The sequence below is a fragment of the Medicago truncatula genome, chromosome 2, assembly GCF_003473485.1.
Source record: "Medicago truncatula cultivar Jemalong A17 chromosome 2, MtrunA17r5.0-ANR, whole genome shotgun sequence".
NCBI lineage: Eukaryota > Viridiplantae > Streptophyta > Magnoliopsida > Fabales > Fabaceae > Medicago > Medicago truncatula.
In genome coordinates this window covers 43168747-43312925 of record NC_053043.1, presented here as the reverse complement: position 1 = coordinate 43312925, position 144179 = coordinate 43168747, and the positions used below count along the sequence as shown (strand labels likewise).

Below are 144179 nucleotides of genomic sequence, written 5' to 3'. Positions count from 1 at the left end.
TATTTATAAAGAAAATTACAGGAGTATTTTATAGTACTTTTTTTAAAAAAAAGTAATTTTTAATACGAGCCAGCCCGTTAAGCCCGCGGCCCGTGTAGGGCCGGGTTCAGGTAGTATATTTCAAGCCCGTTTTCCAACTAGGCTTTTTGGCCCGGCCCGATAAAACACGAAGCCCATTAGGGCCAACCTTAAATGGGCAGGACCGCCCGTTTTGATAGCTATACCAGTGGTGTTATAATGGGCTTGGTAGGAGGCACATTGTCAGACTTGATAATGCATCCAAATAAGTCGATATGGACTCTCATTGGAGATATCATAATCCGCTCAGGTCTCGTATTAATCATTCCATAAGCCAATAATTTTGGCATCATTGGAGGATTAATCACGGAGATTCTTCTCGGATATGTATTGCTGCTTAGTCGGATACATTCTCGTTTTGCTACTTATCAACAGGCCCTCCGGATCAGCTCTTTCGTGATGCTTACTATTGGATTGATAGGCAAGATGGTCCTATTCCTGAAAGGAGTGCCCATGAGTGATCACTGCTTATGGGGTCATAGACTTAAGTAATGTCCCAATAAAGAGGAGTTGTAAACCTAACCACGTTGAAATTTAAAGATGATTGGTGAGGATAATTTAGTATCACCCTAAATTAAAATTAAAATATCTTCATAAGAACACTTGAACGGTAATGAAACACACACACGTGCGCGCACGTCCACACACACAAACATATTTTTCCGGCATTATCAAGGTTACATATATAATATTCTTATTTGGGTTATGTATAATATTCATTATAAATTAACATATCTCAAAAGTAATAAAAAAATTACTCATTTTTTGTGTGGGTCTAAACACAAGTTTTCTTTTTTCTTTAGTGATTAACACAATATTCTACTTTGCCATGAACTCCAATAGGATCGATTAGTGGACTAGAGTAGGAAGTACAATTGAGAATAATTAGCATGATACTGTTAATATTGTCTCTAGTAAATTAACACAATATTAATTTACTTTGCCTATATTTGTTTTATTTATTACAATAGTAAATCCATAAGTAGCTGGATTCTGTTCAACTAGGGCTGATGAGCCAAGCATCCCCTTCGATGAAATGAGTACTAATAAAAGGTTGAGCCTCCGTGTCGATGAGTCTGTGAATCCAAAGAGATCTTCCAAATAAGTTGGATCCCGACCCACTGCACCTGTATTCGCCATAATATACCTCCGTCAGGTTGGGCTTAGGAGTGTCACCGAAATGATCATACAATCTGTCGGGTTGAATAATGTTATCCTAGTAAGTGTAAGAGAAAACAACTCTTGACTTTGAATTTGTTCCCCAAGGTGCAAGCCATGGTGATCATACAACGTGTCTTGAAATCCGTAGAAATGACAATTCAATGTTTTAAAAGAGAGAGAAACAAGAGAATGCGCATAAACGTCTATGCTGTCTATGGGGTGATTTTTTTTGACACAAATTGTTCAATGTGTTGAGTGATTATATATTCATCAACGACATTTCTCGCGACAAATAGAAGTACTCTATAAAATAATTTACACACACTTTTATAAAATAAAGAGTTATTTTTCAATTTCTAAATTTTAGAAAATCGTTTTATAAAAAATTCCGCAGACACTTTTGTTAAGATTTAATATTTATTATAATTGTAAATAATATATTATTTTAAAACAACTCATTTAGTTGTTAATTTAAATATCGAGCGTACAATTACACTTAAATTTTCAAGTGTTCATCATAAACTACCAGTTTGGTGTTGTTTATTCTCACAATGTATGAGTATAACTGTCCATCGATCGCTCCTCATTCTTGCCTGGCTTCGTTTCTCGGCATATTATCTTTTCAGCCAATCACACAGAACCCTCTTCTGGGTTCCTCTCCTCTAACGTTAGTGAAGATGGGTACTATGTACTTCAAGAAATCTGATCGATTACACCACGCTTACTGCCCAACATGTTCAATATTCTGTACTACGACATATATTTTGAGAAGAAATTTGGATATGTTCGAATTGAAATATTGCACACCATGTCTGGTATGGGAAGCAGTTTATTTTCTGCTTTATTCATACCAACAAGTGTCTCTGTTGGTGTCAGTGGTGCTATAATGGGCTTGGTAGGAGGCACATTATCAGATTTGATAATGCATCCGAATAAGTCGATATGGACTCTCATTGGAGCTATCATAATCCGCTCAGGTCTCGTATTAATCATTTCACAAGCCAATAATTTTGGCATCATTGGAGGATTAATCACGGAGATTCTTCTCGGATATGTATTGCTGATTAGTCGGAAACATTCTCGTTTTGCTCCTTGTCAGCAGGCCCTCCGGGTCAATTCTTCTGTGCTGCTTACTATTAGATTGATGGGCGGGATGGTCCTGTTCTTGAAAGGGGTGGCCATGAGTGATCACTGCTCATGGTATCACTACTTAAGATGTGTCCCAATAAAGAGGAATTGTAAACCTAACCACGTTGAAATTTGAAGATGATTGGTGAGGATAATTTAGTATCACCCTAAATTAAAATTAAAATATCTTCATAAGAACACTTGAAAGGTAATGGTACGCACGCACGCGCACGCGCCCACGTACACACTAACATATTTTTCAGGCGTTATCCAGGTTACATATATAATATTTCTATTTGGTTTATGTATAATATTCATTATAAGTTAATATATCTCAAAAGTAATAAAAAATTACTCTTTTTTTGTGTGGGTCTAAACACAAGTTTTCTTTTTTCTTCGGTGATTAACACAATATTCTACTTTGCCGTGAACTCCAATAGGATCAATTAGTGGACTAGAGTAGGAAGTACAATTGAGAATAATTAGCATGATACTGTTAATATTGTCTCTAGTAAATTAACACAATATTCATTTACTTTGCCTATATTTGTTTTATTTATCACAGTAGTAAATCCATACATAGCCGGATTCTTTTCAGCTAGTGTTGATGAGCCAAGCATCCCCTTCGATGAAATGAGTACTAATAAAAGGTGGAGCCTACATGTCGACGAATCTCTGAACCCAAAGAGGTCTTCCAGATAAGTTGGATCCCGACCCTGCATCTGTATTCGCCATAATATACCTCCGCCAGGTTGGACTTAGGAGTGTCACCGAAATGATCATACCATCTGTCGGGTTGAATAATGTTATCCATGTAAGTGTAAGAGAAAACAACTCTTGACTTTGAATTTGTTCCCGAAGGTGCAAGCCATGGTGATTATACATCGGGTCTTGAAATCTGTAGAAATGACAATTGCAGAAAATACCTTTGCTTCCTGAAATGTGAAGCACACCGAATTCGAGGTGATGCAGTGTTCTAAAGTTTTTATGTGAAGCTCAAAATGGGATCAAAACCTCACCCACCCATACTTCCTCTAAGAATTTGAATTTTTTCAAAAAGAAAAGAAAAAAAAGGTTACTCATGTTTTATAACCCACAATTTATTAAGTGTTCGTGTACCACATGGACTTTTTTTTTTAAGAGAATTAAATATAAAATAGAATAATGCTATTTATAGTGAGAAGACGTTTCGCAAGAGCTTCATGATTCCACGAATATGAGTGAAATGCATAATGAAGCCTCAATTTGCATCACTTTTTCCTGTAATTTTTAATATAGTTTTATCCCATTGTATTCCGCAATGCAATAATAATGTTACATTTACTCAAATGAAAAAGAGTCCAAAACAAAATTATTGTGCGCAACACGTGCATGTAAAAAAGAAAATAAATATGTAGTTCAATCCACTTTGCAAAGAATCCCTGCCGGACACGTAAATATTCAGTGTTTTAAAAGAGAGAGAAACAAGAGAATGCGCGTAAACATTGTGCTGCCTATGGGATGATATTTTTTTTTTGACACAAATTGTTCAATGTGTTGAGTGATTATATATTCATCAACGACATTTCTCGCGACAAATAGTACTACCGTATAAAATAATTCACACTCACTTTTATAAAATAATGAGTTATTTGTCAATTTCTAAATTTTAAAACACCTCATTTATTGTTAATTTAAATTTTGAACGTACAATTACACTTAAATTTTCAAGTGTTCAGCATAAACTATCAATTTAAAAACAACACTTTCAGAAAGTAAAAAAAGTTATAACATATTTATAATAAATTTAAATTTAAGTATTAAATTTTTTTTTGAGAGAAAATTTAAGTATTAAATTTAAGCATACAACTCTTAGGTTGTAGAATAAAATCAGCATGACCTATAAAATTCGTCATGAAAAATAAAAACCTAAAAGAAAATTAGTAGTATTATGACTGCTCAAAAAACATCAAAATAAAAAACAATGCCATTTTTTTATACACAAAAATATAAATTATTAAAAAGCGAAGCGATGCTAAAACAATGCCATTTTCTTCTAGATATCCTCTTTTTATGCTTATCTCCCTCTATGGAAAAGTTGCTTCCTTCCTACACAGACAACAAACAAACAAAATAGTTACATCAAGACGGTGAAATACAATAACATAAACAAAAGAATTTACTTTACATCAACACAGTGAAATACAATAACATAAACAAAAGAATTTACATATGAAAAAAAGTCAAAAAAATCAAAGAGACTGAGAGAAAAGGCACACCTTACATTGATAAGAAGGAAGAACATTAGGGGGGAAACTGAGAGCTGGAAAGCTCTATTGAGTAGAAAGCTGAACACAAATTATATGTTTGAAAAAAAGAAATCAATTGCTCCAACCTAAAAGAAACCAGAAAATTAAAAATGATTAGGAGAAAAGTAAAAAAATCTAATAAAAAAAAGCATGCGAAGATGGAAGGTAGATAATAAATAAAATAAAAATGTATGCAGGTCTGGGAAAATAAATAGTGCAAATAGATTGAAGATAGTCTGATTAATGTTGAAGATGAGAATAGAAGAGAAGGGTTCATGGAAAATGTTTTTGGAAAATGGTGAAATTAAATTAAAAGATGAAAGAGTTGAAAAGTCTAACTATATTTACCGAAATAAAATTTACAATGAAATTACTTGAAAAAGCAATAAAAAAAAAAGAAATACAATCGTAAAGGAAAAATAATACTACAATTGTTTTGTAAAGTTAACAATGAACCGAGCTAATTCAAAAATAATTCAAAACTCAATTCGACAATTAATTCATTGAATTTGATTAATTAACCAAATCAATGAGTTGAATTTGAACCGTAAATTAAATTCCTTATTTCAATCATGTAGTTAAAGAATTTTGTTGATTAAAGAATTTTGTTGATTTTTGCCTATGTTATGTGTACCAATTTTATGTGGTTTTGTAATTTTGTTTTGGATCATATGTAGTTAGTTCTGTTTTTAATTTTCAATATTTTATGCATATTTATTGAAGTTTTAACTTTGTATTTGTGAATTTTCGTTATACACCTTATGTTTGGAATAACTCATATGTGGGTTTAGGTTTTGTTGACATTGATTCAATTTATTTGTATTTGTTTTATGTGATTTTTTTGGTAACAGTTTGTTTCATGTGATTGAAATCCATTCTTGTTCCTAAAAAAGAGCAACAACAACAACAAGTGCGAAGAATCAAACCCACAAGAATGAAGAAAGTGAATTGCACTGCAGATACTTTTTTCTCTCTCATCAATATTAACGGTAGTTAACTACGGCTGGAGCCAACGGTTGTTAACAGCCGCCGCTTAGCCCAACGGTAGTTAACTACCGCTGGGGTTATTTAGTAAATTACTTGCATCATTGTGAAGTTCTCAATGTCAGAAAAGCAATTTTCAAATAAAAAAAATATAGGGATCCATTAAGCCCAAAACAAATCAATATTAAAACTCCAAGAGATTTTTTTTAGGCCGTCCTCATATCTCTTTAGCCCCCTTAAAATTATGAAACTGTTCTTAATAAGACGTCTTGAAGATAACTACCGAATGTTGATTTTGAAACAAATTCCAATTTGCACTTTAGGTAGATAACTACCAGATGTTCATTTTAAAAATTGCATTTTGTACATTCGGTAGATAACTAGCGGATGTTCATTTTCAAAATTTCGATTTGAACCTCTAGTAGATAACTGCAGGAAATATTCATTATATAAACTAGATTGTAGTTTTTAAGTAGTTATTTTCTATTTTGCACTCAACTTCAATATACTTCAAAACCTTGCGATTTTTGAGTGATTTTTTGCATTTTCATCACAGTCAATAGAACAACTAGCGTCAATCTTCACTCAATTGCGATCAATTAGCAAGTTTGGTGAGATTTGATGATGGTGGATAATTGGACAACGAGGATTCGACGTTTGCGTGAGGTGAGTGTGTTGTGATTGGTGGTTTGGTTAGGTAATCACAGTGAAATGGTAGAGGAAGTGAGATGGTGGAGAGAGGCGAGAAGATGAGAGAGAAAATTTGAATGATGTTTATTAGTTGAGATCTAAATTGTATGTTGTCCCTAGTCCCCAAAAACTCAGAAACTGATTTGGTCTAGTCGTCTGTAGTAAAATTAGACTTCTACAACATGGTGAACTGATATTCGAATATCAGCTCTAAAAGGTCCTCACATTTAGTGTATGATAATGCTTCAAATATGACTACCTCCGATGAGAGAACTTATGAAAAACATTTGAAATATGAGATGGACTTAGAAATGACACCATGATCCACACTTGTGGGTGCATTTTCAAACTCATCCCAATTTTGACCAAAAATTCTGCTTTAATTCATAATTTCCTCGATATTCACCCACACATGAATTCGTCTAGCCATCCCTTTAGGCTTTGTTTGCGAATTTGGAGGGGAAGGGAGGGGAGGAACTTGGAAAAAAAGAAATGAGAAAGTGAAAGAAATAGAGGATAATGGAAGGGTAGGAGAATGAAAGAACCAACCGACTAAAAGAGAATGATTCTCTCGGATTAGCTGTATCCAAACAAACTAAATTATTATTTTTTAAAAAGTGATTCTTATTAAGGTAAACAAACACAAAATAGATTGTGATTTTTCACAAAATCTCCAAAAAATAATCTCTAAATTATTTTATGTCAAAATCACTTTTATTTAATCCGTAAAAAACGGGCCCTTAATGTTCTGTAATTTTTTATAAAAGCATATTTGTAAAAATATTTTAAAAGTTACAACAATTAATGATTGTATTAGTTTTATTTTTTGTTTTGTTTTTCTTTTTGTAATAAAGACTAGAGGGTGTAGTATGTTCGAGTTTTAAGCAATTTCAAAGAGGATTTTTTTTATGGCATTACCCTCTCCTACGGTGGATTTTTTTAGCTAAAGTTAAATTACTGATAGAAGAATCATTGAACGTGGCTAAACAATGACATTATTTAGGTGAAGTCTTATTAATATTAATACCCTCTTTACTAAAATGGGAAACTTATGATGAATATGCCAATGATTTAAGCAACTTCAAAGAGTTTTTTTTTTTTTTTTTTTTCTTTCGTGGCAATACCTCTTCATGTGGTGGATTGTTTAAGCTGAAATTACAGTACTAAAAATAATTGCATATGGCCAAAAATGATATTATTTATGTGACCCTCTTACTAAAATGGGAAATGATGGTGAATATGTCAATTATGGATTATAAAATGTCACTAATTATGTGTTTGTTCAGTTGTTCCCCACGAAGAAAAAAAAGTTAGATATTTCTTCCTTAACAAATGAAGCTTATTGGACTAAATAAACTTTAGTATTAGTGAAGGAAATATTTTTGTTGCAGTATGTCGGCACATATACCTCTTTCCAAAATGAGATGTGAAAGAAAGCAAAGGGAAGGATCGAGGCTTGAGCTATGATATAATCCATTAATTCTAAAATAAGTGTGGTATAACTTTTTATTTTTTTTTTATTTTTTATTTTTTTATGACAAAATGTTGGTTTTAATGAAAATGCTAACAAATGACTTTAGTGCATTGTTTTTTTTTTTTTTTTTTTAAAGGCTTTAAACATATAAATATGTCAATAGTATATACTTAAAATAAGGTTTTTTATGCAACATGTCACTTTCAAGTTTATTCGTAATATTTTTATTATTTTTCTATTTTTTAAACCAATATTTGAATTGGCATAAATATCTCAACAAACTTTTGATCTTATCTATTCAATATTTTAGTTGACTTTTATATTTTTTTTCAAGAAATTTTCATTTTTGGTTGGCCTATTAGAAGGGTTAATCAAAAAAAAAATTTTACAGGAGGAAAACCGAAAATGACCTATATTACAGGGGTAAAGACCTATTAACCCAATATTTTACTTAACTTTTTCACTGAATTCCTAATATTTTATGTAACATAAATAACAAAAATTCATAAAAATTGATTTTATTCTATATATGTTAATAATTTTACTAAATCCAATTAATTTTATCTGTATGTGCATCTATACATTTACGAGTATTTATAATATGGTATATTTTATTATATTTGTGTGTATTTATTAAGATATTTATCCTATACCAATCCGTGATAAATTTTATTTGCGGATATCATACTTATAATTTTTTTATCTTCTTGAATATGTCTAATCCGGGCACCACCAGGTAAATACACTAATTATATTGAAAGTTATGTAATTATGATTTTTAAATGTGTTTGATTTATATTTTTAAGTTTTTTTTTTTTTTTGTGTGTGTTTCTTAAACAATATCCTTAGAGTGGCAAGATTATTATTTTTAAAATATTGACAAAGTGTTGTATAACTTAAGTGTTGATTTAGTGGTAAAAAGCATACATTAGATTTAGAGGTTTCAGATTTGAGTATCACTAATCTTTTAAAAGAAGATAAATACAATTTATTTGTAATTGTTCTTTGAGTTTTAAGATGTTCCCTTCTTTGAATTGAGACCATTCAATCTAAGATCATTCATATAGAAAAGCAATAAAAAAACGAGAAGGAGTAACAATTTTACAAAGAGTAAATTACACTCCCCTCCCCTCAAAGATGTTTGAATTACACTCCCCTCCCCTCTTATGTTAAAATATACACTCCCCTCCCTTGAAAAGTAAAATTTATACTCCCCTCCCCTATAAGATGCTCGAATTACATCCTCCTCCCTTAATAATTAAATATGGACTACACTTTAATCTATTTTAACACAAATAAATATTTTTATAATATATACTAATTTTGAATCACCATTTAAAAAATATAAATTCGTTTCTTTCTAATCTAAATGTCAATGACAATTAAATTTAAATCTTTTGTTATTAATTTTATAATTTAGAGTCTAAAATTCACTTTTAAATAACCATACTTAATCGACTTTAATAATTTTTTAAATATTTTAATTTTATTTTCAGTTGTTTCATATTTTATAATATGGTTTAAAACTATATGTTAATGAAATTATGAATAAAAAATAGATAAAGATATGTATTCAAAATTTGATTATATTTAAAATGAACCCGCAATGCTATTTTTCTTTGAAGTGTGTTAGATTATTATTTTACTAGATTATTAGAAATAAAAAAAAAAAAAAAACTATTGAGGAACTAACGCGTAGATTTTAACTTAAGAGGGGAGGGGAATGTAATTTAAGCTTCTCTCAAGGGAGGGGAGTGAAATATTTTCTAATATGTTTTGAATAAGAGGGGAGGGGAGTGTATATTTTAACATAAGAGGGGAGTGTAATTCAAGCATCTTTGAGGGGAGGGAAATGTAATTTACTCTTTTACAAAATTGTTCCATCAACTATTCTACTAATGGTTGTCATAAAAGCATAATGTCATATAATAACTTAAAATGACTCAACTGACAAAATGTCGAAATTGTTAGGCCAGATGGCATGATCGGGGTTCGAACCCCGGTACCTTCACTTATGTGTGTGAGTTTATAATGGCTTTGCAATTTCATCTATCTACCAGATTTTTTTTTTAAAAGTGATACACACTATTAATATGAGGATAAAATTGAAATCTATCAATTAGTTATATTAAAAAAGAAAAAAAAAACATTTATTTTAAAATGAAAGTTATTTGCTAAAACGATACTTATTTTCAAAATGCAAATTTATTATAAATTCATGTGAAATGTGAATATATTAAATTCATGCTAAAATCATATATTAAAATTGAATTTATTATTTATTAAAATGTGAATATATAACTAGTTCCATGAAATCCCATGGATCGTTATCCATGTGAAATGCAAATGAGTCTAATAATAAAATTATATGTGCTACATCTGTCCCAAATTATACGTAATTTTGGAAATTTTACATAAATTAAAAAATATAATTAGTTTTGTGTAAGAAAGAGAAACCACGAAGAACTGAAATGCTAAAGTGCACGAGTGTATTGTTGTTCAAATTGAACGAACGGAACTAATTTGATGAATATTTATTGTATTTTCAATGACAATAATATTTATTTTTTTGAAACTCCATTATCATATTCTTGTTATTGCACTCATATACTTGAAATTTCAACAATGATACTTTTGCATACCTATAATTTGTAAAAAAAATAAAATAATTATAACCTTTTTTATACTTTCTTTTTTCATTTTCATTTAGATTTTCAAAATTAAGTGGTTTGGTAATACATGTTCTTTTATATTAACTTGTGTTTTTCTTAGTTTAAATCTCATAATTTCATTTTTGTTTAACAAATATCCTAACTGCTAAGTAGAGTTGAAGTGACGAGATTGTCAACTTCACAACCATCAAAATTTTGGCAAAAAATCATATTTTAGAGGTCCAGTAAGATTATGGTGTCATTGTAATCTTGCCAAACTAACGACTCATCTAAATATAAATTTAGACTTGAAAGTTTAGCATAATCCATATATGTAATTTTCTTTTAAATTTTACATTCAGTTATAGTAGTTTTTTTATAAATAAATTTCAATCATATTAATTAAATATTAGCTCAACTGGCAAATGCCGAAATTGCAAGGCTGGACGTCGTGACCCGGGTTCGAACCCGGGACCTCACAGTTGTGTGTGAGTTTATTTTCAGTGGATTACCACTTCATCTAAGACCAAAAAAAAAAAAAAACTATGAGGGAGCGACGGATAAAAAAATGATATATCTACAACTAACTAGAGTGTGAACACTTCATACCCACACTCACGTTCTCTCAACAAAATATTTATTACTCAACTTGCAATATTTTTAGTAAATGATCGGTAAAAAAATGATATATCTACAACCAATTAGAGTGTGGTTCGACACTTCATACCTATATTTATGTTCTCTCAACAAAATATTTATTCCTTAACTTGCAATATTTTTAGTAAATGACCGGTAAAAAAATGATATATCTACTACCTTTCCCATATTTTCTTCCCATTTAAGGAAAGAGTGGCTGGTAAAAAAATGATTATAATCTGTTTCCACTGCTTGCCCCCAGGTGTGATGATTGACAGTATGACATGGTGTGCTGGAACAAAGAGGCTGCTTGACATGAACGGTCATTTAAAGTAAAAGGCCCAATTTCATAAGGACTGTGGGCCATATTCACCTCAACTCATGGGTCCAGATATAGTAAATGACCATAGTCCATTTTTAAAAAGTCATCAATGTCTGCATTTGTCTCTAAGTTCAGCACTTAATTTCTAGTATTAATTTTCTATATTAAATTTGGAGAAGAAAGAAATAAAGGAGAAAATATAAAAAATGCCATTATGATTATGAGGATTTTCTTTTTGTCAATATTTTGGGTGGGTTAGTTCTGTTAGTTGGACCATAATCTTATTTATTAAGCAAAAAGTATAAGAATCATCTAGATGTTTAGACTTTTTGTGTTTGTTGTCTAATGTGAATTTGTGTAGATGTGTATTTTAGGTTTCTATATTTCTTAGAATAATTAAGAATATGTGAATAAAAGTTGGATGGTAAGTAATTTTAGTGGGTCCTAGGAGGAGACCCCATTTAGGTACTCTTTCAAATCTATTTATGGTATAGAGTTGTATAAAATGATATCTTGGCACAGTTCATCCTAGCTGAGAAATTGCTCATTCTATGAAAATAAAGGTACAATTTTGATTAGGGCAAAGTGTACAATTACAATCAAGCTTTTATAAGACTCATATTGCTTTGGTAAAAAAAAAAGGACTCATACGTACTTCTGAAGAGTAGAAGAATGGTCTCCTTAAAGAGATAAATTGACATTTGAATTCCTTTGATAAGTTCATTGTTGGGAACCTTTATGACAAGATATATTACACTTTTTTTCTTTTCTTTTTTGTATTCCTCAAATCTCTTTTTGATTGCGTACATAAATGCAGACACTTAGTTACACATTTGGTAAAGTTAAAATTGATCATCGAGCTGTAATTTTTTTTTTGTTGGCATGTTTGCTTGTTCTGAAATAGAATTGATTTTATTTTTAAAATTAACTATACAATGAAGCTATAATCAGTGTTTTAAAAATCAGATCGGACTGACTGGGAATCAGACCTGCATCCGATCCAATAAGCACATCAGATCGGTTGTGCAATCAATCCAAGATGACATCATTAACCGGTGAAAACCGGCCAAAACCAGCTAACCCGGTTGGATTAAAAAGCTGCAGCTATAATTTGGAATTTTATTCTAGAATTGATTTTTAGACCTAAATTTATCTCACTTTTAACCATAATGTATGTATGGTTTCAAAGAAAGGGAAATAATATAATGTAACCAGGCAGCCATGTAAGCATTGAAATATTTGTCAGGTAAATTATTGTAACTGCTATGACAATAGTATAAGTACAAGCAAACAACCATGTTCTGTTACAGTTAGTATTGTCTCGTGCAATAGCAGCTTTGGTTTGGGTTGCTTCATCAAGAGAGTAGAGAATGAAGGGGGTACTTGAAATGAACAAGTACTCGTACTTAAAGTGACCAAATAGCATCATGTGACAGCCAACTTTAGATACATACATCTTTCTCTGACCATTTCCACACTATGGCTGCCCTTTCCTTTCATCTATAGTTTCATGTTGTGTATAACTTAATTTAATGTGAACCACAAAATTTTGACAATTGGATCCATGATATCGATTATTTGTGAGGAAAATATATATTAAAAAAACAAAAATTATATGTTTTTTGTTACGAGCTAGCTTATGATCTTGTACTTATATTTTTGTTCTATAATCTGTCCTTATTAATAAAGACAAATACGACATCTTTTAACTGATGCAAGTACTTGAGTTTAGCATGCGGGAAGGAGGGAGCGGGATGTTGTGGAGATTCAACTTTATAATTAGTGCATGAGAAATGATAGAGACAATTTTTTTTTAGCATTCTCTTTGACATTCACTTTTCTACCGTATGAAATTCATGTAAGCCGCACCACTTTATGTGAGATCCATTTTTAATGTTTGGTACCCACATTGATTTCATAAATAAAAGAGTGAGTGTTAGAAGGTTAGAAAAAGAGTGTCCATATCACTTCTCTTACTACATGCACCCTCCGATCACTAATATAAGTAAAAATTATCATTTTTGATTCTTTCATTAAATGATGTATGTGGTCTATAATAAAGACCATATACATCATTAATTGAGTGAATCTAAAATATTAACTTTTGCTTATATTAGTGACCGGAGGGTGTATATTCCCGAGGTCTAGTTAACGTCTCACAAATAAATTGGTTTAAGTGGTAAGAATTTTGGCCGTTTAAGAAAATGGTAAAGAGTTAGATCACAAACTTACAGATTTTTAAATAAAAATTAATCTTTGCTAAACGACAGTGAAAACTTTATACTTAAAACATGCTAAAAAAAAAAGTAACTCATATTTTATGGTTAACTACTTTTTTTTTTAAAGAATATGGTTAACTACTTGTTGGTATATTTAGTTGAAAAAAAAGAAGCCATTCTCTTCAATAAAAAAAATAGCTAACTTAAAGGACATGATTGATAGTATTAATAGATTATCTTGGATATGGTTCATTAGTTGTGAGGATAGAAGCAAAAGTTATATATTTTTTCATCGATTGAATTGCTCTTTATCTTGTCTTAAAAATGTGTAATGCAACTCTTTTTTTTAGGGACGTAATGCAACTCTTTTGTAATGATCGTTTTGAGTATATGAGTATTCTATGTACTCTAATCAATAGACTTTTGCTTAGGCTTTGTTTGGGAGTTTGGAGGGAAAGAAAATGAAAGGCTTTGAGGGGTGCAAAATATGAGGAAAAATAGAGAAATCTTTCAAAAAATTTAAAAGAGTAGTTTTTTAGAGAATGATAAATTAATGCATATGATTACTTTATTTTTAATTTTAAAAATATTATAACAACATAAATTAAATTTGAAGAATTCTTATTAACCCTCCAAAACCCCCAAAAACCCTCCTCCAATACAATTTTTTAGTTCCTCCAAATGAGGAGGGTTTTGTATTATGAAGAAAAGTTAACCCCCCAAAGCCCTCGTCTTCCATTTTCCTCTATTTCTTCCACTTACTTATTCCTTTTTTTCTCAAGTCTTCCCCTCCCTTCCCCTCCAAACTCGCAAACAAAATAAAAATAACAAGTAACAGCATTGATCAAGGGTCAGTTTGTAAAATTACGTGCATACAAGTTTTTTTTAAGGGTACGTGAATATAAGTTGATGTGCCTAAATATGTTGTTTTGTATAAAAGTAAAAAAAAGAAGATTTAATCACTCGTGCTATTTTATTTTTCAAGTCAATCATCATTATTTACTTGGACTTGTTAATGTAATTATTAAAAGAAAATAATCACTTGATCACGAGGGTGGACACCACAAAAATGTTAGATTTTCCTTCTCACCACTCAGCTCTGTCCATTACAAGCTGGAATGTTACGTGTACCATATGCATATAGGAACATCTATCTAGTTTAATAAATAATCTTTTTTATCGTTCCCTACATCGTTGCTCTATTAATCGATAACATGTGAAAGTTGTATTCAAAAAACTAGTTTGAATTTGAACCACATGGAGTTGCTCACTACCCTACTCTGTCTTGGTAACGTGATATCATGCTTTGAACCACATGCATCATGCATCTCTACATATATGAACTTCGTTTCTGCCCCTACAAGTAATCATTTCCACTTTACATTACATTAATTTTATTTTATAAACATGCACATAACCGAACACAATATATTATATGGTCACATTATTACCAGCATTGCACATAAAGCCGATTCATTCTTAAATTTTCCTTCAAAAAAAAAAAGTCTCAGATTCTATCGTTGGAAAAATGAGTTAATTTGGATATATAGTTGTAAAAAATAAATTGACTTGGGTGATTTAATCATGGGACTTTCGCGATGTATCCCGAGGAGAGTGTGGAACAATACTTTCAAATGGTGAAGAAGACTTCACCATTTTGTCAAAAGAAAATAAGATAATTTGTGGTTTTTATAAAATTAGTTGGTTTTTATAAGAGTGTATAGACAAAATATGATATATCATATTTTTTTTTTGGTAGTGTTGCAAAGTAACGAGACAAAAAGAAAAAGAAAAAAGACGGATAGGCAAAACTAAGATTCAAGCTTATTTTTCAGTATGAGAGATTCCATGTCAGGCGGATGTCACTTCCAGCGAGCAGAGTACCTTGCATGTTCCATGTAAAACATCTCTAATATGAAGGATGTAAGTAGCATAAATGTGCAAGATATGATCACGACCATCAATAATCAGGTTAACTGTTTCCAAACAATCACTTTCAAAAATAATGTTGACACAAACCTTTTAGACTACAAAAATCAAAACTTATCTGGATATCACGTAACTCAGTTAATAACGTATCACCTCCAATTTCATAGTGAGAAAAATTAGTTATCCAATCACCATCGTGGTTGCGAACAACACCACCAACACCTAAACAACTCAAATCTTCCAGAAAACTACCATCAACATTGAATTTAAATGTATCTTCCGAAGAGGATCCAATGAATTAATTGGTGTAATGAGTTTGGATACAAACCATATTACATGATCATTACAACTATATCATATAACATATCATATACTCCTTTAGATATCAATTATAAACAATATTTTATTTTAAAATTAATTGTCTAACTGATGTATTGGAGTGTGTTTGTTTCAAGTTATAATTGTTGATTCCCGGGAATAAAATGATAGAAATGTATATGTCTATGTTTGTTACAAGTTTATTAAAATTTATTCCTTGGTATAAAATGTTCCTGGGAATAGAAAAAATTTCCCAAGGAAAAGGGTGGGAATAAAGTTTCCATGGAGATTGGAATAAATTCATAAATAGTTTACCTATTATAATCCCTATTTTTATGGTTCCTAGGAATATTATAAAGCTAACCAAACATATTTTTCCTAAATTCCTTGGAATAAAATTCTCATCTTTATATTCCAAGGAATGTTATTCCTAGAAATAAATTTGGTAAACTTGAAACAAACACACCCTTAGTGCTTAACTAGTTAAGCTAGTTTGGATGAAGTATTTATCATGTCGACGGGTGCATACATCCTCTTATCATGTGAAGATAATGACCTACAGAGACAAGGGAGGATGTTTCCACCATGCAAAGGAGGATGTCTCTTATTCAACGGATGTGGAAACGTTAAATTTCTTCGTTAAACATCACGAAATCATGACACGTGTCAGTCATTATCGTGACGTCACCCATAAGATTCCACTTTTACAGAACCCACGTGAGTCAGAAACGCAATAGTCACATGACTATTGTTGAGTTAGGACCCCATCCAATCAGTATGGGCCACGTTTCATGTTGCTAGATCCATGTCACGTGCCTTCGACCGACTATTCAGTAAAATACTAATTTTCAAATAATTCTCCTTCAATTATCAATAATTAAATAAATAAATCAACCTCGTTAATCTTAAAACATGATATGTAAATCTTGGTACTAGTTCCAAAATGCTCAGAAGATTCATAACGCAGTTTAGAAAGTAGTTCAGTTGTTTATCTTATTTTTGTGTGGGATTTAAGTGGTTTATCTAAGTGCACCATTAATCCTAGACTAATATAGAACTATATATATATAGGTCCTGTATTCTCTGAAGGGAGGATGCAATTGTCAAACACACTCTACACTAAATAAACCATTTAGGTATTTAAATGGAAATATTCCTTTGTACTTGATAAGGAAAATATCAATATATCTCAACCAGATATCTTTTATTACCATTAATAATGATAAAGCAAAGTATCAATGAAAGAAAAAAGTTCCTATCTTCGTATGCTAATCTTTGAAATAGGTAGTACCTTTATTTATCCTGGACCGGTTCAGCATATATGAGTGTGACTACAAAATGCAAAAGAATATATAGGTAATGTACTATATGCCTAATGTATCAGTGGGACAATTGGTTTATACTATAAGCAAGCCTGAATTAATTAATATAATTAGTTAAGTGAAATAACAATTATACTTATCCTTGATAGTTCCGTCAAAAAATAATAATCATCCCAGATAATATTCTTTTCTATTTCTATGGCAAAGTCTGTTTTCATGCACATGCACATGATTTGTCTTAATTGTCTCAAAGTGATTCCCAACTTTGCGGTTTTGAAGTTAAGTATCTCCCTATAAGTTTAACTTGTGTGTACATGAAAATTTTCAAAAACCTTTTTAGCATCAAATTATACGCATTTTATTATATAATTTTTAAAATATTTCTACCATACGATTGAACACATGCATGCAAAATTAAATTTAATTGGTATACATTGTTAGAGTAAAAAGTTTTACATATAAACAAATCACAATCAATTATACATTATCCTAGTAATATTTTTTTACCCAGCTTTGTGGGTTTACTAGTCCTCTCGTTTCTGTGTATATATTTTTTCCGTCTCTAGACAAAGTGGTAAACACCACTAAAACTCACACACACACTGCAAAATTTTGGACTGAAATTCGGATGAAAGTGTTCATTTAACCTAACAATTTTGATATTGTCGGTTGAGCTAGGCTTTACGAACGTCTTTATATTTTTCTATTACCTTCTTAAATTTAGATTGAAGAACATAAAAGTCACCGCCAAGACATATGAAACTGGAGGAACCTTTCTAGCGTGGTCACTGTCCATCATCTCTTTTATCTTTATTCTTGAGCATATCTCAACTTTCTTATCTCAAAAATTCAAACAAAGGAAAACAAAATTCACGGATAATATTATGCATACATACATGATGTATCATTGTCAAGAATTAATACCAACCCACGTTATGTAATACTCAAAAAGATAAAAGGTAATTTACTAAAAAAATAGCAAAAGGTTAAAAAATATATATGAAGAGAGCATAAGTTACATAACCTTTTTAAGTTTTTTGTCTGGGTTCCATTAAACCAATCGCAACACATTCCTTATTAACACAGGCTTAATCAGAAAATGCATTGATTTCATTAATGTCAAATTATAGTAAAATGAAGCTGCAGTATATATATAGTAGTGAAAAGTTAATGGCGAAATTGTCTAGAATTTGATTGCATGTTCTGCTGTAAATATGTGTAGTCAAACGATCCAAAGCATTTGAGTATGGTCCAACTATTCCAAAATGTTTAGGGGGTCTATTTATTGTGATTTTTTGTTCTATTTTTTTAGAATATACATTTATTTTGTTAATAAAATGAAACATTTTGAATTTCTAAAAACAAGTACAACTTGTTCTTTTGACATTTTATCTTTTTCAAGAAATACATCACCATAAGAGTCTCTAATTTTATTTTTGTTAACAAGTAAAAGTAACACAAATTTTAAGAAAATAAAAATAGAAACTGTTTTCATCGAGTTAAAAACTATTTAACCTTTTGACCATAAATTTTAAATGTAACTCATTGGATGTTTAAATGAATTTTAATGTGTCAACTATGTAACATCTTTAACCATACAATTTAAGTCATTAGATTAAAAGAAAATTAATAGGAATATAAATTTTCTATGATCTAAACTATTTCAAACTAACACACTTATGAAATTTCAACTGTTCGATTTAAATCAAATGATTCTTCTGATTACTTGATACATATTTAAGATATGGATCATTCGATCAAGATGAAACTATCCAAATCCATGAACAATATGAATGCATGATATCAACGAATTGATTTCCCCATCAATTGCATGGATGAGCACAAACCCATGTGAAGTGATGGAATAGTTGTTTCCATTGCACATATTCTCCACGAGAGAAAAGCATGGCTCATGTTTATGGCCATGAAGATGGGAAGGGCATTAATGTCATAACAATAAACAGTTACTGAAGTTGCAATAAATTAAGAAAGGACCCTACAAGGGACCATTTGGTAAATATATAAGTCTTATAAAACTGAGCGGTTAGAAAGTCTTCTTGCTTGTGTTGTATTCAACTTCCCTTACCTGCAAAGACAGACACAGAAAGAGAGAGAGAGAACACAAACATAACACAAAGCAAAGAACAAGTATAACGTGGCACATAGGAAAACAAAGAAAGAACCAAACGAGAAGTGAAAAGTAAAAAACAGAACATCAAAACAGAGTACCTACTCTGTTTTCATTCTTTCTCTGCCAAAAACACACCAAATTTTCTTCTTTTCTGCACTTTCTGTTCACTCTGATTCTTCTGGAAGTGGGTTTCTTCGGTTTTGTTCTGGAAACCAAGTTTTGAACATGGTTTTTGGTTTCTAAGTTCCATGTAGAAGAAAATATTTTGAGAAAAAAATAGTAGTATATAAAGAAAATAAAGCTATGACTTGGAAAAGTAGAGGAGAGGTTGTTCCTAGAAGCTTTATGTCACAGAAATGGATGATTTTCTTGTGTATTGGAAGCTTCTGTGCTGGAATGTTTTTCACCAACAGGTACATGAATTTTCTGTATTGTCCTGTTTTTTCATTGATGATTGCTTTATTATGTGTTTTCCATTGTTTTCTAAGCTTAAAAATATTATTTTTTTTAGTATATATTTGGTGTTTTGAGATCTTCATAAGAGTATTCTATCACTAGTTTTCCATTGCTTAATTCATTTGAGTCATTGGTATATTTGAATTTCCTTAAACTTTGTTTTTCATTGATTTTCCAATTTCTATGAATTTAGTTCCTTTAATATTATATGATTTTAAAATTTGAAGTCTCCTTAAATTTTCTCACCCTAACTTATGTTCTACCAATAAAAACTTGATTTTTCTATGATTTTCCAATTTATATGAACTTAGTTCCTTTAAATATTATATGATTTTTAAATTTGAAGTCTCCTTAAATTTTCTTCCCCTATCTTATGTTCCATCAGAAGAGAAATGAAATGGATCTGAAATGAATTGATTGGTAAAAATGATTCTAAACCATTACTAACAATTTTTGGTTTGAAGTGAAAGTCTTCTATATGATTGACCCTTATGTCAAGTCAATTCTAGACAATTCTAACTAACATTGCCAACCTCATCTTAATATCTCTGAATTGTGTGAACATTTAATTTAATCACTGGATGTTAAATTATATTTACTAATGTTTATTAAATAATCATCTAGTTTATTTATTTAAGTAAAATTTTTGCTATTTAACAATTACTGCACATGCCTTATCATTATCAATGGTGAAGGAGACCTCTGACACCTAATAATGAATTGGCACATCTTAGTAGTTGCAACTGAAGCAATTACATATACTATTTACTAGTTGTTGAAATGTTGATAGATAGATGGATCTTTTATTTTTGGGATCTACCTAGTTATTATAAAATAGTGATAGTCCAACTTATTTTTAGGTCTTTTTTTAATATTTTATTTAACTAGGATGGCCACATGAAAATCTTATATTATAATTTTAATTTAAAGTGTTTAATCATGAGAGAGTTATTAACTATACTTTGCTCTAAGATATCAACTTAAAATATTTAATTGTTCTATTCTTATTTGGCTATGCTTTGTTACCAACTTACCATGGTACCTTTGTGAGAGAGTTATTGTGATGTTTTTCTAACAAGAAATTTAAATGTGTGACAGGATGTGGACTATTCCTGAACCTAAAGGACTTGCAAGGACAACAGCAATGGAATCTGAACAATTAAATTTAGTTTCAGAGGGTTGTAATACAAGAATTGTAAGCACTGTTACATTTAATTCAATGTTTCATGTATCATGTATGAAATTTCTATATTTTTAATTTTATGTTTGTTTTCTTTAGTTGCAAGAGAAGGAAGTGAAGCGCGACACGAAAGGCGTTTTCAAGACACAAAAAACCATAGAGTGAGTTACATATAACATGATCTTATTTCTCATTTTTATTGATTGTTATTTGAATATCAAATTAACATGTGTAATAATTGTGTTGTTGAATGTAGAAATTTGGACAAGACTATTTCAAATTTGGAAATGGAACTAGCTTCTGCTAAAGCAGCTCAAGAGTCTCTAAAAAGTGGTGCTCCTGTATCAGAAGATATGAAGATAAGTGAATCAACTGGTAGGAGAAGGTACCTAATGGTTATAGGAATCAACACTGCTTTTAGCAGCAGAAAAAGAAGAGACTCCGTTCGCGCCACTTGGATGCCACAAGGTTCATAATTCAGTCATGGCTTCCTTATTTTACACATGCGTCCGATCATATATTACCATCTTACCAAATCATACTATTACTTATCGAAAATTGTTTACAATGTGTGATAAGATCGTAAAATATGATTGAAGAACTATATAAAACATGTTTGTTCTATGTGAATGGATAGTTTTTAAACTGTTTTTCTATTGTATTCATTATATTCTTGTGCACACTTTATAAACTATTGGCCATGATCTCTGATGTTGATTCTCTGGTGATAACTTGGAAAATAGGTGAGAAAAGAAAGAAGTTAGAGGAAGAGAAGGGCATTATCATCCGCTTTGTAATTGGTCATGGGTAAGCCATCTCATCTCTATAGTTTCGACGATTTAAGTTCCTATAATTATCTCGAAGTTTGTTTTTAGCCCCTTGACCTAAAATGTGAGTTCAAGATACTTATAAATTTATTTTTTTACTCCTTTCTCTAGTGCCACGACAGGTGGTATCCTAGATAGAGCCATTGAAGCAGAAGATAGTAAACATGGAGATTTCCTGAGGCTGGTAATGATCACTTCAATAACATTTGAAAATATAGTATGATCACATTGATTTGAAGGAGGAAAGAAAAAGCAATAAGTTTTCAAATTTGTGTTTTGATTGTGCAGGATCATGTTGAAGGATACCTTGAATTATCAGCAAAGACAAAGACCTATTTTGCCACTGCTGTTAACTTGTGGGATGCTGACTTCTATATCAAAGTTGATGATGATGTTCATGTAAATATAGGTATAAGATGTTCTTATAAGTTATCCGAGAGAATTTACGGAAATATGCTGAAAACAGCTCACAGACATGTCATAAGTTGTTTCTATAATCTCTCCGAAACAGTTTTAGAAGTACTTATGCTAGGAATGGTTTTATGTTTCCAATGAATCATGTCATCTTTTTAATACAAATACAAGTTTGTCTTAGTATCCAATTCAATCTATTTTCAGCAACGCTCGGAGAAACTCTAATTAGACATCGATCAAAACCACGAGTATACATCGGATGCATGAAATCCGGACCGGTTCTTGCACAAAAGTGAGAACAATTTTCCTTTATCAATTTTTTATTTAACAGAAGAGTGGTAAATTTGAGACATTTCACTTCTAGCTTCTTACATTACATGTCAAATTCTTGCAGAGGAGTAAGGTACCACGAACCAGAATACTGGAAATTTGGTGAGACAGGAAACAAGTACTTTCGTCATGCCACAGGACAACTGTATGCTGTTTCAAAAGATCTTGCCACGTATATTGCTACAAACAAGTAACCACTTTTTCCTCTTACTTATGAAGTAAAAAATTATAATTGAAGTTAAATTAATTGACTTTGTGTGTTTGTTTGTGTTAGGAATGTTCTTCACAAGTATGCAAATGAGGATGTTTCGTTAGGAGCTTGGTTTATTGGACTTGATGTGGAACACATAGATGATCGTAGACTATGCTGTGGTACAACAGGTGAAAACTTTTCCAACATTAATAGATGATTGATTCATATATACAAATAAAAATTATATTTGGACAGTCAATACATTCTTGAGGGTTCGAATGCCCTCTAGAAAGGCTTAGGCGCCCTCCAGAAGGGCTCCTGAGGCCTAGGCGCGCCTTCCTGAGGCGCCGCCTCAACTAGCTTCTAGAAGTATCTAGAGCTTAGTAAAAAGACTTAAAACCCAGCTTGCTTGGGGCTTAAGTCACGTAAAAACAAGCCTTGAAAGGGCTATAAATACCCCTCTTGGGATCATTCTCAAAGCATCTCATAAACAGTTTAAACCCTAGATTCTATTATTGTATTCACTGCAAATACAATATCCAATAAATCTTTATTTGTTTTATAAGTTGTGATAATAATTTTAAATTCTTGAATTGGTCCTTCATGCAGATTGTGAATGGAAGGCTCAAGCAGGCAATGCATGCGTTGCTTCATTTGATTGGACATGCAGTGGAATTTGTAGGTCTGCTGAAAGAATTAAAGAAGTCCACAAAAAATGTGGAGAAGGTGAGAAAGCTTTGTGGAGTGCTTCTTTCTAGGAGAGGCAGCTTCAAGTTCTTCCTAACTCAGGAAGATTATAATTAAATGTAGCAATGAAATTAGGCTGCAATAGTTTTTTTTTTTTTTTCCTTTTCATTTTCTATATGTTTTAGAAGTATAGAAAATTTTCATTTTAATTACACGAGAGCAGGAGATAGAGATAAGAAGAGAGAAGAAAAGAAAGTAAAAAGTGTTGTCCCATGGACCCTTCTGCAATTTTAATAAAAAGGAGATTGACCATGGTAGCTACTAGAATAGGAAGCATGGGATAGTTCTCTCAATCCATTCTTTTTTTAATGCTTGAAGGGCCATTTTATTACTATATTATGTTAATAGTTCCATGCCTATCAAGCTCCTAATAAATAATTACTACTGATAATGACAAATATTTTTGTAAAGTAAGTAATAATTTCTCTTTTCTATATGTTTTTAGTTCGTGATTTATTTGTTAAAATGACATATATATTATAGAACAAGAAAGTATTTAAATATAGTAGAATATTCGGTGGGTTTTTGCCACCATTCCTTCCATTTAATTGAGTTTTTGTTAGGCAAAATTCCAATTATTTCTACATTTTCCACAAAACAAAACAATTCAGGACTTTTCAACCTACAATGCTAGGTGACCTATATATATATATTTTTATTAATTATCCAATAAACTAAAAAGAAAGTGGTTCAATTAAACATCACAAAGCAAAAGTGGTGCAACATCACAACGCAATTGTCAAGCCAAATGCCAATTTGATTGGAGCAATTTGCAGCCACCCTATAAAAATGGATTTGAATGGATCCTAAATGTCAAATCAAATGTAAAAAGCGAATGGAGAAAAAAAAAAAACTCCCTCCATCCCAATATATAAGCATATTTTACCTATAATAAAATGGTGCTTAGATATAGGAATAGAGCGAGTACATTTTAAGGATTAAAGGGAAGTCTCCATCCAAACTCTAATAAATGGAAGAAAAAAAAACTAATCTTACAAGTTTCAAGCTTCCATTATCGCCATAGGCATAATGAATATGAAGAGTAATTTCTGCATGAATATTTTAGACACGTAATAGAAACAAAAAAAATTGCATGTTATTTAATTTTGTGAAAAAAATACATGTTTTTTTTTGTTTTATTTGCGTGTGTGTCTAAATAATGTTGTTCAAATTTGTGTCCACACAAATTAATTGGACAGAGGGAAACGTCAGTGTTTCCTAAATTGACCGGACCCTTTCTTGGTTATGCATGTTATTTGTTATCACTTGATCTTGCTTCTTGAATGGGAGATATAAGGTATTCAAAATTTTCAATTTAAGTGGAAGTGTTATTGAAGTTGCAACTATCTAAGGAAATGAGACCCACAAGAAAGACACAAAAATGGAATTAATTAATATTGCCGTTTTCATTGATTAATTGTTGTGGTACCACTTCAACTTCAATGCATCAAGTGGTTGAACAAGTGCAGAACCTAAATAACGCAGTAAGGAGATTCCTCCACTACTCATGTTCCCCAAACATGAAAATATGCTGTTTTAGAAAGAAGGTTAGGTCACCACCAAACAAAAAGAAAGAAGATTAGGAAAAGTGTAAATGCAGTAAGTAATAAAGCATGTTGGTTGAAAATTTGAAATTTTTTAAGTCTTTGTTAATTTAATTTTTTAGGTTTTGTTTTCGAGTTTAGAGAGAAAGGAGGGGAGAGTTTGGAAAAAAGAACGAGCAAGTAGAAGAAACATAAGATATTAGAAGAGGATGATTTTAATAAGTTCATTTTTTTTCATAATACAAAATTTTTCTCATTTTAAGGACTCAAAAATTGTATTGGAGAAAATTTTTCGAGGGTTTATATGAATTCTTCAATATTATTTATAAATATTAAATTATCATTCTCTTAAAAATAATCTTTCATACAATATAAAAGATTATCCGTTCCCTTTATTTTCCACTCCCAAAATCTTTAGTTTCTCTCTCCTTCAAACTTTCAAACAAAGCCTTAAATTCGTAATTTAGGCATTTTCTCTTAAGAATTTAGTGTCACAATTGTAAGTTATATTTTTCTTTTGATGTAATATAGGTAAGTCTTTAATATTGATTTTAATGGATGTTTTTCAATTTAGTTTTACTGATTTATTAGTTATCTAAATCAACCATACATCATCCGATCACTATTATACGCAAAAATTTACATTTTAAATTCATTCATTAAATGATGTATGTGGTCTATAATAAAGGCTATATACATCATTTAATTAATGAATCTAAAATGTAAATTTTTGCTTATTATCAAGGTCGTTCCTAAGAATCCGGAGGCTCGGCTCTGTAAGTGAAAAGAGACCCGTAATAAAATAAAAACGTATTTTTTTAAAAGAACAATAAATACAAGGTGTCGTATATATGCAATACACCCAAAAGTGAAAATCACTACCGTATACATGAGGAACCTCAAATCACCCTCCCAAAAAAACACCCACCTAACAGCAAAAGCAAGATGACCCAATTCTAATAGGCCTAAAACAAGACAATAGAAGAGGAAAAGGAAATCAAATCGGGGAAGAAGAAGAAGAAAAAATTTGATGGAGTAATGGTGATGTAACGTGTGGTATCAGAGAGAAAGAGAATAAGAAATTTTTATTTATTTAGTGGGGTAGTACCACTGAGCTATAATTTCCTTTTTGACGCTCTTACCTTGGGGAGGTCCAGCTCCATTGAGCTCTTTGCACACCCCAAGGTCCGACCCTGCTTATAATAGTGATCAGAAGGTGTAATTATTAAGCATAAAACAAACCATAATTGAACTCATTGATTCAATTGAACCATAGTTTAGATCTCTCCTTGGATTGAACTATACGGTCGATTTTTTTATATTTTCGTTGTGACTTAACCTTAGTATTTTTCTCAGTGTTCTCATACGGAGATAACTTATAAGTCAATGCAACAATATTTGTATAATGCACATGCGGTTGTTGAAAGGTGACAAATATTGGCAGTGAAAATATTACTAGGTGACAATGACATTGGCAATGGTGGAAGGGGCAATGACAAAGGTTTCCTTCCCTATGATGGTGATGATAATGACAACGAAGTTGTGAATAGTTATAGAAGGTGTTAGACGACAATACTAGTAAATGCATGATAGATAGCGATACTATGTGAGGAGCCAAACTTATCTTTGTAAAATGGTAAAAAACGCATGTAGTAACAATTGAATTCATGAAATAGCTTAATGATAAAAACTATGAAATACCTCACATTGTCATTATGTTCATTTTTGAAAATTGAATCTTCTCCAAGACTCTAAGTCTGCAGTATAGTCCTGTAATGACCATTCAGTGAAATTCTTTTTCACCATACTTCTCGTGCGTCCCTTGTTTTCTCGAAAATATTTTCGTTTGGATTTTAAAATTTAGAGTGTGTTTTTCTTGTTCGGAATATATAATCCGAACACATTGTACATACTATTTGAATCCGTTCTCTTCCACCACATTTTATTTTATGAAATTACTCTGTTTAGATTATACTATAAATGCATCAACTTTAGTTAATTAATTTGTCTCTCATAAAAATGATCGGAGAGAGTATAATTTAGAACATGGTTTTTGTGTTTCGTGTTATAAAATTCAAAGCATCCTAATATCTTTGCATGTGTGGATCCTCTCACTGATGTGAAGTCAGACATTGCACCTTCAGTCGTAGATCCTTCTGTCGATGCAACAAATGAGGATGCACCTAAATTGTGGATATTTCTAAGGGACAAATTAATTATAAATGTTCATTTCTCATAATTATGAATTTCTTAAAAGATTCCTAATTATTTGCTCCCTCGTTTAAAAACTAAAAAATTTGATGGTGAAAGTTTTTATGATGTTTCAAATATACCTATAAAACTGGGAACACGGGTGTGCTCAACGGTTACTGAATCGTGGGAATTTAACGCCTGGGAAAAAGTTATGGGCACATTTAAGAGATGTTACAGTCGTTTCAACTGGTTATTTGAAGTGCTACGAGCATCTCCCTTGCGGCGGGGGGGGGGTGTATTGCGAGTAGTGACCTAAATGCGAGATTTGAGTTACTTTTGGACTGCGGCCTGGAATATGGGCCTTAAAGTTTTTTGCTAAGTCGATAACACTTTATAGAAAATTGTTTTTCTGACATACGAAACTTCCTAAAATATATAGAAATGACGTTTTTGTTCTCAGCGGTAGTTAATTACCGTCGAATTTGTCTAACAATAGTTAACTACCGCTTTATACCAACACAACTTAAAAAAAAAAAAAAAAAAAAAACTCCAGCGGTAACCGTAGAGCATCAATATTGTTTTTTTGATTATTATAATCAGTACTTTATGGTTTAATAAAAAAGTATATAAATTTTGACATCATGATTTTGCAGTGGGGTTGGCTCATGTAGTTTTCTCATTTACCTTAAAATTATGGCTTTGATCGTAGCCGAACTTAATGTTTAAATTCCAACAATATAAATCTTGAGATCAGTCGCACACACACTGTTACATGGAAGAACATGGCACTGTCATAACAAAAAATAAAATAAAAAATTTGATGCTTCAGTGTATTTAACTACCGTTGAATTTTTCTTTTCTTCCTAAAATTGTGTTGATATACAATAGTAATTTACTACCGTAGAATAAATCCAGCAGTTGTTAACTATTATTGGGGGTATAAACGATATTTTCATATGTTTTTAGGAAGTTTTGTATGTCAGAAAAACAATTTTCCACTTTACATACCTAAAAAATTTTATGGGATGCAGTTGAAAACTTCAATAACAAAAGAGGTAAAATTGTCATTTTTATGGTTTGTTGGAGTGAAAGTATATATACCGACGTACAAAGTGTAACTTCTCAAAATGTTGAAAATTTACAAATGAAAAACTTGGTTGAATAATCCAATTATGTAATAAGCCTTTTATGTTTAACGGAAAAAAAAAAAAAAAGACACTCTAAATCAACAACATATATTTTTTGTCCTGTAAGTTTAGCTCAGTTGGTCTTGGGTTCGAATCCAGTCTTGGACATGCAACAGTGTCTCTTAGGGAGAGTGTGCCGCCCATTTGAGTCCCACAATACTCGAGGGATTAGTCTACGCACTTGCGCGCGGAGGATACCCGATTTACACCAAAAAAAAATAAAAAGAGCAACTAACTTAGCTATCAGCCTATCACCAACCACCTTGTTCCATTGGGATGCGGAAAGCAAAGTTTTTAAATGTCTTAGATAAATATGAGAATTTCTTTTCAAATCCTCATGTTCGAATTATATAACCCGAGCCCAAAAAAACATGGTTCATATTATATAATCCGTAACATGCATATATACAAGTAAGAATCAGAATTCATAACTCTCCCCTCCTTTTTACAATTACGAATTTATGCCCTACCTTTCCCTAAACAATTCAAAATCTAAACCACCACACATTGTGTCATTCTTGAAGTGAAATTGATCTATTTTATCACATTTTAACCCTTTTTCACCACTAGGTTGAAGGTTAGTTTGCATTTCTTCAACCATTTGTTCTTAAAAAAAAAATTGCTGGGTGCTGGTTTGTTTCGGATTATATAATCCCAAACAAGGTCATGTGTGCTGAACGTTGAGGGGATGATACCAATTTTAAAGTAGGGAAGAACTTAGGACTTAAAGAACACTTATAAAATTATTTATATTTATCTTTCTTCAAAGATATTAGTAGAGCTTGAACCCCTTTCAGATAAATGCAAACAATTAAAACTTGCAGAATATAACAACAAACAATGTATACAGCCAATTAATCCTAATTTCTATACACACTACATATCTAATTTAATACACTCAAATAAAACCCCCAATTATATCCACAAGTCTATACTTCCTAAAAAATTATTTGACAATAACTAAAGCTTACTCTTGATCATGTATCTATTGTTAGTGTTTTCCTAACAATGAGAACGAGTTCCATGATTAAATCACTCGAAACATCTGCAAAACTTCTCAGTTATAAAGAAGAAGGTAGACGTGCTTGATTGCATCAAACAAATCCTTTTAAAATAGATGGACAAACAGTAAAAGTAAAAGTAACCACCATGGAAGAGAAAAGAGAAAGCTCCAACAATGGAGAAAAACGGTTATGATTTCAATAGCTTGCAATGATACATGATTAGTGTATTTATACAACAACTACGTGACAGCTCAGCACACAAACTTACTAAATGAAATTGAAATGTAAAGTGAAATTTACAAGTAAATTCAAATGAGTTAGTTCGGGTAACTTGAACTAAGATTATGCCTTCTTCTTTATATGCTAATACCCCCTCTCAAACTGGTGGTTGGTAGATATCTACCATCCCAAGTTTGACAATACAATCATGAAATTGCCTAGGACCAGAAGCCTTGGTGAAAACATCTGCTGTCTGATGTTGAGAAGTGATGGGTAGTAAACGCATGACTCCTGCTTGAATCTTCTCACGAACTAAATGGCAGTCAATATCCAGATGTTTGGTACGTTCATGAAAGACCGGATTGGCAGATATGTGTAAAGCACTTTGATTGTCGCAGTAAAGCACAGGCAAACGAGATGGTGCTTGTTGCAAATCATGCAGAAGAAAGCACAGCCACTGAAGTTCTCTTGTTGCAGATGCTAGTGCCCTATATTCTGCTTCTGCAGAGGAACAAGAAACAGTGGGTTGTTTCTTTGATTTCCAGGAAACCAAAGACTTACCAATAAAGAAACAATAGCCAGATATAGATCTACGTGTATCAACACAACCTCCCCAGTCTGCATCACTGAAGCCAAGGAGCTGCAAATCAGAATTTGCAGGGAAGAAAAGGCCTCTACCAGGGGAACGCTTCAAGTATCTTAAGACTCTTAATGCAGCTTTATGATGTAACTCAGTAGGAGAAGCCATGAATTGACTTAGCTGTTGAGCTGCAAAAGCTATGTCAGGGCGCGTAGTAGTGAGATAAAGTAACCTACCAACTAGACGTCTATATCCAGTGATATCTGCATATGGTGTTCCATTGTCTTGAGACAAACGAATAGAGGGATCAAGAGGTGTGGATACTGGTTTACAACCAGTTAATCCTGAGTCTGTAAGCAATTCTAGACAATACTTGCGCTGACAAAGGGAGATTCCTTTAGATGAACGGGCTACTTCAAGTCCCAAGAAAAACTTAAGTTCTCCTAAGTTCTTGATGCGAAATGCTTTGTCCAAAGCGTCCTTCAGACATTCAAATTCCTTCAAACAAGTACCAGCAAGTATGATGTCATCTACATAGACTAAAATCACAGTGTAAGAAGTAGCAGTGATCTTAGTAAAAAGTGTGTGATCTGAATTTGCCTGAATAAATCCCTGAGCATGTAGAAACTGTGTAAGCTTCTCAAACCACTGACGGCTAGCCTGTTTGAGACCATATAGAGATTTAAGCAATTTACATACTTGACCCTGCTTAGGAGGGGTAACACCTTTGGGAACTTTCATGTACACAACTTCATGCAAATCTCCATGGAGAAAGGCATTATTTACATCTAGTTGATGTAAATACCAACCATGAATAGAGGCTAGACTAAGTAACACTCTCACTGTAGATAATTTGGCAACAGGTGAGAATGTTTCAAAATAATCTAAGCCTTCAGTTTGATTGAAGCCTTGAATCTCTCTATTGTCCCATCAGCATATCTTTTGATTTTATAAACCCATTTGCTTCCAATAGAGATAGCATCTGGTGGAAGATCAACAAACTCCCAAGTATGATTAGCATTGAGGGCTTCTATCTCAGTTTGCATAGCTGCTATCCACCTTGAATCCTGGTTAGCAACTTGAAAATTTGGAGGTTCAATTTCAGTGTTTAATGAAAAAGCATAAGCATGCTGCTTTGGAGAAAGAGCAGAGTAACTAAGAAATTGATCAATAGGATAATTGCAACTGACAGAGTTGCAAACATAATCTTGTAAACGAGTGGGAACCTGAGAAATTCTTCTTGATCTTCTAGCAGGTAAAGTATGATCAGGTTCAACTTCTCCTTCATTAGTTTGAATCATATTTTCTGCTTCTAATGCTTCACTATTGTCTTCATTAGAAACAACTACATCAGTGAAAGATGAGGTGATAGGTAACTGATTTGTTTGATGAGACACAACAGGTTTACTATCATTAAGGTAAATCTGTGTGTTAGGAATGAAAATGATGCTAGATGAATGAAAAGGAAATTCTAGATCAAAGAATTTCACATTTCTAGAAACTAATATCTTCGTGGTATGCACATCAACAAGAACAAATCCCTTAATACCTGACTTGAAACCTAAGAAAGCACACTTTCTTGCTTTAGGGTCAAATTTGTATCTGTTAACAGGTAATGTTGAGGCATAACTCAAGCAACCAAAAACCTTCAAAGAACTTAGATCAGGAACTTCATTGTATAAAACTTCATATGAAGATTTATTATTCAAAATCTTTGTGGGAATTCTATTTATCAAATAGACTGCATGTAGAACAGCATAAGACCAAAAATTCTTAGGCAGTTTTGATTGAAACATCAGGGCTCTACTTATGTTTAGTATATGTTGATGTCTCCTCTCTACTCTTCCATTCTGCTGTGGAGTATAAACACAACTCCTCTGATGTATTATTCCCTTTTTATCATAGAATTCTCTTAGCATGAATTCAGGACCATTATCACTTCTAATCATTTTAATCTTTCTTTCAAATTGTCTCTCAACCATAGAAACAAAATTCTTAACTTGATAAGAAGCTTCAGATTTATTCTTTAACATAACAATCCAAACATGTCTAGTACAATCATCCAGAATTGTAAGAAAATACTTGTGACCATGTACAGAAGTTGTACTAAATGGCCCCCAAATATCAAAATGCACTAAATCAAAAGCAGTTTTAGCATTCCTACTGCTTATAGGAAAAGGTAAAATCTTTTGTCTACACATCTGACATACATCGCAAGCAGTATGTGGACTAACAGGTACATAGCTGTACATTTTATTCATACAAATCATTCTATCATGTGACAAATGCCCAAGTCTGAGATGCCATAGTACACCATCAGGGACATGCTTTTGGTGTAATTCCACTTGAGCTGAGATATTTGAGACTGAGACTTTATTCCTTTCATCAGTCTCCAAGTAATATAATCCATGTTTCTCTTTAGCTAAACCAATCTTCCTCAAAGTGTTCTTTTCCTGTATTATACATATATCAGCCTCAAATTCCAATTTGCAATTTTGCTCTCTACACAATTTGCTAACAGAAATAAGATTCACTGCAAATTTTGGTAGATAAAGAACATTATCTATGCTCAAGTCTTTAGATAATTTGACTTGACCTATGTAGCAGGCTTCAATAACACTTCCATTAGGTAAATTGACATTAATAGTTTCAATTTTACTATAGCTAGTGAACCAGTTCAAATCATAACAAGTGTGATGAGTTGCTCCTGTATCTACTATCCATCCAGGATCATTTTGCTTACTATCAAAACTAGCAAGAAGTGATTTACTTTCAAAGAGTGAAATAGAGTTGCTACCTTTCACCACATTAGCTGAGCACTTAGTTTCAAGATTATTCTTTTCCAATAGTGACATAAGATTCTGATACTGGTCCTTTGTAAGAGTAATGCCTGCATTTTCATCATTTCTGCTTGTAGATCCCATATTGATCTTACTTTCAGTATCTTCTGCATCTACCATATTTGTATAAGAATTTCCACCTCCTCTTCCCCAATTTGGTGGATAACCATGCTTTTTATAACAAGTTTCAACAGTATGATTTGTTCTTTCACAGAAAGTGCAGAATCTACCATTACCATTTCCTCTACCATTTCCTCTTCCTCTTCCTTGATAAGAAGTACCTCCTCTACCTCTTCCAAATTGTTTCTGGCCATTCACAGCATTCACCAGACCTGTATTGTCTTCTAAAGATGTATTTTGAACATGAGAAACTACAGCATACTGCAACTTCCTCTCTTGTTGCATAACTAGAGAAAATACTCTATTAATTGGTGGCATTGGATCCATCAATAAAACCTGAGAGGCTACTCCTTGATATTCTTCATTCAAGCCGATCAAAAACTGTATGACTCTATCCTCTGCCCTAAAACCTTTAGCATTCCTCATAGCAAGACAAGTACAGGGCATAGGACAAGTACATTGAGGCATGGGTCTATATTGATCCAATTCTTCCCATAAACCCCTTAGTTCAGTAAAGTAATCAGTGATTTTATGATCTCCTTGTTTCAAATTAGCAATCTCTTGATGTAATTGAGCAACTCTAATACGATCACCTCTCATAAACCTATCTTTCAAATCATTCCACATATCTATTGCATGTTCTATGAAAACTACACTGTGTGCAATTGAAGGGGAAATTGAATTAATAATCCAAGTATGAACAAGATTATTGCACCTTTCCCAAGCTGGACGATTGAGATCATCTTCATCTGGTATTGGTATGGAACCATCAACAAACTTGTACTTGTTCTTCATTGCCAGTGCTCTTCTCATTTTCATTGACCAAGAATGATAATTTTCACCAGTTAACTGTGGAGTAACACTAACCGTTGAAGAATTTTCAGACGAATGAACGAAATAGGGATCAAGACTCTGATCTTGATTCTGATTCTGATTGTTGTTATTTCTCACCATGATTCAACAAATCAAACCGAACAAAATCGAATTTGAACGAAAAAGGGGCTAAATCGAACAAAGAAACGAATCAAGAACGAAACTTGAATCGATGAAAAACAGCAGAAAAACGAAGAAGAAGAAGAACAAATTGATACGTAATCTTAAGAAGAGAATCACGTAATCAAGCATAAAAGATTAGAGAAATAGCGATTGCGGAAGCAGAGCAAGTTTGAACTTGCTCTGATACCATAAAAGTAAAAGTAACCACCATGGAAGAGAAAAGAGAAAGCTCCAACAATGGAGAAAAACGGTTATGATTTCAATAGCTTGCAATGATACATGATTAGTGTATTTATACAACAACTATGTGCCAGCTCAGCACACAAACTTACTAAATGAAATTGAAATGTAAAGTGAAATTTACAAGTAAATTCAAATGAGTTAGTTCGGGTAACTTGAACTAAGATTATGCCTTCTTCTTTATATGCTAATAAACAGCGTGTTGGTAAGGGGGGTAGTTGCACACCATAGGAGAAAGGACCTCAACATCAATCAAAATCATTGCAAAGAAAATCTTTCAAATGGTAATAATTTCATTGAAATGTTTCTAATCATGATGAAATACTTCCCTATAGTGTGATCATGATCACTCTTATCAATTTGATTCTTTATTCATTTGAAATGAGTTGTTTGATGCATAAGTTGTGGTATCTTCAATTCTTCATTACAACAAAAGGTTTAGAGAATTGATTAATTCTCCATGAAGGTTAGAATAAAATTAACTAGTAATAAAGATTGAAAATACAATAAGAGAAATGATATTTCTGACATCAAAATTGTGATGTCAAATGCACTATCATTTTTAAAATGTGTGTAAGTTATAGAAGACAGAGAGATAGAGACGCAAAAACATAACATTAATAAATAAAGAATGCTTGGACTTCACTCTTCTTCCATACACATCCAGCATAGTTATACAAAGATAGACCCTTATGCTTGCATGCTTCCTAATTCAAATATATTTTGGAACCATGTGAGATAAGAGATGAATACATAATAGTAACATACACATATGATATGATACTGGGTGACAATAGCTACATGTGAGAGAATGACCACACTACACAAACTTTTCTTCAAATTAATCAGTGAAGATGATAAAGAAACAAACAAGTGTAAGTGATCATCCATACTTGTGCCAGCAGAGTAACATGACTAGGCATCTTCTCATTATATAAAATCTACCTCTGTACTCTTTTAGTCTCTTTCCAAACCTCCAATCTTTCTGACCTCTTTTTGACCCACACTCACCCATTTCTTTACTTTAATTTGCCTCTCAAGTAGTGCTCCTAAATCTCTTACGTTTATATGTAACCTAGCTAGTTCGTGAGATATATTTGCTACGTCCTGCAGGTTTTATATATGGAGAGAAATTAGAGGATGTTGAAATACAAACAAGGCAAGGAACACAAGGATTGTGTGTGGTGCCTTGTGGGCCTACTTCATGACATGACAGAGCAAGGAAAATCGTTACTTATATATATCATTCAATACGGGACATTATTTCAAAATTATTTTTTGGAGAAGTTGATAACAACACATTTTTTTTTAATACTTCATGTTTAATCAACTGAGATGAGATTGTTCAAGTTGTTAAGAGGTTATCTGTTGACGTGTCAAACGTGTGAGAATTGTGGGTATAATAGTTTTTGTTCTTTATCCAATTTTATAAATATTTTTTCGTTAAAAATAGTCAAAAATTGTTTTCTCCTTAACTCAGCTAGAGTTAACTCCCGCTCGATATTTTTTAGCTAGAGTTAACTCCCATTGACACTTTTAACATCGGTTCAATCACTTTTTAAGTCAGTTCAACCAATCTTAAAATATCAGCAGGAGTTAACTCTAACTGAGTTATGGACAATTTTAAAAGGGAGAAACGTAATTCTCAAAAAAGCTACACACATAAAAGAGTCTCGAAAGCCCATGGACATGTAATAGGCAAAAGCTAAGGCCAACTCAATATTTTAGTAAATAAGCAACTCTAGTGTTGTGGGTGGAGTTCCATAAGTAGACCTCGACACAACTGAAAAACGGTTGTGTTAATTTTTTTTAAGTGGATGATGAAAAATATATAAGTGAGATAACTTATACTAAAATATTAATATTTTCGATAAATATTTTGTGTCTATCTCAATTGTGTGATTGTTCATTTTGATGTGGTAGTTTAAATTTGTAAGAACATATGGCACATCTAACGTTTTACTATTTCTTAAAAAAAAAAAAAAAAAGGTTTTACTAGAAAAACTTGTGTGAGATCAAGATTTTGGGCACACTTAAAAAAAAATTAAAAAAGAAAAAGAGTTAATAATGAGTATTTTTAAATAATTAGATGATATGTTGTATTATTTGTCTATTCAAATCTCGTAGCCAATATCGTGCGACCACTCAAATATTTTCCCTCTACGCTTGTTTAACTTTGATAACTGATGAGCCAAGTGGCAAACCCTACTCACACTTATACAATGCGTTATTTTTATGTTAGTTGACATTTATATTGATCATTGAAAATTATGGGTTAATGTTCTGGACCGGCTAGAACGTCAATCTCATGAAGACCACGTGGACCCAAACCCTCGAAACATGACACAACGTCCTGAGTAAGCACGCTAGTTTCGGATGTGCGTACCACCGCGCTTCTTGTAACTTACACGTAGCCTCCAACGGCTCCCTGATAAGGCGCCACATTTTACGGAAGTTGTTAGTGCCTTCTTCTCCTATATAAGAGTGGCTCAACATCACCTCAAGGTACGATTCATTTTTCCACCCACTTGTATGCATTCAGCCTCATTTTCTACACTAATTTGAGTGTTAGAGTGTTAACGTGTCTGTAGGCGCTTTGCTGTGAATAATGCACCACCACCGTACGGGAACACCGCACGCCATTGTTGCCTTCTCATTACTGGACAGATCAGTTAAATACACTATAAAATATTTTAAGTTATTTGTTTGTAACAAATTAGTCATTTAATTTGTTTAGTCACAAATTAGTATTTAAGTGATTTAAGTGACGTTTATTTTGTTGTTTAAGGGAGAAATTTGAATTAATAAATTATATTTTCTTTTATTATTTTTCATTAAAAATAGAAAACCACCAATAAAAAATTATGAGGATTCATCTTTATTTTCATCAGTCTTCATCATCTTTGTGAGAGTTAACTTAAAATAAGGAATCTGGAGAAACGTGCCACGATGGAGAAGCAACGTGCCATGATTGTTGAAACAAGATCCTGAAGCAAGTCATTGAAAAATTCGTGCCACGATGGAATCGTAACGTGGCACGATGGTGCGCTGAAGGAAATAACAAAAACGTATTTTCAGTGAAGATTTGTTCCATATTTTAAGGGTTACTTTCCACTATAAATATAAACCTTGTATCAGATGATAAAGTGTGTAGAAAAACAGGGTTTAGAAGCCAACATACAAACTAGGGTTTATAGAGAATTTCTCTTGGCAACAACACCAGGGTTGGGATTGTTTTGAATCACCTTGAACAAAGCACTATTAGGATTGAGTCTCTTGGTCATGGGAAGAGGCTGGGACTTGGGTAGAATTAGGTTTGAAGACTGATTTTTGTAACTCAATATCTCTTTGTAAAGAAACTCATATCATTATAGTGGAACGGAGAGCTGCTCTCTCCCCAGACTAGGTCATCATTAAACAGAATTAGGTAAACAAATTATTGTGTTCTCCTTCTTCCTTTTATCTCTTGCTGTTTACTTTTGTTTGAATTATTTACTACCCACTTGATTTGATTACTTGGTATTAATTTGCTCCACGCATCAAGTTTTTATTGGTGTGATTTTCACAACGAATTCACAACAATCTTCATGAAAAATTAAAATCCCAAATAATAGCTCTTTCCCTAAAAAAAAAATACTATTAACCTTCGTCGTCGTATTTTGAATTCAAAAACTATTTACTAAAAAAATATCATTAAAAAAACTCCAAAATTACAATTATTTATACTTCAAACGGTAAGGCCCCTTAAATTTGTTAAAACGTCCTTTTCATTCTCTTCTTAACAATTAATTAAATGATTTATGATTTATTTTCTCTCTGAAATAAATTACTATAAAAATTTACCCACTTGGAAGATACATGAATCCATTTTGTTTGTTGGTCCTGATTTATTTAAAAAAAAATTGGAGAATGAATTTTTTTATTTATTTTATTTAAAAATGATACAAAAAATTGTAGAATAATTATTTAAAAATGATACTAATAATTATTGAGGATGAAATGGGAGAAATAGGAAGGGTGGCAGAGAGCATCCATCATGTTTGTCAACTAAAGTTGTTTGTTGCAGCCAAAATAGATTATTCTACTTTCTTCTTCTTGTTCTATTTTAGTGTTTTGGAGCAGTTATTCATACAAAACTCTTTCCAATTTTTTAATAAAATTTAGAAAGGAAAAAAGTGAAATTTCTCTCTAACTTCGTCGCTACACTTTGTGAGAAGGAAATTACTAAAGAATTCATTTTTTCATCAATAATTCGTATCGTTAATTTTGCTTTTTCCAAAAGTAAAACTTAGGACTAATATATTACAAACAAATAACTTAAATGATCATCATACATTAAGTCAAAAATTTATATATATATATATATATATATATATATATATATATATATATATAGGGATTTGCTAGAACACATCCACTAATTTTTATGTGGGAGTGTCTTAACAAGCTACACCTTAGGGTGTATTTAACTACTTTTTAGTTATAACTTGCTAAAACGCACCTTTTAAAAAATAAGAGGGTGTATTCTAGCAAATGCCTATATGGGTTGCTAACATACACCCACTTATTTTTAAAAGGAGTGTTTTAGCAACATCCACCTTAAGGTGTATTTAACAACTTTTTAGTTATATCTTTGCTAAAAAACACCTTAATAAAAACTAGTAGGTGTATCCTAGCAAACTATATATATATATATATATATATTCGGGTACAAATGAAAAAGTATATTAAAAAAGTGCGTCTTATTTTTGTTTAAAATTATTGAAAATGTATTGATATGGACATCAAATAATTATAGGGAAAAAATGAAAGGATAGGATGAAGCGTGAGGTGCAGGATTATGGAGGATGACAATACATTGAAATTATTTAACACATGGACTTATGTTTGCAAAGAAAAGCTCAATAACTCCACAGGTTCGAGTATTATGTAGCATCTTCTTCCACTGTTTGCTTCCCAGGCGTGATCAACTATGTCTATTCGTGCATGGCCGCACAAGTGGCACGTTTTGACAGGATCACTGTAGATACAATGACATAACAGAAATTGGTTTGAGATCAGAATGGGTGTTGGAAATGGAAAGTTGGATTATGGATGAGGGAGGTTTCTGGTGGTGCGGGTGATGAATGAGAAGCTATATGTGCAGACATACATTTTCTGTTGAAACAAACCAGGACCGTCCAATTTAGATTAATTAATGGTTAAGATCATTTAACTATATTAAACTTGATGTGTAATTTGGACCGTCTTTTCTACAACAACAAATCAAAATCCTATATGTGTATATTGTTTTGACAACAAGATTTTCATAAGCGTTGAGGATTAGATTAAGTTAATGACCAATCATGAGAGTGGGCGTTCAAGACATCCAATTGGGTATGGCTCACATGTGTGGTTATTAACTTGTGTGTTCCTCCTTTTTGGAAATGTGTTCCTTTGGATTATCTTGGAAATGAATGACTTGATGTGTCGGTTGATTACATTTCTTGGCTAGAGAAAGTTAGTCCAATTTTGGAAGAAGAAATTGGTTTTGCTAATTTTGGTAGATCATGCTATTTGCGGCGTGTTTCAATTTTTGTGATTCTCCAATTCTCTATGTTGATTTGATATTCTAACACAGTGAGAATCGTAGGTTAGCAAACGTTAAGTCTAAATTGAAAAAAAAAAATCAAGCAACAAACATGTGAATTAAGAACGGCTCTAAAATCCACCGGAAAATGAGATAAACTGACTGAAATTTTATTCAATGAAAATATGTTTATCTGGCTACAACTAAGCGTTTAAATACTAAAGGAAACCCTAATGGGCCAAATATACAGAAACTAAAATCGAAAATTATTAAAATTAAGTTGAAATAATAAAAGCTAATTTTCGTGCTTCGGACGAACTCGAATGGCTTTAAAATATCATATTTGATGAGAAAGCGATGAGTTCATCTTGTAGGTCAATTCCCTTTTCAAAAAGGTAAAATAATAGTCATTTTGACATCGAACGTCAAACTTGACAATTCCTGTTGAACCTTTCTTACATGCAACTTCTTCTTATGAGAAGTCAACCTTCCTACATCATAGTTTAGTACGAGTGAGTTATCTCGCTTATTTGATGTATTTCTACTGTTGGAAGTCTTGTTGATTAGATTCTTCTCTTTGACTGTTATTCCTTCTTTGTTCCCATTCTCTTCATTGATTCCTCTCTCTATTACGATCTTCCATTCTCTTCATTGATTCCTCTCTCTATTATGATCGATTGATATGACTATTGTTTCTTTTTTGTTTTTCTGCCTTTATTGATTATTTTGTTTGATTTCTCCCTTTCCTATTTGTTCTTTTTTTGTTTGATTGACCCTCTTCTGTCTGGTTACTTTTCTCTCTATTGACTTGCTTGTTTGGTTGTTTCTCTCTCTCTCTCTCTCTCTCTCTCTCTCTCTATTGATTCTTTGGTCGTTTCTCTCTATATTGATTCTTCGATTTGGTTGCTTCTCTTTTTGTTTGGTTTCGTTTGGTTTGGTCTGTTCGTTCCTCTTTTTGGCTCCTCCTCCTCTCTACAACAGTTTCTCTCGTTAGTTGTTATCTCTTCGTTAGTTGCTTCTCCTTCCCTCTGTTAGTGATGATATTAGTTAGAACTCTAATCAACTAGTTTATACTGCTCTCATTACTTATGTTCAAATCCCACTAGAAAATCTTTAATATACATGGATCTCCTCTCATAGAGTAGACATAAGAAGAAGAAAAATACTCATTTGATATGCCGGAACCAACTGCACAACAAATTTAATAAGTATTTCTCTACCTGCTTTGAATAAGTGCTTCCCATGCCAACTTTCTATGCGCTTCCAAATGCGATCCCGAACATAATTGAAAATAACCTTCATTTTCCTTCCAATGAAAGAGAGCAGCCCTAGATACTTGTATGATCTCACACTTTCAGTTACTTGGAAAAAAATCTATGTAATTGTTCCTTCATCTGAGTGCCAGTATTTTTGCTAAAATAAATTTTTGATTTTTGCTTGTCATGGCTTTACCTACTATCTTCTCGTATTTAAGAAGAGTATAAAGTAAAGCTCTATCTTCACTTTCTTTTACGTTTAAAAATAAAAATAAAATCGCCAACAAATAACATGTGTGTAAGGAGCGATGCTCCATGACACACTTTGATACCATGAAATAAAAAGTGGAAGTCCTGCCGCACATTTGATAAAAAGATAAGGAGATACATGATCCCCTTGCCAGAGTCCTCTAACCAGATTTTAAAAACTAGTTCCTTCACCATTTCCTTCCGCACCATATATAATTTTTTGCTTAAGCACATTCATGTCAATTTTAAATTCACATATTTCTCTCTTTTTATTTTTTTTCTTTCCTTTCCTCCATCATCCAAACAAACAACAAAAAAAGGTAATGACTACCTTGTCTTGATTGATTTTACTCATGGACTAAATTTTTCTTCCTTTTCTCTGGCATTAAATTGCCTCTTCACTCAACTTTTTATTTTTATAAAATTAGAAAATTAAGAAACTTAAATGGAAAAATTACACTCATCATCCTTTACTTTATTTACATAACGATTTCAGCATTTATCTTTTTTTCACGTCATTTTTATCTATTTGGTTTGCTTGCATATGAATTTTTAAGCATCAAGTCTAAAATTCATATAAAAACATGAGTGAAGGAGAATAAGTTTGAACACCAAGAACTCATATCAAACTAAAATCATAAATTCGAAATGTGAAAATTCTTATGCAAATTGATCAAAATGAAGAAAAGATAGACGACGAAATCGTTATCTGAAATTAAGTTAAATGATTTTTTTATGGAAAGTTAAGTTAAGAGATCACGAGAATAATTTTGCCAACTTAAATTTATGCAAAGTTTATGGATATTTTTTCCTAAAATATAATCATTATTGGGTTAATTGTTCAAAGCAATGTTTTTAAAACCGGACCGGACCGTCCGGTTCAACTGGTTGGGCCGTGAACCGGAGCCAGTGCCGGTCCGAACAAGCACCGAAAACCGTAGTCTAAAAAAACCGGTAAAATAACGAGAAAACCGGTTAGAACCGGGTAAAAGAATCTAGAGATCAAATTTTTTTAAGATTTTGGCAAGCATGCTTAAGAAGTTAAAATAAGAGACTTCAACTCAAATTTCAATTGTTTAGATATTTGAGTTTTGTTACCTTTTAAAATTTTTCATAATTAATTTGTACTTTGTGGAAAAAATATAATTTCGAATACTCATATTTTGGTGCTCGACAAAATAAAAATATAATAGTCATTTTCTTTAAAGAAAAAATATGATAGTCAATATTTTGGATCCTTTCAAAAAATAGTCATATTTTGGCGATAAATAATGTCGCGGATAATTTAATTTAATAATTTTGGCATATGAGTTGTCCTCAAGTTTAGCCTTATACGTTACCTAATTGCCAAATCCTTTCCAATCTTGTTTCCGCAATCAATCAAGAGAGAATTTTTTTCCCTTTGCTTTTCTTCTAGGGATTCTCTTATCTCTCTTCTCTTCTCAACCCTTTTGGTAACGTTTAATTTCTCTATTCCTTTCATTGCTTCTTCGTCGATCGATCGATCGCTAACCCTAATTTTGTTGCAGCATAATCATCAACATGGCTAAGAGTTCCTTCAAATTGGAACACCCCCTTGGTTCGTTCTTTTCACCCTTTTGCCAATTTTTGTTTTATTAGGTTATATTGGATGATGCAATTAATCGATTTTATGTTTTGGTTATTAGACATTTTATTTGTTTAATTTTATGGTTTGGAATTTGAAAAATTGGGTTTTGTCCTATTATGATCGTTATGTGAATTTTGTTCCTTAAAGTTGAAAATTTGGCTAAAAAACATTTGTAATATGAATCCGATTTTTGTCTGTCCAGCAAAAGAATGATTAAACGGTTATTTTGGTTCCTAAATGTTTGATGCTCCGTGGTTATTGTCCTTGATTGAATGTAGATTACAAATACATATAGAGAGTGCCCTTGTTGTTAAATTGTTGGTAATTTTATCGACCAAAGTGACTAATGAAAGATACATTCCAGGACTAAACTAAATATCGAAGGAATGGAAAATCAGAGAATAAAAAAGATACATTTAGGCATATTTTTGTAATTTTGATACGTTTAAGGACTATTGTGATAGCGCCTCACATTGGAGGATGAAAATGATTGTTTACTTGCAAAAGATGAAGTTTTGCAAAATTAGGTGCAAATTGTTGTGCTTTTTCTCTATTTAGTTTAGTTGTAAGCAATGAATTAAGGTATATTGCTTGAATGCATATATACTATTTTGTATTGCTTTTTCAGTTCTGCTATTTGGTTTATCTGATTTGAATTTCTTATCAATGAGAGTTAGCTGTTGATGTATGAATTATAGCATTGGTTTTGTCTTTGTGGGGTGATATGATTGTGTATCCATCACTACCAAGTTACCAACTTATGCTCTCTGATTTGTACTATAAACTTTATGATTCAGAGAGGAGACAGGCTGAAGCTGCTCGCATAAGGGAGAAGTATCCCGATAGAATTCCAGTACGTTGTTCGTTTATTAATCTTCACCTTTGTGCGTACATATGTAATGATGATATCAGTTCTTTTATATTAATCTGGTTAATCTTTTGGGTGTAGGTTATTGTTGAAAGGGCTGAGAAGAGTGATGTTCCAGACATTGATAAAAAAAAGTTAGTCATTTATATTTGTTGCGAAGAGGAAGTTCTTTTTTGCATTTTTATGAACTCTAATTTTTTATTTTAAGTATGATTTCATGTTTCAGTAATTACTCTCTGCATTAATTTGTTGTGGTTCACCTCGTTGAACATGGGTTGTTCATTGACGTTTGCAAATATTTACACTTTTACTTGGGCTAGACTAGAGCCATATTTCATCACAGTTCTGGAATGTGTCTTATTGAGGGCTGAATTTAATTGATTTTTCATATATGTTTGTGGTATTAGACTTGATTGTTCCTAACCTTGCAAACCTTTGCATCTTATTTCATTTGGTTGAATGGTTAAAGATAATTTAAGTTAGACAAAAAAATCTTGATTAATTTCTAGCACATAAAACATATACAAAAGACTTGTATTCTAATCTCTGCTTTAATGTTCCAACGAATATGATAAAGCCACTAACAGTTAATTGGTGAATAAAAAAGGATCATTGCCAAGCTCAATTACAACAGTAGATGCTTTTATGATTTCATTTCATTCATGTGAATTCCCATTAATATATTTGATCTACATCAAAAGAGGGATTTTGGTTTAGGCTTCAGTGATAACAATTGAAAGTAAATGTTGAAACTTGAAATCCCGTGTGTCAAAAATATGGTTGAAGTTACATTTATCTGCACCCTTTGTTATTTTTTAACTTCATTACACATGCTTATGATTTCTTGTCCTCCAACAATTTTTTCGGTTAGTTGCACAGCTTTCAATCTTCATTACTTAATTCTAGTAACATTGGAGGTTGGACGATTCTCCCTTGTCTTCATCACAGAAACACACACACCCTCCCAGTTAAAGGAAAAGTGGTTTTGTAAAATGACTTTTGAATCTGGAGAAAATAAGCAGTTCCACAGTTCTATAATAGACATTGACATATCTAGTATGACATTAGTAACTTTTGGTGCAATAAATCATATTTCTACTTAGAATATTGACAATCAACTTAATGTGCCGTTTATATTTCTAACTGCTGTCCATGTGTGTGGTATGTTTTCATCTTTATTCATGGTGCGTCGTTTGTTTGTTGATTGTAGGTATCTGGTTCCTGCTGATCTAACTGTAGGCCAGTTCGTGTATGTGGTGCGGAAGAGAATCAAATTGAGTCCTGAGAAGGCCATCTTCATTTTTGTGAAGAACATTTTACCACCAACTGGTAATATATATGGATTATTATTCTGTCAAAAAAAAAATATATATATATATGGATTATTATTGTAGTTGATGGCATTAGTATTATTTCTTTTATGGTGATTAACTGAGTGATTTATTTTGTGATTTAATTTCTTTTCTTTCTCTTCATGCAGCTGGTATGATGTCTGCAATCTATGAGGAAAACAAGGATGAAGATGGATTCCTGTATATGACTTACAGCGGGGAGAACACTTTTGGGATGTTAATGTGAAATGTTCACAAGGAGCAATCATGTAAATAGAACATAAAAATATCCTATGTGAAATAGTTAAGCTTTGCTGTGACAAGTTATTGGGAAGTTTATGATCTGATCCATGACAATCCTTATCTGATCTGCAACTACTTGAAAATGACCTTTATGTTTGTATTCAAATTGCAAATAGACGAGGTTTATATTATTTATTTCATTAGACACGTATTGTCCAATCCAAAATCATCTGGGACCATAATTTATATTATTTTAAGTCCAATGATGGAGAGGTATCTCCGGAGAAGAAGCACTTAAAAACTAATTTTGCTTTTAACTACCTTTCATGTTCTTTTTGGTAGAATTTAACTACCTTTTATTAAGTTTCATAATTAATTACCTTAATTTGAAGGGTGGTTAAGGTTTGAAATCATCAGGGAAAGTCTAATTTGAAGGGCAACTTTTTTTTTTTTTTATTTCAATAAAAAAAAAAAGAATTATTGCATCGTGTAATAATTTAACAAATCCACACCTCACTTTCTGTTCTTTTTTCGACAACCACCCTTGGACTTTTTTTACTCAACGACCACCTCACTTGTGACCTAAGTATGGGCGTTAATATTTGATTGAAATCAATTTAGTCTCTGGACTAATTAATTTTTTTTTTCTTCGAAAGTTATATTAAAATATATTCAAATGTTTATAAATTACTCCGCCAACTAATATTTAGTCCTCCTTTAGTTGTTTGGTAATAGATCATAAACTATTAAAATACATCAATATATTCTCAAAATTACTATAAAACAAACAATAATCGAGTCCTTGATAAGAGAAACAATAATTGTGTCTCTCAACATTAGAAAACTTTTTGTTATTTATCCTCATTCTCATATTTATCACGTGGTAGTGATATTCTTCCACTCAAAAAAGAAGCCACATTGAAGGTCTATTTTCATATGCAAAACTCTCTTCTTGGGTTGACACTTGTATTTGTTGTTCTACAAACAAAATTTTAACCATAAAAACAGTTGATATGAAGAACTCTCTATCTCCTCCATCCTAGTTAAGCTTCTCTACACATTTTCATCATTGAAGGATCCACACCAGCCATGACTAAAACTAACTTTATTTGTTCTCTAATTTGAAAGATCATGAAGTTAGAGAAAATGTGAGATTAGAGAGATTGATGGACTGAATTTAGATGATTAACAAAAAGTTTTTGAACGCTTATAGACTAAATTTTTTTAATTTTTATGATAGTTTAATTTAAAAACTATATTGATGTACGTATTGGTGAAAAGTTAGAACGATTGAAGTAAAACACATGTGAATAATAAAGCAAGATGCTGGAATAGCTCAGTTGGTTAGAGCGTGTGGCTGTTAACCACAAGGTCGGAGGTTCAACCCCTCCTTCTAGCGTTTTCTCTTTTTTTCGGCAATCAAGAAGTGTAAGTGGTAAAGCACCTAATTGATAAGCTATTATTGGTCTCACATGAATCAAATACTACACGACATTACATCAAAAGAAGTGGAAGTGGAAGTGGAAGTGGAACTAACTATCTATCTACTATCAGGTATCAGGTGCTAAAGAGTAAAAACAGCATGGGAGACGAAGTGGTAGAAAGCAGAGAATGGTACTTAGCTGGATATTCCACTGAAGGTGTTCCAACCTCAGATCATCTTAAACTCCGTACTGTGTCTCTTTCTCTTGCCGATGATTCAATCCCTGATAATCATCTAGCAGTTGAAACTCTCCTTCTTTCCGTTGACCCTTATCTTCGTGGAAGAATCACTGGTACCTCAGAAGGCCTTTTCATTTCACAATATCAACTTAATCAGGTACATTTTTTATTTCATTTTATTCTATACTTTAACTATATGCATATTAATTCATTATGTATGTAGGTCATTACAGTATTTGCAGTTGTAAGAGTGATTAGATCCAAGGATAGTAAATACAGTGAGGGGGATATTCTTTTGAATCCAAATGCTCCTGTTGCTGAATATAGTATTGTACCTTCTTCTCAAATAACTAGAAAAATTGATACTTCAAATGGGATTTCTTTGTCTGATTATCTTGGTTCTTTAGGTCAGTTTTTTCTATACATGTCTACTTTTCATTCCTTAGGTAATTGTGATTTTTCCAAATTCATTGTAAATCTAAGTATACACTTAATTAATTGCAGGAGTACCGGGGTTTGCAGCATGGGTGGGAATAGAGGTACTAGCAGATCCAAAGCCAGGATCAAATGTGTTCATATCTGCTGCATCTGGTGCTGTCGGTATAAATGCTGGCCAGCTGGCTAAGATCCGAGGATGTAGGGTCATCGGCAGCACTGGCTCTGATGATAAGGTAACCTATCATTTCTTTTCTTTTTTTCTCTATTTGAAATCACTAGATCATGGACCCGTGCGATGCATGTTGGGCATAATTGTTTGAAATTGTATATATCTAACAGACTTCAAGCACATCCATAGTGTGACAGAGGAGAAAACAATACGTCATTAAAAAATATGTAATCTTTTGCTAAAACATATTGCAACATGGTAGGAAATAAATTACAAAAAGAAAATAGATGGTTAGCAAATGACAGAAAAACACCATGAAATGAATGAGAAAGTAAAGATGACACATTTTCATCTTGTTTACTTTATTTGGAAAAATCATATTTCCATCAGCTACAAGTCTACCAGACTACCACATTGTCCTACTAACACAATGGCTAGAAACACCTAAAAAAGGTTTCTTAGACAGATAAACAATGAAAGGAAGTAGCACAATTCATAGTGAAAATCATGGCTCAAGTGATGGAATTTCGATAGTAATCTTTACACACCTTCTAGTGCAGATGAAGTAATTCAATCCATACAGATATTTTCACTCCTACCGGTGCTGATAGCAGGGGAAATCTAGTTACATTATAATACTTTCAAACGTTTTTTTTCTGATAGACCCTTTAGACTGTCATAACCTTGTGCTTTGTTTCATGATTCCCATTTCCGTAAATCAGGTCCACAGATTTGGTTTGTACATCAATTAAAACAAAAACAGTTACAACATGTGTTTGTGTATTGAAAAAAACAAAACACAGTTACACTTAAACATGTCACTAACTCACCCTTGTAATGAAGGATTGAAGAAATTGTTTGAGGATCCATCTTTATGTATGTAAAAAATACACAAAATTACTTACAACTTGAAACTTACAAGTTACAGTTTATTTTGGATTTTTAGGTGAAGCTTATTAAAGAGGAATTTGGATATGACGACGGATTCAACTACAATAAGGAATCAGACTTTGATGCCGCTTTAAGCAAGTAGTAATCTGTCTTTTCTCTTTATCAATGCCTTTCCTTTACAAATATTGCTATATAAATGCAAGGCCAACCCAACATATATAAGAAGTAAAAAAAGTAAAATAAACTTTTGCATCTCAAATCCACTATTACTAGAAATTAGAGACCTCCACTGCTAACAACAGGGGTTGGATTTAGTGGAAGGGGCTCGTCTTTCACAACATGGAGAACCAAGAATCGAATTCCAGTTGAAAGAGAATAACCTCTGATGGAGGGAACCTATGAGAAACCGAAAAGAAAAAGAGACCTCAACTGTTAGACCATATACCTTTTTTGTTTACTAAACTCAGTTTTTTAATATATGTTCAGTAGAATGCTCATAGGCCTGAAACCCTTGCTTTAGTTGCATAAGAATTGGACCGCCATGTATAAAGCAACCATCCATGTGAAAATTTTGAAGTATAAATTTGCACTCAGAAAGATTCATGACATAAATTGGCATACTCAGAAGGATCTAGTTAAATATTTTAGTTTTAGAAAATTAAGTTAACTTCCTAATATTATAGACTAGAATTTTGCAGGTATTTTCCTGATGGTATCGATGTTTACTTTGACAACGTTGGTGGTGAAATGCTTGAAGCTGTACTTAACCATGTCAACAAGCATGCTAGAATACCTCTTTGTGGAATGATATCTCAATATAACAAGGTGAACATATATTGTGTACACCTTATCAACTGCATTTTAAACCTAGCACATATATACACGACTACATAATTTATTAAATGCACAAAAACTTTGGTTTTCTAATTAGTAAATTGTTATAATGTTGTTATAGGTTTGGACCGAAAGAGAAGGTGTTAGGAATCTTCTGAATATGGTGGGAAAGCAGGTGAGGATGGAGGGTTTTATGCTAGAATCATACTGGCATCGTTTTGGAGATTTTGCTAAAGATATGGAAAAATACTTGCAAGAAGGCAAGGTTAAGTCAAAGAATAAAATAAATATCGGAATTGAGGGATTTCTGGAGAGCTTGAACTCTTTATTCTCTAGCTCCAACATTGGAAAAGTTGTTGTTCAAGTTAAGGCATAGTGTCCAAATACTATATATGCTTGATCATAATCATGTATTATTTGCGCAGAGTGTATGTTTTAACCATATATTTTTCATCTTTTGGTCTTCTGTTTCAAACTTTTCTGGATATGTAAAAGATATTCATGTGAATGTAATAATATTTAAGATTATTTTGCAGGGACGGACACATTAATTTTAAATAATGATGACACAAAATAGTTGCTAACTTAAAAAACTTGTTGCCTAATCTTTTGGTTATGTTTTTTTTTTAATGTGTGACAGTCTAAGGTGCTAGTGTTACTAATTTTGTCTTTAACTACGTCCCAACCCTCATTCTTTCCTTGTATTTGTGAAAACACCTAGAGCATTTTTTATTTTTTTTGTTCCGATTGTATAATCTGAACACATCCTATATGGTGCCATTTAATTTGGGAAAGTAAACTTCTTTTCTGGGAAAGTAAATCTCAACCATTAGATTCAAGAGGAACATTGATTTTATCATAGTCTTTCTACATTATATTTTTTTCCCTTTATCTTCAACCTTACAATCATCAACCAACACAAATAAACCCCACCAGCACCACCGATTTTGGTATTAACTCTTTCATTGTAATTGCTTGAAATTACCATAACAACCCTTTTTGTTCTAATGGAATCAACAAGAACACTCATTTACTAAAGAGAGATAGAGAAGAAAAGTTGAATGAGAGAACGAACGAGAAGGAGGATAGGTTCCGGTGGTTTCGAAACCACCGTTCAGGTTGTGGAAGTTGAGTTAGAGATTGTTGTTGTTGTGCAGTGAAATCGAAGAAGCGAGGCGCGTCGAATTCGTAATCTAAATCAGTTTCAGATGAATCAAACACTTCGTTTTCTATTTCCATCATCATGATTTCTTGCTTCCACATTCCAACATTGTTTTCCATTTCAGTAGTAATAGCTTTCAGATTTCATAACGCTTCCTTTAAAACTAAACTAAAATTGAAATCTGATTAAAAAATGAAATCGTAATCTAGTAATATATCTAATCATATTTGGTTGATGATTGTAAGGTTGAAGATAAAGGGGAAAAAATATAATGTAGAAAGACTATGATAAAATCAATGTTTCTCTTGAATCTAATGGTTGAGATTTACTTTCCTATGATGGGAAAGAAGTTTGCTTTCCCAAATTAAATGGCACCATCCTATATACCTTTCGAATCCCTCCTCTTCCTCCTACTCCTTCATTTTTATTTACTATTGAAAAGAAAACTCAATCCCGCCAAATCCAAAACCTACTATATCGTGCCACTTTTCATTAAATCTTGCTTGAATCCATCACATTTGTGAAGTTTTTAACTACTAAACAAGATGTTAGGCTTAAATCCAGCATTTTCAATTGTAATTTTTCTCCTTTCTTTCGTAATGGTCTCGTTTGGATTTTAGAATCCAAAATATGTTGTTCATGTTTTCATATTCTAAAATCGAAAAAAGATTTGTCTAAATAGTCCAGTTGGAATGTGGTTCGAATTCGTGGACGCCATTAGATAAAGTGGACTGACATACCTCACCACCACGAGTTACAACTTAATTGATCACGACACCATCAGAGTGTATATGCTTTTCTTTTCTTGGTGGGCTCCATCATCTTCTTAGACAAGAACGCAACATATGTTGTTGTGGAGTACTTAGAGTTTTTCAGTAACTTGGATATGGTTGACGACTTCGCCTAGGGCACTCTAATTAGATCATGCCGCATGTATGATTAAAATCCACATCTCAATTTAGTCAAAATATGAATGGAGGTGGTAAATCAAAAAAGGAGACAAACTTGTGGGGTTGAAATAGCACCTTTTAAACTTGGGAGGTCAAAATCACACATTTGTGAAACTTGAGGGGTTAATACTGCAAGTAAGTCTTCCATTTTTAATATATCTAATTTTTATGGGAAATGTTAACCGGTGTCCCAAGACACTTGTTAAAGAAATTGTAAAAGGAAATGATTCATTGGAAATGTTAACCAGTGCAACATGAACACCGGTTAACTAGACCTAACTTTTATTATTGTCCAACCTAATTGTAATTATTTGATTGGATGTGCTAACTATTAATTTTTATGTAAGTGTGGCTGAATGTTTCAATCTATTAATTTTTATGTTAATTGTAATTATTTGATTGGATGTGCTAACTATTAATTTTTATGTAAGTGTGGCTGAATGTTTCAATCTATTAATTTTTAGGTTAGTGTGGCTGAATATTTCAATGCTTTGGGCTTTACATGTCATTTATTTTTTGCTATACAAAAAATTGTTTAACCAAGAATCAAATTATATTCTCATGAATAATTTGTCTTTCGTTGAAGTTTATTGAGCACGAACATAGACACCAACACGTAAACATTGATGAAATTTTGAAAAAAAAAACATTTTATTGTAATTACAAATGTGGATGTCGTGTCGATGTTAGACACCACCGAAGTTAAAGTTTATTAAGCACTTGAACACAATTTGTTATTTCAATATAAAATATGTTATTATTTTCTAGACAAATTAAAATTTCCTAGTTAGGTTATGTTTAAAAAGAAATTCCAAATTCAAGAAGGTTGCCCAAAAAAAAAGCTCCTCAAAAAAGTTGCATGCATGGCTATATATTAATGTTCTGCCGGATCTAAAAATAGATCTTCCATACTCTATTTTTTCCTCGTCATTTCCGCATCTAATTTGACAAATGATAAGCATAAGCCACATGCAATTTCATACGTGAGAATCAAACACTACATGTTGGTGACATTGCATGGGAAGTACGTAAAACTATAATTATCTGCTAGAAAGAAGAAGACGAAAGAAGAGAAAAATCATGGAAAATATGGTAGAAAGCAGAGAATGGTACTTAGCTGAATATTGTCCTGAAGGTGTTCCGACCTCAGATCATCTTAAACTCCGGACTGTTTCTCGTTCTCTTGCCGACGATTCAATCCCTGATAACCATCTAGCCGTCGAAACTCTCCTTCTCTCCGTTGATCCTTATCTTCGCAGAACAATCACCGGCACCATCGATGGCCTTTATATGCCACAACATGAGATTAATCAGGTACATACATTTATGAGTTGTTTGTTACGTATTAGAAAGAAATAAAAAGTGATTCTGATATTTAATAATTTGGAGATTTAATTTTAGTGATGTTACGAGATTTTTATATATTCAATTCTAGACTCTATTTTATACGTATGTATATGCATATATTGTTGTTTAATTCATTACATAATATGAATATATATATTTGCAGGTGCTTAAAAGAGTATTTGCAATTGTAAGAGTAATTCGATCAAAGGATAGTAAATACACTGAAGGAGATATCCTTTTGAATGGGAATGGTTACGTTGCTGAGTATAGTATTGTACCCTCTTCTGACATAATGAGGAAAATTGATCCTGCTAATGGGATTTCACTGTCAGATTATCTTGGTACTTTAGGTTCGTTTTCTATATTTCTTTTTAATTTCACACCCAAATATATATTTATATATATTTGTTTGGTAACTTAGACTAAACTAAAAAGGTCTAGCAAGTAGGTATTTTTTCATTTCGACAAAAATCTCCTTGCCTCCATTAATCAAACCAATTTAAAATAAAGGACACTTTAGTAAATTGCACTCAATTTTTTAATTTTCAATAAAACATTCCAAAAAATGTTTCTTAAATTTACAAAAATAACATTTCATTTAAAACTTGTTTGAATACTCACAAGCAATGTAGTCAAGAACGAGTCCCGGCTCGTAGGATCGCACGATCTTACGTGCCACGACATCTCGACCGTGCTTCAATTTTTACTCTGATTTGGTTTTGCTCTATTTCCTCTGTTTTTTTTTTTGTTTTGCCATTTTCTTCCGTTTCCTCTGTTTTTGCCGTATTTCGTCTGTTTCCTCTGTTTTTCTATATTTTGTTGCTTGGTTCCTCTGTTTTCCCTTTATTATATCTGTTTTATGCATGGTTCCTTTGTTTACCCTCTATTTTCTCTATACATTTCTCTCAATTCTATCTACTGATCCTACTTACGAACCGTGTTACGTTCCTCGTGTTTACGTTCTTTCACCAACCAACCGATTCTACGTAGGATCTCGATCTTGACTACATTGGTCACAAGTGAGTATTTTTTGTCCAAATAAAAAGGTGCATACTTGCTAACACTTTAATATTTGTAGGTTGGTCTAAGTTAGCATATATATATATATATATATATATATATATATATATATATATATATATATATATGTATATGTGTATGTATGTATATCCTTTTCTTAAAATATCATCTTTCAAAAAAAATATAATGTCTCTTTCTTAAAAAGGGACATTTTAATTATAACCATTTCCTTAAAAAATTATAACCATTTCTTAAATACAACGTGTTTAGTTCTCACTAGCTTAACTCAGTCGGTAGAGACAATGTATTATATATGCAACACACCTCAAGAAGTGAATTTCTAGGCAACTAGACAAAAAAAAAACATGTTTTTTTTAATAATTTAATTGACATGTTTAACTTGAAAAATCACGGTAATATTACAATATTAATGAAATATAAAGTACAATTTTTATCAAAATCACAATGGTTTATTATGATTCTTCAGGCTCATATGAGAATTTAAACATAGACTTAATGTACCTGTTTCTTAAAGAACTACTCCCTCCAATCTTATATATAAGAAAAAAATTCTTTTTTTATGTTCATTGAATAAGTAATGTACCTGACTTACAATGAAAACCATATACATTATTTATTCAATGAATCTAAAAAAGAATATTTTCTTATATGAGACCGCATGGAGTATTACCCTGGTCCTAAAAAATTACTACCCTAGTCCTGATTATAAGCACTTTTGTATATAGATGGGTTCAATTTTGATTTTTCATCTCCTAAAACACTTAATAATTTTTTGACATAATGTGCGTAGTATTTTTTAAGTAAGACTTATATTTAAGTATATTTTGTTTTTCAAAATTGCAGGAGTAGCGGGGTTTGCAGCATGGTTGGGAATAGAGGTAATAGGAGATCCAAAACCAGGATCACATGTATTCATATCTGCTGCATCTGGTGCTGTAGGTATGAGTGCTGGCCAGCTTGCTAAGATCCGAGGATGTCGGGTCATCGGAAGCACGGGCTCCGATGATAAGGTGACTTATCTTTTCTTTCTTTTCTTGTAATTTATATATGAAAATTCGCAAGAAAATTACTTACAAGTTACACTTTTTTTGGTTTTTTTAGGTCAACCTCATTAAAGAGGAATTTGGATATGACGACGGTTTCAACTATAATGCGGAATCAGATTTTGACGCCGCTTTAAGCAAGTATGTAATTCATCTTTTTTCTCTTTATCATTTCATTTCCTTTTAGATATTGATGTATAAAGAGGCAAGGCCGGCACACGGCACACCTCAAACTCATTGTTACTAGAGGTTAGAGACATCAACTTTTAAATCACATGTTGTTTTTGGCTTAAACTCGGGTTTTTTTTTTAATATACGTTAACGTAAAACGTTGGTAGGCCTAAAACCATTGCTTTAGTTGCATAAGGATTGGACTGGCCCTGTATAAAGGAACTTGCCAAATGTAAATTACTAAATTGTGAAGTATAAATTACCTAGAATGATTCATGACATAAATTTTGTGCTTAGAAAGATTCATGACATAAATTACTAATATATAGACTAGAATTTTGCAGGTATTTTCCTGATGGTATTGATGTTTACCTTGACAATGTTGGTGGTAAAATGCTTGAAGCTGTACTTAACCATGTCAACAAGTATGCTAGAATACCTCTTTGTGGAATGATATCTCAATATAATCAGGTGGACACGGTTATATAGGGTACACTTCATCAAATGCATTTTAAACATAGCACATATATATGACTCAATAATTTATCAAATGCACAAAGCTTTGATTTTCTAATTATAGTTATAATGTTGGTATAGGTTTGGACAGAAAGAGAAGGCATTAGGAATCTTCTGAATATGGTGGGAAAGGAAGTAAGGATGGAGGGTTTTATGCTAGATTCATATTGGGATCGTTTTGGAGATTTTGCCAAAGATATGGAAATATACTTACAAGAAGGCAAGATTAAGTCAAAGAATAAAATAAATATCGGAATTGATTGCTTTTTGGAGAGCTTGAATTCCTTATTCTCTAGCTCCAACATTGGAAAAGTTGTTGTTCAAGTTAAGGCCTAGTGTCCAAATACTGTATATATGCTTGATCATTTTGTTTGTATTATTTTCTCTCAAGACTAGAGATGTTACAATTTTCATTTGAATGTAATATTCAACATTATTATGGGTTTATTTGGTTTGCACCACCAAATAGATGAGTGCAACTTAGACATTTTTTTTACTATAGATTATATCAACCCACCAAGTTTTATCATGACCTGACTACACCAAATCGATCAATCTCTTTCGTGCAAATTAAATGGACTCCATGAAAGAACCACTAGAAACTTTCCGTTGTTGTTGAGAGCACTCTATTTCTAGTAGGTTCATCTAATGAAATAAGCATTTCAATAGCGCACATAATCTCAAATAAAGTTTTAGAACACCAACATTCCATAGGGTGATCGGTTAATCGAATCCAAACATATGCATCAGACTATTTTTGATGATCTAGACAGAAATCACGAACCCATTGAGACACACACAAATATATATATATATATATATATATATATATATATATATATATATATATATATATATATATATATATATATATATATATATATATATATATATAAAATTTAAAAAGTCCTCTCATTTGAAATGCCCTATATATATAATTTAAAAAGTCCTCTCATTTGAAATGTCATATATATATATATATATATATATATATCTTAAATTATATTAATTTCTTAATATTGCGAGTGGGTGACCATTAACAAGGGGTAAGTTAGTAAATGTATTTGTATTTTAATTTTTAATATGAAATCAAAAAAATTAGATGTACTTAATTACCATTTTTAATAAGTGTGAAATTATGTTTTTTTTTTTTGTTATAGTTAAGGTCGGTGAGAGTAAATTGTGAAATTATGCATTGTTTTGTTATAGTTAAGGTCGCCGTGAGCATAACTCAGTTGATAAAACATCACATTTTATATATGCAGAACATAGGCTGATGTTCGAACTCTAAATTTTTCATTTATTCACTTTAAGAGTGAATTTCTAGCCAATAGACTACTTGAACAAAAAAAATTGTAAAAAAACTACTCCCTTTCAACTTATTTTTTCCCACTCTACATTTATAACAATTGAAAAATTAATATCAAATAGTTAATAAGAATAATATAGTAAAATTACCATTCTTTTTATTTTATTTATTATATTTTTGTAATTTGTTTTAAATGATCAAATACAACAATTATAGTGAGATATACACTAATTTTGATTTTGACCATCAAGAATGGCGGCGAAATCCTCTAACTTGCTTAAATTCAATCTTCTAGCTTGTTGTTCCTTATTTTCTTGGTTTTTGCGCCATATTAGCTTGTACATGATTGATTGTGTACCTTTTGTGCCTAGGCGTTTTGGCACTCCTTGTGCTTTAGCGCCTAGAGTTGTTTAATATATATTCCATTTTAGCTTTTTCAAAAAAACAATTATAGTGAGATAGAGCGAATATAAAATATTCAAACAGAAGTTCTATACACACAAGACATTATTACTTGTAGCAAAGTCTTCAATTTAATCAGTGTTAACTAATGGGGAAATTAACAAACATTTGAGTACAGGAGACACCAGACCAAGGTTAGTGGTATGTTTGTTGGTTTAGACCCAAATGAATTGATGCACTTTAATTGTGTGCCATCATTTTATTGAATTAATAAATCATTGTGGAAAATGCTTTAACAGAGAATGATGATTAGTGTTGGTTCAAGGTTTATCTTTAATTAGATCTTCCTTTTACACAATTGCAGACACTGAATCAAACATTGCACATTGCATCCGAATTAGAACTATTAGCTGCTAGAAAGTAAAAAACATGGGAGATTTGGTAGAAAACAAAGAATGGTACGTAGCTGCATACTCTCCTGAGGGTGTTCCAACGTCGGATCATCTTAAACTCCGCACTGTTTCTCTTTCTCTTGCCCATGAATCAATCCCTGATGACCATCTAATCGTCGAAACTCTCCTTCTCTCTGTTGATCCATATCTTCGCGGAACAATCACCGGCACCCTTGAAGGCCTTTTCATTCCACAATATCAACTTAATCAGGTACATTTATTATGAATTAGGGTTATTAGGGTTGAGTCTCACTAAAGCCCTACAAAATCGACTTATTATCTTAAGTCAAATATTATCTTATTTAATGTGATACTTTTAACTTTTAGTATTTTTTTTTTTAATAAGTGTGGTACATTATTTATAACTATCTACGTATATGCATGCATATTATTGTTTAATTCATTGAATAATGTGAATATATATTTGCAGGTGCTTACAACATTTGCGGTTGTAAGGGTAATTCGATCGAAGGATAGTAAATACAGTGAGGGGGATATCCTTTTGAATGGATATGGTCTCGTTGCTGAGTATAGCATTGTACCCTCTTCTCATATAATTAGAAAAATTGATCCTGCTAATGGGATTTCACTGTCTGATTATCTTGGTTCTTTAGGTTCGTTTTCCACTTTTATTGATAAAAATTATAAGTATAGTTGTAAATTTTATTCAATTAGTTTAACTAAAGTATAAAAAATTAGAAGAAAAATTATTCCACTAAATTTAAGTATTATTTTTCTATAAAACTGTATATTTTTTTGAAGAAATATATAAAACTATATGCGTGTTTTATTATCTTTTAAAGATACTTTGTAGTATTCAAGTGGGTCTAAAATATAAAAAATAAAAAAAAAATAAAAAAAAATACTCATATTTGATTGTCCCAAATAAAAACAAATAATTTAAAATGAGGTTTGTGTTTAAGGATAATTTTTTTAAAAAGAAAAATATTAACTAAATAATTGCAGGAGTACCTGGGTTTGCAGCATGGTTGGGAATAGAGGTACTAGGAAACCCAAAGCCAGCATCAAATGTGTTCATATCTGCTGCATCTGGTGCTGTTGGTATGATTGCTGGTCAACTTGCTAAGATACGAGGATGTCGGGTCATTGGCAGCACTGGCTCTGATGATAAGGTAACCTAGCAGTATTATCTTCCACTTATTTTTTATAGAGCAAGTTTTGACTTTAATCCTAAAAATAATACATAATGTTTTCATCCTCATAACTTTTTTGTTTCGTTTTTGATCCATACTGTATATAATTTTGACAAGTTTTTAATATTTATTTAACTGTAATATGGACATACAAATGTTGAACATAATAAATAAACATAACATATTTTGTCAAAAAAAAAAAAAAAAATAACATAGACATTTTTTGAACATAAAAAGTGACAATCTTGACATTAACATGAAAATAAATTGGTCATTAAGGACCAAAAATAATACACTAAGTTTTGCGAGGATGAACACATCCTGTTTTATTTTTTAGAGATTAAAATCAAAATTAAAATTTGCTATATTTTAAGGATAAAAAACTTATTTAAACTTTTTTTCCGCTTCTGATAAGTCATGACTCATGAGTATCTTACAATTATTATGTCTCATGTTAGGGTGAAATGAGTCGAATCAACTCGATAATTGTTTGGTCCGAAATTAGAGTTCGATGCAAACATTTTTTAAGCCGAGTATGTCTCGTTTAAAGTTCACGAATAACTTATTTCAGCTCATCAAATTCAGTTCATTTGCTGGAATAAATTAATTTTTAAAAGTCAATTATTTTTTCGTCAAAAAAATCAAAATACTTATATTTTTAACTTCTAATTTTTTTTATTTAGAAAAGACAAATATTGAATTAAAACAATCCCTATTATAAAGTATTTGAAGGATAAATAGAAACATAAAGTTCTGACCCACATAAACATGCAAATTGATATACAAAACTAAAAATGTATTCATCTCCGAACATCTCCTAAAAAAAAGTATTCAACTACAAACACTCCAAACCAAAAATACAAACCACATCATAACTATATTTCACAACTAAATGTTCTCAAAATTTTATTGAGTCAGCTCATAAACAACAAAACAAGTAATATATTTTTTTTTAACATAAAAAATTATTAGAATAATAAGAAAAGTACAAAGAGTACCTAACCCATAAAATGGGAATTAAAGTATAAGGGTACTCGACCCACCTAAAAACAAACCCATGAATCAAGAATTAAAACAAAGAAACAGGTTGAAAAACCATTCAAAATACAAACAAGACCTCCCTTTTTTTCTCGCTAGAAACAATCTCCAAGAGGTTAATTTTATAGTGTCAACTATGTCTTCCACCTCTGGGTTCTTCGAAGAAAAAATAACCACATTTCGTGCCTCCCAAATCTTTCAAACTATAATATGCCAAATAAGAGTTAGCCCTTTTCGATGTTTTTTATTACAAGAAGTTGAAAAATAGTTAAGAAAAGAGACCACATTTCCGGGTATATACACACACATTGTACATGATTACCTACTTTGAGTATGTTTGAGTGCTATAATTATACTGGCTGTAAAATTTCATGCAAAATTGCTCATGCCCAAAGCTAAATTCATTTAAAGGATAAATTTTATGAGTCACTGTTGAATTTAGATTTGATTTTTTCTTATATAAGTGACCCTTCAAATTACTTACAACTAATTTTTTTGACATGTTACTTACAAGTTAAAACATACTTGGTTGGTTTATCAGGTGAAGCTCATTAAAGAGAAATTTGGATATGATGATGGATTCAACTACAATATAGAATCAGATTTTGATGCTGCTTTAAGCAAGTCGTAATTCGTCCCTTTTCTCTTTATATATTCCGTTCTTTTTTTATATTGCTGTATAAAGGTTAATAGGTCTTTACCCCACTGTAATATAGGTCATTTCTGGTTTTCATCCCTGTAAAAAATTTATTTTGATTCACCTTCTGTAAAATATTTTTGTTTTGATTTACCTCCCTAATAGGCCAAACAAAAACCAATTTTATTTTATTTTTCAAGAATTTTTCGTTTTTGTTTGGCCTATTAGGGGGGTAAATCAAAACAAAAATATTTTATAAGGGGGTGAATCAAAATAAAAATTTTGCAGGGGGAAAACCGGAAATGACCTATATTACAGGGGGTAAAGACCTATTAACCCGCTATATAATGCTAGAGTCAGCCCATATCAAGTTGCTCTCCATTTCTAAAAATAATGGGGTTTTTCATTCGAAGAACTAGAAAGTAGACACACAGAAAATATTAGTGAGTCCTACTAAACATGTGATCCACCAAACTCTTCTACATTTCTTTCTCTCTCATAAGTGAACTCTTCATTTATTCGGAGAAATAAAGAGGATCCTAAGACCATCCTTAATGATTGTCTTTTACATTTAAGACCTGGTGCCTGAGAGTACCTCCATTGAGGAACAATGATTTTGAGTACTTAATAAGATCAAGGTTTACACTTTACATATGGAACAAATAGATACAATGAAGAGTTATTGATGAGACTTATTTAAAACTTTTGTTAGATGTATATACTTGTGACTCATTTAAGTACTACAAATATTGATGCTTCCCGTGGATGCTCTGACTCCAAAACCCAATCGACCCAACATAAAAAGAAATACAAAATACACGATCAATTTATATATGGATAGTGAGATTCAAACCCGCGGTCACTAAAATTAAAATTAGCTACCCTAATTGATTAATATATATTTTAGTTTTTCAAAATTAAGTTAATATTCTGATATTTTCACTAGAATTTTGCAGGTATTTCCCTGATGGTATTGATGTTTACCTTGACAATGTTGGTGGTAAAATGCTCGAATCTGTACTTAACCATGTGAACAAAAATGCTAGAATACCTCTTTGTGGGATGATATCTCAATATAATAAGGTGAATGAGGGTAATATAGTGTACTCATTAATTTACCAAAAATGCCCAAAAATTTCAATTTTCTAATTAGTAAATTGTTATAATGTTGGTATAGGTTTGGACCGAAAGAGAAGGCATTAGAAATCTTCTGAACATGGTGGGAAAGGAGGTGAGGATGGAGGGCTTTATGATTAAATCATATTTGCATCGTTTTGGAGATTTTGTTAAAGATATGGAAAAATACTTACAAGAAGGCAAAATTAAGCCAAAGAGTAAAATCAATATCGGAATTGAGAACTTTTTGGAAAGCTTAAACTCTGTTTTCTCTAATTCTAACATTGGAAAAGTTGTTGTTCAAGTTAAGGCTTAGTACCCAAATACCATATTTGCATGATAATAATGTTATTATGAGTACAATATATGTCGAACCATATTTTCATTATAATTAGTCGTTTGTTTCAAACATTCCTCTATGAATGGATATGTAATAATTTTAAGGTTTAAATATGGCATTGGTCCCTGTATTTTTTTTGTTGTTGTTTGTCTTAAATCCTTGTACTTTTAAAAAAAAAAAACCAACACTAAACTATAAGGTTGTTTGCTCCTTATGCCTAGCAGTAAGAATATCCCCCGAAAGGCATGACTCTTAGAGATGATCCTCAACCATCACTTATCTAAGCTGGCCAAATTAACTATATTCAAATCCCTAACCTCAATACCTCCTGTATTCTTCGACTTATAGACCTTCGATGACCTGACCCAATAAATTTTAGTCACCCCTTTACAAATTCCCATAAGAAGATCCTTTGGAGTCGGACAATCTGTTTCCACACTTTGATCGACATCTTCATGAAAGATAGATGAAAAAAACTCGGATAGAATTTAAGACCAAATTAATCAGGACCACCCTACCCCTAGACCGACAAACATGTTACTATATGACTCAAGCTTGTTAGAGATTAGGGGCTAATAGCCAGTTCTCTTTTAAGTGCTCTAATCGGGTGATGTAATATCAAAAGTAAATATTTTTGTTATCGTCTTCACATGGACTAGTGTGATATTGAAATCATTCAACAATTAATATTGTTCTAAGTATTGAAAAAAAAGAAGTTGTATTTGTTAACATTCACACTCACAACACATAAATTCAGGAAGAAATAACAGACAAGTTATTGGGATTAGATAATGTTAACTACTCTAATGTAATCTCTTAATCGATTATATATTTTTCAATTATGCTTTCACCTATCGCTCACATACGCTTCCGTATCCGGAGCACGACAAGAGTTTTGTTATACCTATTAACCCCCGATGTCTCAAGCGATTAATCAATATAATGGCAGTACGACCCAATAGTATTGTGACTACGAAATTAACAGTGTGTCTAGCTATTAAGTTCCATGGATGAATTTATTTCACATCCTTTAAGTAAAAAGGCTATGTTTAGCGCTTTCTAAATCTAAATATCAATTTCGGAGTTTTGCATCGGAAAAGCATTAAGCACAAAAATAAATCATGAACATAACGATATAGAGATTATATATAACCAGCCAGATTAAAAGTTTACAATATAATCATAGCTAACTAAACTTAATCCCAATAACAGAGGTCTGAGTTGTCTTTTATAAGTGGCAGAAAAGTGGATCCACGCTAAGCCATGAAGAAGCTCGCTTAGCCACAATGATTTCTTCACCTGAAGTACTTTTAAGCTCACCTAAGCCGCTCAGCTCGCTTAGCCACATCCACGATGACATCATCTGATTTTCTTCACTTTCTGACATACCCTCACTTTGACCTAGCTTTGAATTCGCTTAGCGAGGTTGCTGACCTTCATATTCTTCCTTTCTGGTCCAGAATTCATGAGAAGTACTATAAATACCTACAAAAATTGTTGGGATTAGGTATTTATACTTAAAATGAGAGGTACTTCGTTTCATCTCTAGAAATAAGAGTTCTTCCACCTTCTTTTAATTTTTTTTTTTTTTTTTTAAATTCTTGTAATCTTAATTCAATAGATTTTACATTTTCAACAATTTTACTTTTAAAAGCACCGTTTTAAGTTCATTTACCTTCTTTACACTTTTTTTTTAAGTCATTTTAACTTAAAAAGAACTGTAATACGGTCCTATATCCGTGCTAAGAAGTGAAGATTTTGATGCTCTTTTACAATTCTTCTAATTTGATTAATGCTCGAGAGAGTTTTCACGGTGCCTGTCTCCTGAGAAGTCACTTGGTTGCAAGGTGTGCCCTACAACTTAGAGGTACTCTTCGAGACCCGGCACCGAGAGGGAAGAGAGAGTTCTCACGTTAGGTGTATATTTTTTCACGGACTCGCTGCAGACATTAATATACATGGGTATATATGAAGACTATATTTCTCTTCAAAATAATGAAGACTATTTTTCTCTAGAAAATATTAATCAAATTGATAAAAACTTAATTTAGTCTTTCACGATTTCCTCGTGGCCAATTTTGTCTCACGAAAATAATACCAAAATTGTTTGTTGGCAATTTTATACGGAGAAAAAATATTAAAATTATAAAGTCGGACATCGTGATCGGCTCTTCTATTTGTCTGTTGCTAGCATTCCTTTTCCAATGATTATTGTTATTTCATCTATAAAAAAAAAAAGATTCATTTATCATAAATATAAAAATGTCAATGACTAGTTTGAGCATTATTTTTTGTCCGAGATTAAATTGATCTTCCTTAAAAAGATCGAGCTTATATATTCTAATTATAATTATATTGAATAAAAAGGTAGCATGACTTGTACAACAAAAAAAAAAATAGCATGACCCATTTCCATCTTGTCTTTTATTTTATTTTTTTCTTTCTAAGAGGACTTTGAATTGAATGTATTTTCCCTTATTAATGAATGATTCAATATTTGTCTTGTCCTGCCATGTTTTAAGCAGTCTAATTCTATTTCTTTCCCATTTCTTCTACGTGAGCGATGGGATGCAATGGAAATCGGGAGCATAATTAGAGGGAAATAAGCGATTGATTAGGGCAGGGTTCATTTGCATGAACCACACCTATTTTATGTTGTGTGTCATACTGTCATATCACATAAGATAGGTTGAACCTAACTATTTTGACTTTGAATAGATAGATAGATAGATATATCAAAAAGGTTCATGTCTCAATTTTTATTTTATTTTTGACAAAAGTTCATGTCTCACATATTATCTGTCGATCTTTTATAAATTTAAACCTGACATTTTTAGAAGTATGTTATGATTTATTAATATATTCAAAGATCTATTTTGTATTAAACTATTAATAGTAACATCTTTTACGATCCAAAGGTTTATAAAGTGTGATTGTAGTTTTAGAAAATATATCGATTCGAACCTCATCCAGCTTTTAAAGTGTGATCGAGACCCAAATTTCACATTTTTAGACTTGTTGTGTGGATAGTTAGATGACCTAAAGTGATAGACTCTGATACTGTGTTAAAATTTGGGCATAACTCATTATTACAAAATTGACTTTTAAAATAAAGAGTGTCCTTTAATAACTTGTAATTACATGTTTCCTATGTGAAACTTAGATTTTCTCCCTAAACTCTTTGAATTGGAGCTTCTTTAAATGGGGTACTAGATGTGTGGTGGCGTGGATAAAATTAAACCAAACACACACTAAATAAGTTTTCAAAAACATCTTGATCTTGACTATTAAAAGTGGGAGTGGGTGTAGAAGTGATATATGTCATCTAAGGTGGTTTATGTATCACTATCCAAAAAAAATGTATGGCCTAGTTTGAGCATATTGTAGACTACATCATATGCTACATTCAAACGGCCTAACCATTTTTCATTTTTATTTTGCATTGAGAAATGAAAATGGTAAACATCACAATACTTTTCTCACCTTTCTCAATATGTTTTGGCCAAAATCAGCACAAAACTAATCATGTCATGTGTTCATTATATTCTACCTTTCTCAATATGTTTTAAGAACCAAATAGGTTCAATATATAATAACCCTAGATTATGTAATAATAAATGAATAATTTATCTACTAACTACGTGTTCATGTGTGTGAGTAGTCAACAAGACAATAATAATAAGAGAGCAATTCCTTGGATATAGTAATACTTGGTATACTGCTATATATACCATGAAAAGTAACAAAGGTTGATCTTATGGTCATAAATAAGACTAAAGAAGATGAACTACTTATGAAAAAATTAAAAAGGTCAACAAGCACAAGATAAATTGATCAAGTCTAAAGGAAACCAACAACGAATCATTGTCAATGAAAATCATCATTGTGCTAATAGAATGAAGCCATCATCTGGATATGACAATTCTTGACATGGCGAACTTCAAGAAAGTTAAAGTTCAACCATCCGATAAAGTTATTTTCTAGATGATTGATACGAGAATATATCAAAACAATCATCTAGATATCATACCGAAGATCACACAACAAACTCTAATGGAACAACAACTAATTGATCTTCAAATACAATTGAGTGATTCTCTAAAAAGCCCCTTATCTTTAAGAATCCACTCTTAGACAAAAGAGAGACAACATATAGTTATACTATGTCATACAAATCCATTCAATGACTATTTCGTTTTGTATTATTATCTAATATCTAATGATAATATTCTCTCCAAAATAAAAGAGAATTTATTCAAACTAGTTGGATGTTGCTCTTTTGGGATTTTTCGTTCGTTCATTGCAATCCATTCATCCATGTGAAGTATAATAAGAACCAGTGTAGGTGTTCACAACACCATACTTAAAAAAAAATGTTATGTTCTTATTTAAATTTCTCACTAATATATATTATCTTTCTAATTGATATTCATTGAAAGTGTAGAAAACTTTTGTAAAAACTTCAGTAACATGTTTATTAATAATATTATTGGTTTGTTGTTCTTGAGTTTGGTTCACTGGTGCTAATATTTTTTTTTTTTTGGTACATAGAGAAAACGAAGAAAAAAGAAAACGAAAAAGAAATAGCCGATCCTTTTTGAAGCTTCTTTTGCTTAAGAAAATATTTGTGATTATAATTTAAATAACCGATCCTTTTTCATGCCTCTTTCTTTTGCTTAAGAAAATATTTGTGAATATAATTAAAATATATCACGCTGAAATAAGGGGAACGTATGATGCTTTTTAAAAAAAGTTTTGTCTATTATAGAACTCCCAGATATGGGCCATTGCCATTTTTAGTTGGTGTTTAAAGTAATTAGTTGGTGTTTAATTTCCATTTTTAGTAAAATAGTGAATTTAATAATGAAATAATATATTAAAAAAAAAGGAAAAGAGTGGAATTTTATTAAAAAAAAATGTATAATATTTTATTGAAATTTGCTACAAATTGTGTGGTTTCAACTTTGACCCATTTTTTTGGAGGTTCATATTATATGGACATATTTTTTATACTTCCTTTAATTATAATAATAATAATAATGATGATGATGATGATGATGATGATGAGAATAAGAATAATAAGGATCGTTAACTCACCATCATTTTTTTAAGAGTTAACGGTCCAAAATAACTTTGCATACATAGCCAATCAAAACATTCTGAATTGCCACATAAATTAAAAACATTAATTGATGTGGAAATTCTAAATGTTTAGAGTGATTGTGTGCGCAAAATTATTTTAGACTGTCAACCTACCACCATTAAACTCATAATATTAATGGTAGTAATAATAACAACAACAATAAAAATAAAAGTAATAAAACGTGATAATGATAAACAATATTTTATGTGAACAATATTTCCCGGATGCCCAACATTTATCTTGGTCTTACAAAAAAAATGGGAAATGCATGAATATGAAATTTATTAATAATTAATAAATTATTAATTAAAATATTTTTTTTAAGATTATTTATACAATAAAAATAAAATTTGTAAAACAAAAGTTAAAAAACTATTTGGAAATTTTATAATTGGAAAAAATTATTATACTAAAAAATTAAATATAAAGATATAAATGGTTAAAATCTTAATTTGAAAAAATACCAAAAATCATTATATTTGTCAAAAATTTTATTTTTTAAATATGATATCATATTTAATGTCGAATAAATAAATTCAACCATTGACCAAATAAATTAAAGTTTCTCTTATAATAAATAACTAACTAAAAAGTTTTTTTTATGGAAGAAATTCATTAGCTAAAATGTACCAAATATATGAGGATGCATCCTCTATAACATGGGAGCTGGGATTTGATGGAGTTGTCTGAGTTAATTCGTGAACGACCTAAAACAAATAAAATTATTTTATTGTATATATATACACACACATATAAAGAAAGAAAACGTTTAATAAAAAAAGTATTTAGGCACTAAAAATGTGCAAGTATATATATTAATGAATTTCTTACGAGAGGGAGTACATATATATATATATATATATATTCTTTTTATGAGACGAGTACATAAATTAATGTTGTTATCCATCTAGAGATACAAGTACATAGTTTTGGTGTACGTAACTTAGTTGGTAAAGATATTACGTTGTATATGTATGAATCGGTGTTTGAATCCCGAATATCTCACTTATTCATCTTAAATTATAGTAATTAGACTACTTGACAAAAAAAAAAACGAAAAAACATATAGAGCCTGTTTGAAATAGTTTTTGTTTTCAGTTTTTGAAATATACAAGTCCTCTTCTCGCAATAGTTATCACTTATCATTTTACATGTTTTAGTTTTAGTCCCCAAACTAAAATTTTCAAAACAATTTCCAAAACTGTAGTTTTAAAAATAATTTAGCAAATTTTTTTTTAATTTTCAAATTTTTAAAAACTAAAAAAGAGTTTTTGAAAAGTATTTCAATAGTATCCTTGATAGGGAAATGCATCTTTCCACGAAAATAAAATCTAAGAAAAATAAGAGTAAGCCCGGCATTGCCGTGTATTCCTTTAAACACCCAATTTTATTTCTTTTTAATATTAAAATATTGCAAAATTGATAACAGCATTTGCACAGTTTCGTGAAATTCGTAGGATATAGCATTGATGATCCCTAAAAGACTTAGATATTTGCAAAGGAGGACACAGAGATATTATCTCACTAATTTTTATTTTATTTTTTTTTTACAAATTGTCACTTGATTGATGTTTTTTTTAGAGGGGCCACTTAATTGATTTTAACTCATTATCGGATTTTTATAAATTAATAATGCTATTAGTTAGATACCTAAAAAAAAGTAATTAGTTTTTTTTTAGAGATAAAAAAAAAATTATTATTTAGATACTTAATAAAATATATATCGTCCAATCACTAATAATTTATATAAATAATAGTAAAACAATGATTTTTTTACTCTAAAAGTCGTGTATAGCAAAAATATCATATAAAAAGAAAAGGTGAAAAATTGTGATGGATGATGTGCTAAACAAAATGAAATCAAAGTGAAGGTGTAAAAGTCATAGACAAAAAAATAAAGTGAGGAGTGGCTGAAAAACATATAGCGTGGCTGAAAGCTAAAAATGTCATTTTTGTTTTTGGAACTCAGATGTGGTGGTCAAGTCCTATGGTTTGTCTGGGCATTGACTAATCACCGGAGGATGTTTCCTCTTGATTTTGTTACTTTGTTCTCTTTGTTTATTGGTAGTGGTCTTTTAGGCACACCTTGTGCTAAGAGATTGCTATCGCCTTTGTTAATATAATTTCATTTTAGCTTGTTCAAAAAAAAAAAAAAAAGTCGGGATGTTGTGGAATCTACCTGTGTGTATTGTGTGGTAGTTGGCAACCCCGCTTGACCGGTTTGATATTGTTTTGAGCTCTTTTAGAATAGATTATATCATTGATTTGGCATTCAGTTGTTTTGAAAGTCTCGTAATGATATTGTTTTCTCAATTAAGGTTTTGTGTGTTGAGCAAGTGATATATCAGATCCCCGCAACCTTTGCTAGGCATCTTTTGGTAGTTTTTCAATGAGCTCATCTCGGTACGATCAAATCTCTCATATTCGATTATCAACATGATCCTCTCACGATCGAAAAAATGGTATTAGAGCCAATGGTTTGACTGGCTCTTTGTATCAAAAGTTTTTGTAAAAATATGTTGGTCAAACAACGTATATCATTGATGTATGTGAGCCAACAATGGTACAATCATAATATATGGATGAAAAACTTATTTCTAAAGCATATCAACCTCAAATATTGACAGACAAATGGAAGTTGAACATCATATAAATAAGATAACATACATATCTAATACCTTAAAATTTTAGGTTAAGATGTAGTGTCAAATTCAGTTGTGTGCTTACTCTCAATATAATGTAATATAATCATCGTGCTCCATCGCCATCCAACAATATATGTAAAAAAACATTATACGATGCTAAACAAGTAGAAATAAGCAAACTTGATTTAATATGTTTCGAAACATAAGAACACATGAGACTAAAAATAAAGCACACTTGTATCCAAAAATCCAAACTTTCACACCAATCTCTAACATATTCTAAATAACATAAATTGACTACGGATAAAAATTTAATGTCATTATATTATCCAACCCATATGAGCATTACTAATCTCTACCATTAAATATTCTAACTATTACATCATATGGTTCTACCATCTACTTCACTACGAATATTCGTTTTGTAATCATTACAAAACACAACTTTGAGCTCAAATTAACATATGCCTGGCATGTTGTTCCAATTTGATCCAAGAGTCCAAGCAAATTCTTGATTGGTGGGACCGCTTTCATCAGTTGGAATTTCAGTTCCCAATGACTGACTTTTTCCTCTACAATACCATTCAGGCATTGGTATTTCTGAGGGAAAATTGTTGAGCAAGCAATCCAAATCATCATCATACATTGTATTCAGTTCTTCCGTCTGATCCTCCTGGGCTGGTTTCTTTCCTGTTTTTTTTACAAGTTTCATATGACTTTAGTGCACTGTCATGGCAAGAATCATACAAGAGTATATGAATGCAATGCAATGAGTAGAAATTGTACAAGAGCATCTTTTTCTTTGACACTATTTATACAGTCATCAAATTAAATGAAAAGAAAAGTCCTAATATTGTTCAAAAACTTAAATATATGTTTGATTATCATAAATATAAATTTTCAATCACAATATAAAAATTCATCTTGTATCGATCACAACATGTTTACACCAGCATTCAATCAAATCACGACACCAAGATATTTGTAACAATATTTTAGGAATTAATTATAAAAGTAAAACTATAAAGTGATTTGATTAAATGCATGTTTAAAATCAGGGTATACAAATTAAATTCATTTTTATATTGGAGCAAAATATAGTCGGTGCTATTAAATTTTTCGTTGCAAGAGACCTCAAAATTCTTCATCATTTGTATGTAATTATGGTTGCAAACCACAATTTAAAGCCACGAATCACAACATTTTCAAAATATTCACTTGTAATCTCTTCTAGTTTTCATGATTATTGAATATTCACAAAGAATTGATGATAATGTCACATGTATAGAATGAGACACCAACTCACCACCAAAATAATTTCTTAGTATCTAACCATCCCATCAACATATATATACATAAAATAAGTGAGTTGAAATTCATGTAACAATGTTAATTCTATATAACAACAATATTGACTTGAGTTTTTATTATGCATGTGATAATCTAATAGGAATCGAATGTGTCAAATTGCAAGAAGAGTTGAGTGATTTTACCTGTTGACAATTGAGAAGAGCTAAAATCTTTCTTCTGACTCTCATCAATGCTCTTCTTCTTCTTCATGGTTGACACCAAAGGAACAATGCCTTCTTCATCTTCGTATTCTTCACCCTCCATGTTTTTCCTCTTATGAGATACATCCCCCTTATTGCAAGAAATACTTCTACCTTCCATCACAAGATCGTCCAAAAGTCCACTATTTTTTCCATCATGTGATAATGGTGCAACTTCATAGTAATCATTAACCATGCTTGAATTTCCCATAAAATTACCATCAACGCCACTAGCATAAGATGAAGCAGGAGTTTTAGAATCATACAGAGATCCTGCATTGAATCCATGATGTTCAAAGCTCAAATTTTCAGAGTATTGGTAATCATGTGAATCACTTGGAGGAGTAAAATTCTGGTTGAAAAGATTTGATGATGAAGATGGATAAGGTGAAAGTGAAGGTGATTTTTGCAAAGCAAGAGTTTCATTAATCTCAATGTTTTCATCATTGGAAAAGTTGAATTGTGGACATGGATTGGTGTTGTGATTGTTAGCAGAACCAGAGTTGTTCTCTAGAAGATTATAATCATAATGGTTTGGATCATCAATCTTCTTAGGGTAACAAGAAGATAAGAGTAAAGAAAATGATAATGATGAAGAAGATAAAGGTTGATGTTGTAGTTGCAATAGTTTATCATTGTATGCAATAGCTTCTGCTTGGATTTCTGGAGGATAAAGAGGTAAGCCGGCTCTTTGACGCCTTTTCATTCTTGTGTTCCAAAAGTTTTTGATTTCGTTATCTGTTCTTCCGGGCAACTGAAAAAACAACAAAACATTTTCAGGTGCTCGGAGAAAGATTTTTTTATAAACAAATGTTAATAGTTAATTTGTTTGCAGTAAAGATCGAATTGAACTCTTAATACTTTACCGAGAAACAATAAACAAGTTCTACCAAGCAAACTTCTCAACAAATAATTTGTATCAAGCAAAGTACACAAAAGACATAAAGATGAGTATTTTAACCTTAAATGAGAGCTTTTAGAAAGTAGGGCACATATTTGAAAGAAACAAACAAAAATGGCAATTTGATATTCAGACAATGATTGAGGTCAGCTTCTTGATGATGGTTATCATAAATTCACTAGGTACAAAATTATTTATTAAAAATGTTAGAGCGAAAAGAAACTCAATTGATGCTCAAAGGGTAAAATTGAAAACACAACTTTCTCTCTTTATGTTTATAACAACAAAAAGTATACAATCTTTAATATTTTAACTTTTATACGATTGAATAAAGTTGGAATAACAGAAACGTAAATGAAGTTTCCTTCCTTTCCCCTTGTTTCATGCTACAGGTTCTGCATATTGGATTGTTATAAAACCAAATACTAGTATAATTATAGATCTGATTTCATATCCGAATGTGGAAGAATTTTTTTTCTAGAAACATAAAAATTCACAATTATACAATTACATCACAAATAGAATAAAACCAATCAATGCTCACGTTGAAAACCAAAATATATAATTGCACTAAAAATCATGACATGATATGAACAGAGACCATCAAAATAATAATGAATAAATGATTTTAGTCCAAAAAACTGAAATAAATAATCTTATACAATCTTTTTATTACTATTATTTTATAAAATATAGTATAATATAATACCTGAGTAGCCATTCGAGCCCATTTGTTTCCAAGCTTAGCATGAAGTTCAATGATGATTTTTTCTTCCTCTTCAGAAAATGAACCCTTTTTAAGATTCGGCCTCAGATGATTAGCCCATCTAAGTCTGCAGCTTTTTCCACACCTTAACAATCCTGAATTCTTCTGAACAAAATTCCAATTCCCTTCACCATGCTTATTCACGTACTCTGTCAAAATCATGTCTTCATGTGGGGTCCACGGTCCCTTCTTCATGCCAGTTCTAGCATCAACATCGTCTTTTGATGAATCAATGTCAACCTCAACATTTTCATCGTTGTTCGAGATCGTTTTCGCCATAATTAATTTACCACCTTTGCGCTGATAATAAATGATTAGATAAATAAATAGATTCTCAAAATAAAAGATTCAACTTGGATCCTTTTCGGCCTTTGTTCAGGCGATCCAGTTAAATCTCGATCGCCGTGAAATGAAGCGGGGTTTATGAGAATGAATGTTGTTGAAAATGGGTAAGACTCTATTTTTATCAAAAGTTTTTCACTTCTCTCAAAAAGATATGTTGAAAAGGATAAGGAGATATATAAAAATAAAAGAGACAAGAAGATATGTTGAAAAAGAGAGGAGAAAAACGAAAATGAAAAAGAGACGGAGAAAGAACAGAGATAAAGTGAGACAGATATATGTAAAAGGGAACAAGGTTGTATTCTCCTTTTATTTTTGTTGAGAGAAAGACAGTGAATTTTAAGGGGAAGAAAGAAAAAGAATTAAAGAAGTGTAAAATGTAGAGAGAGAGAGAGAGAGAGAGGGAGAGGGAGAGGGAGAGAGAGAGTATGTTTGAGGGGTAAATTTGGTGTTTGGAAAGACAGAAAGAAAGAAAAAGAGAAGAAAAAAATGAAAAAAGATGATTTGTGCAATTAAAGGTGTAGCAATCATTTCGCTCCGCGTTACATGCTTTGTGTTGCATCTTTAGACGCGTTTATCATCTTCTTTCTTCACTAAATGTAAATAAAATACTCTCAACGTATATTTAGTTATATTTATGATATAGTAATGTTAAGGCACATATGATGTAAGCTCTAAAGCCCAGATACTTCAAAATAGATGACGTACCGTATCCTCTGCGTATCCTGCACTGATATCTGCTTGATACTTCCCGATACGTATCAAGAGAGTATATGAAGATTAAATTTTATTTAAAAAAAAAAAAACAATTATCCGATACTTTTCAGATACATCTGGGATACGAGGGATAGGCAGTGGAAAACTGATATGTATGGGCTACTGATGTTTCTATTATATTTGGTATATATGCAATTGACTAAGTAATGATGTTTTCTATTTATGTTATATTATATATGTAATTGACTAATTGTCGCTTTCTTTATTATCAACATTACTTACATTTATATTTTTATTGTTGCCGCCGTCTGTTTTGTGTCTCTTTGTTTGTTTGAGAACGATGCTCTTGTTGATTGTTGTGTGAAGGCAATTTCATTATTGTGCCTTATCGTTTTTCTATGTCTGTTTGGTCTAGGTTTTGCGCCAATTTTTTTGCTTTTGAGTTTTAGTCCATATTTTGTATTTTGAGTTTTAATATGTAGTTTAAATTATTATTTTTTTTATGAAGTATCACAGCCGTATCGTATTTTGAATTTTAAATTTTTCTGTATCGACAAATGGTATTATGTATATGAGCTTCATAGGATGTAAGTGTTATCTTCCAATTAAATTAAATCAAGTGCATATTTGTATGAATAATTTAGAAAGTAATTAAAACAAAGTGACATCATGAACTAAGTTAATTTGATGCATGTGCAAAACGTTTTACGCTATTGTTTCTTTTTTAACAAAACGTTTACAATATCGGTGTATATAAATTAAATACACAAACCAAAATTACATTGTCCACTTAAAATTTAGATTAAATATGGTCTCAATTTTGTTATTTTGTATCTTGTTGAAGAAAAAATATGGTTTGAATGGAAGACCTCAATCACTAAAGATTTTCAACCAGGTTAACATAGATTAAATGTTGACAAGATCGGTGAATATTTCACACCATCTTCTTTTTTTGACAAATGATACTTCACATCAATAATTCGATTACTAAAAGTCATATGTATCAATATATGTATATAAAATTTGTGTGTGTATAATATAGGTAAATTTGATAATTAAAATGACATTATCGATCATTTTACAACCATCATTGAGAGGATTTAAACTATGTACCTTAAACTTACAAGGTTAAACTTTTACCGCTAAGTTAACACCTCATGTGTTGCATATGTAACATAGATATATAATTTTTGCAACAGAAAATATTTTATATATATATATATATATATATATATATATATATATATATATATATAAGGTTTATTTGTTTGTATTTTTTCTTTTTTTGTGTTCTCAAATCTTGTTGTAGACTACTAAAAAAACATTCTCGTGAGCTTAGCTCAGTTGGTTGGGACAATGCATAAAATATGTAAGGTCTAAGGTTCAAATTTCGGCCACTGCAAAAAAAAAAAGACCAATGAAAACGTTATATATAAATGCCTAAATGTATATGTGTGTAGCTCAATTAAAAATAAATATTTAATTTGAAATTTCAATGAAAGTAACTTTTCCATAATTTTTTTTTCTTCCTTTTATTGAATGGTAGTATTAAACTTATTTTTCTATTAAGTATGTATTTTTCAAAGTTTTCAATTTATCAATATGATTTTTTTTATGATTTTTTTTTCTCATTTGAATTCCCACCTGAAATTATTATATGTATATATTTTTTTTAAAAGAATGTTCTATGTTTATTTGGAAAATATTAATATTAAAAATATCAATACTATATTTAATTTTTTAGTTTTGACTTTTATTCATAATTATATATTGAATTTTCTACATAATTAATGCTTTTCATTATATGTAGTACGCATTTTAGCTATATAAATAATGTGCCCATTTTTTAGCCAAAAGAATAATGATAATTCTCCCATTTTTATTCAAAAATTAATAAAAATATACCCATTTTATAATCATTTAAAATTCAATTAAATATTTTTAATACCTTATAAAAATTGCATTTATTTGGACTTTTCCAGACAAATAAAATCATGAGTTGTAAAATGGTCATCAACCTTGTAACCTGTGGGACGGAGTTCAAATCTCTTTAGAGATAGTAAAATGGTCTTATGTGATATTTTTAATAGTAATAATAATAATAAAATTGTTGGTCAAAAAAAAAATAGTAATAATAATAATATAAATTTTTAGAAATAAAAAATTGTGTGTATGTGGCTACTATGGCAGTGGATAACATGGATCTACGTTTATAACATAAAAATGAGCTTAATTCTAATGCATTGTTAGCGTACAAAAGTTTTTCATATACTTTCAATTGTATCTCGTCTTATAAATATATGTGGTCGGCCACATACTCCTTCAACTTTGATGTGTAAAATGTGACCGAGATGTCATCGTTTTGGGTGATTAGTGTAGACTTGAAGAGCATGATTTGAATTTATATCGTTTTGTCTCTTACAAAAATACGAGATAAATATTTGGCAATGATGAATATATACATGACATCCCCTCTCTCTCTCTCTCTATATATATATATATATATATATATATATATATATATATATATATATATATATATATATATATACTCTATCCGTTTCAAAATATAAGCAAATTTTACGTTTTATATTCATTCAATTAATGATTTATGTGATTTATAATATGGACCACATAATTAAATGAACTTAAAAAGTAAAATTTGCTTAAATTTTGAAACGGAGAGAGTATGACATAAAAATTTGTACCCATTATATAAAATCCGCAAACGAGAGCGGTGAAAAGGATGGGTTAGGCCGAGTTTTATCATCCTTATTTATTAATTTTGTTAGATCTGCAGCAATTTAACCTAATTTTTTTCCACTCATTTGCTTTATTAGTTTGCAATTATTTAACTTAACAAATTTCATCTAAAAAAATGCATCACACCAATTTCATTCCTATCCTCTTGTCATTTTTTTTTTGAAGGGAATATTTTCTACACTTATTTGATGCTACACGTTTGTTCTAGAAACTATGAGCATATCAATGATCATGTTTGATACCTTCTATTTTATACTTTTTTGATTGACAATTTTTTGTACACTTTCTTATTTAAGGAAATATTTTGTACACTTATTTAATACTAAAAAAATGGATCGCACCAATTTCATTATAATCCTCTTGCCTTTTTTTTTTTTACAATATTTTGTACACAATATTAGAAAAATCCATCGCGCTAATTTCATGCCTTTTTTTTTACAATATTTTGTACACTTTTTTCTGAACCAATTCCATGCCTTTATTTCATTCCTATTTTGTTGCCTTTTTTTTTTTTTTGACAATATTTTCTACACTTATTTAATATGTTTACAAATATAATACCCTAATTTGCATGCAAACTTGGCTATCCTAATTTCATGTAAACTTGGTTATATATACCAAGCCCTAAACGTGTTTCTCTCAAATGAAAAAAACACCTAAACCGTGTAAAAATTTCACACACAACACAAAAATTATATATTTTGATATTTATAGCTTTGCAAATGGAAAGACGTGACCTTACAACTTATTTTTTTCACCGTTACCAATTATATATTGCATTTTATTATTCGTATGTCAATCCCTTTACAATAAACCCGAGCGGAGCACGAGTCAAAAATCTAGTATATTTTTTTTAATCATATCGACTTTGTTTGTTATTCCCAGAAATTTAATGTTATTCTTGAAGAACTTGATAAAGAAAAGAAAGTAAAAAAAGCAATTGAATTCAACTTAGTTGAACCCAATCGAAATCGGTGTAAATAACGGTAAATGAATTGCTCAAAAGAAACAAGTAAACTGTAAATTATAAAGACATTTAAGGAAATGAACTTAAATTGTACTGATTGAATGTAAATTGGTACACATGTTCATACATTGCAACTTGTGACTCGTTTCTCTCTTCCATGCGGATAATTTGATTGTAAGTTTTTTGTATGATTGAATTGCGACCCTTTTTCCCTAGGGAAAAACTACTATTTATACAAATAGAAATAACTGCCTAGATTTGAATTTAAAACTATAACTGCAGTAAACTAACGATACTTATCCATTTGATTTGAATTTCGAACGTGTCTTGAAAATATCCGTTGCTTGACCTTATCCGAACCACAACCAAATTGTCCTTCGGTAACTTTTTCGCCTGTCGAACTAAAACACATGCTTTCGAGCATTTTCAGCAAGTCCAACTTCGATAGGAATGAGAAAACAATTTCTTCGATGATAAGGTCAACCTATTTTGACTGCATTAAATGATAGCCTTTAAAAATATTGGTTAACAGCTATTTTTAAAAATCAAATAAAGCCAATGCAATTTTTTTTGGATTTTTATGAGAATATTAAAAGTTAAAATAAAAAAATAAAAAGGGATCCAAACGATGAAATTTTGGATTTTGATGGGTGGGTCCCCCATGAAGTCCCTTCTAAGGAAGTCTTTATCTATGAATTTTTTCTGATATTTGAGCAAATCTCAGAGCAATCCGATCAAATAGACTGAAAATTGGATTTTTGACTAGGACTCTACGGGAACAACTAACAATGACCTAAAACACAAGGAGGGATAGTTCTTAAATTGGCTATCCTTGTTACAAATAGGCTCAGTCTTTGTGATGATGCAGTTCAGATTATATAATTGGAATCAATTTTACCAGAACTCTTGGCACAAGAGGTTTTTTCTTGGAGTGTTTGAATTTTATAATCTAAAAGAAAAAGAAAAAGATCTTCGATATATTGGGGTTTTGAAATGTATAATCTAAATAGGTGAAAAACTTATTTTCCACCCAAAAACCGGGTGGAAATTCAAAAATCCGCTAGAGCATTTTTATTAATAAAAAAGAAAACGTATGAGAAGATTAGAGTAGAAAAAGCAATAATCATAATTTTTAGACCTTAATATGACCATAAACCCTATAAACTACGAGTCCAATAAAGATGGACCGCTACCAAGACAACAATTTCGGCCCAAGACAAATCACCAATACATAAACATTTAAAAAAATAACAATTACTCAACATTTTTTTAATCTCAGGACAAACATCATTATTAATTTAAGTAGTTGTATGGTGTTCCAGTATCTATAATTCCATCCCCAAGAATCACAAATAGTCATCATGCTCCAGTACTTATATAATTTGATAAATCAAAGATGATCTTAATGTTGCAGTAGAGTAATCCAAGATGGTGAATAGTCAGGTGGTGGTGATGCAGACGGTTTTGGTGGATTATTTTGATTTGTTTGTGTTCGAGCTGGTTCGTTTGGCGCTACTGTTCCGCCTTTTTTCTGTCTTTGGATTTTGACATCGGATTTTTGGTTGGTTGAGTTTTTGGACAGGTTCAGGTGTCTGCTCTGGTGGTTCGTGAGTTGATAGGTGCCTTTTTGACTTGTGTTAGGAGTCTTGTGGGCCGATCGCTTTTGATTCGAGGTCCGGAACAAGTTTGTGACTCAAGTCCTTTCAGGATGTTGTGATGTCTCCTCCGATAGACCGAAACTTGAATGGTGGTCGAAGCTGAACATTTGATGCAAAATCACTATCGGGTGCCTAATTCATCATTGTTGGCGGTGTTGGTTCTTTGAGGAGCTGTTTTTAGGGGATTCGGCATTTTGAGGGTGCTGGTGGTTTTTCTTTGGGGAGTTTTGGTGTTTTTATTTTCTCTTTCTGGTGTAATACTTGGAATTTAATCCCCTTATTTATATAAAAAAAATAAAAATAAATTGCCATTCAAAAAAAACCAAAAACCAAAAATTAACAGTAGTAGGAACCAACAACATATAGTCTTAGAAATTTATTAACAATTTACATTCTATATTACCAAAATAAACAATGTATATATTAAAGTGTACAATCGTCAAAATAGAAAGTGTGCGTATGAGTAAATGAAAAAGTAGAGTGGAGTATGAGAGTGTTACTATAAAATAGAGAAATAATATATAAACTAAGTTTGCTCTTGATTATATTTTTGACCGTGTCAGACCTGGCGTATTGAGCTTAAGTCGGGACTGTTGTACTATTGGGTCGGGTTTCGTACACCCCTACTTATATAATCACATACAATTTCGACTATTATTTTTTCCACCCTATGTTATTCTGACGCGCCTTGCAAAAAAATACCAAAATACTTATGGTTCGGATTATATAATCCGAACTATATTGTTAGTATATTTCGAATTATAAAATCCGAACTATTTTGAACTGTGATTTTTTGTGTTTTTTTGGTGTCAAAGGTCTACGTTGACCGTCGTATAATCTCTGCATAAGCTGCAAATCAATTGCAGCGATTATATGAATGGTCAACAATGACCATGACACCATAAACACTCCTAAAAAAACTAAAAACATGTTGAAGAAAAAGTAAGAAAATAGGTGAAGTGAAGAATGAAAGAATTTGTTAAAAATGCAAGCTTATTTATAGCCTAAAACAAGTCCTATATGATAAATACAGTCAAATAAAATGTGTTCCACTGTCCAAAAATGCATTAAACACTCCACTAACCGTCAAAACCTTTGGTGAAACGTCTCCGTAAAAAAAACTGAGTTTATTCGGATTATATAATCTGAACGGACAAAAAAAATTCGGATTGCATAATCCAAACATCACCAGACCGTGTTTTTGGAGGCTTTTCATGGATGATAACATACAAGAAAAAAAAATGCATAAATAAAACAAGTAAACAACTTTAAACAACATAATATTCTAGGATGGTGTTTGAAGAGGTGTTTTTGAACTTGATCTTGCAGGCCTGCCAACTGACATATTTCGATCGGCAGGCCAACTTGATCAAGTTCATAAAAACCTCTTCAAAATTAGATCCGTAACATAACGATGAAAGACAAGGTGTTTCAAGAGGATTGTTTTGAGTTAGATATTGTTGTCTTGCCAACTAAGATATTTATATCGCCAAGGCACCAAGATCTAGCTCATAGCAACCTCTTGGTATTTAAATAGAGAGCAACCTCTTGATATTCAAATCAAGAGTTAAAACCTCTTTGTATCTATCTATATTTTTTTTGACATCATGCTGAAGATCTTCATCATGCAGTCAAATAGAGAGCTATCTATTTGCGACCGCGTGAGAAAGATCCTCAACACAATGGCAAAAATTTACATGGTTTCTTTAGTGTGTGTGTGTGTGTGTGTGTGTGTGTGTTTCAATGGTAATGAAAATGAAACAAAAAACACTTATTTATAGAGGTATATGGACAATGTGGACCATACGAAAGAATCGTATTATACAATCCGAATTGTACTTACACCCTAGTAAAATTCGAATTATATAATCTGAATTGTACTCACACGCTATAAAATTGAGCTTAATGAATGATCTTCAAATTTTAGCGTTAGATGAACATCTTTGATGTAAAGTAAATCATAATGAAAATTTAAATAATATATATATTATTTAAAACATAATAAAACAACTTAAACCAACAACATATAACTAACACGTAATAAAAACAACATAAAACACGTAATTAAATAAAACATAACACATCATCACTAATCAACTAAATTAATGTCTTCGTGTGGTGCGTCGAGGAGTGCACTGATCTCTTCGTAGTTCCTGGACCGAATCAAACTTTTCTGAATTTGTTCAACAGATGTGACCAACGAAGCGTCCAACTCGATCGACCCTCTAGTACTGTACTAACTAAAGATCGAGAAAATGGTTCTCACGTCGTCGTCGTTCATGAGCTTCATTCGGCTGAACCGCACACTCCTGGATGAGTAGGTCGATAGACGTCGATACTCAACACCATCCACCCTCCGTGTTTCTCTGCAATTGAGTTGACGATTGATTTGATCTATCTGACCCTTCAACCCGGAGAGGGTGACATCAGTACGAATCCTGAACAGATGGGGTGGTTTTCCCCGTTGTAGTAAATTTCAGCAAGCTTGGTGTTCGGATCAAAGAACCATGTTTTTTTTTTGTGTGGTTTCTGGTTATGAAAACAGGGACACCTATTTATAGAGGTATCTGGGCGTCCTGGACCACAGAAACTGTCAGTGCAAAGTGGACAACAAAAAAAAATTCATGTTTCAGATTATATAATCTGAAATGTCCCTCTACCTACATACGACACGTAGTTTCTCTCATTTTCACCCAGTATCGAATAAATTCGGATTATATCATCCGAAAACCATGGGCAGGAATTCATATTATATAATCCAAACCAAGTCAATGTTTTTGGCCGGTAGTCTGCACCACATAGAACACGTTTTCAAAGGTTTTTACCAGCATTAATGGTCGGTAAAACCCCTTTGAAACAAGTTTTTTGACCTGCATTATGGGGAGTTACGCTCTATGCAACCATTCCCCCTATAAATACCCTCCAAACCTTCACCATTTCTCACACCATCGTCTCACATTCTCTCCCCCTCTTCTCCTCTTTCTTTTACAACAATGTGTTTCAATAGTTGGTCTTTCATAAAAATAGACTACGTACTTTGGAAACACAGGGATTGTATGAACGGTCAATGGAGGATGGCACGATTTGTCTGGGTGTCATATTGATTTGTCAGGGTGCAATGAGTACTTAGCTTGTTAGCTTCTCATGAAAACGAAGGATTCCCTCCCTTCATTAATACCGTGGTACTGTCGGGTCCCCTCTCTACTCAGTCTCTCTCATCCGGTACATCAAAATGGGTGAGTAATATCCTAGCCATAATATTTGATGGGATACATCAAAATTATTTTGACTTATATTTTGGATTCAGATTTATTACAGTTAATAATCACTTAACTAGAGTCACTAAATGAAAATCTAATCACTATACATTTTCAATCTCCTCAACAAGGTTTTAAACATGAACTCAGAACTTTTGAATGGTTCGATATTATCATCATCTAATGATTTCAATCAAATTACTTGCTATATGGTGACAGCTTATAAATATATAATTAAGTGTAATTTCATATATATATATATATGTGACAGCTTAACAAAAACTAGCTAACCAAATGCTAACAAGATATTCTCTCAAAAAAATTGAATAAAATTAAAATATTGCATATCATATGAACATATAATAACAACAAGTGCAGTCTTGATTCTCTGGCTACATCCTTACCCTGCAGGTTATATTTATTTATAGAAATATTTCTATTTATGTACATATATATCATCAGAGAATACAATAGTATAATTGATTGACCCCAATTCTACCTACTGCCAACTTTTATATTCTTTCAAAAACAAAGTTTTATATGTATTGTATTTTCGTCATATAATTAAGCAAGCTAGTTATATAATCTACCACTCGAAAGCTGCAGAAATCTGGATTATAATTTTCATGGAGATGATGTTCTGCATCAAGAATTATCCTTTCCATATATATATGCTATATCTAATACATATAATTTCACATTTATATATTAGGTAGATTTACTCATCTACATGAGGAGACATAAACAAAGAGGTTTATTTATTTTTCTGCAGAAATAAAGAGAATGAATATTGTATGATAATTATATATGCATCTATATGAGAACCAGTAACAGAAGAAAAAAAAAATATATATACATGCATACCTTGATTGTGGTGTTAATTTGATTTGATGAGATTGGTAAATTTGGAGATGGAAACAAGATATTGACGCGGCTCAATCAAACTACATGGCTGATATGATGCATTTTTATAGCCATGTATTCAAATTGAGGCGCGCCAATACCTTGCTTGCTTTCTTCATCACTGATTACTCTTCAATCTTCATCCTCAATATCCTAATTCACAATTAAATAATTTAAGCAACAAAAAAAAAAATTAGCATAACAAATTAAAGGAGTGGTACTACATATGTTACAGAAGAAGAATTCACCAGCATATAATATATAGTTCCATACCTGAATTTCTCCTTGCTAAGATATATATACTATGTCTCTTTCAATTTTGCAAAATTTGGAGAGCCTATGAAGAAGCATAGTGGAATAATGAAACCAGCTAGTGCTACTGTATGTATGTTTGACCAATGACCATTTTCCCACGAATATGCAACTATAAATTAGTTTATTAATTTTTCTCAATTTCAAAAAATGCTTTTAAAAATAAGTAGCCAAGTGTGTGTGTGTAATTACCTTCCTCTTACGGCGACAATATATATGTAATCGTGAATCAAAATTTTCGAAACTACCTTGCAAATGACAACAAAATAATGCCTCGAATGAATTAAGAAAGAAAGGTTGTTATTGGAAATTCATGTGCATGGATCGATGCCTTCAATGAGGCGAAATATAGGGTCTTTTGATAGAGACTGAATGTCCATTGCTTTGGTACCTTACATTCAAATATATTAATTAAGTTGTTATGACTTGCACCAACCATTCTGGACCACTAGATTGCGACTGCAAAGACAATGCCTCATTACATTTTAAATATTGTGTAAAATTATATTTGTAAAGTTATTGTTGGGAAATATGCATAATTTTCATCCGATGTGAACTAAAAATTGGTACCAAGTGGAAAAAAAAGAAGGAGAATAGAGTAGTAAACCATGAGATTTAGTTCAAGAAAATATATAAAATATCTTTAATAGAAAAGTAAGATAACAGTCTCACTTGATATACAAGAGGATATCTTTCAATCTCACCCGACTCGGATGAAACACAATATATTTCTCAACTCTCATTAAACTATGATAGAAACAATACTCTATTTCTCTCAAAGGGATTGCTAAAACTCTATTTTTCTCTATCACTCTTGGATTTTTTTTTTATCAAGTAGTCTAGTGGCTAGATTCACACACATTATGTGTGGAGAAGTGAGAAATTTGGGGTTCGAATCCCGAACCCTACACAAATTATCCCTGATAACTACTAACTGAACTACACTAACGGGACTATATCACTCTTGGATTGTTTTCACTTGGATGGGATGATAAAACTCCTCACAAATTCTCTTATTTATAAGAAAAGAAAGTGGCTTAGAACTTCAAGAGAGATGGTGGGAATTCGTAGTGTAAAGGTTCAAAGAAGAAATTCAAAGATCTTGGAATGTCCATACTCCTTTTTCTGATTTTTTTTTTTGGGTGGTAGTTATTTTTTCTATTAAATTATTCATAAATTGGTTTAAATAAATATTTTTTTGTCGAATAGTCTAATGACTAGAATTCATCTTTTTTAAAGTGAATAAGTAGGGTGTCCGGAGTTCGAATCTCGACCCCTGCATATAATAATGCATGTCTATAAAAATTCCTTAAAAAAAATATACGCTTATTTTGAATTTGTCGGTGTAAAGCAATAATTTAATTTTAGTGTACTGTCACTTTAATTTTTTTACACGGTCAACAAATGATATTTATTCTATGTGTGTTACCTTCAATGGTTTGAGCGCTTGAAGCACAGTAAAATCATCTTTGACCCAAGTTGATTTTTTTTTTTTGTGAATCATATCATATTTATCCATATTAGAATTACTCTCAAAACCAACGGGTGATATGAATTTAGTTGATTCCAAATGAGTAGAAGGATCTAACCAAGTGATATTTTTTTCAACAAATTAGTATATGATAGGGCAAAGATAGATAATAAAATGCAAAGTAGGAAAGAAATAATAAAATTCGAGACACACCACAAAAGTAATATGGTTCTTGATAAGATTCAAATTTGGTTCAAAGAATCACTCTAGTGCATTTCTCTAATCTCACACAAAGTGTTTTCTTTCTTTCAAAGTTACTAAATGTTGTACAAAGGAAAGACATATATAGTCTTAACACTAAATGACATATATGGTGCCTTAGATGTACACAACACTAATGATATGGTACCTAAGTTATCAAGTGTTTAGACACACACAAGCCAAACTTTTTTTGAAGGACAGACAAGCTAAACTTAATTCATAATTAAAAGTATGATTAGTAGACCCCAAAATCAAAAGTAAGTCTTAAACTAATTCAATAATGACGATGTTACTAGTATGATGTGGACCAATCTTGTCATATGCCTTAAGGTTAAGAAATTTAACAACTTGTTACTCTAATTGTGCCCTTAGCTTCCTAGCATTTCCTCTAATCAATGACATTTTCACTCCTAACTCTTGAAGCTCATTGGCCTTCATGTAGGGTTGGTCCTCGTCGACGGAAGTTGGATCTAACAGCAAGGACGACTCCAATAGAATGACAAACTAATGTTTAAATCTCAGTTGAGAGAAATGTCAACATTTAATATTCAACGTTGTCTTGAACAGAAACAAAGAAAAATAATTATTCTTGATAATATGTTGATATATTAATTTTAGTATCTCAAATAAGGATTGATAATTCTCTAACATAGACTCAATACCACAATTGATCTTTATTTAAAAGTAACATACTTACCGTTATAGTTACTAATATCATAAGAGAGAAGAAATTTACATTTTCAATTATAAAACAAATAGGGATATTTATGTAAAGAAATTATTAATTTGTATAAAATTTTGTAAAGTGTCTTATATTAAGGGATAAGAAAAAAAAAATCAAAATGTTAACCATTTTAAGTTCAAAAATCTATGTAATGTTATGAATATTTTGAAATATGTTTTATTCATGTAAAAGTGTAGTAATAATGAAGAAAATAGACTAAACTTCCAAGTCTTATGGTTGTAAAGTCAATCAAGATACTCTAAAGTCGACCTAGTGCTCTCAAAGTTCTATTCTTTGTAATATCAAAAAATGTTTATTTTGGCCAACACAACCTTCACACCACAATTGATAGTAATTAGTCATTTTGATTGAAAACTTTGATAAAATATAAGAAACCGGCCAAAAGTCCAAAACTATATGGAGACCCGCAATTTTATAATAATTTTTTTATGAAGTCACAAGTATATGTTTCAGTCCCTTTCAAAAAATAAAAAGTATATGTTTCAGTCAAAAAAAATAGTATGTGTGGGGTGGCACCTACCCACCTAACTGGCTGAAATATTAATCTTAACTTCGTGATTTTGGATGCAGCTTGTTTGGATGTGTGATCGTCCAGAGAGGTTAGTAGCTATCCCTTTCATGTTTGACAAAGTTTTGTGGTTGTGTTCTTCATTTTATTAATTGCTGATATACTATATAGTGTGGGTGACTTTTTTCTTACATCATAACTTTTTCAAGACCGACTTAAATAAAAAAAATGTGTTGGTTAATGTGTGCATTGTTTCCTATAAACAGTGAGCTTGACTTTTTACACCTCATTGTCAAATTTGACCTCAAAATCATGAAATATATTGAGTTTAAGTTGTTAGAGTTTACCGGTAAAAAAACTTGGAAATAGTATTAGTTTGTACTGTAGAGTTTAAGGACAGACTATATATCCCCTAAAAAAAAAAACGGATAGACTATATATAGATTATAGAAATAGAATTGGTTCATTTTACTCAAAATCTGAAAAGAAAGAAATAACATGATATTCAAAGTCAAGGAATGCTCCATTATTCACGTGGTTGATAAAATAAAGTCGCTCTCATTTATGTGGTTGAAGGCAAAGTTTACCTCTCTTCCTCTGAACTATTATGGGTGGTGGCTTTATCCGTTTATTATGTTAGGCATTGGCTAACTGTTTTATCTCAGCCTTGTTGTTTTTATTTTTTCTTGTGCATACAGTTTGTGACTCTTTTGTTCTCTCCTGGTACATCTTGTGCTAGGTAGAACTCTTTGATTTAGTAATATATTCCATTTTAGCCTCTTCAAAAAAAGAAATAAAATTGATTCTATAAAAATTTGACATCTGTAGTAGAAATTTGTATATCATGTCTTGAATTCAAAGATTACAGCAGATGCCTTTAACCATCGTCGGATTGATGTTACAGAATTTGGCCAAGTGATTTCAGCATGTCAGAGTCTCTTTAATACAAACTTCTCAAACTCTAAGGTCGAGTTTAACAGGAGACAAGCAAATGAGGTAGCTCACACCTATGTTGGGGTTGCCACATTATCATCTAGTCCCAATATTTATTATCATGTACCTCGGTTGTATAAACTCTCTTATTATTACTGAAATGCTATAAGATGCTCTTTTCCTTTAAAAAAAAAAACTTGTCCCTTACTTCCACAAATTAGGCATGAAAACGAGACTCATATATGTTAGGACTTTGATAAAGAAAATCAACATCATGAGTGTATTTGTTTCAATTTAAAAAAAAATATAGATGATGTATTAAAAGAATTTAGAGAATTTTTTTAGAGATTTAAAAAAAAATCTAAAACTATTTTTGTTTTTTTTAATTACTACTTAAAAAATTATCAAAAAATGATTTTTAATTAGTTCATGTTTGTGTACTACCCACCAAGGTAGATTCCGTATCAAAAGAATTTAGAGATTTTATGAAACTATTTATGTTTGTTTACTACTCAACAAAATAACCTCATTTTAAAAAATATTTTTTAAATAGTTCATGTGTTATCTCCTTATTTTTTAAAAAAGAAATAGAATATTAAAAAAAAACTAATCCCAATAGCTTTTTGGGTGCGTTTGTCTTTAATTTTTTTTAGAAAAAGAATAATTTTTTTTTATTAAAAACATCACTTTTGTCATTTTTAAGTCTTTGTTTAAGTTTTTTATAAAATAATTTTTATCAAAAAATCTATTTTGATTAAAAAGCTATTAGAATTAATTTTTTCAAAAGCTATTTTTTTAAAAAAACAAAGAGCTAGCGTACATGAATTAGTTAAAAAAAAGTTGGTAGTAAATAAATTGAAATAGTTTTGGATTTTTCTAAAATATCTAAATTATTTTAATACATAACTATATATAAGCTGAAACAAATGCACCCTCATTTTAAAGACATTTTTTTAAAACAATTTTTCTAAAAATCATAAACAAGCACTTTAAAATTATACAAGTGTTTTTTTTTTAATATATAAAAAATACGTAGCTTTTTTCTTAAAAAAAATCTAAAACAAACGCATTCCATGTGAGAGCCCTCTACTTTCTAGAGTGTGAGCCGCTAATTGTGATTCAAGGGCTCTCTATGGTGTTGTTGTGGGCGGTGGTTTCGCAGAGATTATGTGATTGAATGGATGAATGTATTGAAAATGCATATCGGGAATGTTTTTCAAGAAGAATTAGGTGATGGATAATTAAATTAATAGGATGATTTGTCATTGTGAGTTTAACTCAGTTGATATGAACAATGCATAATATATGCAAGGGTCTGGGATTCAAATTCCAGATATCAAGGTGATTTAAAATTGGTTTAATTATTCTACAGGTCTTCAAACCATTTCATTTTTTTTTCTCTTCATAAGTTGATAAACTAAAAAAAGTTTATAATTAGGTCCTTAAAGTAATATATTTTTTGTAATTAGATTTTTCTGTAATATTTTTTTAATTAATCCACTATAATTACCGATTACAATCACCACAATATGCTATGTCGAATTGACTATACATTGGATTTTTAACAAAGCTATTTGATTCTTAAGTCTTTTGTGCTTTAACATTTTTGCTTCAACAAACTTGTTGAGTTTACCGTAAAGTTTTTTAATTTAGTCTAAAACTACCTTGTCGTCTCAAAGATCCTGACTAAATTAAGTCCTTTGAGAAGACAAGTATTTATCGTATCTTTAGACCCTTTTATACAAAATGTTATTGTCACTATTAGACCGATTGCAACAAGGTTGAGTTTGTATCCGAGTGATATGAAATAAGTGAGAGGGAGATTGCTTCTTTTACTCTGAGACTAGAGAATATTACAATAAATCTTGTATCATTGCAAGTGTACTGAAGAGAACTTGATTAATGTACACATGCTCTTATAACTCTTCGTAGAAGAGATTTTTTTTTCTACCTAGATTCAAGTTCATGACTTTTTCAAGATTTATCTTTTATGATCAACCTTTTGCAATCCATGAACCTAACATCCATTTTTCTATTCAATATGAGATTCTTACCTACACAAAAATAATCCCCCCTCCTCTCAAATGTGAGCTCTATTCATTTTGGATTACCCTCTTTCAAGTAAAAGTTTTTTATCCACACACACCATCGTTGACTCTCGACATTAACGGGACACACCATCTGACCACTGTTTTCATGTAGATTTTCAATATAAGGAGTCAATCACTTTAAATTAAACCCTTAACTCTAATACTATTATTGGATCTTTAGGGGAACCCTACAATACAAGGGGACATCACATTAGGTTAAAACATTCAAATGAATTAGATATCAAACCTTCATCCAAAATCTTAAAACATTATATATATATATATATATATATATATATATATATAATGGATCTTTTGACTTAAGATGATCATCTATTTTTTCAACGTGAGATTCAAACTCACACCAAAAACTAAAAACACCTATATTGAGAAAATATAAAAGAATATGAGAAAAATTTGTCCTCCAAATTTTTTCCCTACTACACTAAAGTCACTATTTTATTAAAAAAAGTTTAATATAATCTTTCTCTGTATATGCCAATGCCACTAGTTTCTTTAACAACTTTTAACTACTTTAGATATACTTTCTAACTAACCAACCAACTAACTAATTGCTTTAGCAATTGATAACTACTCTAATTCTCCCCCTTCTCTATACCCTAACAATCATTCATTTAACCTATTCATGATGATACTAATCTCTCACACTCTTCTAATAATTTTTGTGCTAACTAATTTTTTTGAAAAATAGTGGTGGGTCAACTAATGAAAGTCAAAATAATCAATAATAAACCATGAGCAAATTTCCATCCATACCCAATCAACCCAGCCACAGCAACAAGAAACTGACCTTTTTTATTTTATAATAATCAATTGCATTTGAATTAAGCTAATCAATTGGATTTGCATTTGAATATCACATATGTATTTTCATTTTTATAATAATAATTATTAATAATATTATATTTTTATTCTGGTCATGGTTTCTCAGTTTCAAAGAGTGACATAGCTAAGCAAACACACACGCACACACACACTATGAAAGAGTCTTCTTTTCCCAAAATAACCAAAGTTTCCATTTTTCGGTTTCCCTTTTTCCATTTCTCATACTTCAAATTTCTTTGTAATGTATTTGTGTATTCTCAAGTACACTGCAAAGAGGTGAGAAGAATCATTGACCTAATTAATCTTCATGGTTATGGCATCTCTTGTTGTACCAGGGCTCTCAAGTTCTCATCTTTATTGTCAAAATCAGCTGAAAAGAGCACAGAAATGGGTTTTCCTTGGTGGGTTTTCTGTTAAAAGAACAAAGACAATGATGCATGTGGTTGATCACAATCAAAGTCAAGTGGGTAGTGGTGGTGATGTCTCTCATGGATTGCATAAAGATTTGGTCTCCCTTCCAAGTGGGTAGTTTCATCTTCTATATCTTTTGTTTATAATTTACTTGCTTCAAGATTATTACTTTAGGAGGAGTATTGTTTAAGGAACCTTGTTAAATGTTTTTGATAATTGAATTGAATTTGAATATTTATTTGACTATATAGTGGATTTAGTTTATTCTATTTTTGGTTGCTTGATTTGTATACTTGAATGAATAAATTGTCATTCTTGTTTTTTGCCTTTTTAGTTTATTTTCTAAGTTGTTAATTGAAATTGCACGCATTTTGTGAGAATTTGCAAGACTATGGTTGACTACATACTAGTTACTCCCTCCGTTTTTTTGTATCTATTTAACTGTCACTTTCAAAGTTCAATGCAACATTAAATGTTGTTTTATCAATCTTACCCTTAGATAATTATTACGGAGAGAAAAACACAAGAAATAAAATATTAAATAAATAAGACCAAGTAAAAACAATTGTATCAAAAATAGTAACATTTATTGGTTGTCTTGGTTTGTGTAAAATGTCAGAGAATGACAATTAAAAAGGAACGGAGATAGTATTTAACTTTTTGTGGTTAGCGACATTCAAAATTGTGGTTAATTGTGTTTAATTGATGGTTAACGAGTTGCGCTACTTTGTTATATTCATTAACCATTCATTGAACGGGATTAACTATATATTTGAAATGTGTTGACTGAGTTGACTTTCTCGATTTGAAATTGGGAACTTTGTTAACATTGTTCAGTCGAAGAGTAGACTAAAGAAAAGAGTATCTGTTGATAAAGTATCCATGGAAGATTTGGATACTAATTTCTACCTCAAATGGAATTAAAAAATCAAAAGGAGGGAACTTTTATTTGATTTTACTTTTTGCTAATACAAGGAAAGAACTTACTTGACTGGATAATGTTATTATCAAATATATATATATTTTTTCACAGTATTATCAAATATATTTGAAGAGTCATATCTTTCAATTTGAATAAGTTTTTGACATAACCATCTTGTGTTAATTTCATTTTGGTTTTTCATTCAACTACTACATTTTCATGATTTTGAATACTCTAAAACATTGTTCAGAAGTTAATATGCCTCTTGATCAGACTAGTTGTAATTGTAATCATTTAGAAAGTCATAGGTTCAATTTAAGTTTTTCCATCTTAGTTCATTATTTTTTGACCTTATGCATTTTCATTTTATATTTTGTGATGAGTTTTACTCTCAGATCTCAGACTTCGCAACAACTGTTTTTGTGCAGGGCCATTATCCATATCTGATATTAATGCTGCTTCTGATGATCAAGCCAAAGTACGAATATCATATCAGGTATTATCATGATTCGTGTGATGTTCGTTACTGTTTGATTTAATGTTCACGTTCATTATTATATGTTTGGATTACTGATTTAGGGGATACCAGGATCATACAGCGAGGATGCTGCACTCAAAGCTTACCCTAATTGTGAAACAATCTCATGCAGTGATTTTGAAGAGGCTTTTAAGGTTTGAAATTTTAAGCTAGATTTCATATAACTATGTATTGTTCCTTATAATTTTTATGTTTAATGGAAGTGATTTTCATTTTCCAACTCGATAACCTTTTTTGTTTTGAAAAATTGTGACAGGCTGTTGAGTTGTGGCTGGCTCATAAAGTTGTCATTCCAATTGAAAATACATCTGGTGGAAGTATTCACCGGAACTATGATTTACTTCTTCGTCATAGGCTTCACATTGTTGGTGAGGTGCAGTTGGCTACTAACCTCTCCCTCCTAGCTATGCCTGGTGTCAGAAAAGAGTTCCTTAAACGTGTTTTAAGTCATTCTCAGGTCAGTCTTCTTGTTTCTCATTTCAGGCTTTTTAAACATCGAACTTATATTCTTTTACCAGAAAATTTTGGTTGTTGCATCTAATCCTAAGCAACATAAAGCGCCAAATTAAATGCTTAATTCTCATTCTAATAAAGTTAATGGAATTAATTTTCAATGTAATGTTGAATTTTAAAGTGTCACACTGGTTGAGTCCTTCTCTTTAAAGCTGAGCAATAATTGTTATATCAATTAGTTAAAACAACAATAGGCGTATAACAAGTATTTATATTTTGTATGGTTTAAGCATCGGCATCTTCTCCACATACAGTTTAGTTGAAGAGTGTTATATGTGTGTTGTACATACCTGAGTATGTATTAGGCACATTGGATTTGTCGAAATCTCAATGCCTTTTTTCATGCAGGCACTTGCTTTAAGTGATACTTTCCTGAATAAATTAGGTGTTAGCAGAGAAAATGTTGATGATACGGCAGGTGCTGCTCAGGTAATCCATGTATAATGTGATTTTTAAGTTTCTCTAACGTTTTAGCAGAGAATAATTTTGCTTTTGTTTTCCTTAATGTGTTCACGACACTAGATTGTAGCTTCAAATAGTCTGTATGATACCGGTGCCATTGCAAGCATTCGAGCTGCCAAAATCTATGGGCTTAATGTACTTGCAGAAGGAATCCAGGTAAAACCCCTACCTATCATTTTCATTTTTCAAAGAATCTTCAATTTACTTGTTTCCTGTTACCCTTCATTTGAAGTCAGATAAACTAAGCAATGGTATCAGATCTTTTCAAATAAAATGTTTTGTTTTGGTAAAGTGCTCTGATGTCAGTGATGGACTGATGGTTATAATGTAGTTGAGATCTTGTTTAAGAGTATAGTTATATTAATACGAGAAATTCTTTAGTTCCCCGGGGCATGAAAAATCTCTATGCTTTGAGCTCAACAATGTAGTTGAAGTCGGAGACAGTGATTATTATACTACAAAGCAAGAGATTAATTTTTGCTCTGGGAGCACCAATAATTTCTAATAAAGTATTTGGGAAATTATTATGAATTCAGTGTTGACACTTAAGTTAAAAATCAAGGGTGACTAATTGTGTATACTCTTCTAGAATATATAGTTGTTGGCTGGAAACAATATGTTCTTCTGCCTACAGCTGCAGTGTGTTGTTCAACCTACTGCCTTTCTTGATTGTCTAAAATGGACCCTCATTTTCTATAATTTTCCAACATATCCATGAATAAATCTCCTAAAAGGTTATTCTGTTAGCTGGAAGCTCAAAGTGATCTGTTAAAGGATCTCACATGATATACTGCTGATATTGATGGCACTAGACAGAAATGTCTTAAATTTCCATAATGTTGTTTAGCTAAGACATCACCCTTTCTTTAAACTTCTAGAACATTCTTACTGAGGCTATCTAACTCTATGAATTCTTGGCCCTTTTCCTCGGAATAATGTGGATGACTCGAGACTTAAACTGTTTCGGTGTATCTGCCAACTGGCTCCGTTATCTAACCCCTGATTTTTCTTGTAACTACAAATTTGTTCTTTACACCAATGATTCATGAACAATTATTTACCTATGAACAAATATACTCTTATGGCTATGGATTTCTTTCGTATTTGAAATAATGACTAGTATATTGGTACACACTACTCAAACTTTTCAATGAAAGGTCTAATGTAATGCATCTATATTACAGGATGATTCTGAAATCATCAGTCGTTATCTTGTGCTTGCAAGGGATCCAATTATTCCAAGATCCAATAAGCCTTTTAAGGTGAAAACTCCTTTTGACCTTTGACTCTGTTCTATCATAATCACGCTTCTAGATTCTCTGGAACCAATCATTCATTATTTTTCAGACAAGCATTGTGTTTACGCTGAATGAAGGTCCTGGGGTGCTGTTCAAGGTTTTGGCGGTATTTGCAATGAGGGACATAAATTTAACCAAGGTATGGAAAAGTATTTCCTTTGTTAGTCTAGCTCAGTTGATGATGATTAAAGGACGACTTTAATGGTATGTACTATGAAATCAGATTGAAAGTCGCCCACAAAGAAATCGGCCACTAAGAGTCGTTGATGACTCCAACACTGGAACTGCCAAGTGAGTTATATTTTTTCCTTTTCATATCAGAGCACATTGCTGTTCAACCTAGTTTTTCTTTATTTGCTACAGTGTTAAAATGTGTCTAATTTGGATACATTTTGTCCTCAATCCTTCTGCATTAATTGATGATAAACTTAGATTTTTGAAATTATGTATTTCTCAGATACTTTGATTACCTTTTCTATATTGATTTTGAGGCATCTATGACTGAGCCCCGAGCACAAACCGCTTTAGAACATCTGCAGGTGTGTTTTCTTACATGTTATTTTATGATTTGAATTCAAGGGAAAGGGAAAAAAAACCATTAATGTCCTTGTAATGAGCACTCGACTATATACTAAAATCATTATATGTCCTTACAGGAATTTGCAACATTTCTTCGAGTGCTTGGATGCTATCCCATAGATACAACCATATGATATAGACAGTAGCTATATTCTTTTTTATTGGTGAGCTTTCAACATATTCAAGTATGAAGTCTTGAAAAGGATTTGGTGACAACATCATGTCAAGTTCAAGTAAAAAAGAAGCTTTCACATGGTTACTATGTAATGTATGATAAAATAGTTGATTATGACCTTAAAAATTGTCATTTATTTGTTTTAACTGGATCCATCTCATAACGGATACATAAGAAGTTGCAGGGCCAACGCAAGGGCTTTATGCCTCCCAATAAAAGCCTCTAAAAATATTCTTAGACCAAGTAATGAATTTTCATATAGTATGTTGTCTTGTCTATAGATATTACAAGAGTTTATAATGGGATAGTGGTTTGACATTGTTTTACAACCAGTAGATCCTAGCTAAACCATAGCAACAGATACATATCTTACAACATCGATTCATTTTATGGATAGTGTGATGTATAAGTTATTTTTTATTTGCTTAGATGACTACGTCTTAGAAACACGGCAGGCTTCGATATATTTATTCCATTGGAAACTAACTTCTGATAAATGAGGGGCTTTTCCAGAAATTTGGAGGGACTAAACAGCAATTATCCAAGAAGGATGGGAGGTATAAGGCTTTAGCCTAATATGTAGTTCTAAATTGGGAGATCTGTTTAGACTAAGTGAGGAATAATATATGTTAATTAGCGAAAATTAATGGTTCAGATTTTAATATCTTTCAAATTATCTATGCGTATTACTCTTGAGGATGTGACTCCCTGGTGGTGGTGGCCTTCCGCGCGTTTTGAACATAAGTAGCAAGATGGATCAAGAGCGAACGATTCAGATTCAAGTTTGGTAGTTTGAATTACAAAATAAAAATTCAAATTTTCTTTTTTTTAACCGTCCAATCTTGATCAAACGGTCACTAATGACCTAAATGCGTGAATGCATGTGTGATCCCAATGGTTGCTGGGAATTCGATTTCTAAAACTTAGCATGTGTTTGTTTACATGGTGGAATACCCACCAACCATGCGTTTGGCCAACTCTACAAATTAGAGCTTTGTTATTTTCACAATTTATGAGTCTTGGGACGCGAGATTTTGTATAGTAACGCCCGACCAAACACAGTATTATTGTATGTGAGATCTTAGAGTGAACACACTATGTAATTTTTGTTAGGGTTTAAATTGAAGATAAAACCATAGAATGCCTAAAGCAAGGGTATCAATTAACTCACCCTTAGGTCGGCCCTTCCATTATAAATATGCACTTTAGTCTTAGAAAGTATGGATCCACTTTAGTATGTCAAATCTTTCTTTTTATTAACATTGTCAAACTCAAACCTAAGAAAAGGAACTAAAAAGTAGTATATGTTAGTGCATTCTTTCACAATTAAGTTGTCCTAATCAATTAGAGTGTGATTTGCTAGCAATTCATGTCGTGTCTTGATTCTTGTCACAGCATTTACCACTTGTCAACTTGGAGTGTGTCTGTTCATTTCTATTCTAAATAAATAAATGCATGTTTTTAAAATCTACTCCCTCCGTCCCAAATTGTATGTCGCTTTGGGAAAAAAAATTGTCTCAAATTACATGTCGTTTTACAATATCAATGAAATATTAATGTTACTTTTCCTATTATATCCTTAACTATTAATTACTCCATCTTCTTTCAATTATTTCATTTATCTTTTCCATACCATTTATTAAGGATAATTTTGTAAAACAACTCATAATTTCTCTTCCCCACACAATATTAATTACATTTCTTAATACGTGTGAAATGGCCAAAACGTCATACAATTTGGGACGGAGGGAGTATGTAATTTTCATTTCATTACAAACAGAAGAGAAGATAGAAGCTGCAAGTAGTAGTAACTGTGTAATGTCACCATAATAAAAAGGAACATGCTTGGTTCGTATCCAATGCCATGTCTTGATTATTGTTGTATCATCCACCTGCCAAGTTGGCACGTATAGTTGTTATATTCTTTTCAAATCGACATTAAGATTTTTTATATATTGATTTTGATTTTGATTTTGATTTTAGACTAGATGGAGAGATTACGACGTAAAAGTAGAAGTGCAGAAATATCAGTGATTTCATTGTATATGTTTGCATACACTAAAATGAATAAAATATTAAAATTGCAACATGCTATCATAGCAAATAATGATCAAGCAACGCAATTGAAGGCATTCTTGTTTCACAAGGATTCAATTCTTTTGAGGAAGTTATTCAAAAATATATATATATATATATATATATATATATATATATATATATATATATATATATATATATCTTTTGAGGAATTTTTTTAAGTAGGGACGGCAAAAACATGTTTCGGAAGATAAAATGTGATATGGACAGAACACAAAGATGCTCTTTATTCATACTAGCGAAAAGATGGGCATTCACATGCTATTTCTGCTCTTTTTATTGCGTTAACGCTTGTAGATTATAACTATTTTTTATAATTTTTTTATATAGATAAAAAAATTACAAGTATAGATATTTTTTGACTTTCAAATGTAACAAACTTAAGAAACTATATTTATAATTTTCAATGACAAAAATAATATAACAAATATATCATTCAAAAAATAATACAACAAATATAACATTTTTTTTTACCTTTTTTAATAACACCAATAATATAGTATTATTATATAAAAATTTGTTTAAGGGTAAAATTAAAATAACAAAAAAAATCAGCCCAAATCTCCCCGAAACCCTCTATTTTCTTTATATATTTAGTATAAAATATAGTATAGATTCTGTCAATTGTATGCAACAATTGAGAAAAATTATGAGAATTTTTAAAAAGACATAATTGATTTAGGTCTCAGAAACATTAAAATAAAATAAACATGTTTTTTCAAACAAAAATAAATAATAAAATGAACAGATATTTCAATTCTTTGGTATCAAAATATGTCTAACTAACTTTGATGGTAGAGATCGTTAAAACCCAATTGAGTCTCTAACTTTAACTTAGTGGGGAAGTGGACTAGTCCTCCAAGAATCCGTACTTTCCATTGGAAAATCTCACATGGAAAGCTCTTAACAAAACATCATCGTTGGATGTTGGATACTGATGTTTGCCCTAGATGCTCTCAAGCGTTCAAGCCCCGTAAACCACCATGCATGTGCTTATATAGATTGTGATGTGATGAAAAATTTGTGAGATAATTTTTTAGCCTCGATTTATGGCACCATATCGGTTTTTGCAAAAAAAAGAAAAAAATATACAATGTTCACACCTTAGTTTATAAGAACATACTCTGGGGTGAAATTAAATTTCAGGTTGATGGGATTGACCGTAAACACCACTTTCATACACGCAAGTAAAATATGTATTTGATTTGCGAAATGATATTTATATAACTATTTTATCATAATTTTTGGACAACTTCTTTTTCATCTTTATATTGTGTTATTGGTTTATTGCTTTCTCTTTCTTTTTCTCTCTATTGTTTTTGACCAATAAGAAGAGAGAAAGAAAATTGTTACAAAATAGTTGTACAAATATCATTACTTATTTGATCTAGGGCGGAAATATTTGATTTTAGCGGCCTAAAATATTTATTTAATTTTGATTTGATCAATGTAAAATTCAACATATATTAAAAGTATTTCCTTTAAAAATAAAAATTATTTGATTTCCTAATTTTTTTCCTAATAATATTGATTTCAAAATTACTCAATACTTCTTCCGGTCACTATTATAAACAAAAATTCAATATTTAAATTCATTGAAGAACTGATGTATTTAGTCTATAATATAGACGAGACACATATGTAAATTTTTGTTCATAATAAATAATGACAAAAAGAATTTTTGTTCATAATAATTACATAAATTTTTTTTGCAATTTTTGTGTGTTAAAGCTTCAGTTCTCCTTGTAATCTAGGGTCAAGCTTGTTGGTATGTAAAATATGATTAAAAGTTGTTTTCACCAGAAATCGAATTTGGGTTCACTCAAACGATTCGTCAACTCGATTTTATTAAGTATATATTTGTGAATAAGGAGTGTTTGGTGGCGGAGGCAAGGAGGGATATTGGTGCGGTTGGGGGAGGGGAGAGGGTGTGGCGCTGTCGTTTGTTTGCTTGGGAGGAGGAGAGTGAGAGGAAGTGTTCTGTTTTACTTCACAACACTGTTTTGCAGAAAAATGTCCATGATGCTTGGCATTGGTTGTTAGATCCTATTCAGGGTTATTCGGTGAAGGGAGCATATCGCTTTCTTACCACATCCGATGATCGTTTGGATAGGACTCTGGTTGATGATGTCTGGCAAAAGCATATTCCGTCAAAGGTGTCTCTGTTCGTTTGGCGGCTTCTCCGCAATAGACTTCCTACAAAAGATAATTTGGTACGGTGGTAATGTCATTTAACCTATAGATACGGCTTGCATTTCAGGTTGTGGAGGTTTGGAAACGGCAACACATCTGTTCTTATATTGTGATATATTCATCTCTCTTTGGTCTTATGTTTGACGTTGGTTACATATTTCTTTGGTTTCTCCTGGTGACATCAAACAATATTTCATTCTATTCACTTCTATGACGGAGTTGCCTAGCTAGATTCACTCATACATTCATGAAAATAATTTGGTTTGCCTCTGTTTAGATGCTTTGGAAGGAAAGGAACAACCGTATGTTCCAAAATACGGTCTCTAATCTTTTTGTTCTTGTCGAACAGGTCAAATTAAATTCTTTCTTATGGTTTAAATCAAAACAGGTGACTTTTCACTATAGTTTTTATAATTGGTGAAACATCCGCTTCTTTGCATGAGTGTCCACTTGTAATTTGTTTAGCTTTGGTGGTGCTTCCTTGTTTTGCCCACCTTGATCTTGTAAATACTCTTAGGTGGTTTCGCCCTTGCACACCTTGTACGGAATGAATCATTGTTGTTAATATTATATCTCATTTTAATTTGTTCAAATTTCTTTTGTTCATTTTACTCTAACAAAAATACAATTTTGATTTCCCTGTTTTCAAAAAAAAAAAAAGTTTTGCTAATTCCTATTGTAAAAGTTTGTTTCTTTTTGTCCAAATTTCGAATCATTCTTGCTTATGTGAGTTATTAATGATCTATCAGCGCTTATTAAACATGTGCTTGTTTTTTTTGGTTACATTAAACATGTGCTTGTTGAGATTGATTAAGTGAGACATATGAGTTCTGCCACATAAGTAATAAATATGATGCATCAACAAAGTTGACCCCAAATGAGTTTTGGGTGGAAAATTCAGAAAGAGTGAAATTGACCCCAATTGTTTTTTATTGGTTATATGTAATATAATGTATGAGAGCATAATATGATTTTGAGTCTAGGTTCATAGAAATTTGAATTTAAGTTTGAATTATTAAATTTTCAGATTTATTTGATATACATGTACATTTTATATCAATTTGATTTTATTGTGTCTTTCTTATTTTAATCCACTCGATGCTATTGAGTATATATTTATAAATTTGCTACTTATTAATTCTTTTGTGATTTTTCAATTGTTTTTATGTAATTTATAGTACAAGAACATGGTATGGTTTTGAGTCTAGGTTCGTAGAAATATAAAATATGGAGTACCATATTTCTTCTTTATTAGATAAAGCAAAAGTGTGAACTTGTATCAAAGTGACGATAGACATCGTAACTAAGTTGACACCTCTGGAATCACAAATCCTTTGCAAACATACTCAAAAATTTATTACTCTCTTCGTTTCACAATGAGTGTCGTTTAAGGTTTTGACACACATTAAGAAATGGAATGAAATAATTATTTGACACAACACTTTTACTAAATTGCCCTTACTTTATAAGCAAAAAAGAAAAACTTAAAGTTGCATTGAAAATTGTGTGAGAGAAAAGTTGGAGTATTTATTAAGGGTAAAGTTGGAAGAAAAAAATTAAAGTTGTATTGAAAATTGTTGGGTCACAAGTAGGCATGACAACAAAACTCATACTCGCGGTTACCCGCCCGAACCAAACCCAATTTGACGGGTTTTCCCCGTTTTGACTGAGTTTGGGTATGGGTATGGGTTTTCCCCGATTTCAAAACACGGGTATGGGACGGGTAACGGGTATATAGGTACCCACTCCGAACCCATACCCGTCCCAAATGTAAAAAATTACTTTATGTTGATATATATGTTATTTTGTTTGATAATTGTCATGTTAATAAAAACTACCATTGATATTTAAAGGATCAACTAAATCATTCCGTCTAACAAATGTTAAAGTGAGCATATTGTTGGATAATGTATTACAACGTTGCTCTTAGGGATGCAAAAAAATTCTATTTTTTATTAAAAAAAATTATTCGATACGGGGATGGGGTGGGGATACCCGAACCCGTCAGGGACGGGGATGAGATTCAATTTCTCATCCTCGTTGGGTATGGATAGGCTAATGGATAAATATATGAGAATCGGGTATGGGGACGAGGAAGGTAAAACCCGTCCTCGGAGGACCGTCCACATCGAGGCTAGAACAATCGCACAAGCAAGAGAAACACCACACTCTTACCCAAAACCTTAAGGAAATGGGTTTATGGGTCCTCTTACTTATAAGGTGTTCAACCTTTACTATTTTATCCGATGTGGGACATATAACTCACACTTGCAAACCAACACTCCCCCTCAAGTGTGAGTCCATCGACCGGCGGCCTCAGTCGCACCCTTCGTCGAACCGGGGCTCTGATACCACTGTTGGGTCACAAGGGGAGCTCGGGGGACCGTCCACATCGAGGCTAGAACAACCGTACAAGCAAGAGAGACACCACACTCTTACCCAAAATCTTAAGGCAATGAGTTTATGGGTCCCCTTACTTATAAGGTGTTCAACCTTTACTATTTTATTCGATGTGGGACATATAACTCACACTTGCAAACCCACAAAAATATAAAGTGACATTCGTTTTGAAAGTTTTTTTTTTTTGTTGCTAAAGTGACACTTGTTATGAAGCTGATGGAGTACCATATTATTCTTAAAAGGAGTGTTATTTGAACAACTATTTGGTTGACAACTTTTGTGACAACCATAATTTACAAAGAAAAAGTTGGTATGTGCACGAAAACGAAAGCAATAGAAAGATAAAGTAAAAAATGTTAGTATGAAAGAGAAAGTTGTCACAAAAATTATCATAAAATGGATGTTCAAATATCATTTATATATTCTTAAAGAATAATAACGACTCTATGGTACACTAAAAGAGCCAAATTATATTCTTTCTTTTTTTGGGTTTGAATTATTGATTGATATGCAATTTGCAACACTCCATTTTTGAATTATAGACATATTTCCGTCTTGATTGAGTCCCTAAAAAATAGAGAACTTAAGAACATGAGTGATGAGCCATTGGTTGCACCCAAAGAGCAAGAAAACACAAATGCGTGGCGTGGTGGTTGAATGATATATTATAATGTTTTTATACACAAGAAAGGGAACATTACTAAAGATGAATCGTTGATGATGTTGATGCTCTATTCTTTTTTGCTTTTGTTTTTTTCCTGAAAACGTTACAAAGATGCTGTTCCTTCGAATATGTATCGTGATATACCAAACTTTTTACAGCTCGTCCTTCAACCAAAATGTTCCTCCGTACTTTCTTCATTTTATGTGTCTAGGTTCAATGAATGTATGTAACACCTTTCTTCCTAGATCCCTTTATTTCTAATTGTATTAATTAATTGATAATTAAAGGATTTATTAAACAGACCCATTTATTTAACATATTTTGTTAAATATTAGAAGAAATCGAACTCACTTTTCTTTTCATATTATTCAATAGCACACTCTCAACTAAGGTGGGTTGGATTTAGCGAAAGAGGTCAGTCTTCTACGTCTTTCGATCTTATTTATAATAGATATTTTCGTTAAAAAAGTTAATGTATTTGGTTCAAATTCTTAATCAAATACATCAATTTTTGTTGTTTCTTATAAATAAGATTAAATAAGTATAATTTAACGAATCAAAGTTTAAATTTGATTTGAGTTTTTATATACCATTTGATTATCTTAAATAAGAATATTTTTAGTGGCAAAAATCTATGAGATTTTTTTTTTTAGCATACTCCCTTATTTTAATAGGTTTGTTTTTCAGATTGTTTTTATCAGATTGTTTGTAAAGAAAATTTGCAATTTAAGCATATTCTTCGGGGGTAAATTGGAATAGCATTTCAGAACATTTAAATTTGTGGGAATATTCTGTAAATTTACTAAAGAGCTAAAAATTCTTATAACTTTAGATTCTTGCCAGAAAACACATACATTTCTAGTATTTTGTAGATAATCACAACTTTTATAAATTGAGAAAATATCACATGTAAACTTCCCATTGTTCTAATTAAATGACACACACGTCTCCTATTTTTTGTTTTAGTTGATAAATTAGAAAGAAAAAAAAAAACATCACCTCTTCTATTTTTATATAGGTGTATATATGAAGAAATATATGTATTTAAAGCATAAGTTAAAAAGATGAGTGTAATTTTCTCTAAAAATTTAATTAAATAAAAGAGTAAATATGAAAATTCTTTTGACAAAATTCAATATTTTTATTATCATTTATAAAAAAATTAATAAATTATACTCTGCTGTCTAAGAGACATCTAAATCACACTTGACTGTCTTCTTATGTTAAAATATACATGTCCTTTTTTTGTGAGTTAATTATATAGAGTAAGTTTTCCTTTCATACTCTCATAGATGTTTGAATTATACGCTTCTTGCTTAAAAATTAAATTTGTATTACTCTTTAATTTATTTTACAAATTAACTTTAACTTTAAGCCACCATAAAAACTTAAGACAAATTATTTCTTTTTATGATAACAATTAACTTTAAGCCACCATAAAAACTTAAGACAATATTTAAAAAATCAATTTTTATTTCTTTATAACTTTAAATGACAATAATAATTAACTTCGAACATTAATTTATTATCAATGTTATGGTTCTAGAGTATAAAAGTCAATTTAAATAGCATCTTTTTTTTATCGGATTTAGTAATTTTCTCAAGATTTTATTTATTAGGTTTGAAACCATACGTTAATGAATCGTAAATAAAAAAGAGAAATTTTTTTTTTTTTTTTGAAGGAAAAAAAGAGAAAATATTATACATTAGAAGTTTGCTTATGTTGAAATGAGAAGATTGTTTGTCACACTTGAGGTGTTAGATCATTGATACATAACGGCTTGCATTGCAACCTCAAGGTGTTGCGTTTGAATGCTTTCAAGGAGGTCATAGTCTCATAGAGTAATTTTATCTTAGATATGTTTTTTTTTTTTTATAAGAGAGAAGTAAAATGTATATAGCATTGCTCTTTCTCATAAGAGGAGAGGTTATGCAATTAAAGCATCTCTTAGTTGAGATGGCAAAGTCATCATAAATTCACACACACAAAACGGAGGTATCGGGGTTCAAACCCCGGTCATGATGTCCGGTCTAACAATTTCGACATTTTTGTCAGTTGAGCTAGGACTTATGGTACGTCGAGGTTCGTTTAATTGACTCAAAATAATTTTAATATTTTAGATATGAAATTTTTTCTAATAAAGTATATTATTTTGTTTTGTATTTTTGGACCATATATGGTTATTCATTTATTATTTAAGCCCTAAAGTCTCTTGTGTGTATAATAAGGTAGAGAGAATAGAGGCAAAGAGATCCCAATGGGACAAGTGGCCACTGCTTTGTTTCTACACTCATAAACTTTAGTTGCTCTGTTGCTGCTTCTTCACCTACTTCATTCTCCTCATTCACAGCTGGTATGTTTCTCTGTTCTTGTTCATTGTTCCATGATTCATTTAATTGTTTCATTATTTTCTAAACTTACAAATTAAATGAATAATCATATATATATATATGAAAAAACAAATTAAAGGAAACTTTCTTTTCTAGGCCACTCCTTTCATGATCTCAATTCTTAAATATCTCTAGAACAACCAAAGTGACACAATTTTATTTGATGATTTAAATTGGTTTGGTTTAGGTTATTGTTCATAGAGAGTCTTTGATTGTAGAAATTAATGCTGAAATTTAACATCTTTGAAGGAAATATTACCTTGGTTTGAAGCATCAAAGTGCAGTGTCCCTTCCATATATTGATCTCAAGCCATCACAACTATATTAAGGGACCTAATTTCTGTTGATTTCAGGTACATTTATGCTACTTTTAATTTGATTCTATGAATATTCTTCTTCACATGCCAAAATCCAAAGATCAAAGTTATATCATTTATTTATTTAATAAATAAGATCAAAACATTTTTGTGTTTGTTGATTAAAAAAAAATTGTGTTTGTGTTTGTTTTCGTTTAGCTAACTAATTTAGTTTTTTAATTAATTGATTAATATGTTTGATGCGGTGAAATAAAGTTGCTAATAAACCAAGAGATAGTCTCACATGGTATTTAGTTGATAGATCTATGAAAAAACAATAACTTGTCATAATCTTGTAAAAAAAAATAAAAAATCCTAATGTTGGTAGGTTTATGGATTTTGTGTACGGAAATGTCATTGACTAATGTTTTGAAGTTATTCAACCTTGAAGTTTGATTTATTCATAAAATTAGCCAATGAAAAGTGAGGAAGACATACATGCTCTAACATTAGAGGTTGAAATTAAAATATTGAGCGAATCAAATAGGAGACCCTCAACGCTTCCTTATTTGGTAAGTTTTTTTATTTTGATAAAGACCTTTTATGGTAAGTTAAGAGAATGAAAATCAAACAATATATTTTAAGTTTGGTAAATTAGATTTTAAATGAAGTTTAGATTATTAGTCTTATAATTTCTTGTCCAACTGTTGTGACTGAGGGAATGCACTGACCGTGTATTGTGGACTGGTTCATGGTCCAAGCCATTTAATCAAGAATTTTTTTAAATATTTCTCAAACCGACCCCAAAAATACAGAGATATTGGAAGCACGTTTTCGATTATTGTATTTTGATAGATTTAAACGTATAGATGGCAGTTTGAGAAACTATCATGATTTTTACCTCAAAAGTAATTTTGCTCATTACCATCACTTTTTCATGGATAAACATCTTCTCAATTTTTCAAAAGAAACGTGGAGCTTTATTTAAAGAGATAGATATGCACAAAAGTTTTATGGGATCCATATTTAAAAATGATTTTAAAAATGGGTCCTTATATTTAACTTTTTCTTTCATAAATGAAGAGGATTTCAACTAATTTTTCCTCAATTTTTAAATTGTTGTAGTTTAATCATTTTAGTTTTGTTTCAAAACTCAGGGTTTTGACCATGCCCGTGGATTTTTCTGTAAGTTAAAAATATGATAAAATAAAGAGAGAAAATGTTTACGAACATAGATAAAACCTAGAAAAATGGAAAAAAAAAATATATGTAGAGAAAATAATAATGATCATGTTGTGAATTTGAACCCTTGTGCAAAACAAACAAGATAATATGTAGAGAAAAATAACAATGGAAAACAACAACTAAATAGTTCAAGCAACAACATTCAACTAAGAACGAACCTAGCAACATAATTGTATTTTAAATCCACATTGAAAACAACAAACAAAAATAAAGAGAGTATTAGAGCAAACACATCAAGATTGTTCAGCTAGATTGTCCCAAATTGGCCTACGTATGTAGGAGAGAAAAACTATCCATTTTATTATCAAGGAGTCCTCACCAAAGATACAAATAAGTTGCAAAAAAATCAACTTCAACAATAAACTATAGTTTTAACCCTATGTGTTCCCCCTCTCTTAACCTACAAGAAGATCTTTCAAGAAGAGAAGAGGGAAAAGTTTGAATTTTTCTCTAAATGAAATCTTTGTACCCAAGGTGTTTCGAATATGTTTTTCATCCATAATTCTCATCCAAAAGCTCTCAACCCCAACCCTTAAGTTTCCCTAAAAGTTATGTATTTTGGTGATTTTGTCTCTTATTCAAGAAGTCTTTGCAAAAGATACAAATAAGTTACAAAAGTTCAACTTCAACAATAAACTATAGTTTAAACCTTGTGTGTTCCTTCTCTTAACCTACAAGAAGATCTTTAAAGAAGACAAGAGCGAAAGTTTGAATTTTTCTCTAATAAAATCTCTCCATCTAAGGTGTTTAGAATATGTTTTTCATCCATAATTCTCGTCCAAAAGCTCTCAACAATAGACCTTAAGTTTCCCTAAAAGTTATATCTTTTGGTGATTTTGTCTCTTATTCAAGAACCCTGAAAGAAGCACTCAACATAAGAGCCATACTTTTATCTTTGTGATTTCTTTTCTTGCCTATTGTTCTTGAACCCTAGCAACACTCCCAAAAAGGTATCAACCCTTAGCCGTTATGTTTCCTAAAGATCCTTTCTTTTGGTACTTTCAAACAAAAAAATCTCTATTTATAGGCAATTTTTAAATAGACTAAACTACCCTTGATTTCAATTTAACCGTCAACCACATTGATACTTATCCTTATCTCCAACTACACTTGGTAGTCCCACAACATTCAATATAACCTCTTCAACCCTCATAATGCCTTCAACTCTCTTAAAGATCTTGCATCCAACTACCCTCGGAGTTTTTAAGCAACTCTGCAAGGTGTACCATAACCTCTTCAATCCCATGAATGTTCCCTTTTTCGTTATCTTAAAGATCCATTTGTATCTAACTAACTTTGACTTTTTAGGTAGGCCCATAAGTTGTACCATACTTTTTCAACCCTCGGAATGTCTTCCATACTCTTGAATATTTCCTTGCAATCAAGTACCTTTGGCTTTTGAGGTAGTCCCACAAGTGGCAAAATATGTCTTTCCTTGCATCCAATTACCATTTGTAGTCCCACAAGTTTCGAAGTCTGATTTTTTTTTGCTTTCAAATGCTTTCCTGCAAATATTTGGTTACGAGTCTAGTATCTTTTCAACCACAATTAAATCATAATGGACATCATCTCCATAGTCGTACCGTTTTGGCGAAAAAATATCTCCCCTATCCATACTCCTTACCAAATAGCGAGGAGCCATTTTTGGTTGTCTTCTTCTAGTTCTACTTGTGGAAGACTCAGTCTTAAGATGAGTTTTCTCCACCAGAGCTTTCAAACGCGTGCATACATTAGGCCTATTACCTTGTAACATGTAAAAATCAGTAATCTGCTTTCTTCAAGCTAACCGAGTATTTTTAATACCACTTATCTAGATTGACGATGAGTATTTTTAGCATCGTTTCTCAAGGTTGATAATGAGTATTATTACCAATGCCTTTCAAAGTTGATGGCGAGTGCTTAAGGTCTCTCCAAAACCTCTTTAGCACGGGGGGATCCCCATCACAATTGCGATCTTATTCTGCATGACCTCCCTTAACATTTTATCTATGAGGCACAATGTTATGAAATTTCTTGACTTATCTTTCATCTTAGTCTTCTATGATTGTGCTAGGTTGACCAGAATCAATGCCCCACCCTTCAAAGCATCTACACACTTATGTTGAATCAAAATTGTTGTTTCCAAAATACTTCTTGTGTCAATTTTGGTACCCATGTTGATCGCTTATATAATTTATTTTGTTTCCCCATGGTGGGTGCCATTTGTTATGAATTGAAACCCTTATGAAAAACCTGAGCAAATAACAATGACAACCAAACAATTCAAGCAACAATATTCAAACAAAAACAAATCTAAAAACCCAAATGTATAACACACACACACAATCAAAGTAATGATGAAGAGAGTAAAGGAAAAAACACACCAAAAAAACCTATCAAGAATGCAAATGAGAATGCTTGAATACTTCTTCTAATGAAATCTTTCTAGCCAAAGTATTTAGAATGTGTCTCTCACCAAAAAATCCTCAATGTTAATCACTAACTTTCCTTAAAAATTCCCTCTTTTGGTTATTTTACATCTCATGCAAAAACTCCACAAAAAGCACTCAACACTAAATCCATGCTCTTCTCTTTGTGTAACCTCTTATTGCCTCTTGTTTTTGAACCCAAGCCACGACAATAAAAGGTATCAACCCTTAGGCTTTAAGTTTCCCAAGAATCCCCATTTTTGGTACTTTTAAACAATGAGGTAAAAATATAAATTTTTATATAGACTAAACTACCCCTATTTTTAAGTCAATATTTCACCATAATTCTCCTCAAAACAACAATGATGTCAATTTAACAATCAACCCCATTGATGATTATTCTTGTATCCAACTACACTTTTTAATTTCACAAGATTCACCATTACCTCTTTAACCCTCACAATGCCTTCCGCACTCTTGGAAATCTTGTATCCAACAATCCTAGACTTTTTTAGGTACCTCCATAAAATAGTGTAGGGAGAGGGGGGGCCTATGGAGGCCATGATCCCCCCTATATTTTTAATATTTTTTTATATACTACAATTAAATATATTAGAATGTTTTATAAAATATATATTTGACTATGGTCCCCCTAATTAATCTAATTAAAATGTTCACCATATTATTAGATTAATAGACAACTAATATCATTAGTTTTATATGTTATATTATTTTAAATTGTCGCATATGCTCCTTTCCACAATATATTTTAAATGGAATGAAACACAATGATATAACTTTGGAAAATAAAAGACTATTTTAAAGCAAAAAATGAGAAACTAAAGATAGGGGATTAAAATATAATTTAGTCCTTAATGGATTTTATTCTCCTGTGACAAAAATCTCATGTCTTTCACACTCGTACAACATGGTGATTCGGAGTTCGGGCAAGAGATAACCAAAGTTTCGCTAAAAAAAATGTTCCTTGTACTCGACCCCCCTAACTCTAAATTTCTGGCTCCGCTCCTGCCTCCATATGTTGTACCTTAAACTCTTCAACCCCCAAAAAGTTGGTATGTATTCAATTTGTTTACTTTGTGTAGGGACATTTCTAAAATAACAAGGTGTTTTTTTTTCTTTTCAAAAGTTAATAATAAATGTATCTAATAATTTAAAATAAAACAAATATTAAGAGAATTTTTTTCTTTTAAATATGACATGTATTTAGGTACAAAAATAATAAATCAATCAGTTGATATTCTTTTATCTATGTGATAATACCTTACACTATCAAATTTTAAGAATGGGTGGAGTAATTGTTTTATTAAAAAAATATCTTAATATAAAAAAACATCATTTGAAAAAAAAATTATATCTAAGGACGAATCGTTTGAGAGAATTTAAGTTTGATTATGGATAAAAAAAATATTGATTAAACTTTACTTACCTCCCAACATTAAACTCTTGATTAGTAGGACCTCGACCATGTGACATCTTTATCGAAATCCATTTCAAATTCTTAATATTTGTGATTCTCAACATCCATCACTTGATAATCCAGTATAAGAAAAACATTCATTGATATTAGAAACCAGAAAGCTATGGACCAGTTCTAAGATGGACCATCTATTACTAAACTGTAACGACGACTGCCGTTGGTTTGACAAAAACAAAAAAACCAAATCAATGGAGTTTTGAGTTGCACATGTTTATTTTTCTTATACATTATAATAAAAAAGATTATGATTTTTTACTTTTGAAACTTAGACTAATCATCGTATAATTATCGAAGATTTTCAAATACTAATCCATCCTTCAGTTGGTATAGTGGACCTCCTATCAAAATGGTTCATGTAGAACTTGTCTTCTAGTGGAGGTAGTCTTTATTGATTTTGACGCATTACCTTTGATTATTGATCATTTATTTATCTCAATATAATAATCTAAAAGCTAGCATGCTCTTGACCCGTGGGAATTATAAAATATACTTTACAATTCTCAAGCCATCCTTCAAAAAAAATAAAAATAAATTCTCAAGCTTACGAATGAACTAAAAGATTTATCTTCGTGAGTTTATATCAGTTGGTTTGAACAATACATAATATATGTAAGGTATAGGGTTCAAACTCTGTCCACAAAAAAGAAAAGATTTAAAAAAAATCAACTATATATAAATATAAATATAAATAGAAACAAGGGGTGTTTTGGTTCTCTCAGCAAGAAAAAGATGGATTCATTGTAATAATTTATCAATGCCTCATTAAAGAATTTGACAAAGCCAAATTTCAGATAATTGTTTTTTTACATATATTTTTTCCTAGAAACATATGGAGATGAGCAAAAACATCTCAACGGTAGTTAACTACCGCTGACTTATAACTAAAAAACGAACACAAATTAACCGCCGCTGGGTTTTTGATCATTTCCATGTGTTTCTAGAAAACAATGAAGGTCAAAAAAACAAGCTTTCAAATCTCATACACTAATGTCTTTAAATAATTTCAACTAGGAATGTGCATCTTGGCTTGTGCAGTGGAGATAGCACCATGACGGGCCTTGGGCCCAACCTATGAAGCCTTTCATGCAAGTCAATAATCAAACCTTGTGTAGTGTTTTTCCTTACAAAAATGTTTCAATTATTAAATGGTGTTCATCAATATGGAGCAGCTGCATGCAAAGAAACTATCAACCTCTTCTTAATTTCTCTAAGCAGAAGGACTATAGAATATTATATGTTACTGCTCTTTGCATCTTGGTGTTGCTTCTTCAAGGTAAATATATATTGGTTGGTAAATGCACATCAACTACACGTATATTATGAGCTTCTTCTAGTCCTGTTTATTTTTCATGATACTTGTTTATTATAGATTCCATTTTCTCTCTCACAATTGTTTAGGGTTTATGGTTTAGCAATATAAAATGAACACAAAATTTAAAAAAAAAAAACTGAAAATGTTACATTTCTCTACTTACACAGGTTGTGATGGATAACTGTGGGAGCATATATCAAATTTCATTGATGGCTTTTAATAAAGCTCATCAATGAAAATGGTCGGAATCAATTAAACCAAGATACCCTCTTGTACAGTCCAAGGATATAAACCTACCAAATGTGTATTTGGTGAGGTCCTATTTTCTTGAGCTGTTGCTGAAGAGAGTTCCCCTTGACAACTTCAAATTTGACTTTGTTTTCTTTTTTTATTTGCTGAATTAATCAAAATTGTTGATCAGTCTACTTGGTCACGGCTCTAGTTTATTTTTGTACTTCATCATTGTAATAGTACTTATTATGAGTTTTAGCTTCCAGAACGATCTTTGGAACAGAATGTAATAAATTTAATATTGATGTTTAATTATTGCTGTGATAGATTATATATCTTGGTGTTGTGATAAAGTTTGCCGAACTTTGAATTTCTTACTTGATCACTTAAAACATGATGTTTTTTCTTGACAAAATTACACATGCAGTCCTTTAAATTTTACCTTTATTTTTGATTGGTCCTTTAAGTGTAATTTTTTTTCAAATTGATCTTTTATGATACATTTGTTTGCGTTGTTAGTCTTTAAATTATGCTCTTGTTGCACTGTAGTCTTTTATATTATATTTTGTGACTCTGAATCATAAATTTTGTTGTACAATTAGAGACGATCAACATCAAGTGTCCATTCATCACACACAATGATAACTTATTGTTTTAGGTTCGTAAATTTTAACCATTCTTACAAAACAAAGGCATTTTTGGGAAGAATGAGATACATTGGTTTTAAAGTTTTTGGATTTGAGAATTTAAATTTAAATAAGAAGAAGCGAGAGGAGAAATGATATGAGCATATCGTACATGTTTATGTAAGTTTTATCGATATTAAAAAGGATAGTGGTGAAAGTACTATAATGTAACAGAAATGATCAATTTAGATAAATGAAAATTTAAAGGATCCATCCGAAAAAAAAAGTCTGACTTAAATGATTGCGAGTGTAACTTTACCTATTTTTTGGATTATTTTTTGGAATATTTATTGTTTGAGGGGATGAATATCTTCTTGGGTCATGCTAACCAGTCTCCAGAAGCATTGACTAAGGATGCCAAAAAAGAAAATTATTACCATAAAAAAAAAACATTTTTGACTTCTTTAATATTAATTACACGGTTTTCAATGCAATTACTATTAGAGTTTTTCTATTTATACCCCATGTTTTTCTGGTTACACCCAAATTTTCTTAAATTTGTTTTATAATACCAAAATTGCCCTTTTATATAAATTTTCTTAAAACCTTAATTTTATTCATTGTCAGTGAGTTTCACCCTCTTTTACCCCACAAAGCGATCGATCAAACAATTTGATGTTCAATATCAATCTCCATGAAAATTAAAGAGTGAATCAAAATATTTTTCATCCATACTCAATTGGATATAAGTAAGTGAATTTCTTCTTCTATTTGCTAGTTTCAATTTTTTTCCTTCAACTGCAATGATGCACTGTACGATTACGGTTTTAATTTACATTGGCAAGGTTAACTTAAACTGAGTTTACATGAACCTACTTAAATTGAGTTAACATGAACCTACTTAAACTGAGTTTACATGAACCTACTTAAACTGAGTTTGCATGAACCTACTTAAACTGAGTTTACAAAATCGAAGAACTGTGAATCGCAGAACAAGGAAAACACAAAATCAGAACTGAGAACCCACAACAAGAAAAACACAATCGATTGAAGAACAACACTTGCTAACCTGATTTGCTTCGAATTTTCTTTGAAATCATGAATGGACGTGAGAAAGTATGGTTTTGAAAATCTTTGCAGAACACAATCGATCGATTGGAGAATTATGGTTTTGGAAGAAGGGTTTTGGGGTGTAACCAAAAAAGAAGGAATAGGCTTTTTGAAAATCAAATTTTATGAAAAGATAATCTTATCATTTTGGTATGCAACCATGATTAACTAGAGTGCAAGTAGAAAAACTCTTACTATTATATAACTTTCTTTTTTAACATTTCTCTATCTTCTTATTGGGTTTTGTTTTCTGTGGGTTGGTATTTCATTTATTAGTTTCCTTTTTTCAGATCTTACAACATTTAAAGTTGCAGCAAGTTTAGATCTTGATAAAACTATTCTTTATTGCAAAAAAAAAAAAAAAAAAAAAAACAAAACTATTCTTACATTGCAATTGGTTGCCACTTCCTTGTTTTCACCTTAACCCATAGTCTGTTGTAAAATAATGTCCACTAAAAACTAATATTGAGGTCTACTAATCAAATTACACCCCTACAATTTTCTTGTTGCAGCTGTGTTGCCCAATGTTGTGCATGCACTTGATATACTTAATTGTTTTAGAGATTATACTATACTCCCTCCGTACCTTTTTAATTGTCACATTTTGACATTTTACACAAACCAAGACAATTAACAATTGATACTACTTTTGATGCAATAAGTTATACTTTTACTATAATGACTTATTCATTTAATATCTCATTTCATATATTTCTCTTTCTGCAATAAATAACTAAGGACAATATTGATAAAACAACATTTAATATTGTATTGAACTTTGAAAGTGACAGTTAAATAGGAACAAAAAATTTCTCCAAAAGTGACACTTAAAAAGGAACGGAGGAGTAACTAATAAGTGATTTGTTTTTAGTTAAAACGAATCTTGTTTATAGGATCTTCATACATAAAAAGAAAAAAAAAAATAGATTATCATCAATTATAATTCCACTTCATGTTTAATCACTAGCTTATAGTAGCATTTTGAGAAAATAAGCCAAATTTAACTTTGACCTCACAATAATTAGAGATATAATCTCATGGTAGCTACTTTACACAATTGTGCTACATACCAATTTCTCAATGAGGACCAAATAAATAATAACAAAATTTAAATTCAATGATAAAAGTTAAGTCCAGATTAAATTAATGATTGGATGTTTCTACCAAATCTAAGCTTTAACTTTGTTGTTATTTCTTCATAATTATTTATTTAGTCCTCCTTCCTCGTCATGCATGCTTCCTTCATGACAAAGAAAATGACCTCACACAGTTGTACCATTCTTGGTATGTGACATTTTAGTGCATTCAACTTTTATGGAAAAAATTAATATATTATTATCTTTGTATTATTCAATTCTATAATATAATTTTTCCCTCAAAAAAAAAATTCTGTAATATAATGTGGTTCTGTGTCATGTCACACACATTCCAAAGAATAAGATACTGAAATACATACAGCTCATACACAGAATGACAGAAGACTGGTCCATTACTCATGTTGAATGAAGCATCCTCTCCTTTTCTCTCTCATTATTACACCGACAGAGCATAACAAAACATTACCTTATATCTCATAGCTTGATAAACCTCTAGAGCCAAAGGAAAAAAAAAAGTGGAGTTTGAAGAAATGAAGTACTCAATGAGACTAGGGTTTCTCTCATTTTTGTTAGTAGTGTTGCTTGTTGTGACAAGTTCAAATGGAGAAGACCCTTATAGGTTCTATACTTGGAATGTTACCTATGGAGATATTTATCCTCTTGGAGTTAAACAACAGGTTATATTTGTGTTCTAAATTATTTTTCTTTGTGATTCTTATTTTTTAAAAATGTGAAATATATAGTGAATATATATATATATTTGGTTTATGAAATGGCAGGGGATATTGATAAATGGACAGTTTCCAGGACCACAGATTGAATCTGTCACTAATGATAACTTGATTGTTAGTGTTTTCAATAGCTTGGATCAACCTTTCCTTATTTCTTGGTTAGTTTACTCTCTCTTCTAACTTTCTTGTTTAAAGTATCATCTTGCCGTCCATTTGGGTCCCACAGTGCTCGAGGGATTAGTCTCCGCAGTTGTGCACGGAGGATACCCGGTTTACACCAAAAAAGACTAATGTTAAGAGTATGTGATGATTCTTAATAGGAATGGAGTGCAGCAGAGGAGGAATTCATGGCAAGATGGAGTATATGGAACAAACTGTCCAATTCCACCAGGGCAGAACTTTACTTATGTTCTTCAAGTAAAAGATCAGATTGGTAGCTACTTTTACTTTCCCTCCCTTGCATTACACAAGGCCGCAGGTGGTTATGGTGGCATCAAAATTAACAGCCGCCCTATGATTCCTGTACCGTTTCCTCCTCCATCGAATGATTTCACCATATTGGCAGGAGATTGGTACAACAGAAATCACACTGTAAGTAGCTTTACTCTTCTAGAAGTAGACATATTTCGTGTAGTAAATGTGTCACGCAGTTAATGATCTCGACCGTCTTATTTAAATCTTTAGTTAAGATCGTTTAAAATTAATTTATTGAATGTGTGAGCTAAGTCGTCTGATCTCAATTCAATGTCTTCTGCTATCATTTTGTGCCATTTGAGAAGTAGTGTTCAATATTTGAGAAATCTCACATAAACTATAAGTATATTTATATTTATGTATTTCTTCTTTCAGGATTTGAAGGCCATTCTAGACAATGGAAGTGACCTTCCTTTACCAGACGGGCTTATCATCAATGGTCGCGGTTCTAATGCTTACACATTCACGGTTGATCAAGGTACATTTAAACAACTTCAAGCATTTTATTTTTTTCTAGATTGATTCTATGATATGGATATTTGTTAGAACACCAAATCCGATTCTAAAGAAAACTGATAAATTAACCGCACACAAAAACTCCAGCGATGAATTAGGAGTTTTGTGAATTTGAGTCATACTCAACAATAGTAATTACAGTTTTCTTGCTTATTTGGCAGGCAATACATACAGATTCCGGATATCAAATGTTGGACTCACAACTTCCATCAATTTCAGAATTCAAGGTCATAAGATGAAACTAGTTGAAGTGGAAGGAATCCACACACTACAAAACACTTATGATTCCCTTGATATTCATTTGGGGCAGAGTTACTCTGTATTGGTTACTGCTGATCAACCACCACAAGACTATTATATCGTTGCTTCAACACGATTTACCTCTCAAATATTAACAGCTACCTCCATACTTCACTACAGTAACTCGGCAAAAACTGTTTCTGGTCCTCCCCCAGGTGGCCTCACATCTCAAATCGATTGGTCTCTTGAACAAGCTCGCTCCCTCAGGTATTGTTCTCATTCATTCTTAGTCCATTTACTGTTACAAACTTGTTTACGTGATCCTTGAGTGATGTACTATAAAAAAAATTCATTACTCAGGAGGAATCTTACGGCTAGTGGACCAAGACCTAATCCGCAAGGATCTTACCATTATGGTTTGATAAACACGACGCGTACAATAAGACTTGAAAACTCTGCACCAGTTATCAATGGCAAGCAAAGATATGCTGTTAATAGTGTTTCGTTCATCCCTGCCGATACACCACTTAAACTGGCGGATTACTTCAAGATCTCGGGAGTTTTCAGCCTTGGAAGTATTCCGGACAATCCCACAGGTGGTGGTGGTTACCTCCAAACTTCTGTTATGGCCGCTGATTTTCGAGGCTATGTCGAGATTGTATTTGAAAATCCTGAAGACAGTGTGCAATCTTGGCACATTGATGGCCATCACTTCTTTGTTGTAGGGTAAGTTTCACCAAACAAAATTCAATCTTTTTCCTCGCATGCAAGCAAACTATATCTTTTATATTCATAATTGAGTAAAAAACCGATTTAGTTCTTGAAATTTTGTAGAAACTATCAAATCAGTCCTTGAAATTAGTATTATTTTGAAATAGACCCGGAATTTGAAAAATCTTCAATCATATTAGTCCTTCAATAATATTCTAACATTTTTATGACATCTATATTTTCATTTTTCAGAATGGATGGAGGCCAATGGTCAGCTGCAAGCAGGTCAAATTACAATTTAGGAGACACAATTTCTCGTTGCACAGTTCAGGTACCAAGCTTGATAATTTTTTCGTAAAGAATTTTAAGTTTGTTATGTTATGATTAAATTGTGACTGAAAAATTTGCATGCTCTTTGTGTTTTGATTACTACTACATAGGTGTACCCCAAATCATGGAGTGCAGTGTACATGCCTTTGGACAATGTGGGAATGTGGAATGTTAGGTCCGAGAATTGGGCTCGTCAGTACTTAGGACAACAATTTTATCTTCGTGTGTATTCTCCAGCTAATTCATGGAGAGATGAGTACCCAATACCAAGTAATGCTTTGCGGTGTGGTCGAGCCGTAGGTCACTGAATTCGGTCGTTATAAGCTTCATTCATTCTCTGTGAAGCGCTAACACATACACGGACATGATACCAAAATATCGGGGCTCACAATATTGAAAACTAGACATGCATTCAATATGAAGTATCGGTGCTGAATAGTTTGTTTCTCTTTCAAGGCTTAACTCGAGCCAATTTTCCTTTGTACTAGTCAAGATTACTATAGATGATAAATTATAGGCCATAGATTGCTCTATTTGTTGTATTCTTAAATCAAAATTTAATTCACTGTTTAATTTTCCACATGACATTCATATGCTAACTATATGTATTGTTATACGTCAGTTTGAATTTGTTGTTAGGCAATGAGACAATGATGTCTTGGATAGGCATTCAACAACTTTGAAAGTTCGTACAATACCTTTTATATATATATATATTTTGGAAAGATAGCTCATTTCATTTCATCAAAAATAATAGAGTGAATTCAAAATGGAGGATGAAAGAAAGTACTGCGACTAGCATGTAATCTAGATGCTCTAGTAAGGTTGTGAGCGACTCTATTAGCTTGTCTTCTAATATAAGCCGGATCATAACTAGCATTAGATATGAGTAAAGTCCTACAATTAGATAGTAAATTTCCTTGTTCATACACATAAGAGCTATTATTAAGGAGTGTAGTTACAACTATATAACAATCAGGTTCGAAAACTACCCGATTGAGGCATAGTTCAAGAGCAATTTGGAGGGCTTCTTGTAGAGCGGTAACTTCATACTCAGCTGCACTTATAACAAATGGAAATACCATGGAGTGTGCTTGCATAAGATGTCCAAGGCTGTCTCGAAAACATATACTACAATTAGATAGTAAATTTCCTTGTTCATTCACATAAGAGCTATTATTAAGGAGTATAGTTACCATGGAGTGTGCTTGCATAAGATGTCCAAGGCTGTAACGAAAAGAGATACTAACACCAAATTTTTCATCAACTTTGAAAAGAGCACAATCGACTTTACACTTGATCCAATATGCATGTGGTTTAGACCAAGCTAGAGTAGCAGATTGCACATTATCATTGGGACGGTGGCACCACATGTAACCCCGAACCGTATCTAATGATAGGATGCATGTGCATTGACAAGTTTTTGCTCCCATAAACATGCATTGCGCTCGCACCAAATACTCCATAAAATACCTACAAATCTAGCACGGTTTTCCGCTACAAACACTCCAAGAATATCAAAGATAATGGATGAAAAACTACTACTTAACGTCATGTATGACTCTATCTTGCCCCAAAGATTTGATTCTTTCCAACGATTAGTAACAAAATTGCAGTGAATAAACATGTGCAACACCTTTTTATAGAATCTTGAATTTGTGGAAAATTTAATGATGGCTCATATTTTTATTTGTTGCGTGCGTTTGATGTGGTAAAAAAATATGGAATAAGACATGACAACTTTAGTTGTATTATGCTTGATTGTAAAATTGTTCCAAGAGACTGGAAAAACTTGGGGAAAAAGACAAGACAAAAACTGAAATTCTTGTCCCTCACTAAGCCACAACACATCTTTTCATCCTAAATACATGATGTTTAAAATACCAAAATAGCATTTTGTCCATCAAACATCGGATAAGACACAAAATTGTTCAATACCATACAAATTTGTCTTGTGCTGTTATATCTGGTACTTATCTGTTAGCAGATCAAACACACTTTGTTATGTATGTATCCATCTAAGAGTTTTACATATTTTTTTTTTGAAATAGCAAATATTATTCACGACGGAAAATGCAAGAAGCATTAAACCGCGGATTGGCAACCAAGGATACACAAAACCCCGCATATAGACGGAAAACCAAAAACCAAACAACACACCAAAGTAGTGAAGTAAAACTATACGTGCTCAACTGACGCACGCATAGCTGTGCTTCAACACCAGTGCAGAACAAGAAACACAACAACAGAAGGGAACAGGACCCCGGCCAAACGAGCCCTAGTAGAAAACGGTCCAACCCAAAAACAGGTAGCAAAAACAGCACTGCAGCGCCTAAACAATCATCAGTAGATGACTACCACACCTTCTGTTCGGACCAAACCAGAAAGACACAACAAGCGCACCACCAAAACCGCTACAGAGACCTGCCACTGCCATAAATCCACCTCCAACCAACACATTTAATCGAGGCCCTAACCCTTCCAAGACAAAAAAGTCTCCCCTCTTTTTACATTGTGTACAACTTTTGCAGCAAGTCTTTTGTTTAATACTTCTCCTTTTCTCTACCACATACATCCAAACCCTCAAAACCTGAAACAAATTAAAGTAACTCAAAGATGAAAAGATAAAGTTGATGACACTTGAACACTATAAAGTCTACAAACCCTAACTGACCTTTAAAAAAAGGATTATAGTGTGTTTGGATGAGAGGCTTAGGAGAGGAAGGGAGGAAAGAGCTTACCTTTTTTTTTAAAAAAAATAAAAATAAAAATTAGGAACAATAGAAAATGTTTTTATAATATATATTAAGTTTGCAAAATAAAGGTAAAAAATAAAAATAAAAACAATGCATTGCCTTTTGTAACATCCCATACAACTTTCGGAATTGGAGACTGACTCCATAAACCAACATGAGCGTGTGGTTATGTGTGTGGTTCATAGTGCATTAACTGGACCTCCGCAAGGTTCAACTTTTTCTACATCTTTGTGCATTTTGCAGAAGCCAACCTCTCTGATTTTTTATCTTCATGCGCGAGGCGTAGCTTTTCCCACGCCTTGGCGCAATTGGCAGTAGCTTGCTTCATCATTTTCTTCATTCTTTCTCCAAGTTCTCATTACCATAAATAGTCACCATGCCCCCAAGTAATCCTTGATACATCTTGTAAAAAATATAGCATGACAACAAAGTTGTTTGGTTAGGATGATTTTGATATGATTCAAAGGTCTTCCAAGATCATTTGATGATGCCTCAACTTATTGCAAAACTCAACTAAAATTCTCCTAAATCAGACTTAAATCAATGTAAAATGACTCTAAAAAGATACTAAAACATTGTTATGAGTATGACTCATCATAGATGATAAACATTGAAGATCATAAAAGAAAGTGAAAATTGTGAAACAAAACAACCAAGAAAGTGAAAATGGAAAAAACAAACAAAAGAGCAAGAAAGATATCACCATGTTGAGCCCCGAGATTTGTTACAAGAACTCTTGTTTAAAATGATTAGGTCAAAATCGTAACTCATACATGTTTAATCACCCGAACCATTGTTTAAACGAGTAATTGAACAAGTATGGATTATGATTTTCTTCTAAACATTTAAAAGGAGTTCTTCTATAAAATCTGAGCGTTCTTCATTTTGATTTCTTTATGCTCATTTTATTCGTTTTTCCATTGTTGTTTTCTTTCTTGTTCATTCTGTTTCTCCGATGCTATTATCTTTCATGGTTTTCCACCCCACCATGGGACAAAAGGAACCCTCAATTGTTGCCTTTAACTATCCTAAAACAATATTTACCTTTAGGGTCTTGTTAAATCTACAACGAGAGTTAAAATAGTTTGATGATACATTTTGGGTTTGTTTATAACAGTCATGGTGGACGTAAATTGCATCATTTCACTACTACATTGAATTTTAGAAAGAAAATAAGTCAAACCACGGATAAAGACACCACATGCACAAAGTTATCAGAATCAATAAGAAACTCTAATGTCGGAGACATAACCATGTTCTATTTGTTTACCCTTGAGTTATAATTTATCTACTTATTTTATTTGTTCACCCTTGAGTTTTTAACTCAAAGATGTTTATTTTCTACTTACTAATAAATGTGAATTAAAAAATATTTTTTAAACAAAAATATAATGCGTTGAATTATAGAAGAAAATGTAAAAGATCTATTATTGTATTTGACAAAAGTAATCCCTTATTTCTCCATATCTTTTGGTGTGATGGAGAATTCAAATAATTGTTGATTTAAGAAAATGATTTTGTTGCGTTGAAATTTGATAAATTAATTTTTTTTTGTTTGGAATTTGGGATGACCAGAAATAGGATTCAAAATAGAAATCAAACTTTGAGATTTTTTTATAACGAAATCAAAAGAAGATTTGGCTCTAGACCAAAAAAAAAAAAAAAAGAAGAAGATTTGGCATAGCCGTCGTTTTTGAGATATGTCATGATCAAACTAAAAGTGTATTTGACGTAGTCACCGTCTTTTAAATTTGTCCGAATAAAAAATGGATTTGCCGCATTCACCACATGTATTAACTAAATTTAGTTTTACGTTAAAATATTTTGATGACAAAACAAAGTTTTTTTTGAGAGGAAAACAGAGAGGTTATGAAGTAGTAATTACTGTTGTTATAAATTTAAACTTTTGGTTTTAAATTTATTTTGTTGATGACCAAACTAAAATAGATTTAGAATAATCATCAATCTTAAATTTTGAGAATTGAAAATATTTGCATTGTAACCAAACTAATTAAGTGAATTTGAAGTGGCTAGCACACAAAAACCAATTACTTTTCTTTCTTCTCTTCTCTGTTTAACAAAATTTTGTATTTCAAGGTTTTACTTTTCAATAAAGAACAGAAAAGCACTATTAAACACAAGAGAAATGATATTTGTACATTCAATTTGTAACAACTTTCTCTTTCATATTCATATTATATTTTTATTCTCTGTCTTCCTTTTTCTCTTTCTATTAATTTTGACCAATAAAAAGAGAGAAAAAAGAAGTTGTCACATATATAGTTGTTCAAATATCACTACTCTAAACACAAATTTGTCTAACCATGTGATCAGTCGACGTTAAAGGTCCATTTTGTTATAAAAAAAAAGGTACATTTTGTTGTCCAAACCAAACATAGCCTAGACTTAAATTATTCACAAATCATTATTTAAATAACAAAATTACACACAACTTGTCACTTAACTTAATTTTTTATAACACTTTCGTCTTTTTTTTTTGTTTCAATTTAGTCTTTTATGTTATAAAATATCAACATAGTTATTTATTTATTTTTTTATGAAAAGAATTATCAAACACTCTAAAAAAATTCATCAAACACATAAAACCTAAATCTTCATCATACAAACCTAAAAAATCAGATTTCATTGAAAAAAATCTAATAACAAATGATAAGATATTCTTGTCAAAAAAAATGATAAGATATTGTCATTTTATAACATAAATGACTAAATCGGGACAAAAAGAATATATAAGACGAAAACGTTACCTGAAATTAAGTTAAATGACAAATTATGTAATTTTGCCTAATTAAATCAAGCACTAAAACGATAATAAAAAATAATTAATAATAAATAAAAGTTTTAGTAGTAGAAAAAATCAAGCAAAAACAATAATAACATAAAAATGTTACTATTCTTGCAAAAAAAAAAGTTATTATTGTTTATCTTTTCATTCGACTGTATTAATTATTTATTACTTATCAAGCAAAAACGCATTTGCTCAAAGAAAAAATCAAACATAAACGCAGCAGTTTTCGTAAAAAAAAAAAAACATAAACGCAGCAGCAAAAGGAAAGAGGTCAAAACGAGACCTCATATGCGATCCACGACGGAGATAAGAAGCGGCACCGGCGCAACATCGTAAGGAAGCCAATTCCGGGCAGGTTCGTTGATGACGGTGGTGTCTTATGGTTGGTGTGGTGTGAGTGTATGTGTTGCTATTGATTATGAAGTTGTGTGGATTGGTACAATTGGTGGTGGTTACAGTAGGTTGTAGGGAGAGGAAGAAGAACTTTGTTATATTTTTCTCATTAAGTTTTGTTTGGGAGTTTGAAAGGAAGGGGAGAGGAGAGTTTTGCAAATCAAGAATCGCAAGTGCAAGAGATTGGAAGAAAAAATAAACCCTCAAAGCCCTTTTTCTCTCTCAATGTCTTATATTTCTTCTCCTTGCTCCACTGATGATGCAAAACCTTCCACTCTCCTCCAAACTCCCAAACTAGTGTTTTTCTCCATGTTTTTCCTTTCGTTATCCTCACTTCACTCTTTCAGGCTCTATGTTTTTCGGTTCTTTCTCTACTTTTTCCAGTCTCTTTTTTACCTCAATTTATACACTCCAATTCCTCTGATGATAACCACTATATAGGATAAAATTCGGTTATGGATTTTTGTTTGTTTGTTGCAACAATCAAAAGTGAGTGCAGATATAGAAGAGGGAGGAAAAAAATTAACTTTTGATAACTTGCTGATGAAGAAAAGACTAAAGTCTTATTAGGAAAAGAAAAGGAAAAAACAGTGTTATAAAGAAGGGAACTTCTACGGTACATCCGCAAATTAAGGTGTATCGGTACTCTCGCTTACAATTTTTATAAATTAACTATCATTTTTTATGAAAGAAAATAGGTGTTTGTTGACATATATATTTTAGAAAATATCATTTTATAAGAAAATACATCATTTTATTTTTTAGAAAAATCATACTAAATTTTTCTACATTTTATTGTAAAAAATAATCAAAATTCTCTATTATGAGTAATAGGAATTCAGAAAAATCAAATTTTATTGTGTTGGCGTTTTTGGTATAAATAAGATTTAGTTATTATAATTATAGGTGATAGAAAATATTTTTTTCCTACAAAAAATAACTCATTTAACTATTAATTTAAAAATTCGGTGTACCAATACACTTAAATTGTTGGATGTACCATATAATTTCCCTATAAAGAATGGGAAGAAAAAAACAGTGACCGTATAAAAGGAAAATTGGTATTAAACTCATTATAGATAGGGTAAGTACCATGGTGCAGAAACCACATGTCTATCCCAATCCTTTAACATGGAAGACGTGTCTCTTTAGGTTTTTTTATTTTTTTATTTTAATTATTTTTGTATATTTATTTTGTTCGCTCTTTTGAGTTTGTCATTTTAGTTTCTAAGTTGTATTTTTTTGTGTGTGGTTAGATTGATTAATGAAATAAATGTATGTTTCGAGATTTTATGAAGAAAAAAAAAAATAAGTATCATGACAAAGATAATATAAATTTAGTTATTTTCACTATTTTTTTGAATTACTTTTATTTGTCCAAACAAAATTGAGGTACTAAGTTGCCCTTATTTAATTTTATTTTCTTAAAAATATGAATACCAATCGTTTTCATATTATCGTTGTGATAAAATGAATCAAATGCAGACTGTCTGTCAATGTTTCACAAAAGTTGCACAAGTATACCTTATCATAATAAATGACTGCATTGTTAGAATGATAGGTTCTTCAATTTTGATAAAAATGATCATCTTCAGATTGGTTATTGGTGGATAGATCAACAAGAATGGAACTGCTCGTCTTCAAAAAGGTCACAATGAGTAGATCGATAAAAATTAAATTGATTGATCTTCTCCATGATTGTCTTCCCGTGCATAGATCATAAAAAATTAAATTGATTTATCGTCTCTAGATTGCCTACCCGTTCGTAGATCAACATTGACAAAACATTATAACAAGTGGAAGGGGGTTGGAAAACACCCCTCTTTGATGCTCTCGTCGCCCCGTCTTTGCCTATGAACCGCCCGATTACTAAATAAATATTGGGTCTTGTTAACGAGTGTCTTCGGGTCACTTTTTAAGCATTCCTTATGAAGAAATTATTCTTTAAAAAAGTAAAAACTTCAATTTTCAATGTAATAAATGCACAAATTTTCATAAAAGCTTACCATTTTGGGTGCTTAATTAAAGAGTGCCTCGGGAGCACTCGTTAACATTTCTCATAAATATTTATGGGTGAAAAATGGCCTTAAATAGGCAAAAATTTGCACACAACATGCACGTGGTAATTTTTTTACGCTCATCATACGTGGGGCACATGCCCTCACAAGCGCGGCGCACATGAGGCAGAAAGTAAAACAACTCTCTGGGTGCAACAATGCACAAGGGTTGTGCACGGGACACATGGCCCAAACATCGTTTTTTCGATTTTTCTTTATTCTTCAAGTGTTTTTCCCCCTTGATATGTTCTTCGGACTTGGGACAAAAAAATTTCAAGTTAGTTTGTCTTCAAACCTTCATTGCACTTTATTATCTAGCTTCCATAACTTCCATGAGGTGTCTTGCTTTGTCGAATTACATGATTTAAACCATAAAAGACTCAATATGCCAATGAAGTTGTCTAGGTAGGAAAGAAATAAAATTACAATAACTTAAACCAAAACATTTCCCAAACCATGAGAAACTCACTCTAAAAACTTTATATCATCTTCAAATGCATAGAAAATCACTCTAAAACATAGCTAAAAAATCATAAGATGAGACGTCATCACTATCTCTTTTGAAATCTCCATTTTCTTGAAAATATTCCTATTGGTGGACATTTGTTGAGCTATTGTGATCTACCAACTCTTAGCAGCCTTCACGGCCGGTCCTTTAAATTTGGATGTCTTTGGCAAATCAAAAGAGTGGTGCCCCTATAAAAAAAATTCACAAAACATGATAAGAATAAGAGAAATGAACGGAAAGACTATCAAACATTTTATTTTATATTGTGCAAGAAGAACACAAGTATGAATCTTTGAAATGTGAACCGATTAGCTCTAAGTTAGAGTCCATGATCCGGAGTCTAGGCTTCACTCAACAAGTTTAACTAACTAAAGACAACATGTTTATCAAAACAACACACAAGGATCATAATTCAATCTTTGAAAAGTGAAAATCATAAAATTAGCATCTCATAAATAAATAATAAACATTTTATTCCTGAAAAGTGAAAATTCGTATGACTATTATTGAATAATAAATAAATTGTTTGCCAATTGCAATTGGCACCTAGTCATATTTAATGAAGTTGTGATCAATGATATGCGGCACTTATGCTTTTAGCAATTGTTTGTTCATGTTAACAGTTGCATAATTGTGATGGAGAAATATTTTTTGTTTACAAATTGAGATGGAGAGATTAAACATAGAGAATGAGAATTAGAATATTGTGATTTTTGAGTGTTAATATGCAAAAGGCAAAAAATCTAACTCTTCATTATTCATAACACTCCACATCATTATTTTAATTTTAGTGCCCCAATTAGACTATTTACTTGCTTTTCACTCACGACTCATCAATTTTTTGTTGGGAAATTCTATGGTGAAGTTATTCAATTGACTTTTTTGATGAAGTTATCCTACATCCAATAATAATGCGCCATGTGTCATGTGTGTTTATTGTTGCATAGTATGTGTTGTGCATCTGCTCAATATATTCTACCGAAGACTAGTTTTATTAGATTTTTTGAACCATCGGATTAAGTACCTCACTAGTCTTATTGTGTTGTCTTTCACACTATATTTAATTTCTTTCTCTTTTTTCACTTTTTCTTCTTTCTATTTCAACAACCCATTTATTCCAATTTATTTATTTATTGTTTTGCATTATAATTTTTTACTATTCTATGATAAACTGTTCATAAAACCCGTCCACCATATCCACCACCATGATGATGGCCGCCGCCACCACCTTCAAAAATTAAAATTTGCAGTTCTGTGTTATTTCGTGAAGTATGGATTGGCTTAATCTCCTGCGCAACGCAACTTGAACTTATCTCCACAGACCTGAATTGATTTTAAAATTTTTAGCAATCACATTACTGGAATTCAATTAAGAGTACATGAAATAGAAACAAGTAGAGCATCATTTGGTTATTCACAAGTCAGTGACGTAGCATGTCAAAAAACATCTAGTGTAACTGAGCCAAATAGAAGAAAATTCATGCCGATCAACTATGACGTTGGCGAGTCTCATCCACTAGCTTGTTGAATATTACAAACTTATTGGACTAAAGTAGAAGCGTTTAATAAACGGAAAAAATAAAATAAAAATCCAGTTTTTTTTTGTGTTATTAAAATTTCCAGATTTATGCTTTAAAAAAAAAATATATCCAAATCTATGTTGTAAAATCCGAAAGATTTCGATTTCGATTTCTGAAATTTCTGGAAAGGTTAATATGTTGTAAAAAAAAAAAAAAAAAAAAAGATTTCGATTTCTGAAATTTCAGTTTCTGCTTCGTTCTTATTCCAATAAGGTCATATTTCATGACCTGGTTGATTATATTATGTTGACGTTTATTTTATTTAATATTGTATAGTAGATACCTAATTATAATTTTATTAGAAATTATTTCAAAAAAAAATATTAAAAATAAAATTAAAATAGCTAATATTAATAAAACTAATATATATACTGATTTAGAGTTTTAGATTTGCAAAGACTTTTTTTTGTTAATTTGAGAGGAATTTCAAAGACTCTTGTAGGTTTATAATGAACAACTTGTGACTCATATTTATGGGTTATTATACTTTTTCATACCATATCACTTATCTTTGAAAACTGAAAGATTAAGTGTTTATATCGTTTATAGTAAGAAAAACTGAAAGATTAAATGTAAAACTTACGTAATAATTTTTTTTAGCAAATAGGTGTTACAAAGGACAATATAATGATCTAAATAGTATCATTTTTGTTATGAAATTTTGATTTTTCTTTCGCAATTCAAAAACACGGTGGATAAGAGCAAAAACAAATCAGAAAATACATGGGATGAAATTATATTGAGGTCTTCATTAAGATAAAATTGGAGAAATACACTTAATTAGGGGATTAATTTGGGAAATGAGGAATTGAAATTGGAATTGTTTTTATGGAAATGTATTTAATTGTAATGTTTTTTTTTTATTATGTAATTTCATTTTTTTTTTAATTTCTGGTTTTTTTTTCTCTCTCATGAAGATGATGAATAAGTTGATCAAGATATGATGAAGAAGATGAAGGAAAGATGAAGATGTTGATTTAATAAAAATCTGGAAGAGAGAATATAAATAAATAAATAAAGAGAAATAAAAAGGAGAGAGAATTGGTACTAGAAGAAAATTCATGTGTAGATGTTGTACCACAATAACATAAAGATCAAGTAAATCTAACTATTAAGATCATGAAATAAAGTTTTTCTTCACTTACGGTATTGTAGACCGCACTACACTGTAACATTATTAAGATTTCTGACGTGTCATCACTTAAAATCTGATTGGCCCATTCAGACGACTTCACCGAAGAAGTCATTTTCCTGACTTCTTCGTAGAAGCTCCCTTTTTTGTTATATGTAGTTAACTGATTTTATTCTATATTTCATTAGTCACGTCATTTATTAGTTTTGACTTTGTAATGCCTTATAAGTTTGTCGACAACTAGCATTTTACATTTTTTTATGAGAATATATATATATATATATATATATATATAGGTAGTAAAAATTATGGTGCCCTGGCTTGCCGCCCCTTCGGTCCGTGCTCAGGGCCACCCATGGCAGCCTTGCATTAGGTACCATGATCATCTTCACTATGCTTATGATCACTAAATTTTATCTCGCAAATGGAATTGGTTTTTCAGAGCATTAGAGCATCTCTTAACACACCAAATGTAAGACCCTTCCAAAATGTTACGATGAAAAGTGGTTTTGTGCGTCCCCTCTATTTTCATAGAAAAAGATACATAGACACCTTTTTATCATACACACATTGTACCACCCTTTTCACAATCAACCAAAACATGACACCTAATACACATAAGAGAGAGAAAACCACATGTTGCATTTCTATGTGCAGGTACAAGGGTGTATCCCACATAAGTATGTCTATGTATCATTGCTCATTTTCACAGTGTCACAATTGAAACATTCGAAGCAACTCTCAAGCTTCTCACTTGGTTGATGTGTCATATCAAATAGAGTTGTGTTATTTGAACATCTATTTATATGATGAATAGTGCTAGCAACACTCTCTCAAACACTCACTTCATTATTGGTTTAAATTAAGGTGGGTCTCACACATTGGAAATGGATTCCACTTAAAGTGGTGGGACATACACTAATTACATCCAATAAGAGAGTGTGTGTTAGAGAAAGTGTTGAAAAGAGAGTGTCCCTAACACTACCTTATATGATAACTTTTGAGACAACCAGCATTTTACAAAAAATAAAATAAAATAAGGCATTGACACAAAAATCAAAGCAATAGAAAAAAGAAAATAAAACATAATGTGAGTATGAAAGATAAAATTGTTACAAAAATTATCAAAAAATAGTTGTTCAAATATCATTTTTCTATCAAATATGTTTGAGTTTTACCCTTAAATTACTAAAACCAACCTAAAATTTGTCCGGATAATCGGCTATCCGAACGTGGGCGATGTGGTCAAGTGTCCCTATGAAGATTTTGTAGCATAGAGTGTTACCCTATCCAATGATGGACATCTAGTCTAGCTTTAAAAGGTGGAAATGTTAATTGGGATATCCTTAAAGAAAAATTATATAATATGGAGAGGAGTCCAATTTGCCTTCACTTCCGTCATTTGCTTTCCTTGACCTTCATGGGTTGCCACACTTTAACTTCTTGGTCTTCCGCCTCACGACACATCTTTTCTTCCATCACTCATGCATCTTTTCTCAAATAATTTTTTATTTAGTACTCCCTCCATTCCTTTTTAATTGTCACTTTTGAGTCTTTTACACAAACCAAGATAACAAATACATTTTACTACTTTTTATACAATAATTTATCTTTTTTCTATAATAACCTTCATAATTTAATATCTCATTTCATATATTTCTCTATCTGCAATAAATAACCAATGGTAATAATGACAAAATAACATTTAATGTTGTATTGAACTTTGAAAATGACACTTAAATAAAAACAAAAAATTTCTTCAAAAGTGACAATTAAAAATGAACGGAGGTGGTATATCCTAATATCCCGCCTCTCACTTATATAGCTTTCTTAGCGCTTGCTCAAAACATGGTGTTGCTAGTATCTTCGTTAATTCCTCTTGTTGGGTTACCAATAAAAATGTTGAAGCCATTATGAACAATGAACAATATCAAAGGTGGATCTAGTTTGTTAGAAAGTTTTACAATAAGCCCAAGATGGGCGTCAAAGTTTCGGTCTAGAACGCGATCCTAGAATTTGGCCCTTGTGAAGGGGTGGTTGTCGAGTTTTTTAGGTGTGTACTAAATGTAATCTCTTATCCAGGAAAAAAAGTTCCTCGATATATATTGAGTAATGTTATTTGAACAACTCTTTTAGTACAATTTTTGTGACAACCTTGTTATTCTTTCTTCTCATTGGTCAATAACAATGGAGAGAAAAAAAAAAAAGAATAAGAAGATAATGTGAATATAAAAGAGAAAATTATACAAAAATTATATAAAAATAATTGTACAAATATCATTTCTTATATATAATAACTTGTTTTAAGTCGCCTTATGAGCCTCCCCAATCATTTCCAAACCCAAATCCATAAGAGGGGGATCCCAAGGAATATTTTATTTTGACATGCCCTTTCTCTATTCAGGACAACGATTACCGTTAATTTCTATATCTTATTAGGAACCTTTTTGTTGGTTGAAATTTTAGGGACATGGATTTGGTGCATTTAAAAAAACACAATTTTAATCTTGACTATTGGATAGTTTGATAAAGTTAAAATATTTGCATCCAATGGCTACAATAGCAAATTATGTGAATCTGTGAGTGTTTATTTACAACAGCAAATTCAGATCCAAAATTTAGCTTTTTCGCAAATTTTTAGTTGAAAAGTACTCTCTCTTTCCTATTTATAAGAAACAATCGACTTTTTAGATTTATTGGATAATTGATGTATCTGGTCTACCAGATGCATCAATTATTTAATAAATTTAAAAGTCAATTGATTCTTATAAATAAAACCGGTGGAAATATAAAACTAGTTTTTTTTTAGAGAATAAAACTAGTTTATTTAATTAGATTTGGAGGGTAAAAAAAATAGATTTGTAGACATCTGACTAGTTAAGATGTCTAGTTAATAAATATAAAATAAAATTTATTCGCCTAAGCTTAGCTCAATTGATAGCGTTATTGTATATTATATGTAGGATCTCATATTCGAACCTCGGATACTCCATTTTTCCACAATTAAATTGTGTGAGCTCTGGCCAATAGATTACTTGACAAAAAAATAAATAAAATAACATTCCCTAAAAAAAACATAAATGGATACTCTTTCTTTTTTTGCTTTAGCTTGCTCAAAGGTTCCGTTTTTGTAGTCTCCTGCATCTTTGTGTGTTTGTTGTTTTGCGCCTGTTTGGCCTCGTTGTAACAACAGTGGCCTTTTGGACTTTTTGTGCAAGACTTCATTCTAATATATATGCTGTTTCAAAAAAGATAATTAATTAGACTGCAAATGAAGTCTCAATTTGATCCTATAAATTTGAATCAATAGAAGATAGTGTACTAAGATGTGTATTTTAATTTGAATCAATAAAATGGATGGAACAGTTGACTCACTGCCACCGGATCACTGCCCATACCACACACATACACTACACACACTATACGTACCTAATACCCACACACATCCAACAACAATAATAACAACATCTATGTCGACTATGATTTTTCTTTCCTAAACACAACATGCACACTGAATTCACGCGCTCAAATCTCAGTCTATCCATCTATCAATACTTCATAATGATAAATAGAACACATTTACATCCAAACTCTAAGCTTTTTATGTTCCAATTAATCAAGTTTAGAAAAAAAGAAAAATGTTGCAACTATTGTATGCTGTGATATTTGTAGAAATGTTAATGATCATGAGCTTTTTGTTCAAGACTCCGCTGAGGAATCTTGTAATCATTACTTTGAATAAAGTCAAGCGAGGTCGGGGACCGGTCATCGTTAAAACCGTCGTTGGCACGGTGGTCACCATGCTCGGTTCTGCACTATACAATATCTTTAAGATACAGCGTCGCTCCATTGAAGGTTTTGCAACTGTTGACTCCACCGACCAAGTACTCTTGTCCAACCACGTACTTCAAGCTTCTCTTTTGGGTAATCAAAATCAAACCACCGTCACTTTCACTCTCATTTATTCATAAATAATGCATCATCATCATTATTACATTCGGTTTAGAGCATCATCACAATGGAGACATCCATTTTCGACTACTTAAACAGGTTATGCGTACACATCAATCATTTATAATTTGTTAAGAGTGGCACCTAATAAATACTCAATCCTTTTAACTCAGCATCACACAATTTTTTAAATGAGACTCATTAATCAACTATCAATAATTTCATTTTAATTTTTTAATATTAAAAAAGTGTGTGTCTCACTTAAGATTGAAGGTAAGTGAGAACTCGGGTCTTATAAGACCCCTTTTGAAGATGGTCTTAGTGTATGTCTAATTCTGCAGCAACAAAAATTTATTTTAAAGTGAGATGATTTTGAAAAATTGATTCTTACTAACAATGGATTGAAGATAAAATCATTTGTGTTTGCATATGGAAAAACGAGTTCAACTATAAATTTTGACTAAAAATCTATTTTAAAAAAGTTACATATCATAGTTTTAATAAGAATCAAATCATGGTTAATTTATTTCATATATTCACTCTAATTGTATTATATCTTGTGATCGTGGACAGGGTTTGTTCTGTTCCTCTCTCTCATGATAGATAGATTGCATCATTACATAAGAGAGCTTCGACTTCTCAGAAATGCCGTAGAGACAGGGAAGAAACAAAATCGATGTTTTCAGAACAATACAAACATCAAAGCAATGGAGCACACGTCCTTGAAGGAAGAAATTGGTGCATTGAGGTTCAAAATTGAGAAACTAGAATCTGAATGTGAGGTAAAAGGAAGCAGGGTTAAGTCCTTGGAAATTGAAGTGGAAGCTTTTAAGAAGCAATCTGAAGGGTTCCTTATGGAATATGATGGTCTCTTGATAGATAATCAGAATCTTAGGAAATTGCTGGAGTGTATAGAAAAGAGATCTTCCTATGTTGATGATAAAAACAGTTTGTGAAATTGGTAGATTTTAGATCTTATTGTTTGGGTAGGGTACGTAGCTTGTTTCATAAGAAAAATAGGTTATAGTTGTAGGTTATTCTAATGAATCAATATTTCTAAAGCCATTATCGATTGAAGGATATCACTCACCGCGTATGAGTGTATTTTCATCCTTGATTCATTTAAATTCACACCTCTCTCTCCCCACCATCTTCATCACCACCGTATATGGAAATAGAAACCTAGCATCACATAGTAGAAAAAAAATCACACAAGAGTTGAACAAACTATGTAACTCCACCAACGGTAACAAAATTAAACATCCAATTTCTTTCAACTCAGATGCGATCGATTTTTCTCCCAATTTAACAATTTTGATATAAAATTTTCCAAGATATGAATTTTTCAAGAGTTCAAAGGGGGATTTCACAAAACCTTTGATAAATTTATTTCCAACTAGACCAATGATCCGTGCTAACAAAATAGGTAACATAACATAATATTTGACAGTAATAGGTAACAAAATAGTTTAGTTGAAGGTCAAAATATTAAGAAGCATATACGTTGGTATAGTACCATAACATAATATTTCCATGACATGGTCATTGGTAATGTCACATAACATAATATTTTAGAAAGTAAATATTTGACATTAAGTGCAAAAGTGTGGAGGGAAATTAGGCGAGAGAATCAGGTTAAAATTAGGTTTAATTTTGCGAGACGGGTTAAGATTTATAAAGTAAGAGAAAAAATAGGACTTAATTTTCGCATGAAATTAGAAATATAATTTGACTGTAGATAAACATTAAATGCAAAAGTGTGGAGAGAAATTAGGCGAGAGAATTAAGTTAAAATTAGGTTTAATTTTACGGGACGGGTTAAGATTTATAAGTAAAAGAAAATTGTCGGTGGCTTAGTGGTGAAATTGTTGAGAAGAAACCATTAAGACTCGGGTTTGAATCCCTGCAAAGGCTTTATTCAATAAAGATTTTTTAGATTAATTGCGTGGAGAAAGGAGAGAAATTTTGAGATTAAAACTAGTGTTTAACTAGGGTTAAGGATAGCTAGACGGGTTAACATTTATAAATAAGAGATTTAATGATTTGTTTAAAAGGGCGATTGATATTGGATATCAATTAATGGAAGCAAAATTAAATCAAGAAAATTGTCGGTGGCTTAGCCGTGAAATTGTTGAGAAAAGGCCATTAAGATTCAGGTTTGAATCCTTGCAAAGGCTTTTTTCAATAAAGATTTTTTAGATTAATTGCGTGGAGAAAGGAGGGTGCGGTTATCATGCATAAGGAATCCTTATGCACCCTGCATAAATCCCAGCCCATTATGCCAAACCATTTTGCTGTGGAAATGGTTTTTGGACTCAAAAACCATTAGATGTACTTAATAGTTTTCTTTGATCCGGCAAGTTGCAATTGAAAACAGAACCGTCGGAAATCAGCCTCGGGTAGAGGAGGCGACCACCATCGGCTAGTTCCAAGGTCACCTAAACCAAACCCAAAGCCCGGATTCAAGCCTCGATTAAGCACTCGAACGCCGCCACAATCAAGTCGCCGGTCACAAACGCGACCAAGAAGAGCTTCTCCTTTCCACTAATAACAACAACCACTCCTCCGATCCCAAACCCTCTGATTCCAACCGCCGGGATCGGGATCGGGACCGTGGTCACGATCGAGACAGTTACAGACTTACAGAGAAAGAGAACGTGATAGAGACAGAGAAAGAGAACCGCCAGAGAAATTGGAAAACAGGGTGCAAATGGAGAATCACAGGAGAAATTGGAAAATAGGGTGCAATTGGAAATAGAACCGCCAGAAAACAGAATCGCTGGAGAAATCCGTGCAACCGCGCCGGTGAAATCACGTCGCAATCACGTCGCCGGAACCTGACCGGATAAATCAAGTCGGAGCTGCGAGCAAGGGTGAGAATCACGTCGACGTAATCCACCATGGTCAATAAAATACACGAGTATTTCTGCAAATAGTAGAGTTTCTATTCAATTTGAATGATTTTCTGCATATTTTGTCGTTATCAATTCCTTATTATTAATAAAAACATCATATGCACAAAGTTATCTAAATTGATGAGGAGCTCTATTGTAGAAGGCATACTCGTGTAATTTTTCTGGACATGGTAGGAGCAAGAAAGAAATTTTTTATACTAACAACATATAGCATACGGTATGTAATAGTCAATTAAGAAGGAACTATGATCGTATCTAATTACTTTTTTTGCTTTAATATTGGGGATCTTTGGTTGAAAAGTTTGTTATGAAGTTGAAATTTTTATTTTTATGTTAATTGGTGTTTCTATTATAAATATATATGTCATTTATGCGTCACTTGCATATATTTTTTTAAAGTCAAATTTATTTTCACATATACTCATACGAGTCTATCAGTCGAGTTTACAGACCTTTTTCAAATTTATCTAGACTCTCGAGTCTGACAACCTTGATATGACGTGTATAGGACGACAAAACAATCTAATTGGTATTATTTTTTATATTTATCTTTTTGCAAACTTTTGTATTTAAAAGATTTAATTTATACTATATATAAAGAGGATACATGATTTTGGGTTGACTGTTTATCTTTCAATTATACCTTTAATTTAAACTATTCTACTCACAGTAAATGCAGTTTTTAATATTATTTTTTTTGGGACTGTAACAATAGGTTAAGTTTCTATTGTTCCTAATTGTACGGAATTGAGTTGTTCGTGAACCTTAAGCAAGCCAAACTCGAGCTTAAAAAAAGGTTTGTTTTGATCTAGAGTCAAGTTTCGAGGCAAACCTATTTTTGTCGAGTTGAGCTCAGTCATGTTTGATTCGATTTGATTCATTTTCAGCCCTACTGCAAACTTAAATCTAGTTTGATGATTCAAAGGTGAAGGTGAAGAGCTGGCTTGGTTGTTAGTTACAGCGTCTAGCTTCAATGGCCAAGCAACATGCAGTTCAATGTCATAGACAGAAATGGAGCGTCTTTATGTTGCTTTAGGTTGTTGTTGTGTGATGGTGTGGATGCCTAAGATTGGTGGAGGCTTTTGTGGATTGTAGGGAGAAGAAGAACTTTGCTACATTTTTCTGTTTTCAGCTCCTATTCTTTCTTTTCCCTTAATCCTGTTTTTTTTCCTCTTATTTATACTCCAAAATCAGGTTAGGGTTTGTAGAAGATGCCAAATTGTGCTGTTAGATTCGTGAGAGCAGACTGAAAGTTGCAGTTATGTAGCAGTGCAGAGATGCAGAACTATGTGCTGTTTTGTTTGGAGCACATAAATAGAAACATGAAAAAACAATTGAAAAAGTAGAGTTGGAATAATGTTGAAGAAAAAAGATTTGATCTTTTCACGTGGAGACTACTAAAAAATGATGAAGATGAATTCCTCTTTCTTTTATTTTCAAATCCTCAATTTTCTTTGTTAATTTCTTTATTGTGATTTTAAATTATGAATGCAAATGGATAAATGTTAATAATGTGCCATAAATAATGAGGTAACTGAATGGTAGATGTGTTCATCGGTTTAGGCAAAACTATAATCTAAAAAAGTTCAAAATGTTTGAGGACACAACCAAATTGAAACTTTTAAATTTGGTCATGTAATCATGTTCGATTAAGGCTACTAATTTCAAAATTCTCATATGATCATCTGTATGTCCAATCCAGTTATACATGTTCTATTTTTATTTTATTTTATTAATATTTTACATATCATATAACTACATAATTAAAGCTAAGCTAAATTAGAAACATGCTAAGCTAGGATTTTTGTTTTCCATTCTCAAAGTCAAACAAATAGATAAAAAAAATGGCAACAGACATTTAAGTTTTTGATTTTGGAAGTTTTAATATTTTTTTGTATTTTAATACAATTGGTGTGTAAGCTTGGTTGAACATCAATTAAAAATCAATATTTTGGGTTACTAAGGATCTAATTTTACAAAGATTATAAATTTCAGTAACTTAGATTATTGTCTCTTGACTCATATCTGGGCAATTAAGCCCTAGATATAAGAGCATCCACATCCATGCCACCCATTTGGGTGGTATAAATGGGTCCCACATAATATAATATATTATTTTACACTTCCCAATTATTTAAACCACTCTCTTACATTTTTTTAAATATCCATACTACTCATCTAAAATTTTAAAGTGGGTCCCACAAAACCCCACAATATAGCTCACAATTGCATTTTATATTAATATATAACACCTTTTCAATTCATAAGTTAATTTTATAATGGTTTATAAATCCAACAATAAGTAAAACCACGGTAGCAATGCAATGCCACTTTGTTGAGTTTTGCTACTCTCTTACCATGCCAAATATCTGTCTCTCTCTGACATATTGCCTTTTGCTTCAGTAAAGACACGGTAAAATTGAACCGATAATCATGCTCTAAAGGGTAGTTTATTTTGGTGTGGATTACTATCCGTGACTTTGATTCGTATCGGTGACCTAGTTTTTTTTTGAAATAGCATTAGATAGGCCAAGCACAAGCTGTGCAAGTGGCAGAATTGTTACAAAAAAGCAAGTCATCACCCTTACAGGATTTTGAGAGCACAGACAAGCCCAAACTACCAAGGCCGCAAGCAATACATAAATAAGCAGGAAAAAACCTATGAAAGGAAGCAAAAAAACCATGCCTAAATTCCAATTTTATGACAGGAGGAATAGCCAAAAAACCGAGACTCAAACACCAACCCCACCAAAGCCGAGCCTTCACTTCCGAGTAATACACTCTCTTGGGTTCCAACACCATTCGTAGTAGAGGATCGGTGACCTAGTTTATTGTCTCTTGATTCATATTTTGATTATTGTCTCTTGATTCTTATGTCAAAAATTCAAAGAAAAACAATTTAGATTATATGATTCAAACTTTATCAGTACAAAGATTGAGCTTGTTTGTATCTTCGATAGCCAGTTTAAGAACCATACTAATAATCCTAACCCTCACCCTTGTGTTTTAGATCATTGTTAGTTGTTCCTGCCGTGTTCCATAATCTGAAATCCGGTTTTAGGGCTACTTGATCAGGTTGCTCTAAAACATTCCCATAAAATCAGAAGAAAAAAAAAATCAAGGATACAAATTTTTTATTGTTTAGACTCATTTTTCTTCGACCCAATAAAAAACCCCATTTTTCATTTTTTTTTTTGGTAATTCTTCATATTCTCATAAAAATTCAAAAAAAAATTGCATTAGTTTTACCTAATTTTTAAATATTTTTGAGGTATTTTTATATTTTTATTTTATTGAACAAATTTTATCATTGTTTACTTTGTTTGTTGATTGTTTTTAAAAGCGAAATTCGCAACTGCTATAATGAGTGGATTATAATTACTGCTTATATATAAACATATTTCGAATTCTATAATCCGATTATATGTCGGATTATAGAATCCAAAACCCCATAGACATTTTTGTAAAGAAAGATAGGGCGCGTAAGAAATTAATATGGTGGAAAAGTAAAAACATTGGATTGGTATTGGACCTTGTAAGACCCAACCCAACATCTTTATAAGGCTTTAAGACCTGGCCCAAGTCCGCCTTAATCTCAATCAAAAACAATAAGAAACTCTCACTTTTTTTGCCTTATAAAAATCTTAAGACATTGAATATATGAGTCTTTTCACTTAAATAATGTTCAACGTCATTTTTTTCCATCCAATATGAGTCTCTTGTTGAGACTTTGACATACTAACAAGTTCGTAGTAATGAAGTCTAGCGCAAGTAATTGATGCACTATGACTGAATATGTGAGTGTTCTAATTCTAAACCAAGGTACCGAATTTGATTTCCTACCGGTCACAAAAAATAAAGTCTAAGTTCATGGTATCTTTCTCACACACACATAATTTCATTAATTTCTAATCAATACTAGTGTGAAATCCTTTCACTTTAGACAAAAGAATAAATTCTGTTCCGTTAATATCGATTTTTGTTGTCTGTACCCACATGTTTCCTCCTAAGTTTTGGTCTTCGCTGTTATTGATCACAATTCATGCCAGTATTTCTCTTGATACATGGAATTTGACATAAATCTATCCACCCCAAAATCAGATGGTTAGGCAACATTATTGAGGTTGTGAGTTGTGACGAAGGACCAAAATTCTATCGCCGCAGAACACATTCTTGAAGACAGGTGAAGAGCTTTAAGCTGCGACCAAAGCAATCAAACATTAGTCTCATAATCGGTCTAAATGACCGAAGCTTGTGGAAAAGCTTTGGAACCACCTCCACCGCAGTGTCAAAGATCCTAATTACGGTGGTTCACTACCTGTTTTTATCAATACTAGTTTGCTACAAGAGGGTCGAATTTCATCTATCAAGCACACATAAAGAGAGACAAAAATACATATGGGAGACCCACACCAAGACATAGAGAGGAAATTGAGAGACATTGCATTAACCTTGGTGTCTCTTTGTTTCTTATCCATTGGAATCAACCAATGACAAATAACGAACAGAAGAGAGGTTGGGAGTTAAAAACTAAGGTAGCAGCTGGGGCCTGTCCAGCTTGCTGTCTTTTCTTTTCACTCACCCCTTTTGGTTCCATTTTTATAATTTACTTCTTTCATTAAATAAAAGTTTAAATTGTCCAACCAATATGGTGTGCAGCATGAGTGGTAGACATTTAGGTCCGTTAAATACTTGGTTCAGATTCTGATCTCTAATTGTGGGAGATGTCAAACTTTTAAATTACTTTCAGTTATATCGTGTAATCTCTTTGAATGAGTCTCAATTACTTCAAGAGAATAGACTCTTTAAATGTCCGCGACAATACTTTAGTTTACCAACATACAATATAACAACCTACCAAAACATAAATTTAGTTAGGCTAGTGGCCAAAAAAGTGTCTAAAACATTAACTGCAATAGAAATTACAATGGCAAGTTTGTAATATGAGTGTTTTAAATCATAACAAAAAATGTTCCCAAATAACCAAATTATAAAAAATCTAATGTTGATTGGGGCATCAACCTTCCAATGCCTCTCCCAAAATTAAGGCTATTAGCTACATAACTAACATCCCTAATCTTACAATTAGAATAATCATAACCAAAATAATCACCACTAATTCTACCACTAAAATCACTTTTCTCTAACTCATCAAAATCCAATTCATCACTAATTGAAGACCCTGCATCTGCATCATTCTCTCTAGTTGTAATCCAATTCTCATCACCCCATTTCCAACATGGATCCCTTGAACACAAAGCTAGCTTTTTTATCCTACCAACAGGACAATTCACAAAATTAATCTTACCCAAATCATCAAAAAAGAAACTTTCTGACCCTTCATCACAATTCCAAAAGCCCTGTTCAAGAATACTAGTTGGTGAACATGAATCAAATTCTTCAATTTTCTCAACACCACAATCAAGAAATTGATGCTTCAACAATTGACTACAACTCCACCTCTCCTTAGAATCCCTCCTTAAGCACTTCTCCAAGAAATCCTTTGCTTGTTCAGATAAAAAACAAGGAATCATAGGAACTTCGTCAGAATATGCAACACGATACAGAACATGAACAGAGTCTTCCACATTGGACCAAGGTGAAAAACCAGTTGCCATTTCAACAATAGTGCAACCAAGTGACCAAACATCACAAGGGAACCCTTGTTCTTCGCCGCGCGCCACCTCCGGCGCCATATACATCGGTGTTCCGGCAGCTGGCGCAATTTCATCGATCATCTTTGCACAACCAAAGTCTCCTATTTTAACTCCTTTTTCACATACCAATATGTTACTACCTTTGATATCACAATGCACTACATCTTTTGAATGTAAGTACTCAAGTCCTTCCACAATTTGTCTTGTGTAGTATGCTATCATCGCCTCGTTGAGCCGGCCACCGTTCCGGCAAGTCACCTGAGAGAGATTTCCAAAGGGCATGTACTCCATGAAGAGGTTGAACAAGTGCTTGTTATTCTCCTTTGAAAAGTTGCAACCTTTGTAGGTAACTATGTAAGGAGAGGACAGAGAAGAAAGAATTCTTTGTTCACTCTGGAGTTGGTTTGAGTTTGGTAGTGATGTCTCCGCTGATTTAACCGCGGAGACATCGGTGGAGCGACGAGAGGTGGCGAGGTAGACGGTGGCGGATGAGCCATGTCCGATGATGTTGCCTCTAGTCCACTCCATCTCCATATTTTGTGTTTAAGGCTATGGTTTGATATTGCGGCCTTTATATAATAGTTGAAAAAATAGGCACACTTTGAATATGAGTTTTTAGATTAATTTTATTGGTTGGTTTACTTAATTAGTTGAAGCTATTTTCCCTTTAGAGGGGAGTGAGTGTTACTTCAAAGGGGAGTTTAGGACGTGTTCAAATTTGGGTGGTTGTGGCAGCTTAGTTGGCAATTTATTATTATATGGCACGTGGAAAATTTAACCTAGAAGTTTTTTGTATAGTGTGTGAATTATTACATCCATCTAGATACCAATTTAAGTTGATATAAACGAAACTAGACTTCTATCTCTTAAAAAAAATGTGATTGGGTCCCGTGAGCATAGCTCTGTTGGTATGGACATGCATTGTTATATGCAGTGGTCGGGGTTCGAACTCCGATCACCTCACTAATTCACCTTAAAAAATGTGAATTTTAACCATTATGCTATTTGACTTAAAAAAAAAGTGATTGGGTAATAAAACGGTAACCAAAATATACTTTGATTTGGACTTAATTTGGTGAAAGTAAAGGGGTAGAAATGTTAGAGAGTCTGAGTTAGGTAGATTAGATGGATAATCAAAATGGGATTAATTCCTTGTTTTGTATCATATACTTAGCAAGACTTTGAAAAAATGTACATGGGGGTTTTAGTGGCAAGGTGGTGAATTGGGGTGGTTTCAACTACCTATGTGGTTGGAGATTAGAATCTTTTTTGTTTTTTTATAACATGTTTCATGTTTGATTTTTATAATGTGAATAGAGACATATAATAAGCTCCAACATTGGAATAATACTTTTGAGAAATGCAGGTGAGGAATAGTATTGGTCAACAAGTGCATGTGTTCTGTTAAAGAAAAAGTTCACACCTTTGCTCTGTTACATATAATTTGTGTGTTCAATTTTAGTTCCTCATGAAAATTTTTATTGCTGTTATTTATTTATTTATTTGAAAAATCCTTTATTTATTTTTTAATCTATAACTGTAAATAATTTATTTTATGGTCCTGAATTTTATGTGGGGGATGAGTATTTTGAAGCTTTAGAAAGCTATAGGACGCATGAAACTCATTGAAAGTAGAGGGTACTCTAAAGAATTTGGATTGGTCAATTTGATATAAGGCAACAACTCTCATGAATTTGTGAAATTAAAACCATTTCCATTTCATATATTTGTCATGATAACTTGCTCATGAAAAAGTGCAACGTACTTCAATACAATAAGTTGTTGAAAACTTTATCAAGCTTTGTGGCAAGTATCCAGAAAATTTAACCCCAAAAGTACCAACTGTCATGTCACTCAATATCCCCACTTCTAGAAGCTTAATCAAAATATAGGTTAGTTAAGCCATGAAAAGCCTTATAATGGGTTGTTATTAATTATCATCTAAGTAAACTATAATGATAATTTTATATGCTAGTG

The 144179-nt window shown here is 31.6% G+C and overlaps 11 protein-coding genes, 2 long non-coding RNA genes and 1 other non-coding gene across 15 annotated transcripts; 11 read left to right on the top strand and 3 right to left on the bottom strand.

The window, feature by feature from the left end:
- Window positions 1–2047: 2047 nt before the first annotated feature.
- On the top strand, window positions 2048–2503 carry LOC11413222 (RHOMBOID-like protein 2). Its single transcript, XM_024777149.1, has one exon. The coding sequence runs from the start codon at window positions 2048–2050 to the stop codon at window positions 2501–2503; it is 456 nt and encodes a 151-aa protein (XP_024632917.1).
- A 16747-nt stretch (window positions 2504–19250) lies between these two features.
- LOC11413221 (probable beta-1,3-galactosyltransferase 2) lies at window positions 19251–23876 on the top strand. Its single transcript, XM_003596931.4, has 11 exons — window positions 19251–19744; window positions 20886–20982; window positions 21067–21128; window positions 21224–21435; window positions 21711–21774; window positions 21906–21978; window positions 22083–22203; window positions 22413–22500; window positions 22603–22728; window positions 22813–22919; window positions 23341–23876. Exons 1-11 carry the CDS (start codon window positions 19635–19637, stop codon window positions 23487–23489), a joined length of 1209 nt encoding a protein of 402 aa, XP_003596979.1. The 5' UTR covers window positions 19251–19634; the 3' UTR covers window positions 23490–23876.
- An 18857-nt stretch (window positions 23877–42733) lies between these two features.
- LOC11431581 (autophagy-related protein 8C-like) lies at window positions 42734–45733 on the top strand. The gene is made up of 6 exons (XM_039830743.1): window positions 42734–42929; window positions 43005–43054; window positions 43882–43937; window positions 44034–44086; window positions 45163–45281; window positions 45433–45733. The coding sequence occupies exons 2-6, from the start codon at window positions 43018–43020 to the stop codon at window positions 45528–45530; spliced, it is 363 nt and encodes a 120-aa protein (XP_039686677.1). The 5' UTR covers window positions 42734–42929; window positions 43005–43017; the 3' UTR covers window positions 45531–45733.
- A 1118-nt stretch (window positions 45734–46851) lies between these two features.
- On the top strand, window positions 46852–46925 carry TRNAN-GUU (transfer RNA asparagine (anticodon GUU)). Its single transcript has one exon. It is a non-coding gene; the product is annotated as a tRNA-Asn (tRNA).
- Window positions 46926–46963: 38 nt separating this feature from the next.
- On the top strand, window positions 46964–50059 carry LOC11408863 (2-alkenal reductase (NADP(+)-dependent)). Its single transcript, XM_003596926.4, has 6 exons — window positions 46964–47345; window positions 47412–47595; window positions 47693–47859; window positions 48742–48824; window positions 49385–49511; window positions 49642–50059. The coding sequence occupies exons 1-6, from the start codon at window positions 47109–47111 to the stop codon at window positions 49894–49896; spliced, it is 1053 nt and encodes a 350-aa protein (XP_003596974.1). The 5' UTR covers window positions 46964–47108; the 3' UTR covers window positions 49897–50059.
- A 2104-nt stretch (window positions 50060–52163) lies between these two features.
- Window positions 52164–56197, top strand: LOC11420102 (2-alkenal reductase (NADP(+)-dependent)). Of its 2 annotated transcripts, none has more exons than XM_003596924.3 (6): window positions 52164–52946; window positions 53143–53329; window positions 54864–55030; window positions 55122–55204; window positions 55579–55705; window positions 55832–56197. In XM_003596924.3, the coding sequence occupies exons 1-6, from the start codon at window positions 52713–52715 to the stop codon at window positions 56084–56086; spliced, it is 1053 nt and encodes a 350-aa protein (XP_003596972.1). In that variant the 5' UTR covers window positions 52164–52712; the 3' UTR covers window positions 56087–56197. The 2 variants fall into 2 exon arrangements, with proteins under 2 accessions (XP_003596972.1, XP_039686100.1); XM_039830166.1 differs by having other exon boundaries at window positions 52166–52946; window positions 55579–55724; window positions 55832–55969.
- Window positions 56198–57767: 1570 nt separating this feature from the next.
- LOC11416039 (2-alkenal reductase (NADP(+)-dependent)) lies at window positions 57768–62311 on the top strand. The gene is made up of 6 exons (XM_024775902.2): window positions 57768–58124; window positions 58344–58527; window positions 58880–59046; window positions 60647–60729; window positions 61699–61825; window positions 61920–62311. Exons 1-6 carry the CDS (start codon window positions 57891–57893, stop codon window positions 62172–62174), a joined length of 1050 nt encoding a protein of 349 aa, XP_024631670.1. The 5' UTR covers window positions 57768–57890; the 3' UTR covers window positions 62175–62311.
- An 8132-nt stretch (window positions 62312–70443) lies between these two features.
- On the bottom strand, window positions 70444–73482 carry LOC11416038 (transcription factor MYB101). The gene is made up of 3 exons (XM_003596921.3): window positions 73147–73482; window positions 71480–72290; window positions 70444–70676 (listed from the first exon to the last, which is right to left on the bottom strand). Exons 1-3 carry the CDS (start codon window positions 73480–73482, stop codon window positions 70444–70446), a joined length of 1380 nt encoding a protein of 459 aa, XP_003596969.1.
- Window positions 73483–78070: 4588 nt separating this feature from the next.
- LOC112419098 (uncharacterized) lies at window positions 78071–84616 on the bottom strand. Its single transcript, XR_005644195.1, has 3 exons — window positions 84084–84616; window positions 83772–83963; window positions 78071–82088 (listed from the first exon to the last, which is right to left on the bottom strand). It is a non-coding gene; the product is annotated as an uncharacterized lncRNA (long non-coding RNA).
- Window positions 84617–91085: 6469 nt separating this feature from the next.
- Window positions 91086–96200, top strand: LOC11417356 (arogenate dehydratase/prephenate dehydratase 1, chloroplastic). The gene is made up of 11 exons (XM_003596915.4): window positions 91086–91497; window positions 92738–92805; window positions 92889–92981; window positions 93104–93304; window positions 93709–93789; window positions 93883–93978; window positions 95007–95084; window positions 95170–95259; window positions 95344–95411; window positions 95578–95659; window positions 95777–96200. Exons 1-11 carry the CDS (start codon window positions 91284–91286, stop codon window positions 95831–95833), a joined length of 1128 nt encoding a protein of 375 aa, XP_003596963.1. The 5' UTR covers window positions 91086–91283; the 3' UTR covers window positions 95834–96200.
- A 9225-nt stretch (window positions 96201–105425) lies between these two features.
- LOC11412755 (uncharacterized) lies at window positions 105426–112942 on the top strand. Its single transcript, XR_003009059.2, has 4 exons — window positions 105426–105582; window positions 105869–105972; window positions 112078–112339; window positions 112546–112942. It is a non-coding gene; the product is annotated as an uncharacterized lncRNA (long non-coding RNA).
- Window positions 112943–115777: 2835 nt separating this feature from the next.
- LOC11422641 (L-ascorbate oxidase homolog) lies at window positions 115778–119121 on the top strand. Its single transcript, XM_003596910.4, has 8 exons — window positions 115778–116119; window positions 116222–116331; window positions 116494–116764; window positions 117023–117125; window positions 117325–117670; window positions 117764–118129; window positions 118367–118445; window positions 118555–119121. The coding sequence occupies exons 1-8, from the start codon at window positions 115973–115975 to the stop codon at window positions 118750–118752; spliced, it is 1620 nt and encodes a 539-aa protein (XP_003596958.1). The 5' UTR covers window positions 115778–115972; the 3' UTR covers window positions 118753–119121.
- A 14169-nt stretch (window positions 119122–133290) lies between these two features.
- Window positions 133291–134757, top strand: LOC11411413 (B-cell receptor-associated protein 31). Its single transcript, XM_003596908.4, has 2 exons — window positions 133291–133603; window positions 134204–134757. The coding sequence occupies exons 1-2, from the start codon at window positions 133318–133320 to the stop codon at window positions 134584–134586; spliced, it is 669 nt and encodes a 222-aa protein (XP_003596956.1). The 5' UTR covers window positions 133291–133317; the 3' UTR covers window positions 134587–134757.
- Window positions 134758–141414: 6657 nt separating this feature from the next.
- Window positions 141415–142756, bottom strand: LOC11416037 (mitogen-activated protein kinase kinase kinase 17). Its single transcript, XM_003596904.4, has one exon. The coding sequence runs from the start codon at window positions 142734–142736 to the stop codon at window positions 141534–141536; it is 1203 nt and encodes a 400-aa protein (XP_003596952.1). The 5' UTR covers window positions 142737–142756; the 3' UTR covers window positions 141415–141533.
- Between the last annotated feature and the right edge of the window lie 1423 nt (window positions 142757–144179).

Coding starts and splice junctions, on each gene's coding strand:
- LOC11420102 (XM_003596924.3), top strand. CDS start 52,713: ATGGAAAATATGGTAGAAAGCAGAGAATGGTACTTAGCTGAATATTGT. Junction 53,330..54,863: donor AGATTATCTTGGTACTTTAG/GTTCGTTTTCTA, acceptor TCAAAATTGCAG/GAGTAGCGGGGTTTGCAGCA. Junction 55,706..55,831: donor TGATATCTCAATATAATCAG/GTGGACACGGTT, acceptor ATGTTGGTATAG/GTTTGGACAGAAAGAGAAGG.
- LOC11416037 (XM_003596904.4), bottom strand. CDS start 142,736: ATGGAGATGGAGTGGACTAGAGGCAACATCATCGGACATGGCTCATCC.
- LOC11413221 (XM_003596931.4), top strand. CDS start 19,635: ATGACTTGGAAAAGTAGAGGAGAGGTTGTTCCTAGAAGCTTTATGTCA. Junction 19,745..20,885: donor GGAATGTTTTTCACCAACAG/GTACATGAATTT, acceptor AATGTGTGACAG/GATGTGGACTATTCCTGAAC. Junction 21,129..21,223: donor AAGACACAAAAAACCATAGA/GTGAGTTACATA, acceptor TGTTGAATGTAG/AAATTTGGACAAGACTATTT.
- LOC11417356 (XM_003596915.4), top strand. CDS start 91,284: ATGGTTATGGCATCTCTTGTTGTACCAGGGCTCTCAAGTTCTCATCTT. Junction 93,979..95,006: donor TACTTGCAGAAGGAATCCAG/GTAAAACCCCTA, acceptor TCTATATTACAG/GATGATTCTGAAATCATCAG. Junction 95,085..95,169: donor GATCCAATAAGCCTTTTAAG/GTGAAAACTCCT, acceptor ATTATTTTTCAG/ACAAGCATTGTGTTTACGCT.
- LOC11411413 (XM_003596908.4), top strand. CDS start 133,318: ATGTTGCAACTATTGTATGCTGTGATATTTGTAGAAATGTTAATGATC. Junction 133,604..134,203: donor ACTTCAAGCTTCTCTTTTGG/GTAATCAAAATC, acceptor GATCGTGGACAG/GGTTTGTTCTGTTCCTCTCT.
- LOC11431581 (XM_039830743.1), top strand. CDS start 43,018: ATGGCTAAGAGTTCCTTCAAATTGGAACACCCCCTTG. Junction 43,055..43,881: donor CAAATTGGAACACCCCCTTG/GTTCGTTCTTTT, acceptor TTTATGATTCAG/AGAGGAGACAGGCTGAAGCT. Junction 45,282..45,432: donor GAACATTTTACCACCAACTG/GTAATATATATG, acceptor CTCTTCATGCAG/CTGGTATGATGTCTGCAATC.
- LOC11422641 (XM_003596910.4), top strand. CDS start 115,973: ATGAAGTACTCAATGAGACTAGGGTTTCTCTCATTTTTGTTAGTAGTG. Junction 116,765..117,022: donor GGTACAACAGAAATCACACT/GTAAGTAGCTTT, acceptor TTCTTCTTTCAG/GATTTGAAGGCCATTCTAGA. Junction 117,126..117,324: donor CACATTCACGGTTGATCAAG/GTACATTTAAAC, acceptor CTTATTTGGCAG/GCAATACATACAGATTCCGG.
- LOC11416039 (XM_024775902.2), top strand. CDS start 57,891: ATGGGAGATTTGGTAGAAAACAAAGAATGGTACGTAGCTGCATACTCT. Junction 58,125..58,343: donor CACAATATCAACTTAATCAG/GTACATTTATTA, acceptor ATATATTTGCAG/GTGCTTACAACATTTGCGGT. Junction 59,047..60,646: donor GCACTGGCTCTGATGATAAG/GTAACCTAGCAG, acceptor TTGGTTTATCAG/GTGAAGCTCATTAAAGAGAA.
- LOC11416038 (XM_003596921.3), bottom strand. CDS start 73,482: ATGGCGAAAACGATCTCGAACAACGATGAAAATGTTGAGGTTGACATT. Junction 72,291..73,146: donor GGGCTCGAATGGCTACTCAG/GTATTATATTAT, acceptor TTGTTTTTTCAG/TTGCCCGGAAGAACAGATAA. Junction 70,677..71,479: donor CTCTTCTCAATTGTCAACAG/GTAAAATCACTC, acceptor TAAAAAAAACAG/GAAAGAAACCAGCCCAGGAG.
- LOC11408863 (XM_003596926.4), top strand. CDS start 47,109: ATGGGAGACGAAGTGGTAGAAAGCAGAGAATGGTACTTAGCTGGATAT. Junction 47,860..48,741: donor GCACTGGCTCTGATGATAAG/GTAACCTATCAT, acceptor TTGGATTTTTAG/GTGAAGCTTATTAAAGAGGA. Junction 49,512..49,641: donor TGATATCTCAATATAACAAG/GTGAACATATAT, acceptor ATGTTGTTATAG/GTTTGGACCGAAAGAGAAGG.
- LOC11413222 (XM_024777149.1), top strand. CDS start 2,048: ATGTCTGGTATGGGAAGCAGTTTATTTTCTGCTTTATTCATACCAACA.